Here is a 144,179-nt window from a genome sequence, read left to right as displayed (position 1 = left end):
TGCGCGTTGGTCCTCCACGAGCATCGTCCAGGTCTCGTGTCCGTAGAGGACTACCGGTCTAATTAGCGTTTTGTAGATTGTCAGTTTGGTACGGCGGCGAACTCTATTCGATCGGAGCGTCTTGCGGAGTCCAAAGTACGTACGATTTCCAGCCACTATGCGTCTCCGAATTTCTCTGCTGGTGTCATTTTCGGCAGTCACCAGTGAGCCCAAGTACACAAATTCTTCTACCACCTCGATTTCGTCACCACCGATGCAAACTCGCGGTGGGTGGCTCACATTGTCTTCTCTTGAACCTCTTCCTATCATGTACTTCGTCTTCGACGTGTTGATGACTAGTCCGATCCGCTTAGCTTCCCTCTTCAGTCTGATGTAGGCTTCCTCCATCTTCTCAAAGTTACGTGCCATAATATCTATGTCGTCGGCGAAACCAAATAGCTGGACGGACTTATTGAAAATTGTACCACTCGTGTTAATCCCTGCTCTTCGTATTACACCTTCCAAATCGATGTTGAATAGCAAACACGAAAGACCATCACCTTGCCGTAACCCTCTGCGGGTTTCGAAGGGACTCGAGAATGCCCCTGAAACTCGAACTACGCACATCACCCGATCCATCGTCGCTTTGATCAACCGTGTCAGTTTATCCGGAAAACCGTGTTCGTGCATTAGCTGCCATAGCTGGTCCCGATCGATTGTATCATATGCGGCTTTGAAGTCGATGAATAGATGATGTGTGGGCACGTTGTATTCGCGGCATTTCTGCAGTACTTGGCGAATGGCAAACACCTGGTCCGTGGTGGAGCGTTCGCCCATAAAACCCGCCTGGTACTGCCCCACGAACTCCCTTGCAGTTGGTGCTAGTCGACGGCATAAAATTTGGGAGAGTACCTTGTAGGCGGCGTTCAGCAATGTGATTGCGCGGTAGTTGCTACAATCCAGCTTATCGCCCTTTTGTAGATGGGACACACGACACCTTCCATCCACTCCTGCGGCAAAACTTCCTCCTCCCAAATCTTGGTAATGACCCAGTGCAGCGCTCTAGCCAGTGCCTCACCACCGTGTTTAAATAGCTCTCCTGGTAGTTGGTCAACCCCAGGGGCTTTGTTGTTCTTGAGCCGGCCAATCTCCTCCTGGATTTCCTGGAGATCCGGAGCCGGTAGAATTATGTCCTGCGCGCGTTCTCCCAGGTCCATCACCATACCGCCATCTTCGTCTGCCACATCGCCATTCAGGTGTTCTTCGTAGTGCTGCCGCCACCTTTGGATCACCTCACGCTCGTTCGTAAGAAGGTTCCCGTTTATGTCCTTACACATATCGGGCTGTGGCACGTAGCCCTTACGTGAACGGTTTAACTTCTCATAGAACTTTCGTGTGTTATTAGCGCGGTACAGTTGCTCCGTTTCTTCACGGTCTCGATCTTCCTGCTGGCGCTTTTTCCTCCGGAAAATCGAGTTTTGTCTGTTCCGCGCCTGTTTATATCGTGCCTCGTTCGCCCTCGTGCGGTGTTGCAGCAATTTTGATACTGATACTGAGATTTGATACTCCGTGATTAAGGCTGCTGTAGCATTCACGGTTTTGTCAATCGTCATTGATCAATTGGTCAACCGTACTTACCAAATCCATCTGAGCTCTGCAAATCAAGCGCTGGACTGGAATCCGGTGGGACATAGTAGCAGAGGAAGACCAAGGGGCATGAGGTGACGTAGCCTCAACAAAGACATAAAGGAAGTCGACCGGAATCTTACCTGGGCCTAGATCAAGGCTAAAGCGAGCAGCTTCCCAGGAAGGATAATTTTTACATTGGTTGGCCTTATGTCCCTGAGAGGTGCTCAGAACACATTAGTGAGTGAGATACATTCCGAAGGGTTTTTTTTAAAGAATTTGTAAAGGATTTACGAAAGATTCCCAAAGAATTCCTTAACCGACACCTTCAGACAACCGACACCTTAAGCTATTTTACAACTCCTCAACCTCGGAGACGAGCCAGCCTCGGGCTGAAAGTCTCCTTAATAAAGACACAAAAAAAAACTCCTCAACCTATGAAGCAATTTCCCGGTCTACAAAATTCATACAAGCTAGATTTGGCCCTTTATGTATCAGTCCATGAGGTCTCACGACAATATTTCTCGATAGAATTTGTTTTCTGATGAAAACGCGAACAGTCCTTTTTTAAGCCGAACCAGCTGGGGTGCGGGTAAGATCGACACCCTGTGAGGGTGACAACCGACACACCAAGTCGGAATAGAATCTAACATCAAAACAATTTCAAATGAAATTACAACATAATTGAAACTGTTTATTAACAGTCTTTCAGATATTCATGCAAAAGGTGCAAAACGACTTGGCGAGCGTGGTGCGTATCCGAGGATGGAGAGATGCGGCCTCGAACCGTGTATTGTGGCGTCAAATTGTTGATTCAGTGTTATCTGTTTAGATGTAAACTAAATAAATGAAAATAGATATTTATGCTTGAAATTAATGTTTAGTGGTCACTCATAAACGATGGTTGAACAAAATTGTATATAATTGTATCATATTTTCTTTGGTTTCTTCAATGGTTTGGATAAAACATATGTAAAGTATAACAATGTTAGTAACAAATCTACTATTTAATTTAAATATTGATCCACATTTCAATTTGTATTATTTTGAAAAGTTGTTTATAACAGTGATTCAAAATTGAAAGCGTATGGTGCAGTAATGACAAGCAGGGTTTCAACTTTTCGTTTCAATGAGACCAAAGCAAGCGTTTCTCGGGCCAAGGGAGAATCTTTTTTCGTTGTTTATTTTCAGGATCATCTTTCGCCCATTAATCTTTCTCTACAATTAGCCTTGGATGATAAACAAAAATCTTGCCTATTAGATGAAAATCCTTTTTCGTTTCATCACTTTTACCCACTCACTCACTTTTCGCGAGAATTATCGCAAAACAATTACAAAATTGTATGGCCGCGCCGGGATTCGAACCCAGAATAGTAACAATAATAGCCGTAGGGATGCGCTTACTCTAGCTACATCACCACGTTATCTGTATGAAAGCATCTGTATTATCTACATACATTTCCAAAACCCTAAATCTGGCGTAATAGTTTTCGTACAGTGCCGAAAATCAAATTATGATTGTTCAGCATAACTAAGCAAACGATCTACCATTATTTTAGCCCCATACGCGTTATGGTTCTTTCATCTCGTGCTCTTGAAAAAAATATTGGAAAAGCATGTGGTTTACAATGGCCGATTTCTGGCTTCATTCTATAATCACCTTAAGTTATTTGTTTTACATAAGCTACTACCATTTGCATTGAAGATGCCACGAAAAGACTCGAATATGAACGAAAAAGAGTACCTAAACCAACGTTTGGCGGCAATCGAAGTGAGCGAAAAATGGTTATCACTCTCCGGGCTGTTTTTCTTTCCCGAAAAGCGATTTCTCCCCGAAAATGTTCGTGAGGGAGCATCCTGTGCTCCTGAGATTGAGTGAGCGATACGAACCCTGGATGACAAGAAATTGAAATGGCCGGTTTCATAGGTAACAAGCTCCATGTTAAAACTTTTAAAAGGGGTGAAAATGGATCACGAAAGTACAACACTTTCTTTTTTTGCACTTTTGTTATTCGACCTGCAGATTATCCTTGATGACTTAATGATCCCCTAGACCTGTCAACGATGATTATACATAGCATAATCAATCTCTGACTATCTCCGGGTCTATTCTCCGGGTCTTAGTACCTCGTTTATCAAATACTTGAATTACATTATGCGAATGATTTTGTGATTCGAAGGCAGGTGTTACCCCAATTGCTAACATAATGATGTTGAGCTATATGTGGACGTTAATAATTAGGAAAGTAAACTATTTTTCCAACATAAACGAAATGATGTTCAATTTTAGATCATTGATGAATTACATTCTAAAAATCAACAAATTATTGTCGAAAAAGCTTATTCACCGATACCAAAATTTTAGATAACTCATCTCGTCAATGAAGATCAATGTTATTTTTGGTTTATTTCGACTGCAATTCTTCTCCGCCAGTTACAAAATGGCTAAAAAAAATCCAAGAAATCGAAAGATCATTCAAAATGCGTCAGCATTCTGTCAGATAATCACCTGAAATCAGAGATCTGAAGTGCTGTCGATTTTACCCGCAGTGTCGGTCTTACCCATAATTCCCCTACGAGGGAATTTCTCGTTGTCAGCTCATTCGGCGGAGAAGCTGAAGAGGAAACTTTTCCAGATTGCGAGTGATGAAGAGTGAGAAATGAGATGCGAATAGGCAGAATTTGGTGTTGGGAGGAATAAGGATTTCAAACAATTAAGGAGCATTGCATAAAAAAATAAATAGTTTTTTTTTAAACTTTATTAAAGTGTTTTTAATAAATAGGTAAAGTTGAATGTGACAAATGAGAGATGAGAAGTTAAAAGAAAAGTATGAAAAGTGAGAAATATTAAGTGAGAAGTGAGAAAAAAGTTAGTTTGGAAAAGTGAAAAGTGAGAGGTTAAATGTGAAAAGTGATAAATGAAATTAGACAAGTGAACATTGAGAAGAGAGAAGTGGAAAATAAGAAGTGAGAAATGAGAAGTAGGGGATGAGATATGACAAAAGGAAAATAAGAAGGAGGAAATGAGAGATGAAAAATAAGAACCGAGAAGTGAGGAATTTCAAGTGAGATTTGATAATTCAGAAGTGAGAAGTGATGAAAAGGACGTTTGACGTGAGAAATAATTCAATATTTACTTTTTTTTTATTCTGTCTCTCTCCTTTCTTAATCCCTATTACTTCTTCTTTCTTACTTTTTCCTTTCTTCTTCTTGCTTTCTTCTTTTTCTTTCTTCTTTATTTCTTTACTTCTTCGTTCTTCTTCTTTCTTTCTTCTATCCTTTTTTCTTCTTTCTTCCTTCTACCCTTCTTTTTTCTTTTTTCTCGCATCTTTCTTTCTACTTCTTCTTTATTTTTTTTTATTTCTTCTCTCTTTCTTTTTTTTCTTGTTTCTTATTTCTTAGACGTTACCTTCTGTTTTCCTCTCTACTTTTTCGTTCTTCCTTCTTTCTACCTTGTTCGTTCTTCTATATATTCCCTTCTTCCTTCTGTCTCACTATTCACTTTTAAACTTTTGCTCCTCACTTCTCAAACTGTACTTCTCACTCCTCATTTCTTACTTTCTAGTCATCACATCCCAAATCTCACTGCTCACCACTCAATTCTCATTTCTTATTTCTTACTTCTCATTTTGACGTAGGACTACGTCTGTCTTTTCTTCATTGGCGTACACTTTGCGATTGCGAAAATCGGAGATCGTTACGAACATATGATAAACTTTGAACGTTAATATCTCAGACGCTTTTCGATGGATTGCCAATATTTTTGGACAGGACAATCCGATCAAGGATGAGTCAACACTACATTGTATTGTTTCAAAAATACAAATTTTCAACTATTTATTATTGAAATTAGCAAACAGTTTAGAAATAGTAAAACAACAAGTTCCGTACATGCAAAATCAAGCAACTTGTTGGTTTGGATCTAATCCTCGGTTCGAACAAGTTCTCACGCAGAGCGGACGCAGTGGAGCGGACACAGTAGTACGAAGACGCTGGTAGAATTTTCAGCGGAAAACCATTGCATTGCTGTAGATCATTCAACCTTAACAAACCGGCATTTTAAGTGAAGAAAGGGTGAACACAAAAATGGCGACCAGTGGCGATGCTGAAAATGTCTTACCGAAAAGTCATCCAATGGCCGTTGAACAATAGCTGAACGAAGTGAAATTTCAACGCAAGGTTCCGACGAGCGTTTGGTTGCAGTTAGTTATTGGAAAAGCGCATTTTGGAAAAAAATGGTTCATCCATTGGAACAAATTTATTGTCTCATCTTCCTCCGACGCGCACTTGTGATTGTGCTACCGACGGACAACGTTCTGTCGTCGCAAAACAGTTAAGTTTTGTCCTTTGAAGAAAATTAATCACTGATCAACCTTCTTTTGTATGAAATAGTGGACCTCATTTTATTCCCAATGACTTACATAAACAAAACCAAAGAATCTTGCCAGAAAAGTTCACTTTCTGTTGACGAAACCAAATCGATAAAAACGCAACTTTAGAGGAACATTTTTACTGCAACTACCCATCGGCCCTCCTTAGCCGTGCGGTAAGACGCGCGGCTACAAAGCAAGACCATGCTGAGGGTTGCTGGGTTCGATTCCCGGTGCCGGTCTAGACAATTTTCGGATTGGAAATTGTCTCGACTTCCCTGGGCATAAAAGTATCATCGTGTTAGCCTCATGATATACGAATGCAGAAATGGTAATTTGGCTCAGGAACCTCGCAGCTAATAACTATGGAAGTGCTTAATGAACACTAAGCTGCGAGGCGGCTCTGTCCCAGTGAGGGATGTAATGCCAACGAAGAAGAAGAAGACCCACCGACAATAGACGCCAAGCGATTATGTTTTGCACTATGAACTCTTTTCGACAAAACGTATTTTGAATCATCAACAGCTCAAAATCAAATTAAGAATCTTTCGAGAAAATTTTACAGGATGCTTTGAATTATACGTCGAGACCTGTAGAATCCCGATCAAAATGGAGTAAGTTAGATTTTAGCTTACGTAGGAATATAGAACATGCGACTCACCTTTTGGACTCATCCCAGGGGCAACCTAGCTTTCCAAGCCGAGTGGAAATTTCTACGTTGGGAGAAGGGCTTCTCCTTTCTGCCGCCTGCCGCTGTAACCGTGTCACTCCGTGTAGAATCACTAGTTACTATTACGGGTTTTTCATTCTGCGAAACCCAAACGAGATAAACAAGACATAAACTGAGTTGCTACGTTTAGACTTACATTACCTGAACGTATGTCTTGATTTCATTTTCTTTGTTTATAATTTTGTAAGATGCTTGAATCCCGTAGCCTAAGCATAGTGTAAACAACTAAAAGAGATGCTAAGCGCTATGTTCGCATTATACGACAATAAGTACACGTTCCTCGAAAGTTATTGAAATATGGATTGTAAAATGATGATGGGTAATAATTTATAATGATGATCATCAAAAAAATTATGATTATTTTAATGCAGGACGTGTGGGTACCTGCTCAAGACAATGAAAGTCTGAAAAAAAATGTGACGAATATAATGCAGGACGTGTGGGTACCTGCTCAAAAGAGTAAAATAGAAAATAACTTATATTAATGCAGGACGCGTGGGTACCTGTTCAAGACAATGAATGTCAAAAAAAAAAAAAAAAGAAGAGCTCCAATCTAATGCAGGACGTGTGGGTACCTGCTAAAACAAAATCAAACATGGCGGTAAAGCGGGACAAGTAAGCACCTGAACAGGCACAAAAAAAAGGGGAAATATATACCATAAAAAAATTAAATTAAAAAATAACGTTAAGACACCGTGAAGTAAGCGTTGTGTAATTAATTTATTACAGATAAAACAGCACGAACACGGGATCAAAAGCGGAAGGCAAAAGACTTGGCACGTGAATTGGCAGAGGAAAAAGCCAAAAATGCAACTTTGATGGAAGCTCTTGAACGTAGTCTTCAAAACGTAGATAATCCGGAAATTGAGTTTAATGCGGACAATAAAATGAGCAGCACTCGTCAAGCACCGACATCAAATTTTGAAGAGTCAAAATTTTTCTCGTCAATGAACCAACTCTCAATCGCTTCCATTAACGTACCGGAGTGCAAAGCGGCGGACGGAGAAGATATTCACCGTCAAACATACGAAATGTGGAAGGATTTGCTTGTGGATTCGCTTAAACTAGCAGGAATTGATGACGAGTCCACCAAATTCACCGTATTCAAGGTTAAGGCTGGATCAAGGTTACTCGAGATTTACAGGAACACTAAATCTCAAGATGATACGCCAGATGAAGTCACGGAACCCTTCTCAAACGCAATGCAACGGCTCAAGACATATTTCGGTTCCGGGTCAGACGTAATGTTAATGCGACGTCGGTTGGCATTACTGAGTCAAAAACCTGAAGAAACGGATCTAAACTTCATAACTCGAGTGGGATCGATAGCTCGTCTATGCGAATTTGATGGCAACAAGGAATTTGAGGAGATTGCATCCACGGTTGCGGAACACGCAAGGAGCCGAGAAGTTCGCACAACGGCCTTGAAAATGCTTAGCCGCAAATGTACTTACATTGATCTCGTGGACAAAGTGCGTGAAATTGAAACCATTAGACTTAATGAGGAATATGTGATGCGCCGCAATAGTCATGCTGAACCAGCTTTGGTTGCTCCGGTACAGTCCGTTTCAAGTTGGGATACTTCGCGTCAACAAAGATACCCTGGTAATTTTGCTTCTCGAGGATTGCGCGCCGGTGGATTTCAACGTGGAAATGCATGGCGTCGCGGAGCATGGCGTAATAATAGAGGAAGGCAATCGTATACAGCAGGCAGTTTCCAAACATATCAGCCGAGAAGTGGTGGGCCTGTACGTGGTGAAAGATGCTGGCGTTGCGGCGGGGTGTACCATTCAGCAGACGACTGTAATATCAAGGACAAACGGTGCAACAAATGTGGACGTATTGGGCACATTCAAAGGGTATGTTCATACCCTGAGACACTAAAGCGCCATACAGATGATGTTCCAGATACGGTTCCGAACAAAATCGCTGCTATTGAACAACCAGATGACCTGAAAGACGAGCAACGGGTAAGTGAAAATGATGAGAAGTAATTATCTACAATACAATATTATTACCCTATACACATGAATTGAATTTCAAAAAACGTCATATCTCGTATAGACTAATACATTTAACTACATAAGCTTTATAAGAAAAGATCTGCTAAAATTTAAAAAAAAGCAGGAATTTGGTAACTGAAAAAAAGTTGAATAAGCATTTAAATGTTATATACATAAATATGTAAGAAAAAAAGAAAGGAAATAAATTTAACGTTCAAATAATATATCTATTACGTATAATAGGAAAGAAAATCGTTGTCGTGTACCACCAATCCAGTCGCGGTTCCTTCCAGAGCGACAAATACTCCGAAGAAAGCCGATCTGTACCATTCGAAATCTGAGACATCATATTCTGTTATTGTCCATCAGGCGACGGACATTCAAGCGTCTAACGTATTCCGCAATGAATTTCTGCAAGGTGACGAAAGGCAAAATAATAAAGTAAGTAGTGGTTCGAGGTCAATTATGAATAGTGTTGATAATAATATAAAAAAAAAATTGTAGATCGAAAAACCATGTTCCGGTTCAATGAATGCAATCACTTGTTCATCAAGTAAATCAAGCGAGAACGGTTTCGTCACAGCTTCTGTTGCTGGGTTGCAGTGCTCGTTTTTGATAGACTCGGGGGCCGAAGTGAATACGTTTACTTCAGAACTGTTCAAGAAACTTCTTTCAGAACCTCAATATAAAAACGAAGTATTCAATGTGAATTACGAAACGGATCGACCACTGAAAGCCTACGCTACGACAGGAATGATTGATGTGCTAGCGACTTTCCACGCATATTTGCATATTTCAGACAGTAGACCGACGCTGTTAGAGAAATTCTATGTGGTCAAGGAATGTAAAGCCCTTTTGAGCAGAGCTACGGCTTGTAGATACAGTGTCTTAATGTTGGGATTGAAAGTACCTATTCAACCGTACTGTTCCGGAAAGGACTGGGTGTTACATGCAGGAGAAATCGCGGTAATCTGTTCGAATGAGGCATTTCCGAAGTTCAATGTTCCTCCCGTTAAAATATATTATGACACGACAAGACCTCCATGCCGAAATATTTTTGTTAATGTGCCCTTGGCAGTAAAACCACTAGTAGAGAAACGACTGCAAGAGTTAACTTCAGCTGACATCATCGAACGAGTAATAGATGGTATGGATACCTCATTTTGCTCTTCGATGATAGTGGTTCCAAAAGGAAAGAACGACATACGCTTGGTAATAGATTTGAGAGGACCAAATCGTTATATTCATCGCAACCCGTTCGCTATGCCAACCCTAGAGAAAATTCTAGCGGAACTCGACGGCGCAACATGGTTTTCCACTATAGATCTGGCGAATGCCTTTTTTCATATTGAGCTACATCCCGAATCCAGGCACCTCACAAACTTTTTCACAGAATACGGAATGTTTCGATGCGTGAGACTACCCTTTGGATTGTGCAACGCCCCAGATCTATTTCAAGAAACGTTGCAGCGAAAAGTACTAGGGGATTGCAGAGGATGCCGTAATTTTTTGGACGATGTACTTGTATTTGGAAGCACTAAAGAGCAGCATGATGCGAATCTTGCAGAGGTTCTCGCAAGGCTAGCAAATCATAACGTAAAGTTAAACGACGAAAAATGCGTGTTCGGCAGCCAGTTCGTAAAGTTCATAGGATTTACGCTATCACCGGATGGATGGCAAGTGCATGAAGAGAAGGTTGCAGCAATAAAAGAATTCAGGAAACCCAAAAATTGCTCCGAAGTGAAAAGTTTCTTGGGTCTAATAACTTTCGTGGATAAATTCATTATCCACAGGGCAGACAAAACTGAATATTTGCGAGCGCTAGCAGCTTCTGATGTATTCTACTGGACCACAAATGAAGAAAATGAATTCACATTTCTGAAGGAGAACGCACTAAAGAATATCAAACGACTAGGATACTATAACCAAAGCGACGAAACAGAACTCTTCGTGGATGCTTCGCCAATCGGACTTGGGGCTGTTCTTATTCAATATGACACGACAACTAATACTCCCAGAATTATATCCTGTGCGTCCAAAGTTCTGACCGAATCAGAGAAACGTTATCCCCAAACACAGAAGGAAGCTTTGGCGGTCGTTTGGGGAGTGGAAAGATTCAGCTTCTATCTATTGGGAAGATCTTTTGTAATCCGGACCGACGCTGAAGCAAATCAGTATATTTTCAACCCAAGTCACCGTTTAGGAAGAAGAGCGGTATCTCGTGCGGAAAGCTGGGCCTTAAGACTTCAACCGTATGATTTTTCTATTAAGCGCGTTCCTGGTGATCAAAATATAGCGGACGCTCTTTCTCGGCTTGTGCGTGAAACTCAACAGGCGGATTCATTCGATAATGATGAAGAGAAACATTTCCTTTACGCGTTGGACTCAGGATCAATGGAACTAACCTGGAATGAGATTGAGGTTGCTTCCGAAATCGACAATGAGTTGATTATGGTACGAAATGCACTAAATTCAAATAAATGGTAACTCTGATTATTATTTATATGTTTATAAATTATTACTAATCTTACTTTTGAAACAGGTCGAATGATGTACGACCCTATGAGGCACAGCGAAATAATTTGTACTGCATGGGCTCTCTACTGTTCAAGGACACTTATCGCGGGAAGTTATATTGCGTCCATTTTAAAATCACAAGGATACGACACTCCGCACTATCGATCGAACTCGACCCGTTCACGTGTTACTTCCTTGGACGGGGAGGTATTCCGACAACGAGCGATCACGAAATTTCACAATTTCACGACAGTTTTGCACTACGGGAATCTTCACTCGCGATTGTTATAGTGGGTTTTGGCACTGCCTCGAGGATCTTCAACCAGGCCCTATGGACCAGTCTCTTCCACGATCGCGTGGGGGTTTTTCCGTTAGTCACTACACTCGTCACATGAAACCCCCGGTTTTAAACAATTCGCTAATAAGAGGGCTCTTCACTTTTAGGGAACGCCACGTCGGTCACGAAACGGAACGATCTCACCAGTAATAATTGAGGGCACTCGACCACCGAGATTTTAGGAAGTCACACGTCTTATCACACTGACGACTCGAACAGAAGAGAGTGAACTTCGTTCGCTTGATCCACCAGAACCCCCCCCCCCTTGTAGACCGAGTTTCATTCGTTCGGGCGGAAGACACTTCCCGATCATTTTTGGCATTGCGTTTTTCGGCAATTTCGTACTGTCGGAGTGGGATGTCGGTGGCGGTGATACCAAATAACATTTTTTTAACAATAATAACAGTTTCCTAACTCCTAACGAATAAATTTTATAATAGGTTTTAGATAATTTTCAGTTTGTTATTATGGGACATTTGTTGAAATGTAACAATGGCGTGCACGCGCTGGAAAGCAGCTTCCTTGTATCTAATGGAGTAATCCCATCAGCCGATCCCCTTCGTTAATTGTTATGAGTGCACATCATATTTACACCCATAACAGATCACAAAAGGCACGGCAAATGCTGGGTAAAGCGTACCATTGGTACTTCGCGTACCTGAAGGAATAAAATAGACCCCATCTCGCGGTCCTTAGCCTCTTACCCAGCAACTCCTATCCCTACCTCCCCGCGGTGCTGGCCGGGATACGAGCAACCTTAGGGAAGATCGGGTAACCAACCCCGGTGGGAACTATGGTCGTATGCTGACAGGGAAGGGGGGGTTTGCTTCTCTTCGGAGGTGTAAATCTTATTGAGCGTCTGTTCTCCATGTCAGGATCGGCTCACAACAGCGTCTGTTCTCCATGTTAGGGGCGGCTGATCATCGTCCGAGTGCCAGCGAGGGACTCTAAGTGAAACTGTGCACCATGGTCCACCGGAAATAAGGAGGAATGGTCCTCCGGAAATTTAGAGGGTTTGGTGTCAGGCCCTGCAAGCCAGCCTTTAAAAAATCATAAGCAACGAACAATCAACAAGAGAGTACGGACCGGAACCATCGGCGAAGACCACTGCGATTGGAAACTCGGTTCGTGGAACTGCAAATCTCTCAACTTCATCGGGAGCACACGCATACTCGCTGATGTGCTCAAGGACCGTGGATTCGGCATCGTAGCGCTGCAGGAGGTTTGTTGGAAGGGATCAATGGTGCGAACGTTTAGAGGTAATCATACCATCTACCAGAGCTGCGGCAACACACACGAGCTGGGAACAGCTTTCATAGTGATGTGCGATATGCAAAGGCGCGTGATCGGGTGTTGGCCGATCAATGAAAGAATGTGCAGGTTGAGGATCAAAGGCCGGTTCTTCAACTTCAGCATAACCAACGTCCATAGCCCACACTCCGGAAGCACTGATGATGATAAGGACGCATTCTACGCGCAGCTGGAACGTGAGTACGACAGCTGCCCAAGCCACGACGTCAAAATCATCATAGGAGATTTGAACGCTCAGGTTGGCCAAGAGGAGGAGTTTAGGCCGACTATTGGAAAGTTCAGCGCTCACCGGCTGACGAACGAAAACGGCCTACGACTAATTGATTTCGCCGCCTCCAGGAATATGGCCATTCGTAGCACCTACTTCCAACACAGCCTCCCGTATCGGTACACCTGGAGATCACCACTGCAGACAGAATCACAAATCGACCACGTTCTGATTGATGGACGGCACTTCTCCGATATTATCGACGTCAGGACATATCGTGGCGCTAACATCGACTCTGACCACTATCTGGTGATGGTTAAACTGCGCCCAAAACTATCCGTCATCAACAATGTTCGGTACCGACGACCGCCGCGGTACGACCTAGAGCGACTGAAGCAACCTGATGTCGCCACTGCATACGCGCGGCATCTCGAGGCAGCGTTGCCGGAAGAGGGTGAGCTCGATGGGGCCCCTCTTGAGGACTGCTGGAGTACAGTTAAAGCAGCCATTAACGACGCAGCGGAGAACAACGTCGGGTATATGGGTCGAAGTCGACGGAACGATTGGTTCGACGAAGAGTGCAGACAGATTCTGGAGGAGAAGGACGCAGCGTGGGCGGTCGCGCTGCAGCAAGGTACCCGGCAGAACGTGGAACGTTATAGACGGAAGCGGAGACAGCAGACCCGCCTTTTCAGGAGAAGAAACGCCGCCTGGAAGAAGCGGAGTGCGAGGAGATGGAACAGCTGTGCCGTTCTCAAGATACACGCAAGTTCTATCAGAAGCTCAACGCATCCCGCAAAGGCTTCGTGCCGCGAGCCGAAATGTGCCGGGATAAGGATGGGAGCATCTTGACGGACGAACGTGTGGTGATCGAAAGGTGGAAGCAGCACTACGAGGAACATCTGAATGGCGCTGAGAGTACAGGCAGTGAAAGTCAAGGCAGCGGAGGAGATGACTACGTCAGTTCAGCGGACGATGGAAGCCAACCAGCCCCCACCTTGAGGGAAGTTAAGGATGCCATTCAACAGCTAAAGACCATTAAAGCAGCTGGTAAGGATGGTATCGGAGCTGAGCTCATCCAGATGGGCCCGGAAAAGCTGGCCACTTGCCTGTACATACTGATAGTCAGAATCTGGAAAACCGAACAGCTACCGGAGGAGTGGAAGGAAGGGGTTATATGCCCCATCTACAAGAAAGGCGACAAACTGGAGTGTGAGAACTTTCGAGCGATCACCATCCTTAATGCCGCCTACAAAGTGATATTCCAGATCATCTTCCGTCGTCTGTCACCATTAGTGAACGAGTTCGTGGGAAGTTATGAAGCCGGTTTCGTTGACGGCCGCTCGATAACGGACCAGATCTTTACTTTACGGCAAATCCTTCAAAATGCGGTCAATACCAGGTTCCAACTCATCATCTGTTCATTGATTTCAAGGCAGCATACGACAGTATAGACCGCGTAGTGCTACGGAGATTTATGAACGAGAACAGCGTCCCTCGGAAGCTTACCAGACTGATCAAATCAACGGTGGATGGTGTGCAAAACTGTGTGAACATTTCGGGCGAACACTCCAGTTCGTTCGAATCGCGCCGGGGACTAAGACAAGGTGATGGACTTTCGTGCCTGTTGTTCAACATTGCGCTAGAAGGTGTCATGCGGAGAGCCGGGTGTAACAGCCGGGGTACGATTTTCAACAGATCCAGTCAATTTATTTGCTTCGCGGATGACATGGACATTGTCGGCCGAACATTTGCAAAGGTGGCAGAACTGTACACCCGCCTGAAACGTGAAGCAACAAAAGTTGGACTGGTGGTGAATGCGTCAAAGACAAAGTACATGCTTGTGGGCGGAACCAAGCGCGACAGGGCCCGCCTGGGAAGCAGTGTTACGATAGACGGGGATACCTTCGAGGTGGTCGAGGAATTCGTCTACCTCGGATCCTTGCTAACGGCTGACAACAACGTTAGTCGTGAAATACGAAGGCGTATCATCTGTGAAAGTCGGGCCTACTACGGGCTCCAGAAGAAACTGCGGTCGAAAAAGATTCGCCACCGCACCAAATGTGTCATGTACAAGACGTTAATAAGACCGGTAGTCCTCTACGGACATGAAACATGGACAATGCTCGAGGAGGACTTGCAAGCACTCGGAGTATTCGAGAGACGGGTGCTTAGGACCATCTTTGGCGGTGTGCAAGAAGACGGTGTGTGGCGGCGAAGAATGATCCAGCTCGCCCAACTCTACGGCGAACCCAGTATCCAGAAGGTAGCTAAAGCCGGAAGGGTACGATGGGCAGGACATGTTGCAAGAATGCCGGACAGCAACCCTGCAAAGATGGTGTTCGCTTCCGATCCGGCAGGTACGAGACGGCGTGGAGCGCAGCGAGCGAGATGGGCAGACCAGGTGCAGAACGACTTGGCGAGCGTGGGGCGTATCCGAGGATGGAGAGATGCGGCCTCGAACCGTGCATTGTGGCGTCAAATTGTTGATTCAGTGTTATCTGTTTAGATGTTAACTAAATAAATGAAAATGAAATGAGATCACAAATATGGGGGGGCTTACGGACTTACTTCTTGATTCGGTTGACCTCCGAGCAGTTTGTTCAATGTTAATAAAGTGACACAAATTATGATGGAAAAATACCATCTGCTTCGTATATCTACATGGTCCTACGTCACCTTTGCCTACAACCCGATTGAGTTGTACCTTTGAGTTTTTTGTTACTCATTTCTTTATTTTTTCGGTTCTCATTCCTTACTTCTCACCACTCCTTTCGAACATCTCACTGATCACTTTTTAGTACTCATTTCACATTTTTCACTACTATTTTTTCCCTTCAAACATATAATTTCTCACTTAATTCACCTTATGAGGCAACCATTTTCAACTACTCGGCCAACTGCAGTCGCCCAAATCACACTTTTGGCTGAACGACATTCGGCAAAATGACCAAACACCAAAACCCTTAATTAATTTGCAAATGAATGTCCGAAATAAATTCGGAAAGAACTTTTGAATGTTTTTAAACGAGTTTTGGAGGAATTCATAAAGGAATGTCCGTGTTTTTGATTTTATTTATCATCAGACTAAGGCCGGAGTGGCCTGTGCTGCACATAAAAGACTTCTCCATTCAGCTCGGTTCATGGCTGCACTTCGCCAACCACGCAGTCTGCGGAGAGTCCGCAAGTCGTCCTCCACCTGATCGATCCACCTTGCCCGCTGTGCACCTCGCCTTCTTGTTCCCGTCGGATCGTTGTCGAGAACCATTTTCACCGGATTACTGTCCGACATTCTGGCTACGTGCCCGGCCCACCGCAGTCTTCCGATTTTCGCGGTGTGAACGATGGATGGTTCTCCCAACAGCTGATGCAACTCGTGGTTCATTCGCCTCCTCCACGTACCGTCCGCCATCTGCAACCCACCATAGATGGTACGCAACACTTTCCTTTCGAAAACTCCCAGTGCGCGTTGGTCCTCCACGAGCATCGTCCAGGTCTCGTGTCCGTAGAGAACTACCGGTCTTATAAGCGTTTTGTAGATAGTCAGTTTGGTACGGCGGCGAACTCTATTCGATCGGAGCGTCTTGCGGAGTCCAAAGTACGTACGATTTCCAGCCACTATGCGTCTCCGAATTTCTCTGCTGGTGTCATTTTCGGCAGTCACCAGTGAGCCCAAGTACACAAATTCTTCTACCACCTCGATTTCGTCACCACCGATACAAACTCGTGGTGGGTGGCTCACATTGACCTCTCTTGAGCCTCTTCCTATCATGTACTTCGTCTTCGACGTGTTGATGACTAGTCCAATCCGTTTAGCTTCGCTTTTCAGTCTGATGTAGGCTTCCTCCATCCTCTCAAAGTTACGTGCCATGATATCAATGTCGTCGGCGAAACCAAATAACTGGACGGACTTCGTGGAAATCGTACCACTCGTGTCAATCCCTGCCCTTCGTATTACTCCTTCCAAAGCGATGTTGAATAGCAGACACGAAAGACCATCACCTTGCCGTAACCCTCTACGGGTTTCGAAGGGACTCGAGAATGCCCCTGAAACTCGAACTACGCACATCACCCGATCCATCGTCGCCTTGATCAACCGTATCAGTTTATCCGGAAATCCGTTTTCGTGCATTAGCTGCCATAGCTGGTCCCGATCGATTGTATCATATGCGGCTTTGAAGTCGATAAATAGATGATGTGTGGGCACGTTGTATTCGCGGCATTTCTGCAATACCTGACGTATGGCGAACACCTGGTCTGTGGTAGAGCGTTCACCCATAAATCCCGCTTGGTACTGCCCCACAAACTCCCTTGCAATTAGTGCTAGTCGACAGCATAAAATTAGGGAGAGTACCTTGTAGGCGGCGTTCAGCAATGTGATTGCGCGGTAGTTGCTACAATCCAGCTTATCGCCCTTTTCGTAGATGGGACACACGACACTTTCCATCCACTCCTGCGGCAGAACCTCATCCTCCCAAACCTTGGTAATCACCCAGTGCAGCGCTCTAGCCAGTGCTTCACCACCGTGTTTAAACAGCTCTCCTGGTAGTTGGTCAACTCCAGGGGCTTTGTTGTTTTTCAGCCGACCGATCTCCTCCTGGATTTCCTGGAGATTCGGAGCCGGAAGTCGCATGTCCTGCGCGCGTGCTCCTAGGTTCATTACCATACCGCCACCGTTGTCTGCCATATCGCCATTCAGGTGCTCTTCGTAGTGCTGCCGCCACCTTTGGATCACCTCACGCTCGTTCGTAAGAAGGTTCCCGTTTATGTCCTTACACATATCGGGCTGTGGCACGTGGCCCTTACGTGAACGGTTCAACTTCTCATAGAACTTTCGTGCGTTATTAGCGCGGTACAGTTCCTCCGTCTCTTCACGGTCTCGATCTTCCTGCTGGCGCTTTTTCCTCCGGAAAATCGAGTTTTGTCTGTTCGCCCTCGTGCGGTGTTGCAGCAATCTCGCCCATGCTGCATTCTTCTCCTCAACTAACTGCTCACATTCGCCGTCATACCAGTCGTTTCTCTGATCCGGAGCCACCGTGCCTAGTGCAGCGGTTGCGGTGCTTCCAATGGCGGATCGAATATCTCTCCAGCCATCTTCAAGAGATGCTGCGCCTAGCTGCTCTTCCGTTGGGAGTGCCACTTCCAGCTGCTGCGCGTAGTCTTGGGCTAGTCTACCGTCTTGTAGCCGCCCAATGTTAAGCCGCGGCGGACGACTCCGACGCGTGTTGATCACCGTCGAGAGTTTTGAGCGCAGACATACTGCGACGAGGTAGTGGTCGGATTCAATATTCGCACTGCGGTAAGTGCGTACGTTCGTGATGTCGGAGAAGAATTTACCGTCGATTAGAACGTGGTCGATTTGGTTTTCCGTTACTTGGTTAGGTGATTTCCATGTGGCCTTGTGGATATTCTTACGGGGGAAGAAAGTGCTTCTGACTACCATTCCGCGGGAGGCTGCAAAGTTTATGCATCGTTGGCCGTTGTCGTTCGATACGGTATGCAGACTATCCGGTCCGATGACCGGTCTATACATTTCCTCCCTTCCTACCTGAGCGTTCATGTCACCGATGACGATTTTGACGTCCCGCAGTGGGCATCCATCGTATGTCTGCTCCAGCTGCGCATAGAACGCTTCTTTCTCGTCGTCGGATCTCCCTTCGTGTGGGCAGTGCACGTTGATGATGCTATAGTTGAAGAAACGGCCTTTTATCCTCAGCTTGCACATCCTTGCGTTGATTGGTTGCCACCCAATCACGCGTTGGCACATCTTTCCCAGCACTATGAAGCCGGTTCCCAGCTCGTTGGTGGTGCCACAGCTTTGGTAGAAGGTAGCCGCTCGATGCCCGCTTTTCCACACTTTCTGTCCTGTCCAGCAGATTTCCTGCAGCGCTACGACATCGAAGTTGCGGGGATGTAATTCATCGTAGATTATCCTATCGCAACCTGCAAAGCCTAGCGACTTGCAGTTCCATGTTCCAAGCTTCCAATCGTGATCCTTTATTCGTCGCCTAAGTCGTTGCCGATTGTATCGAGTCGTATTATCTTCTATGTCGTTCGTAATAGTTGTTTTTAAAGGCGGCTTATTGGGCCTGCGCAAACCTCCTGTCTCGTCGGAGGGCCGTCGTGTCAGGGCTGTTTAGCGTCCCACCTAACACCAGGACTTGGGCTTGTGCGCTTTGAGCGGCACACGGTCGCTTTGGCGGAGCCTACTTGCGGATACATGCAGCTTTTTATAGAGGTTTAACAGGGCCCACTGTCAAACCCCACCACATCCTAGGCAGGCGCCACAACTCGCAGATGGCCTGGGGAGGGATCGTCAAGCCCTTGGACATAGTCCCTGCTGCCCCCGTGTTTTTGATGGAATTCCCAAAACATAACAAATGGTTTCCATGAGAATTCTCAAAAGATTCTCAAAGTTTTTTTTCCAGAAGAATTCCTGAAAGAATTTCAGAATATTTTTTCGAAGAAATCAACAGAAAATTTCCTTTAAAGAAACCTGAAATAATCCAACTTTCCAAACAGTTTTTTTTTTTTTCATAAAAGGTTTTGAAGAAATTTTGGAGAATCCCAAAGGACTTTCGAGGAAATTTCAAAAATAATATTGACTGGAACTCCTAAAAAGATTTTTTAATAAAAAATTGATAAAGAATTTTGCGAAGCAATTCTGGAAAGAAATTCCAAAGGAATTGAGACAGTGCCAAAATAAGATATAACGGTTTGGTAGTATGAAAGCAGTGTTGTAAGATGCCAAGAACTATCAAGAACTATCAGCTATCAAGTCATGAAGAGTAAATAATGGTATCCAAGAGCGTTATAAAAGTAAAAATGTTATTTAGGATTGCTGACGATTGCTGACATTTATAATTATCCTTAGCAGGCGATTATAGATGAAGTTGAAAGGAAAAAAGGACGTATGAAGGAGAAGTAAGGTGGGTGAGGTTAAGCAACAGTACGTCAGGCGTGAAAAACGTAAGACATAACGTTGGGCATACTTCAAATTTCCCATTCTTTAGTTAGGTAATTTGTAAAATAACCCGGAAACCAATTATTTTAATTAAAAAAATCACAAAAAAATTAACATTTTTTTCCGGAAAAAACATATTTCCGAAAATAACATTTTCCGCAAGTTTCATATCCTTGAAAACATTTTTTCGGAAATGACATTTCGCCCGAAAATGAAAATTCCTCGAATATGTCAATCCACAAAAAAATTCGGCAAATATTATATTTCCCCGAAAATGTCATTTTCTCTTTTAGAGGTGAGCCAGCCAAGGGCTGAAAACCTCTATAATAAAGACAAAACGACATACCCGTTTACCCAAAAATGACATATTCTTTAGAATGATATTTCTCCGAATGTGACTATTTCCCGAAAATGACAATTTCTCGAAAATGACACTTCTCCGAATATGATAGTTTCGGTAAACATTTTTTTCAAGGTAATATCATTTCCTAAAATATAACAAGAATTTATTTGTCGGAATTAATATTTTGTTAAGTGATATCTACCTTCCTTTTATCATTGGATGTTCTTTTACCAATCTTTTGACCTTCGCATTTCGGATTTATAATTCGCAATGTTATGGCACAGACAAACAGATATATCACATTGAACATTCACTCATCGTCGTTCAAACACTAACGATATCTGTTGATTTCTGTTAGTTGGGAAAATCACGAACCAGATGGCGGTAGTGAGCAACAGTCAAACTAGAGCAAATCCGATGCGCGCGCCACGAGTGATCGATTGACCAACTAATGATTATTTGAATTGACCAGAAAATCAGTGAACGATGGAAATTTGAAAAGTGTTATGTCTGTTTGTCTGTGGTTATGGTAAGTATCACATACCTTACTTATTGTTGACCAAGTTGGGAATAGAATATTTCGTAATCCTGGGTTTTGAATCCAGAACATGGTTTGCTCTATAGCTATGTCATTGAGGGCTGCTAAATGACCAATTGACCTAGTTTCTTTGTCACTTTCAGCACTCAACTGTAGGTAATAAGGGTAACGCAATCCCGATAACATTCAACCTGCCCTACCTATTAGTATGCAGGCACAGAATGCAGGAAATGGTAATAAATTACGTCACGGAGAGTAGGGTTTCGAGATCTTAGACGATCCACACCATATTATGTTCAAGGGCTTTGTTTCCAACCTTCCTTCTCAAAGGGCAGATTTCGAGTGACCCAATCAATGGATCTACCCTACTTAGTAGATAGCTCATACCGATACCGTCGAGGTTAACACAGATGATATGCATTGTCCATCTGGAAAATGATTTGCATAATACTGCCATAAATATCCGAACATAAATTATAATCAGTTGTCGGAAGCAGTTCCGAACGTAATTGGTTCGGGGACCTGATTCGCTTTCGTGATAGGGGTAACGTGATGAATGTAAATATCAGCGCTTGTGCCGAAGATACGCAATCTCAATTTGCTCCGATGCACGTGTCCGACCCATCAATGCCAAACACCTGATAGCTGATGAACAGAATTTGTAAAAAACTATCCGTCCCTATTGGAGCTGGTTACAGCATCGCTGCGCTGGTCAGCGGTTTCTCACCGAAGATGCTTTAACATCTGTCTGGTATTGATCCTCGCGTATGCAAAACACCCTTGATGACACAGCCTCGCATAAACAATCACAACCAGCATCATCCGTTAACGCTTCGCCGTTGTTGATATTAATTCGACTCACTGAGCCACAAAGCTAAATCATGCGGAAAGGTGAAACCACTTGGCCTTTTGTTTGTGGGAAAATTTGACGAGGGTCATCCGAACGCAGTCACCGCAACATACCTACTTCGGGAGATTCATCAGCCATGGGTGGTTTGCCATCTGGAGGGATGTATTTATGCATGTCGGTTTGCACAATTTGAACGCAAATCTGGAGAAGGGATAATAACTTTTGCATATCTAAGCGGTACCAAATTTATGGGCCAATCCCCCACAAGCCAAACGGATTCTGCAAACATTGGTCTGTCTTTTCGTTCGGAATGTGTAGCAGAGATATCCTTACAAGGACCGGAGTATTTATAGCAGAGTGGTCCTGTGCTCATTTATCGTTTGAATTGGATCGGAGGAAAATACTAGTGCCGTTCGGAATCGTTTTCGGATCCCCAGGGGTCAGATTTGGGAAACTTATGGTAATTGGAATCTTGTTTCGGTAAATTTACGTACATAGAAGAGTCAATAAACGCACTTCTCTTTATTTCAAATCGATGGAAGCTGTTGCACACTGTGCCCACTCTTTCCCATGATTTCACACGAATTGACACTTTCGACCCCGAAGTAGAGAGTCCGTTGTTGCTGCAGCACGTGAAAGTACGGAAAAGTATACTCCTCGTTATGTCACAATGCAACGACAACGACGACGACGAATCCCTTCTGATGCATTTTGTGAGACAATGAGGCGGTCATAATTGTGCAACCCACACGTGCGTTTATGTTTTCATTGTGAACAATAGGGTGCATAACAAGTTTCGCTTTTTTCACAAACAGACAACAGGAACTTCTATCCCGCACGTATCATAAGGTATTTGACCAACTTGAAATCAGTCACTAATTGCTAGCAGAAAATAACAGCCCGAACATTTTGTAATGTGGTAGGGATCAAAACCCCAAACATGATCTTGGTTTTCCGACTCTACAGCTGAACCAAAAATACCAAAATGCAGTATTTGTGTTGCAAAGCAGACAGCAACTTTAACAATATCAACATTTTTGAAACACCCTCCTGAATAAGCCAATCAAATAAACATTCACCGCCGCTGAATAAATCGATGGAAAATTGCGATAAAAAAACCAGAAAGATGCTGGATTGTTACCGTACACAACGACTTTCCTCCCGAATCGGCGAAAGGCGGAAGATTTATGAACTGTTCAACATGCAGGGACTCCTCCCGCATGTCTTCTGTCGCGATTTACTTGGAATTGAAATCATTGGAATAAAAATCATTTTACATACACTGCAGTGCACTGCATGGGAAGTGAATGCCATCGTTTCTCATTATATTGCAATGTGAAGATAATAGGAAAAGAACGCACGGTACCTGAACCTAATGCTAAAGCCCTGATTAATCCACCTAGCGGAAATTGTGCCTTCCTCGTGCATTATAAAAGTAGTATTTTGTTCACGCCATTTAGCCCAAGCCCAATGTAGCCAGTTTTCAATTTCTCGATAAAATAAGATTTTTTCTATATAAGTGTGGCCCATCAGTTTTTTCACACACCTCAATTCGGCATGAGCTTTGTCTCTGTTTGTGAAGATAACTTTATAAATAAAACATCAATACAATTAACTTCCACCTGATGACGAAACTATGCTATTACTCTGTAATCTTCATTAAACATTAAATATCACAATGATCATTTTGCAGCTTACAATACAAACACCAGAAAACCACCATCCTCGAAAGGTGAATAATCGTACCACCTCCGACTGCAGCTGATGAGATGGCGCAGATTGCAACTGGCTCTCCGACACCTTTCGATGCACATTTTCCGTTATTGTTCCGGCGGTGAAATCTGGTCAGCCGGATGAAAGTGGAATGAAAATTCAATTTGGCAGCAAATGGCTGCGCTTGATACAAGTAAATATGATCTCCAGAAGGACAATGTAATTGAATATTTGATGTAATTTACGGTATCAGTTGAAGCGAAAATTGTTTCATTATTTTTTAATCAATGTTAAGAATGTGTCAACTTAGGAATGAGATCTCGTCTATATTCCATAAGAAAAAATGTCAATATATGTATTAATGTGAAGAAATTAAAAATGCTTTTTATTCGTCAAGACGCGTAACAGCTGTCGCTAATCGCTAATCGCTAAAATAGTCCGAAATAAGTTTCATTGTTGAAACTTTTTAACATAATCTTCACAACGAAATGTGTCCCCCTTCCCACTCGTAAATTTTGTTCCATCGGTTCCAACTTTTCCAACCTGCCGTTATCGATGCGTCGTCCTGCACGAAAATGGCAGCAGTGGCAAAAACTTAAAGTAAATGGCGAAGGGCAAAATAGTGATTTGCGAGTTTTCGACAGGACTCTGAATTTATGGATGCTGTGATACGATTCGTTCCATGGCGGCGGATTCACCCCCACACGTTGCGATGTAGCGTCAGCAATCAACGACATTGTTGTTGCCGTCTGGAAATTGTGAAGCAAAAGTCTTTGTTTTATTACAGGTAGCTAATCCAACCATTGAAATATTTCGTAGCGACTAATTTATCTTTATATTTTTGGCTTAAAGGTTCGAAAAAAATAGGAAGAACAATCAAAACACAATCCAAATCCAATCCAAATCTAATCCAAATCCAAATCAAATCCAAATCCAATCCAAATCCAATCCAAATCCAATCCAAATCCAATCCAAATCCAATCCAAATCCAATCCAAATCCAATCCAAATCCAATCCAAATCCAATCCAAATCAAATCCAAATCAAATACAAATCAAATCCAAATCAAATCCAAATCCAATCAAACCAATCCAAATCAATCAAATCAATCCAAATCAATCCAAATCCAATCCAAATCAATCAAATCAATCCAAATCAATCGATCAATCAATCAAATCAATCCAAATCAATCCAAATCTAATCCAAATCAGATCAAATCAAATCAAATCAAATCCAATCCATCAATCCAAATCGGTCCAAATCCAATCCAAATCAATCCAAATCAATCCAAATCAATCCAAATCCAGATCCAGATCCAATCCAAATCCAGTCAAGTCCAATCCAAATCAGTCCAAATCAATCCAAATCCAGTCCAAATCAATCCAAGTCAATCCAAATCCATCCAAATCAATCCAAATCAGTCAAATCAATCAAATCCAATCAAATCGGTCAGTCATCCAAATCCAGTCCAGGTCAGTCCAGATCCAATCAGATTCAATCCAGTCCAAATCGGTCAGTCAGTCAGGTCGATCCAATCAGTCCAGAGTCCAGTCCGATCCAAGTCAGATCCAGTCAAGATCCAGGTCAAGATCCAGTCAGAGTCCAGGTCAGTCAGTCAAATCCAGTCCAGATCAGTCAGGTCGAGTCCAGATCAAGTCCAGATCAGGTCAGATCAGTCCAGAGTCGGTCCAGATCCAGTCCAGAGGTCAGTCCAGGTCGGTCAGATCCAGTCAAGAGTCGGTCAGAGTCGGTCCGATCCAGTCAGGTCAGGTCAGTCCAGTCGGTCAGTCAAGATCCAGTCCAGATCAGTCCAGATCAGTCCAGATCCAGTCAGATCAGTCCAGGTCAGTCAGATCCAGTCCAGATCCAGTCCAGGTCAGTCCAGGTCAGTCAGATCCAGTCAAGTCCAGTCAGTCAGGTCAGTCAGTCTCAAGTCCAGGTCAGTCCAGATCCAGTCAGATCCAAGTCCAGGTCAGTCAGTCCAGATCCAGTCCAGATCAGTCAGATCGGTCAGGTCAGTCCAGATCCAGTCAGATCCAGTCAAGTCAGTCCAAGATCCAGTCCAGATCCAGTCCAGGTCCGGTCAGGTCAGTCCAGATCAGTCCAGATCCAGTCAGAGTCAGTCCAGATCCAGTCAGGTCAGTCCAGGTCAGTCCAGATCCAGTCCAGGTCAGTCAGATCAGTCCAGATCCAGTCCAGATCGGTCAGGTCAGTCAGGTCAGTCCAGATCCAGTCAGGTCAGTCCAGTCAGTCAGTCAGATCCAGTCCAGATCCAGTCAGGTCAGTCCAGATCCAGTCAGATCCAGTCAAGTCAGTCCAGGTCAGTCAGATCCAGTCCAGATCCAGTCCAGATCCAGTCCAGGTCAGTCCAGATCCAGTCAGGTCAGTCAGTCCAGTCCAGATCCAGTCCAGTCAGTCAGTCCAAGTCAGTCAGTCAGTCCAGATCCAGTCCAGATCGCAGTCAGATCCAGTCAAGTCAGTCAGATCGGTCAGATCCAGATCGGTCCAGTCAGTCAGAGTCAGTCCAGATCGGTCAGTCCAGGTCAGTCCAGTCAGGTCAGTCAGGTCAGTCAGATCCGGTCAGTCGGTCCAGATCCAGTCCAGGTCAGTCAGGTCGGTCAGTCAGTCAGTCCAGATCCAGTCAGATCCAGTCCAGATCCGGTCCAGATCCAGTCCAGGTCAGTCAGATCCAGTCAGGTCAGTCCAGATCCAGTCCAGGTCAGTCCAGGTCAGTCAGGTCAGATCCAGTCCAGATCCAGGTCAGATCCAGTCAGATCCAGTCCAGATCAGTCCAGATCCAAGTCCAGATCCAGTCAGGTCAGTCCAAGTCGGTCCAGGTCAGTCAAGATCCAGTCAAGGTCAGTCCAAATCGGTCAGATCCAGTCCAGGTCAGTCCAGATCCAGTCAAGATCAGTCAAGGTCAGTCAGATCCGAGTCAGGTCAGTCCAGATCCAGTCAGATCAGTCCAGGTCCAGTCAGATCCAGTCCAGATCCAGTCCAGGTCAGTCCAGGTCAGTCCGATCCAGGTCCAAGTCCAGTCAGGTCAGTCCAGATCCAGTCCAGGTCAGTCCAGGTCAGTCAGATCAGTCAGTCAGTCCAGGTCAGATCAGTCAGAGTCAGTCCAAGATCCGATCCAGATCCAGTCCAGTCCAGTCCAGATCCAGTCAGGTCCAGTCCAGATCCAGTCCAGATCCAGTCCAGATCCAGTCCGATCCAGTCAGGTCAGTCCAGATCCAGTCCAGATCCAGTCCAGATCCAGTCCAGATCCAGTCAGGTCAGTCCAGATCCAGTCCAGATCAGTCAGAGTCAGTCCAGATCCAGTCAGATCAGTCAGATCAGTCCAGATCCAGTCAGGATCAGTCCAGATCCAGTCCAGATCCAGTCAGTCCAGTCAGGTCAGTCCAGATCCAGTCCAGATCCAGTCCAGATCCAGTCAAGATCCAGTCCAGATCCAGTCCAGGTCAGTCCAGATCAGTCCAGATCAGTCAGATCCAGTCAGATCCAGTCCAGATCCAGTCCAGATCCAGTCAGGTCAGTCCAGATCCAGTCCAGATCAGTCAGATCCAGTCCAGGTCGGTCAGATCCAGTCCAGATCCAGTCAGGTCAGATCAGTCAAGTCAGATCCGGTCAGATCCAGTCAGTCAGTCCGAGTCAGTCCAGATCCAGGTCAGATCGATCCAGATCCAGTCAGAGTCAGTCCAGGTCCAGTCCAGTCAGTCGATCCAGTCAGATCCAGTCCAGGTCAGTCAAGTCCAGTCCAGATCCAGTCCAGGTCAGTCCAGTCAGGTCAGTCAGATCAGTCAGTCCAGTCAGGTCCAGTCAAGATCCAGTCCAGATCAGTCCAGATCGAGTCAGAGTCCAGTCCAGTCCAGTCCAGATCCAGTCGATCCAGATCCAGTCCAGGTCAGTCCAGGTCAGTCAGATCCAGTCCAGGTCCAGTCCAGATCCAGTCAGATCGGTCAGTCAAGATCAGTCAGTCCAGTCCAGATCCAGTCAGATCCAGTCAGGTCAGTCCAGATCAGTCAAGATCCAGTCCAGATCCAGTCCAGGTCAGGTCAGTCAGGTCAGTCCAGATCCAGTCAGATCCAGTCCAGATCCAGTCCAGATCCAGTCCAGGTCAGTCCAGATCCAGTCCAGGTCAGTCAGTCCAGTCAGATCCAGTCAGATCCAGTCAGATCCAGTCCAGATCAGTCCAGTCCAAGATCAGTCAGGTCAGTCCAGATCAGTCCAGGTCAGTCAGGTCAGTCCAGGTCAGTCCAGATCCAGTCCAGATCCAGTCCAGATCAGTCCAGTCAGTCCAGATCCAGTCAGGTCAGTCGATCCAGTCCAGATCCAGTCCAGATCGGTCAGTCAGGTCAGTCCAGATCAGTCCAGTCCAGATCCAGTCAGGTCAGTCGGATCAGATCAGTCAGATCCAGTCCAAAGGATCCAGTCCAGGTCCAGTCAGGTCAGTCCAGTCGATCCAGTCAGTCAGGTCCAGTCAGATCCAGTCCAGATCCAGTCCAGTCAGGTCCAGTCAGTCAGGTCAGTCAGTCCAGATCCAGTCCCAGATCGGTCCAGGTCGGTCAGATCAGTCCAAGTCAGTCCAGATCCAGTCAGGTCCAGTCCAGGTCAGTCCAGATCCAGTCCAGATCCAGTCAGGTCAGTCCAGGTCAGTCAGTCCAGTCCAAGTCAAGTCAGTCCAGGTCAGTCAGATCCAGTCCAGATCCAGATCAGATCCAGTCAGATCCAGTCCAGATCCAGTCCAGGTCAGTCAGATCCAGTCCAGATCCAGTCCAGAGTCGATCCAGTCAAGTCAGTCAGATCGATCCAGTCAGGTCGATCGGTCAGGTCAGTCCAGATCCAGTCCAGTCAGTCAAGATCCAGTCCAGATCAGTCCAGATCCAGTCCAGATCGATCCAGTCAGATCAGTCAGTCAGATCCAGTCCAGTCAGATCCAGTCAGTCCAGATCAGTCAGTCAGTCCAGATCGTCAGTCCAGTCAGGTCAGTCAGGTCAGTCGATCAGTCAGTCAGATCCAGTCCAGATCCAGTCCAGATCCAGTCAAGTCAGTCCAGATCCAGTCCAGATCAGTCCAGGTCAGTCCAGATCCAGTCCAGTCCAGTCAGTCCAGATCCAGTCCAGATCAGTCCAGATCCAGTCAGGTCAGTCCAGATCCAGTCCAAGTCAGTCCAGATCCAGTCCAGGTCAGTCCAGATCCAGTCAGATCCAGTCCAGATCCAGTCCAGATCAGTCAGATCAGTCCAGGTCAGTCCAGATCCAGTCAAGGTCGGTCAGATCCAGTCAGATCAGTCAGATCCAGTCCAGATCCAGTCAGGTCAGTCCAGGTCAGTCCAGTCAGGTCAGTCCAGATCCAGTCCAGATCCAGTCCAGATCAGTCAGATCAGTCCAGGTCAGTCCAGATCCAGTCAGATCCAGTCCATCAGTCCAAGATCCAGTCCAGATCAGTCAGGTCAGTCCAGATCCAGTCAGGTCAGTCCAGATCCAGTCAGATCCAGTCAGATCAGTCCAGATCCAGTCAGATCCAGTCCAGATCCAGTCCAAATCCAGTCAGGTCAGTCCAGATCCAGTCCAGATCGGTCAGATCCAGTCCAGATCCAGTCCAGGTCAGTCCAGATCCAGTCCAGATCAGTCCAGATCAGTCCAGGTCAGTCAGGTCAGTCAGATCCAGTCAGATCAGTCCAGATCCAGTCCAGGTCAGTCAGATCCAGTCAAGTCAGTCCAGGTCAGTCCAGATCCAGTCCAGATCAGTCCAGATCAGTCAGATCAGTCCAGGTCGATCCAGATCCAGTCCAGATCCAGTCAGTCGGTCAGATCCGGTCAGGTCAGTCAGATCAGTCCAGATCCAGTCCAGATCAGTCCAGGATCCAGTCAGGTCAAGTCCAGATCGGTCCAGATCAGTCCAGATCGGTCAGGTCCAGTCCAGATCGAATTCAGTCGGTCAGGTCAGTCCAGATCCAGTCAGGTCAGTCCAGATCCGGTCCAGATCCAGGTCCAGGTCAGTCAAGATCCAGTCGATCCAGTCAGATCCAGTCAGTCCAGAGTCAGATCCGGTCAGATCCAGTCAGGTCAGTCCAGATCAGTCAGAGTCCAGTCAGATCCAGTCCGATCAAGTCAAGTCCGGTCAGGTCAGTCAGATCCAGTCAGATCCAGTCCAGATCAGTCCAGATCCAGTCCAGATCCAGTCCAGATCAGTCCAGATCCAGTCAGGTCAGTCCAGATCCAGTCCAGATCCAGTCCAGATCAGTCAGGTCAGTCCAGATCCAGTCCAGATCCAGTCAGGTCAGTCCAGGTCCAGTCCAGATCCAGTCCAGGTCAGTCAGTCCAGGTCAGTCCAGGTCAGTCCAGGTCAGTCAGATCCAGTCAGATCCAGTCCAGGTCAGTCCAGATCGATCCAGATCAGTCCAGATCCAGTCCAGATCCAGTCCAGATCCAGTCAGGTCGATCCAGATCCAGTCAAGTCAGTCCAGATCCAGTCCAGATCAGTCCAGATCCAGTCCAGATCAGTCCAGATCAGTCAGGTCAGTCCAGGTCAGTCCAGATCCAGTCAGATCCAGTCCAGGTCAGTCCAGATCCAGTCAGATCCAGTCGATCCAGTCCAGATCCAGTCCAGATCAGTCAGATCCAGTCCAGATCCAGTCCAGGTCAGTCAGTCGGAGTCAGTCCAGATCAGTCCAGATCCGGTCCAGATCCAGTCCAGGTCAGTCCAGATCCAGTCCAGATCCAGTCCAGGTCAGTCAGTCAGTCCAGTCCAGATCGGTCAGGTCAGTCCAGGTCAGTCCAGATCGGTCAAGTCAGTCCAGGTCGGTCAGGTCCAGTCCAGATCCGGTCAAGGTCAGTCAGGTCAGGTCAGTCCAGTCCAGTCAGATCCAGTCAGGTCAGTCCAGATCCAGTCCAGATCCAGTCCAGATCCAGTCCAGGTCAGTCCAGATCCAGTCAAGTCAGTCCAGTCAGTCCAGTCCAGTCAGATCCAGTCCAGGTCAGTCCAGTCAGATCCAGTCCAGATCAGTCCAGATCAGTCAGATCCAGTCAGGTCGGTCAAGATCCAGTCAGATCCAGTCAGTCCAGTCCAGTCGATCCAGTCAGATCAGTCAGGTCAGTCAGATCCAGTCCAGTCAAATCAGTCCAGATCCAGTCCAGATCCAGTCAGGTCCAGTCAGGTCAGTCCAGATCCAGTCCAGATCAGTCCAGATCCAGTCCAGATCCAGTCAGTCAGATCCAGTCCAGGTCAGTCAGATCGATCCAGATCCAGTCAGATCAGTCCAGATCCAGTCCAGGTCAGTCCAGATCCAGTCAGGTCAGTCCAGTCAGGTCCAGGTCAGTCAAGATCCAGTCCAGTCAGTCAGGTCCAGTCAGATCAGTCCAAGGTCAGTCCAGATCGATCAGATCAGGATCCAGTCAGTCCGGTCAGGTCAGTCCAGAGTCAGTCCAGATCCAGTCCAGGTCAGTCCAGGTCAGTCAGGTCAGTCAGGTCAGTCCAGATCCAGTCAGATCCAGGTCGGTCAGTCAGTCCAGTCAGTCCAGTCAGTCAGTCCAGATCCAGTCCAGGTCAGTCAGATCCAGTCCAGTCCAGATCCAGTCCAGATCAGTCCAGGTCAGTCAGATCGGTCAGATCCAGTCCAGGTCAGTCCAGATCCAGTCAGATCCAGTCAGATCGGTCCAGGTCAGTCCAGGTCAGTCCAGATCGGTCCAGATCCAGTCCAGGTCAGTCAGATCCAGTCAGGTCAGTCCAGATCCAGTCAGATCCAGTCAGGTCAGTCCAGATCCAGTCAGGTCGGTCCAGTCAGTCCAGATCCAGTCAGATCCAGTCCAGTCAGTCCAGTCCAGATCAGTCAGATCCAGTCCAGATCAGTCCAGATCAGTCAAATCAGTCCAGATCAAAGTCCAGGTCAAGTCAGGTCAGTCAGATCAATCAAATCAAGTCCAGATCCAGTCCAGATCAGTCCAGATCGGTCAGGTCCAATCCAGTCAGATCAGTCCATCAGGTCAATCCAGGTCCAGTCCAGTCAGGTCAGTCCAGGTCAAATCAGTCCAAATCAATCCAAATCAATCAAATCCAATCCAAGATCAATCAAATCAATCCAGTCAATCCAAATCAATCCAAATCAGTCAAATCAATCCAGTCCAGGTCAGTCCAAATCAAATCAAATCCAGTCAAATCAATCCAAATCAATCAGGTTCAATACAAAATCAATCCAAAACCAATCCAAAACCAATCCAAATTCAATCCAAATCCAATCCAAATCCAATCCAAATCCAATCCAAATCCAATCCAAATCCAATCCAAATTCAATCCAAATCCAATCCAAATCCAATCCAAATCCAATCCAAATCCAAATCCATTTCAACTCATTACCACGTCTTTAGTTGATGTTGACGTCGATGTGTCCATCGATTCATCTTCCGACTCGATCAGGAGAATAGCGACCTCCATGATTGCCCTCTCGTACTGGCCAGAAGCTGTCCTAACCAGAACAACTTGGACTCGTCCGCCCGAACCGGTGAAAGTTTCGATGATGCGCCCGAGGGACCATTGCAGAGGCGGGTAGTTGTCGAGCTTCAGCAGTACTAGTTGACCCTTATGAATGTCTCCGGATGGGCGTCCATTTGCTGCGCTGTAGTAGTTGGCTAACGTAGTCTCGTGACCAGCGGCGCCACAAGTCCTGCATGTCCTGCAAACGGGTGACACGATTACGGGACAGACTATCGTCCTCAATCAAGAAATACCCAGGAGTCAGAGCGTGAGATCATCAGGGGAGTCGGACATGTAAACGAGGGGACGGGAATTCAGGACAGACTGAATCTGGGCTACGACAGTAAGGAGTTGGTCCATGGCGACGATGCGACGAAAGTGGTACTTAAAGGATTTCACTCCGCTCTCCCAGATGCCTCCGAAGTGTGGAGAGCGGGCAGAGATGAAGTGATGCCATTCCTTGCGCAGTACTTCCCCCATTCTTTGGACTTGAATTGTTGTTGGAACTCATTTCGTAGCTTACGCGGCTCGCGGTCCGCTCCGACGAATCTGATCGCGTTGTCGCAATGCAATTCGAGTAAGTAATCCCACAGTATGTAAAGGCTCGGGCTGGCTTGAGGCGAACTGATGGAAGAGGTGCCAGTGATTGCATCGGAAGCAGGTGACGCACTGGTGAACAACCCTACGAGACAAGTCTTTACCGCGAAGTGGCCAAAACCGTTGACGAGCTGTGGCGAGGTAGCGAAGGTCCACCATGAAGTGTTTGTAGATGTATGGACCTAGCTATCAACCAGGTCAGTTTGTGTTTTGCTGGCAGTAAAATCGGATGACGAGTGTCGAACGGTGCATTTAAGTTCTATAAACGTCCGTCAATCCGAAGAAGTCCGAATTCGTTCATGAAAATTTTAAAATTCTTGAGCGGTGATTTCGGTGCGATTCTGACAGCGTTCTCCAAGTTGTTTCGGCTGTACAGACGAACTTCCGTCGGAAATTCTAGGCGTTGAGCAAGCCGTATCATCGACTTTAATGCAAAGTCAATCTCTACATGCGGCAGATATGACAGGACACGTTGACTTCTAATACAGAAAATTCGTTGAAGATCGTGGTGTTTTCATGCTTTGCATGGAGGGATACTAGTGAGCGCATCTCATCCTCCAGATCCAACGCTAGATATTGACGTGAGTAGATGTGAATGGAGCTGGCCTAGCTCATCCGTTGGTACGATGTAGACGCAACATCCGTATCCCTTTTGCGAGGCGTCACAAAAACAATGAATCGAGTAATTGCTGTTGGTGTTCCATAGAACTCTTCGTGGAACTTCCAACAATTGATGCTCTGTTATGTCTTTACGGTACTTTTTCCACCACACTGCTGCGTCTTTTGCAAGCTCAGCATCCCACGACAAGTCAGCTGGCCAGAGAGATTGAATGTACATCTTGGCATTCACTACCACTGGTCCGAAGAGCCCGAGTGGATCGAAAAGCTAAGACACAATTCGTTTAGTCACGATATCCAGTTCTGGGAGAGCAGGAACTTCGAATTTAAATACGTTTCGCTGGGGGAACCACAACAACCCTAAGGTTTTAAATGCCTGCGCACGATCGATCTCTAATTCTGCGGAAGTCTCCCATAACTCTTCGGGAACGTTGTTTAGAACTGTTGTATAGTTCGAAGCTCACTTTCGAAGTAGAAAACCAGCGGACTTCATAATTTCCGTCAGATGCTTACATGTTTCGACCATTGTATCGTGGCCGTCATGTCCGAAGATGACGTTATCTACGTAGGTACCTGTCAGTATCGCTGGTACCGTCAGTGGAAAGTGCAGTCCTTCGTCGATGGGCAGTTGCTTTAACATGCGTGCAGCATGGTATGGTGAACTTGCAAGACCATACGTGACAGTTTTCAATTGGAAAGTACGGATAGGTTCCGATTGCTTTCCACGCCAGGGAATTTGCTGAAATTGTCGGTCATAGAGATGGATTCATATCTGCCGGAACGTCTGGGCGCTGGATGGCATGGTGGGGTAGGAAAAACTGTGGGCTACGCGGCGCGACGAAAACCAGCTCCATGTGACCCAACCTCTCATACTCCTCCAGGAACTCTGTATAACTGCGACGGAGATCTTCATCTGCGACAAATCTTTTCTCCATCTCCGGAGCGCCGAGGTAATCTCCAAGCATCGACACCTTTTCTTCCTTGACAGGAAGACGTACGACGTATTGACCCGTCTCATCACGAGCGACGATAGTTTGGAAGTAATCTCCGCAAAGCTTTTCATCTGGAGTTAAAGCCTTACCGTCTTAAAAATTTTCAATCTCCCATAACCGCTAAAGCTGCGTATCGAGTCTGTCTTCGACACAAATGTGGCAAGTCTGCGTTTTTGTGGTTTCAATCATTGGCTGTTCTAGTTTTCCACAGACGAGGTATCCCAGAACCGTTTTTTGCAGCGTAGGATAACCACCCAAGTAACATTTTAAGTTTTATCATACTCTATTAGCAGTTTTGGAGAGCAAATTTTCAAGACTAGCAAAAAAACTAAAATCTACATGACAACCTCTTTTTTTTTAACTAATTTTATTTGCTAATTATCTAATACATGCATTCATCTCTTAGACTAGGTGTTCCGTGTTTTCTTAACACTATCATCCTTATTTGTTATGTTATTTTTTTAGTTATTATTAATACATTTCAATTGCCTCTGGCAGTTAGAATTTTTCCTCTGGTTGAATTAAACCATGTAGGAATTACAATGTTTTTAACTTAAACTAATCTTAACCTATTTTATACTAAGGGTACAAGGAGTTAATCGTTGCAATAGAAGATTGCAACGATTTTTGTCTAAAATTGGAAATTATTTTGTTGGACATTTGTTGCAATGTCTCAATATTAGAAATTCTATGAAGTTCATTGGTACTATACCACGGAGGCAACTTCAGAATCATTTTCAAAATTTTATTTTGAATCCTCTGAAGTGCCTTCTTTCTGGTATTGCACCAACTAGTCCATATTGGCACAGCATACAACATGGCAGGTCTAAAAACTTGTTTGTAAATCAAAAGTTTGTTCTTAAGACAAAGTTTTGATTTTCTGTTTATAAGTGGATATAGACACTTAAGGCTTGAAGGCCTCCAATGTGATTTTTAAAAGTTAATTTTTGATCTAGCAGAAGTCCTAAATATTTAGCTTCGCTAGACCAATTAATTGAAACCCCATTCATAGTGACAATATGTCTGCTAGAAGGTTTCAAATAAGAAGCTCTCGGCTTATGTGGGAAAATTATAAGCTGAGTTTTGGAAGCATTCGGGGAAATTTTCCATTTTTGCAAGTAAGTGGAGAAAATATCCAAACTTTTTTGCAATCTACTACAAATGACACGAAGGCTACGCCCTTTGGCTGAGAGACCCGTGTCATCTGCAAACAAAGATTTTTGACACCCTGGTGGTAAATCAGGTAAGTCAGAAGTAAAAATGTTATACAAAATGGGCCCCAGTATGCTGCCTTGGGGAACACCAGCTCTTACAGGTAATCTATCAGATTTAGAATTCTGATAGTTTACCTGCAGTGAGCAATCTGATAAATAATTTTGGATCAGTTTAATGATGTACAGAGGAAAATTAAAATTCATCAATTTTACAATCAAACCTTCATGCCAAACACTGTCAAATGCTTTCTCTATATCAAGAAGAGCAACTCCAGTCGAATATCCTTCAGATTTGTTGAGCCGAACTAAATTCGTTACTCTTAATAACTGATGGGTGGTTGAATGCCCATGGCGAAAACCAAATTGCTCATCAGCAAAAATAGAATTGTCATTAATATGAACCATCATTCTATTTAAAATAATCTTTTCAAACAGTTTGCTTATAGAAGAAAGCAAACTGATAGGGCGATAACTAGAAGCCTCAGCTGGATTTTTGTCCGGCTTCAAAATTGGAACAACTTTGGCGTTTTTCCATTTATCGGGAAAGTATGCCAATTGAAAACATTTGTTAAAAAAATTAACCAAAAAGGACAAAGAGCTCCCAGGAAGTTTTTTAATAAGTATGTAGAAAATACCATCATCACCCGGGGCTTTCATATTTTTAAATTTTCTAGTAATAGATCTCACTTCATCCAAATTAGTTCCCAACGAAGGGTCAAAAACATTATCTTGGTTGAGAATGTCTTCGAAGCTTCGTGTAACCTGATCCTCAATTGGACTAGTGAGACCTAGACTAAAATTATGGGCACTCTCGAACTGCTGAGCAAGTTTTTGAGCCTTTTTGCCATTTGTTAATAAAATTTTATTTCCCCCTTTAAGCGCTGGAATTGGCTTTTGAGGTTTTTTAAGAATTTTCGTTAATTTCCAAAAGGGTTTCGAACTGGGATCCAACTTCAAGACATTATTCTCAAAGTTGGTATTTCTCAGAATAGCGAAACGTTTTTTAATTTCATTTTGCAAATCTCGCCAAATAACTTTCAACGCGGGATCGCGAGTTCTTTGGTATTGCCTTCGCCTCACATTTTTAAGACGGATCAGTAGCTGAAGATCGTCGTCAATAATAATGGAGTTGGATTTAATTTCACATTTAGGAATTGCAATGCCTCTGGCTTCGACAATTAAATTTGTCAAAGATACGAGAGCATTATCAATATCATTTTTGGTATCGAGAGGAATATCAACATCAAAATTCCTATCGATATACGTTTTATATAAATCCCAATCAGCTCTATGATAATTAGAAGTAGAACTGATTGGATTATGAATGGCTGCTTGTGAGATTTCAAATGTCACAGGAAGGTGATCAGAGTCAAAGTCAGCATGAGTTACCAATTGGCCACACAGCTGACTTGAATCCGTTAAAACCAAATCAATTGTCGAAGGATTTCGAGTGGATGAAAAACAAGTTGGGCCATTGGGATATTGAATAGTATAATATCCCGCAGAACAATCTTCAAATAAAATTTTGCCGTTGGAATTGCTTTGAGCATTATTCCATGAACGGTGTTTGGCAAAGTCACCAATTACGAAGAATTTTGATTTGTTGCGAGTCAGAATTTGAAGATCAGCTTTCAACAAATTCTTTTGCTGCCCATTGCATTGAAAAGGCAAATAGGCTGCAATGAAGGAAAATTGACCAAAATTTGTTTCAACAGAAACTCCCAAGGTTTCAAAAACTTTGGTTTCAAACGAAGAAAATAATTTATGTTTGATACGTCTATTAATGACAATAGCGACCCCACCACAGGCGCTGTCAAGACGATCATTTCTGTAGATAAAATAATTTGGATCTCTTTTAATGGAGAGTCCTGGTTTTAAATAGGTTTCAGTTATAATGGCAATATGCACATTATGAACTGTTAGGAAGTTGAATAATTCATCTTCCTTACCCTTTAGAGAGCGGGCATTCCAATTTAGAACTTTCACACAATTATTTGGATCCATTGAAACGGAGTCCGATAACAATTTTTTGTGTGTACTTCTGGTATGGTATTTGCTTTGAACATTGCATCAATCATGTGATGCAATTGTTCAGTTATAAAATCAAAATCGGAAGCAGTCATGCTACCTGAATCGGCAACATGATTATTATTTATCGTTGGGACATGGGTATAAACCTCATTTGGAGAAGAGAAATTTTGTCTACCAGCAGCGATGTTTGCATACGTAGGTACATTCGAAAAATTGGAATTTACTGAAGTGCTTGCTACCCGTTGACGAGCGGCAAAATTTGTTTGTGAATTGTGGTGGGTATTAGGGGTTCCATTTTTCCCGGGAAGCAACTTCCCGGGAAACGGGAAATAAAACGTTAAATTCCCGGGATTTCTCGGGATCCCGGGAAATGAAACAATTATGCGAAACTCAAAATCGTAACGTAAATAATAACTTAGGACAAAAATATACTCTCGACCTCAAGGGATTGATACTTCCTACATTGTACGAAAGTGATTAAAGAGTTGTTGGAAATTTTGAAAAATTGTCTCTGTTTAGTTCGTTAAGTGTTACCTTTGTCTGCAAAACGTTCGTTATATCATGAGCATCAGATGGCGAAGTTTCAGCATCTGCTCTCGTTATAGAGTAAGATCTGCTGTGTCCAGATGATTCCTTGATATGGAAGAGAAGACGGCTTTGACAGGATTTGTTCTGTTACTGCCGGAAGGTTTCTAACATCAACTATTCTGGTACTCGTCCGTATATTTTCTTAATGCAAAAAATATTCTGGTCAAGTTTGATTTATAATACGAACCCTTGAGCACATTTCGCCTTTGAATTTGAAGTGTGTAAGCATAAAATGTTTTTTTTTCAAACGCAACACCAGAAACGCATGAAATCTCATAAGTTTGGCAAGTTTTTATTATTAAACTGTTGTAATGACCTTACATTTAGTAAAGACCTAAAACATGTTAACTTTTGTACTCTGACATATCCAGACAGTAAATTTTCAATAGTTATAATTTATTATAATTTAGAAAAATAAGACATATATCAAAACAAAAACGAGTGTTCGGAACATGAGTCTGTTTGGAACACGTATCGGGGTTTGAATCAAAAAGTATTGAAAGTCTTAAAAACAAACCTCTGACAATAAACCTACCAAACCCATCACTGCCCTTGCCTAAATATCTGCGACTTGGAGGCAACTTGTCTGCACAATTGATTTACTTTGTTCTTGCTATTGAGAAATATCGTCAAATAGGGGAACAGACGACTTTGGCAGGTTTTGTTCTATTATTGGCAGGGGGGTTTTTGTCGGCCGAATTTTATGAAATTTGGCCACAATATTCTTGGATATGCAAAGAATGTTTAGGCCAAATTTGAACAAAATCAGTCATAAAAAAACCCCCTGCCAATAATAGAACAAAACCTGCCAAAGCCGTCATTCCCCCTACTAGATTTTTATTTCGACTTCGCCATGCCCGGTGATTGGGCCTACTAAATAAATAAACGACCGATGGAAACAATTTATGCTCTGCTTCGCCTCCCTTCAACACGCATTAGGGTTGAACCGTCCAATACTGTAACATCTACAGATAAAAACTTATTTATAATAGGCAGTAAACTACTTTGAAAGCGAAATTTGCTATTAAATAGAAATTGCATTATGGTAACAGTGAGAAGATGTTAGTCAAAAATATAATTGATACTCCCTCATAAAGTTTGCAAAATAGGAAAAGGATTTCCAAATACATTAACCGTATATCGCAGTCATCTCCAAAAATTGGTAAATACCTTAAAAAATAATTTCCCGGGAAATTCGGGAAGATAAAGTGTGCATCCCGGGAATCCGGAAATCGTTTCCGGGAATGGAACCCCTAGTGGGTATGAATTGCTCGACCGGTAACCGGTTTCGAAATTTGAGCGTTTGAAAAATTTCTACCCGTCGAATCTGGGATCCGATTGGAATTTCCCGTCATCAATTTTGCACGGGAATTCAAAACTTTTTTGCGTGAAGGGCATTCCCAGAAATTGGATTTATGGTTGCCCCCACAATTTGCACATTTAAATTTATTGGAATCTTCTCTCACAGGACATGCGTCCTTGGCGTGAGAGGTTCCACCACAAATCATGCATTTAGCATCCATGTGACAATGTTTGGTTCCATGACCCCACTTTTGGCACTTACGGAACTGGGTGGGGTTTTGGAAATTTCCCCCAGGCCTGCGGAACTGTTCCCATGTAACACGGACATGGGACATAATACAGGCCTTTTCCAAACTTTCCATATTATTTAGTTCACTTTTGTTAAAATGAACTAAATAAAATTCTTGAGAAATGCCCCTCTGGGAAGTACCAGAGTGGGATTTCTTTTTCATCTCAATTACTTGGACTGGTGAAAATCCAAGTAATTGAGAAATTTCAATTTTAATCTCATCCAGTGATTTATCATCACTGGGGAGACCTTTCAAGACGACTTTGAACAATCGCTCAGTTTTGTCCTCGTATGTGAAGAATTTATGGCGCTTCTCAGTTAAATACTGAAGAAGACGCTTGCGATCGTCAAAGGATCCCGGCAAAACGCAGCAGTCACCCTTCCTAGCAATCTGAAATGAAACCTTGATCCCCTGAAGGTTACTCAAAATCTCATTCCGAAAGCCAGAAAACTCGGCAACAGATACCACAATTGGCGGAATCCTATGCTTTTTCGCATGAATTGAATCACCTAGGCTAGAGGTATATTCGATTTGCTCAATTTCATCATTAATCAAATCGAACTGATTGCTCAGTTCGATTAGAGAAGAATTATTTCCGATATTAGAGTTAGAAGGAATATCTGAATTCTCCAGCTTTCTTCTATTTTTTCCGCGCTTTGGCAGGACGGTCTTGAAACCTTGTTTCTTTGAAGGAAGTGGAGAATTCAGAGACTCCCCCTTCCTCTTGTTTTTATTAATGCTCATGGCTGAGCGTGGAGACGTGACCTTCTAAGAGGTTTTTTCCCAGAACGGTGTCCCTGCAGGATTACCACCGCTTGTCGGAATTTTACTTCCGCAAACGGGTCCAACGTAAAACGAAGGCACGGGTCCTTGCAAAGATCGTAACGGGATCAGTGGGTACAAATAGCGCTAAGAAGCACCGTTGAAATTAAAATAGCTTCGGGTAGGGGAAAATACCTATTCTTGGCAGTCTAAGACATTCGCCAAATTGAATGATAAAAATAATAAATAATTACACTAAAACACAGGTCCATTTTAACTGGTATACATTTGTATGCTCTTTCTTTGATGGTTGGTGTTCACTAAATATAACAGCTTTTACCACAAACTCAGTAAATTTAATATAAAGTAACAGGTTAACGTTTCTTCTGTTGGCATAGCAATTTCTATTATCAGCAATGGATTTGCTCCCTTTAGCAACTAGACATGGAAGTGAAAAACTGCTAATGTATTGGTGCCAAATGCTGGTTGTTTATATCCTCGAGTAGTAAAATTCCATTCATATTAATCGGCCGCACGCTCATCTCGCTTCACTCAATTTTGGAACAAACTTTATTGTTTATCAAAACTGGTTTAAAGCAAAACATGAATTTTTAGCCTTGGCATAAATTTTATGGCATGTAGACAGATAGGCAAAAGCATTTAAACACATTGTAAAACAAATTTAACTCTTATGCGGCCAACAAAAAACAGACGTGAATGGCAGATGGGGTACCCGTGTACCCAGATATTGACCGTTTCATAACTTTTACCATTTTCAAACTATTTGAATAATGTTGGCCATTTTAGAGAAGGGAACTTATATGCTTTTTGTTCGCTGTCAAGATTTACATTTTTTGTCTTTTGTAATGCCTTAGAGTCTTAGAGTTTTGTAATGCCAAAAGTCTATCAACCAGTTTCAAATAAACAACTTGCTCTTTGCGGTCCTTACATGATATGTTTGTTTCATCAAAAAAATCATGGTGGTTGTGTACAAGACACGACCGCTCGACATAACTACGTAAAACCAAATCTATACACATAAGAATGAATTTTTGTCTGTCTGCCCTTATAGACTAGGAAACGGCATGAACATTTGTATGTAGAGGTTTTTGGAAACGATGATGATTCTTATGATGGTATTACACCCCTACTCTTCTGGAAGGGGAACTCCCGTACAAATGAAGTACAAATTTCTGCTTTAATCGAAAATTAATCTAAAAAATGGAATCCAAATTTGCGAATTTCGAATACTTAATCGTCTTTTAAATAATGTAACAAATATTTCATTAATCAGTTTTAGGTGAAACGAAGCTCGTCATAGTATAGTATATTAACAATATATTCCACCTCGTGAGTCTTCATATGTTGAATAATGGACAGCACCTGGGTGCTGCGGATAGAGCCGCTTTTCTGCTCTCAAGCGAGTAGCGGGATATTTTGAAATTAATCCCATAAGCAAAATTATTTTGCAGTTACTCGGCTGTCAAACATTTCCCGCTCTTCGAATTTCTCTTTCCATGCTACATGAAGGCGCACAAATGCGCGAGACTCTACATGACTTTACGATGCTTTTCATACATTCTTGCTCCAATCAGCTGCTGAGTCTGAATCTGAAGCTGTGAAATATCGTAACGAGTGCTTTTTAGTTGTATTCCTATTAATTTTCAACTCGAAATATAATGTGAATATATTTGTTACAATGAATACAAAACTCAAACTAAGTTTATTTTTATTTTTTCCCCAAATAATAACAATACTTCTCAATATAAGATCTAAAACGAACATAACCACAATCTTCAATGTTTGGCTCCGGCACAATAGAAAATTTTGGCTTCAGTTTGACAACCAAATCGTTTCTATCCGCACCACCCAGGTTGAAATGCGCTATGTAGGAAGGGGGATGGTTATGATTTTTTTTTATGAGCTTGGAAAGTATTGAAGTTGCAAAAGGAAAACGGTCCTGTCAGCCACATAAAGGTAAAAATTACTACGGTGTCGCTATCACTTTTGATATAATTCATGGTCTGCGTAAAAATCTGAATAGAAGCATTTGTATTTTAACACTTTTTTTTAAATAAATGCCATTGCCGGATTTTTTGTTCGTTTTTTTCCTAAAATCAAATCACAATGAATTGTGCGTGGTATCTTTTTAGCGTGTGTTTGATATGCTCACAAACACATTCTCCCGCTCTTTTCCGAAGTGTGCTGCTGCCAAAGAAAACGAACAGTCCCGCTTTTATTTAGTGAAACATAGAGCAAATATTGCATAAATTTGCTCTTTGTGGTGATAATCAAGTGGTGATATAGTGTAAAAATTAGTTTACGTACCTAATTTGTCGTGTCATACGCAATAAAGAGGAGAAACAGGCGATCCAAAAAAGTAAGTAACAGTTTGCTTTTCGTGCGCTGCTTTCTTTGGCAATGCAATAATGGCAAGGATTTCGTAGGTGCAAATTTGTTTCGGTGATTAACACATCAAATCTGGCTACTTTTACACAAACAACTTATTTAAATGAAAGCTTAGACTTGAAATTATGAGTTTGAATCAAAATTATGTTCATAAATAGTGTATGTTTGCTGGAAAACGCAAATATTGTTGAGGGTGCCAACAACTGTCGCACCCTGCCAATGCCGTATTCTACCCTAGTATTAAAAACTTCCTTCCGCAAAGAGAGAAAGAACCGCACAGCACGAAAGCACGATGCGGTCTGTTGAGACAACCTCTTGATGACCGCTACAAGATTACGTTATGACAAAGTGGACCACTCTTGAGATCGTCTTCAAAGCAAGTTTTAGGTTATTCCTAAGAGTTCCATAAAACCGCTGTCAAAAAAGGGAATTTCTTTTCCGTGTAACTTTTTGTTATTGTTTTGTAGAAAAAGGAAAATCGTAAAAATGGAAGAATGAAATAAAAAACAACATCACGGGCATTGATGAAAAATAATGTTCAAATACAGTGAACGTTCCCTAATTGGGGTTTTTCTAGTTGGGGCGCTTTTTAGTTGGGGGTTCGCTAATTGGGGCGAAACCCAATTAAAAAGCAGCTAAACGTCAGAATGTGATGTCAAAAACGCGTTGACGTTTTGTTTCCGTGTTTGGCGGGATCGATATTTTCTGGCGCGTAAAATTTTCCTTTGTTCAATGCAAAAAGCGAACGGCATGGACTAAACCACGATGACGTCACGCGTCGATTTTCAGTAAGAAGAAAACCTCATCTGAGGGCAAAGTTTACAAAAAATGAACATCAACGTGAACATCCGGTGAACTAAAAGCTTCGAATTCACTCAAATGTTCATCGGCCCGCAGCGGATGTCATTTTTTCGAGCGAAAAGAAAATGATTCGAGGAAAAAGAAGACCCTCGTGGTTAAGTCCATTCGCTAGTTGGGGTGAGGTCGTGCCCCAATTAGCGAACGATCACTGTATTGGAAATTGGATGTCCAGAATTCGTTCGCGTGCTTGCAAATGTTTCTGCGCGTTCGAATTTCTGGTGAAAACAGGTAAGCAAATCAGTTTGTTTAAGTGCGCCGTCGTAATACTGTGATTTACGGCCAATTAATCAGTGTAAATCACGGGGATGACAAGCTACGCCATTTTTGTCACATCTTTTCTGAGTCACCAATACGAGTGCACTGCGAATGCAACACAAACAACTTCCACGGTGAAAATGATATAAAACGAACAAGGGCATAGACAGTGCCTTACGCAAGCAGCATTCTTAAGAATTGAGCAATTAAGTTGAACATTCTTAAGTTTAAAGCATGGAATCGAGTCTAAAATAGTTTTAATTTATAGTTCGTTCATTTTTTCTCTATTTTCTCATGATTGTATCATGTTGCATTATTGAGTAAAATGAGCGTTTTGCATCATATTCTCCTGTAAAAACGTAAACATTCAAAATTCGCGCACATACTATTGCAAAATAAATCAGTATTAGGGTGATTTGACACTGGGGGATAAATTTATCACCCAAAAAAGCACGAACAGGCGAACCTGTCAAAATCCATAGTGAAAAAAATGGGTGTCGTTCCCCTGGTGTAAATAATAAATCGACATGCTGCCTTTTTCGTGCTCAAAATTTTGTAAAATCATCTTGAAATGCAGCGATTATTACTAGTCACTAGTAGATTTTGCTTTAGATTTTGCAAAAGATTCACGCCGATATAAAATTATTTTTTTCTACCAGCATGGCTGCTACTACACTGTGGGCAATTTTGACGGCCAAAATAACATTTTGCATAACTTTCAATTACAATAAGTATTTTGCTGAAAGTTGCTGTTATCCGTTTCTTACGATCTTTTCTTCTTCATGATGGTCTATATTCTACAAGAACCTGGCTTGCTTTTCAATTTTGTGGTCAATTATCATTTCCACAGTTATGCAAATTTCATATTATGGAAAGCTTTTTTATATCGAATCGTTGTCATTGCACTATTCGTTGTGTATTCGCATTCATACCATTTTTTATTAACGGGAGTAAAAAGATATAGTTTGCTTGATTTTTATTATCTGTTCCATTTTTAGAAGTGGAATTTGACCAATAAACAACAAAATCTTAAATATGCGAATGCCCAGTTGGGAAAATTTATGTGCTTATTGTTTTCTTTGTTTACAATATTTGGGGAACATGGAGCAGAAACATCTGTTTTTAGCCATTCGATTGATTATAGTTCACGAAGTTTAACTTAAACATTGTGTTCTTGTACAATACCATTATAAACTTCATTAAAACTACTAAGTTTTATTTAGGTTATGCGTAAGACAAGTCTAAGACCAATATATTGGGCTTTATGACAGTTTTCAAAATAAGCATTTGACATTTGTGGTTTTATTGAACGTTTTATTACGATTTTGAAGATAGCCTCAAGTCTTCTAATAAGGGTAATCTCGCGGCATTGAGCAAAGCAGCGATAAAGCCGTTAAAAAACTTAAATAAATCTATGAAGCCTTGAAATTGTTACTTGGGCAGAAGCGATCAATATATGCTCGTGTTGGAGAAGATCGAAGAACAGAGCAGCTCCACTTTGATTGATGTTGAATTGTGGATCAGCGAGTGGGAGATGCCTTGGGATCCTCCAGCGAGAGATGTCAATGTGGTGTCCCGGCAACGAGATGGTAAACTTCGGCAGCACAAGGCAGTCCAGTTCGGCGTTGATGGTTTCAAAACAGGAAGTGATCGATAGTTCCACAGCGTAGCGGACGTTGACGACAGCTTGTCCGATGCCACTAACTGGCGAATTCAATTTGGTCCGCTTCAAACGAAGCTTCTGGCATAATGCTTCGGAAATAAAACTTGGCTGTGAGCCGCTGTCTAACATGGCTCTGGCGTGAACGTACTGGTTGCCTGAATGAAAACAACGAAATTTCAAAAGCTGACATAGAAGAGTTTAGTTGATCAGTGATAGGATGCATTTAGCCTTCTTCAACAAGTTAATGTTCGACCAAACGTCTTGTCTCCAAATTGAAGATAATCATAGTATGTATCACATTGTGAATTAGATCAAAACGTCACCCGTGGCGCTACAGATGCCGCCAGGCGAAATCACCAATTAACAATTATTATTTATTAGTCTCGTAACTTGTGGCGTGTCAACACTGCGTCTAATCTCACTGAAAACCGCCCCTAATCTCGTTGCTAATTAATTGAATGTTTTCACCGCACAGCACGTTAATTTCATGCGACTTCAGCTCTGAAGCAAAATACGCCCCGCGACAATCCTCACAAATTGAAACTCAGAAGAAATGATCTCTTATCGCATTCATCACACGATGTCATGATCGTCATCCTCTGCGCGATGACCTGCCGGACCTCATGCACTTGGTCGTGCTGGCACTCGAACTTAACCGGTTAATTGTGGGATTAATTTCAAATTGCACGCCTCGGTGCCGACTTCGTTAGATGTTTCCAGATGACCTCTCAAGCCGCTCATCATTCAAAGACGACGACGACGCGTGGGTCGTCAAGACTCAAGATCCAGTTTGTCCCCGGTCATAAAGCATGCAATATAAAAATGGCAAATTACAACCGCTCGGTGAATTTTCCCTGGAAGCACAGTTTCACTTTTTCTTGGTACCAACCCAGCCCGCACCAGTACTGGCCATTAAACTTTACAAAACCCAAACAATCGACAATGAAAGCGAACAGACCGGTTCCGTTGACCCCCACAGTGGGAGCAGACAATTGATCTCTGGTTTTTGCAACCCGGAGGCAAATAAATCACCTGTTGAACGTTTCCAGATAAAATGCTCACCGTCGCGTCGTCGTTGTCTAGGTGGGGCGGCACCAGACACAATCGGATGAAAGTTGTCAGTTCTCTATTTTGTACATGGACGGAAATCGGTGGCGGAAGTATAATTGAACCGTAGCGACGAGGAGGATGAAACTAGGATGCAAATTGGTTTCTGGGTAGAGTCCTGCAGTACTTATACAAAAATAATAATTTAAAATTTACATAACATTGCAACGACGATGTTTTAATCGACATAATCGATGGGAAAATAATTTAATTTGCCGTTGAACTTACGATGCAAAGGGTTCTATGAAAGATAATATACATGAGATATAGTGGTGATCACGTTCTATCACGACATTTTTTCCTACTGATGTCCTGATGTCATCATCTTATTAGATCCACTCTATTTTAGTAGATATTATTCATTCTTTCACGCAGAAATCGTATGGTCATAATTATATTACAATCAATAATACTTGTACATCTACAGGACTATCTACTAAATATTCAGAGTTGTTTTACAATGTGGATTAGGTTTGGGTCCTTTTTATCCTTCGGAAATCAGATCAATGATCTTCTGAACGCAAACGGTAAACTTCTTGATTTGGTGTTCGTAGGCGATCCATGCATCATAGTTTCTTCGAGTTTTCATCTGCTCATCTAAAATTTGACTCTCATCACAAGCCATTAGTTTTAACCGTCGATGTCTATTTTCGCGATGAAAGATCTGTGCCAATATCTAGCGTCGACTTGGTCTTCAACAGATGAGATTTCCAAATCATTATTGCACGGATTGCTGCTCCGGACTGGAATCAGGTTATGAATCAAGCTTCAATCGACGATTCTGTTACCGTGTTCTATGACACAATCCGAGACTCTTGAAAGGTGTATTCGGAGAATCTTGAATAGCGGCTTTGTCTCCACTCGAAAAAAAAGGCTTCGGGGCCTTTTGAAGAAGACTTCGGAGCCTCTTGAAACTTTCGAGTTGCATGGAAGTAGACTTTCGAGACCTTTTTAAGGAGATTTCAAAGTCACCTGAAAGGGGGCTTTCGAACCTCTAGAAAGAAGCTTCCATAGCCTTTTGAAAGGTGATTTCCGAGCCTTTCAAAAAGTGGATTCGGAGCATCTTGAAAAGGGGCTTTGGATCACCTTGAAATGATGGTTCGGAGCCTATTGAAAGGAGACTTCGGACCCTCTTGGAACGTTCGAGGTGAATGGAAGTTGGCGTTCGAGACACTTAAAGACTTCCAAGACTCTTGCAATAAAGTTACTGTGCTTTTAAAAAAAGGGCCTTCAGATGGGTTGGCAATTGTGACTTTTGAAGCTTTAGGTTCTAGATTTTTGTTCAGAAGCATATTTTCAACATCTTATTGAACATTATAACCCGAACACAATATGACAAGAATCATTTGCCTTGCATGCTCCGATATTTCCGAAAATACGATGCTAATTTTGTAATCATTGTTCGATTCTCGAATATTTCCATAAAAGCAGAAACTATGATAACCGAAATTTGCTATAGAAATAATCCAAAATAACGGGAAGAAAAGTTAGCAACAAGATTTTCTCCATTTTTGTTTGCTGGCTTTTTCGTATCTTTGTCATTATTATCTCAGACAAAAACAAAGGTTTGTCGTTGGTTCTCTTATGGAACGTACACACGGTCAAGCAGTTTGACCAACATTGACTCCACCTCTCGTTTATTCAAACATCCATCAGTTTTATCAACAGCGACACGAACAATTAATTTATTCGACTAACAATATCACACACGAACGACCGAAGCGCCAACTTGAGCACCAACCATCAAAAAATATATGGGGGTTTATGCAACTTCACTACAAATGCTCAAACATGTTCGGCGAACCTTGACTCCACCCCCGACAACTCAAACCAAAATCAAACCGTTTTAATTTTTTCCAACCAAGCCGCCAACTGTCAAATGGTTGTTCGAACAACTTCACACACGTTCAAACAAAGCAGCAACCGAAGCGTTTTTTTAGGGCGGAGTCAATGTTCGTCAAACTGCTTGACTGGTGTGTACGTTGCATTATGTCGCTTGTTTCGCATGCGCATTCCAGAAAAATTGATTCCCTGCAGTCATGCAACCAGGTGACCTGTCGATTTCAAGTTTTTTTTTCAACTCAATCTTTATACAGTAGGGGAAGGTGGGAAGATTTGATTTGGGAGACATGCTTCTCCAACCAAGAACGAAAGCAGTATTGTTATACCGTATTTTTATAATAGCTCCTTCAGACAAATGGTCGTTTGGTGGCTAGTTATTTTTTGATTGACAACCTTATTTGCTCTATTATTTGCTGTGTTTTGTTCCTCCTAAATATGTTTTATTGGCCACGCAAAATTTCTCCCAATAATGACCATATGCTATGATTTCACAGCACAAATCCATAAATATGCTGAATGATCTTCATTGATAAAAATGCCAACATTCCACCACAATTTCAGGAGATTTGATCCCTCATTAGCCATCCATATAAAAAGTTGTCTCAAAAAATCAAGAAAATATAATTTGTTCTCAATTTTTTGTAATTGGACAGATGTAATGAAGGGTTTGCTCTAAAAAAATATTTATTGAGTATGTATCATAGAAAAGAGATCAAGTCTCCCCAATTTTGAAAATTGCATGCGCTGTCGAATTTCATAGCAAAAATCGTTCATGAATACGTACAGCAAGTCGGAAAATCTCCGTTTTTTGTAGGAAAAATAATTAAAAGTTCAGAGAGCATGGCCCTCATTACAAGCTGGAGGTCGAGCGTTCAATTCCAGGCTCGTTGTACATGATTCTTCATAATTTTTATTTCGTTTTCTACCAAAAGCCTCCGTACTGCTATTCCTGTCGAACTAAAAATTCCAAAAACTTCCGTGGCACCAGTGACAAATCGTAGAATTCTCTGCATCTTTCTAAAGTAGGTGTTCAGTTAATCCAATGATGAAACTTTTCAACCGGGCTAAGCGAACACAACAGTGGGAACAATACAAACAATCCCTCACCGATTACAACCGAGAGATTAGGCGATCTAAAAGGATACATTGGAGGCATACATGTGAAAACATAGAAAATACTCCAGCAGCTGCCAGGTTGAAAAAAATCCTAGCCAAAGATCATTCTAATGGACTCGGTACTTTAAAAAAGATAACGGCTTATTCACTACATCTGTGAGTGAAACGTTAGAATTAATAATGAACACTCATTTTTCGCGGCCTATTATCAGTTCAAATGAAGACCTCAATGCGAATGCAATAGGAACTGGAATCATTGAAATCAGCCAACATATTCATGAAACAGTGAACAAAATAACTGAGCTAGAAAAATCCAGGAACGATGCACGTATTCTGACCACACAAATTTTTACTGAAAGAAGGTCGAGGGCCATAGATTCCGTTGAACCTTTCAAATCACCGGGTAGTGATGGAATTTTACCCGTACTGCTGCAAAAAGGTAAGGCAATTTTATACCTATCCTCACAAAGCTGTTTCAAGCAAGTTTATCGCTAAGCTACATTCCGACAGTTTGGCGACAAGTACGGGTGACATTTATCCCTAAGGCAAATAAAAAGGATAAAACCTCACCAAAATCCTTTAGGCCAATAAGCTTGTCCTCCGTTTTACTGAAAACAATGGAAAAAATAATAGATTTACATATCAAGTCATCGTATTTAACCCAACTACCATTAAGCAAACACCAATTCGCTTATCAGGAAGGTAAATCATCAGTAACCGCATTACATGCAGTTGTTACAAAATTAGAAAAATCTTTTGAAGCAAAAGAAATTTCCCTTGCTGCTTTCTTAGATATAGAGGGAGCTTTTGACAACACTTCTCATAATTCCATAAAAAAGGCAATGTCAAATCGTGGCTTCGATAAATGCATTGTAGATTGGATTAAAGAAATGTTAACAAAAAGAGAAATATCAGCTAACCTTGGAAATTCTCACATTAGTGTTAGAGCAATCAAAGGGTGCCCACAAGGAGGCGTATTATCACCTTTACTGTGGTCTTTAATAGTAGATGATCTTCTCAAATACCTTATAGCCCAGGGCTTCGAAGTAATTGGTTTCGCTAATAGTACGAGGCAAATACAATGACATTATCGTCAACAGAATGCAAACTGCTTTAAACTATGTCTCCACGGGCTCCACCCCACTACCCCGAATGCCAGTACCCCGAATGCCATAACCCCGAAGGCCACTACCTCGAATGGGACAGTACCCCGAAAACCATCACCCCGAATGGGACACTACCCCGAAATCCATTACCCCGAAAACATTTAGAATCTATAGTATTCTATTGGCTCCACCCCAGTACCCCGAATGCCATTACCCCGAAGGCCACTACCCCGAATGGGACAGTGCCCCGAAAGTCATTACCCCGAATGGGACACTACCCCGAAATCCATTACCCCGAAAGGCAATTATCCCGAAAACATTTAGAATCTATAGTATTCTATTATTATGTTTAACACCAAGAGATATCGATGAATCGCAACAGTTTTTAACCAACCAGTTTAACCAACGGTTTTGATTTTTCTTCTAATTAGCTTTAACTGTTAACTGTTCTGTTAATTTCGATAAATCTTTGCATGTCACTTTTAGTAATAAATTTTTAGTAATTTCCTTTATTAGTGATAATTAATAATTTCATTTATGAATTAGAATTTTAAGAATCCCTTAAAAGGAGTTTAGACTCCACTGGGATTCGTATTTTCTAGTATATGTATAAGGTATAAGGCATACAGAGGAAATTATTCCTCGTTTAAATGAACGGCAGACAGAGTAGATGATGCCTTCTTTAAATGGACGCGTTTGCCCGGTATAAGGCAGACAGAGGAAATGATGCCTTCTTTAAATGGACGCGTTTTCCCGGTATAAAGCATACAGAGAAGATGATACCCTCTTTAAATGGACGCGTTTACCCGGTATAAGGCAGACAAAGGAGATGATGCCTTCTTTAAATGGACGCGTTTGCCCGGTATAAGGCAGACAGAGAAGATGATGCCTTCTTAAAAATGGACGCGTTTGACCGGTATAAGGCAGACAGAGGAGATGATGCCTTCTTCAAATGGACGCGTTTGCCCGGTATAAGGCAGACAGAGCAGATGATGCCTTCTTTAAATGGACGCGTTTGCCCGGTATAAGGCAGACAGAGAAGATGATGCCTTCTTTAAATGGACGCGTTTGCCCGGTATAAGGCAGACAGAGGAGATGATGCCTTCTTTAAATGGACGCGTTTGCCCGGTATAAGGCAGACAGAGGAGATGATACCACCTTTTAATGAACGTGCTTATACCTCGATAAGGCACACAGAGGAAATACTGCCTTTTTAAAAGGAGCGTCTGCTCGATAGAAGGGGAAACGAGATGATGCCTTCTTTAAGTCAACGCAACTTCCCGAAGACGAACAAGATCCCCCTCTCTCTCACTCTCATACACAAACTCTCACTCACTCACTTCTTCTGTCTCACTAATTATTACTCATTCACCCACTCTCATTCATTCACCCACTTTTACTCACTTAACCACTCTTACTCACTCATCCACTTTTACTCATTCATTTACATTCAATCATTCGCTCTCTCTTTCTCGCTCACTCTTACTCGTTTACTCTTACTCGCTCACTCACATACTCACTCTTACTCACTCACTTTTACTCATCCATTCACCCCCTCGTCGATTTTGATATTTAGACCACGCTTCATCCAGAATCCGTTGCTTTTACTACAGCGACCAAGGAAAAACTTCTACCTTGTTGCCCTAGTAGCCATGCTGACGTGGACCGCAATTGCCTCCAACTCTCTGCGTTGTGCATGAAAACTTGCTGCATAATCTCCCCCTGCCATTCAGGAATCTTCAAAAGTGCCATACGAAGTGGAACGGGATCTTACGGAGTAAGAATACTTAGTTCCGTATTGCATTGAAACAGTTTCAGTTCCAATTATTGTTCATTCATATGATTGAGTAACATTTTTTTCATTGAAATGAAGTATCAACTTGAAATAATGACTAATTCGGGGTACTGGCTCATTCGGAGTAGTGTCCCATTAGGGCTAATGGCATTCGGGGTAGTGATTCATTCGGGGTTGTGGCGTTCGGGGTAGTGGCCTTCGGGGTAATGGCATTATGGGTAATGGAATTATGGGTAGTGTCGTAGAGTCATTCTATTACTATGTTTAACACCAACAGATATCGATGAATTGCAACAATTTATAACCAAACAGTTTAACTAACAGTTTTGATTTTTCTTCTAATTATCTTTAACTGTCATTCCTGTCATTATGACCTGGAAAAGTACTATTCTACAAAAGAGAGTAAGAGACCCTTTTTTTTCAACAGAACGCGTTTTCCCGGTATAAGGCGAACAGAGGAGATGATGCTTTGTTTAAATGAACGAGTTTGCCCGGTATAAGGCATACAGGGTAAATATGACTTTTTTTTAATAAACGCGTTTGCCCGGTATACGGTAGACAGAGGAGATGATGCCTTCTTTAAATAGACGAGTTTGCCCGGTATGAGGCAGACAGAGGAGATGATGCCTTCTTTAAATGGACGGGTTACTCTTTAAAGGTAACGTCTTCTCGTTAGAAGGCGAAACGAGCCTTCTTAAGGTCAACGCAACTTCCTGAAGATAAACAAGATCTCCTCTTCTCTCACTCTCATACACAAACCCTCTTACTCACTCACTTCCTCTGTCTCACTAATTATTACTCATTCATTCACTCTCATTCATTCACCCACTCTTACTCACTTAACCACTCTTACTCACTCATCCACTTTTACTAACTCATTTACTTTCAATTATTCGCTCTCTCTCTTCATCGTTCACTCTTACTCACTCATTCTTACTCGTTTACTCTTACTCGCTCGCTCACTAAGTCTTACTCGCTCACTCACACACTCACTCTTACTCACACACTTAATCACTCACTCACTCTTACTCACCCATTAACCCCCGTCGATCTGAGATTTAGACCACGCTTCATCCAGAATTCGTTGCTTTTACTACACCAAGGAACAACTTCTACCTTGTTGCCCTAGTAGCCATGCTGTCGTGGACCCCAATTGCCTCCAACTCTCTGCATTGTGCATGAAAACGTGCTGCATAATCTCCCCCTGCCATTCAGGAATCTTGAAGAGTGCCATACGAAGTGGAACGATATCTTACGGAGTAAGAATACTTAGTTCCATACTGCATTGGAACAGTTTCAGTTCCAATTATTGTCCATTCATATGAATTATGAATAAACTGTTATTGATTAACATTTTTTTCTTTGAAATGAAGTACAAACTTGAAATAATGACTAATTCGGGGTACTGGCTCATTCGGGGTAGTGTCCCATTACGGGTAATGGCATTCGGGGTAGTGATTTATTCGGGGTTGTGGCGTTCGGGGTAGTGGCCTTCGGGGTAATGGCATTATGGGTAATGGAATTATGGATAGTGTCGTAGAGTCGTCTCCACGTGGTGCGATAGAGAAGGATTTAGTGTAAATCCTTCCAAAACCACTATTGTGCCCTTCGCGCGTAGGAGGAAATTCTCAATAAACAACATGATATTGAAAGGTACACGATTGGAACTTTCGAATACAGTCAAATTTCTTGGCGTAGTTCTTGATAGCAAACTTAACTGGAACATGCATCTAGAACACGCCATTAATAAAGCGACAAATGCTCTATGGATTAGTAAACGAATTTTTGGTAGGCAATGGGGACTTAAGCCGAAAATGATCCATTGGATATATTCAGCTATAGTAAAACCAAGAATTACCTATGGTTCGTTGGTCTGGTGGCCAAAGACGAAAGAGAAGAATGCTCAGATGAAGTTCGAAAAACTTCAACGATTATCGACTATCTCAATTACAGGTGCTATGAGCAGTACACCATCGAGTGCACTAAATGCTTTACTGTACATGCTTCCTCTGCATCAAATTGTACAATTAGAAGCTGAAAAGATTGCCTTGAGGATCAGAAGATCCGAAAACCTCTTAGGAAGTGACATTAAGGGTCATCTTAGCATTCTAAAAAACTTCAGTATAAACTCCCTAGTAATAAGTAATGAGGACTGGATGGAGAAAAAGTACAATTTCAATAGACTGTTCAAAGTAATTGATCCTGGGCGCAATACATGGTTGAATGGAGGACCAACACTTCGTTCAGGATCAATTACGTTTTATACTGACGGTTCAAAATTGAACAACCAAGTGGGAGCAGGAGTTACTGGCCCTGGGATAGACATATCGATTCCTATGGGCAGTTGGCCATCCGTATTCCAAGCGGAAGCTCACGCAATTCTACACACTTAACTCATTTCACCGTATTCGGTAAATTTTACCGAAATCTCAACAGCAGAACTGTTCGGTAATTTATTTTACAGATTTTTTGTAATTTTTTCCATTGCTCAACTGTCAAAATCACCGAAAATCAGTTATATTATTTACCGAACAGTTCTGCTGTTGAGATTTCGGTAAAATTTTACCGAATTCGGCGATTTATTTTAAGTGTGTAGAGTGTTCTGTAATATGTTTGCGTAGGAACTGCAGACACTCAAATATTTGCATAATGTCCGACAGCCAAGCAGCTTTGAATGCTCTAAAGTCGGCAACATGCACTTCAAAACAAGTTTGGGAATGCATTCAGTCCCTCCAAAAATTGTCTTGTCGGAACCAAGTCAATCTATATTGGGTTCCTGGACACTGTGGAATAGATGGTAACGAAAAAGCCGATATGCTGGCGAGATTCGGATCATCAAGTCGGTTTACAGGACCGGAACCTTTTTGCAGCTTACCAACTTCTTCTCTTCGTATGGAGCTGAAGGTATGGGAATCTATGAAAATAGAAACCAATTTTAGGAACGCAACTAATGCCAGGCAATCGAAACGCTTTATCACTCCAAATGTTTCCATGACTCGCAAGATCTTAGAATTATCTAAAAGAGACCTAAGCACTTATACGGGTTCCATTACAGGTCATTGTCCGAGTCGATATCATTTGAAGCTTATAGGGAAACTTCAAAATGATCTATGTCGCTTCTGTGACACAGAAAAAGAAGACTCGGAGCATCTGTTATGCCGTTGTCCGGCAATTTTTCGAACAAGACAAAAGTTCTTCACCAAGGGGCTTATAGAACCACTTGAGCTTGGTAGAACAAATCCCAATTCGGTGGTGCATTTCATTCGAAAAGCTGAGCCGTGTTGGGGAGAAGCTGCTAGTCAAACAATAGCGATCACTTCCAATAGCGGTACGCCATAGTGACATAGCTAGAAAAAAAGGGGAATATATTACAATAGACCAAAAGAATGGTCGCAGTGATAAAAAATACCCGACAAGGAAAAACAAAAAAAAATCCAATGATCGTAATTTTCACTCATTCTCAAGAGAAAAGAATGCTCATTCACGCAGATTTTCGCCGAGAAATCATTCTCGGGAAAGAAAACCAGGTGTTATGAGTGATAATCATATTTCGTTCACTTCCAGTGGCTTTTAAAAATGATTTGCTTTCAAGACTACTGCTTTCAAGACTACTACTAAAATTTCCGTGGGGTTAGTAGAGAGGGCAATACAATTTTACTTAGTATCACTGAGTAGAAAAAAGTTAGCGTGTGATTTTCTTTTTTATTCTGAGTTTGTTGTAAGAGAAAATAATGGTGAGTGAAAGATGTTTTCCGCCACAAATTACGGAAAAATTATTCTCCTTCGACCCAAAAACGCTTGATTTCGTCTCATCGAACTTGCAACTGAAATTGGAAGTCACTATTTGATCACTTTCTCTGCAACTGAAAGTCACTATTTGGTCCGTTTTTTTGTCTGCTTTGGTCGCGAAAGTCACTATTTTGAGTGGCTTCGGTCGCTACCAGCCCTGCGCGAGCCAGGAGGCTCATTCGTCCAGTTTCATTTAGGGCCTCGACATTCCAGGTACCGAGTTTCCAACCATAGTCCTTATTTCGTTGCCAGGTGAGTTACCAAAAATAACGTTCTCTGAAGACGACCTTACTGTTGAGGTCGAATTACATAGATATCTGTGAAGGTACAATCAAGTGGTGGAATTAAATGGGAAGGTACAAACTCGTCTTATGACAAGGCACATTTTGAAGACAAAATGGAACGTTGGATCAAGGTGTAGTAGATGGGCTTTAGATTTGCAGCAATACAACATGCGTGCCTGATGCACTTTCACGAAGTATTGATGCAGTCCATGACTCCCCTGTTTCACTGACAAACGCACCTAGCGACAAACCTTTATCCGAACCCGAACACAATATGACATGAATCATTTGCCTTGCATGCTCTTATATTTCCGAAAATATGATGCTTATTTTGTAATCATTGTTCGGCTCGAATTCGAGAACAGCTCTTCGTGGAATTTGTTGCTTTGCTCACGACATGACGCCTTTCTCTAGCAGACAATTTCTTTTTTCGTCCTGGACTCTTTTTTTGGCCATACGACGCGGTGTTTTTCAGAAAATTCAGAACCACACAGTGAATTCGTCCAATTTCTCTGGCAATTTTTCTGATTCCCCATCCAGTCTTTCTAAAAGCCAAAATTTGTCCCTGTTCTTTCTCATTCAATCTCTTCTGCCTTCCCACTTTGAGCAGAACTATTCGATAGTTTAAAAAATTATGGTTAATTAACACAAAACGCAATCACGGTGTTACCTTACCAAGTGGTTTTATCTTTTTGAAAAGATGTATTTACTGTTTTTCCCTATTTCTACGACGCGAATAAACAAACACATCCCTTTTCAGTGGTTTGTGTGTGTTTGTGTTAATATTCATCGGTTGTCATCAACAGATTAGGGTAGTTCCATTCAAGTCGCAAAAAAAAACATGAAAATCAAGGGTGGTCTTTTCATTCTGAAAAGCACTGTATTTAACGGAAGGGTTAAAATCCTTCATAATAAAGGTAGGAACATCGATTCAAAACTAGTCAGTGCCGATTATAACCTTATCCGAGGAATAGGTTTATTTGAAAATATCGCACAAGAAAATATGTTAATCGGTCAAACGTTTAGCTTGTCGCAATCCGCTCTCTCGGAAATGAAAAATCCTTACCTCATAAACGAAAATCATAATTCACCTTCATCGGCAATTGCCCCCGTGATCCATTCTAATCTCGTGGCAACAATAATTCAAATTTCTCAAGTGAATTGTTATCGATAATGAAAAATGCAAATCCCCAAATTGGAAAAGGGACAACCGATGCTCCAGTTTGCTAGAGCTTCGTTTGAAAAGAGGAAATTGACCAACCGGGTGCACACCGACCGATCGTTCCCATGGAGTGAACCAAATATCTTCAGCCAGAGCAAACAACAATGCAATGTAAGCATTCAAACAGTTTCGAGCAGTTTTGCATCCATTCGTTGTCTGCATTCATTGTGCGCACAACACAAGACGGCAGCACGTAATCTCCGATTCCTTTCGTAAGAGCTACAATGCACCACATTCTGGCCAAGAACGGCAGTGTCAGCAGATCCAGAGTCCTCCAGTTGGATTTGTCACCCCGGCGTTGTTGCCTTCGTCTTGCATCTCGATTGCTCGAGCAGAACCGGGGATATGAACGGAAATGATATCCGCTCAAAATGTGTGTGTGTCTTCTTGACAAATCTTCCAGTGCGGCTTTGTGGCGTTGGTAGTTGAATGCAAATTTGTGGAAAATGGTATCTGTGGAATATGATGATGTCTCCAAGTGGAATGGGGATGTAAAGGATTTGAGATTTGCAGATACAGATTATAGTGAGCCATTATTCTCCCAGTTCTTGACTATTGAATGATTCGTAATAATTGTTGGATATTATCTCCAATTTAGTTAGTAGCACTACTTTATTGCATAAAAGAGCATTCAAATGTAAGCCTATCCAGAAAATTGATCATTTCAAATACATATTTCTAAAATAAAACAATATGACTTCCTTGACACTCTGTGGGAATAAAACAATGAATGTCCACCATACTTAGTGACTTCTAAAAATGTGTAAATCCAAATAGTTTTTATCTCGAAACAGAAAATACAATTTTGCGCCATCGGGTTTAGTTAAAAAGGCATGTCATCAAACGAATAATTGTCTGTCTCATATTTCGAACTCCGTTCAACATATTTATTCCATACAACATTGGCTACAACGAATACGTTTCCTCTACCCTCTACCAGGTGGCCCTAGACGAGCAACGCGTTCGCTATAAAACAAAAACTACCGCAAGTACCGCATGGGTAACTATCGAAACGAACACATTTTGCTTGTTCCATCTAACTGCTTGCTGAATGGCCTCCATCCGTTTTGGCAGTGTTGCTTCTCTTAATGTGGCAGTTATTAATATTTCTTTCCGAAATCAAAATCGTCGTCGAAATTATGATCGTGGTCGTTGAAGCCAGAATCGATATACCTCCTGGTGTGAACCGGGCTGGAGCTCAGCGGCCTGCATCCCGTCGATGAAGGCCCAGCAGGCATGTCGTCGTACCGAGAGCAGTGATGGTCGCTGCCTACCGTTCCCAGCGGGGACGCCGACCCGTAGTGCCTGCCGCCCAGGCACGTACACTGATGATGGGCACTACACATGGTTTGGAGTTTGTGAAGCAGCTCGGAGTCAGGACCATCACGCAGGTGCAGTAGCTTGGCCACCGAGGTTCGGAACGCTTGAAGCTGCGACAGGCGGTGATTGGTGTCGGCTAGTTGCGATTTTATTCGCGACATCTCATCGCGGAGATGCTGCAATGGGTATGAATAGAAATCATACATTGATAGGGTATCTTTATTGTGCATCACTTTTCATGAAAATTCATGGAAATTCGGGAGAATTTTTTCATAAAAAAAAACTGAGTTTTCAAGGGCGATTGATCATAAATTCCATCGAGATTCTCTAGCTGTTACAAAACACGCCAGAAACGTGAATAAAAACTCACCGAGATAGCATGTTCATCCCGCACCCTTCGTTCGTGGGAGCTTTCAACTGCCGACCGGGCTCGAGATTTGTACGCTGCCAACTGGCTCACCAACCGTTCTCTTTCATTTTCCAACTCGCACAAACGTGCCTGCAGTTCGTCGCACTTCCGGGCCCGTTCCAGGGCGGTGATTTTGTAGTCCGACGCTTCATTCAGCTGGGTCTTAACCTCCACCAGTTGGGCCTTCACCTCCGACAGTTGTTGAGCAGTTCGTTCGGCATTCTTCGAATTCTTCCGCGCCCTGTGAACTGCTTCGTCACGTTCCGTCTATGAAGAGTACAGAAATGCCTCGAAAATGAAATGGTTACAAATCGAAATTGGCTTCCGCCGAATGAAAAAAAAAAAAAGAAACGGAACAAATGAAGATGAACGGATGGAACGAAAACTACTTGCAACATGGTTTTCCCCCTGGCATTGTCCTCGAGCAGTGCAATCTTGCGCCGCAGGAGCTCCAAGTGCAGATCCCGCCGCTGGACCTGCTCCCGCAGCACGCGGACCCGTCGTTGCATATTGTACAGTGCCGTACTCTACAAAATGAGAATGCATTTCTGGTTTTGCTTGTTTACACAATGAGATGGCGTGAAAATGGAGTGCGGTGAATCGAACGTGACACAGTGAAATGAAAGAATGATGGTCGGTACTATACCAAAAATCGATAGTTTACTTCTTTCATGGGCAGATCGGTGCAGGACCGTTCCCGTCTCAGCTTTGGCAGGTGGCTGTGGTGATGCGAGTGGGAGTGCGAATGGTGGTTGGCCAGTTCCCAGCAAGCCTATATTCGGGTTACAGTTGACAAACGCATGACTCATGCTTGGTACCAGTATGGAAATTAAAAATAGCATTTTACCTTATCACAGATTCCATGAACGTGATGGTCATGATGAGTCGCTAACCGTTCGGCACGTTCCAGCAGTGTTTCGCCCAGGATGGTCGTGTCGCTCCCCGGGGAAGGAGGCTCGGAGCATTCGCTCCAACATAAGGCACGGGCTAGCCGAACAAGGTATTCGCTAAGCTAAGGGAGCAGTAGAAAAGGGATGTGCGTTCATACTTTCATTAATACTGAAAAACTATCTTACGGTAGTATGTTCCGCTCGAAGATGTTGGAGTTCGTGACACGCCTTTTCCAGCCGTTCCTCAACGCCCATCCGGTGCTGTTCTTCGTTTTTCAGCCGACAGGTCGTATTCTCCTGGTGTTCGCGATGGCGAGAAGCGTCCTGGTGAAGTTGATCCTTGACTTGTGACAATTGCTACAAAGAAAAGATAAACATAATTTAATTTACACTAACTTCTATAACACTGTATCACTGTATCTACCCACATTGGTGAAAATAAATCAGTCTGTGAAATAGTTTTTAACATTCGAGACGAAGAAATAAATAAATATATAGCCAGGGATTGAAGTTCACACAAAATGGTAATGTTTGAGGAAAAATATCGTTTCCTATTTATTTATTATCAGACTAAGACCGGAGTGGCTTGTCCATGGTTCGGTCCTTGGCTGCACGTCGCCAACCACGCAGTCTCCGGAGGGTCCGCAAATCGTCCTCCACCTGATCGATCCACCTTGCTCCTTGTGCACCTCGCCTTCTTGTTCCCGTCGGATCGTTGTCGAGAACCATTTTTACCGGGTCACTGTTCGACATTCTGGCTACGTGCCCGGCCCACCGCAGTCTCCCATTTCACGGTGTAAACGATGGATGGTTCTCCCAATAGCTGATGCAACTCGTGGTTCATTCGGCTCCACCACGTACCGTCCGTCATCTGCACCCCACTATAGATGGTATGCAACACTTTCCTTTCGAAAACTCCAAGTGCGTGTTGGTCCCCCACGAACATCGTCCAGGTCTCGTGTCCGTAGAGAATTATCAGTCTAATAAGCGTTTTGTAGATAGTCAGTATGGTACGGCGGCGAACTCTATTCTATCGGAGCGTTTTGCGGAATCCAAAGTACGTACGATTTCCTGCCATGATGCGTCTCCGAATTTCTCTGCTGGAATCGTTATCGTGAGCCCAAGTACACGAACTCTTCAACCTCCTCGATTTCGTCACCGCCAATACAAACTTGTGGTGGAGGGTTTACATTGTCCTCTCTTGAGCCTCTTTCTATCATGTACTTCGTCTTCGACGTATTGATGACTAGTCCAACTAAACTAGACTAGCTTCGCTTTTCAGTCTGATGTAGGCTTCCTCCATCCTCTCAAAGTTACGTGCCATAATATTAATGTCGTCGGCGAAATCAAATAACTGGACGGACTTTATGGAAATCGTACCACTCGTGTTAATCCCTGCTCTTCGTATTACCCCTTCCAACGCGATGTTGAATATCAGACACGAAAGACCATCACCTTGCCGTAACCCTCTACGCGTTTGAAGGTACTCGAGAATGCCCCTGAAACTCGAACTACGCACATCACCCGATATATCGTCGCTTTGATCAATCGTATCAGTTTATCCGAAAATCCGCGTTCGTGCATTAGCTGCCATAGCTGGTCCCGATCGATTGTATCATATGCGGCTTTGAAGTCGACAAGTATAAAGTTCCTAACGGAACTATCAATTCTATACGTTCGCCTCTAATTCTATTATGAACATGTACGTCTAAGTGTGGAAGATGATATTAGCATTTCAATATCATTGCAATTTTCGTTAATTTCCAAAGGGGTTGCGAATTGGGATCCAATTTCTAGACATTATTCTCAAAGTTGGTATTTCTCAGAATAGCGAAACTTTTTTTAATTTCATTTTGCAAACCTCTCCAAATAACTTTCAACGCAGGATCGCGAGTTTTTTTTTTGTATTGCCTTTGCCTCACATTTTTAAGACGGATCAGAAGCTGAAGATCGTCGCCAATAATAATGGAGTTGAATTTAATTTCACATTTCGGAATTGCAATGCCTCTGGCTTCGACAATTAAATTTGTCAAAGATACGAGAGCATCATCATTATCACTTTTGGTATCGAGAGGAATATCAACATCAAAATTCCTATCGATATAAGTTTTATATAAATCCCAATCAGCTCTATGATAATTAAATGTAGAGCTGATTGGATTATAAATGGCTTCTTGTGAGATTTCAAACGTCACATGAAGGTGATCAGAGTCAATCAGCATGAGTTACCAATTGGCCACACAGCTGATTTGAATCCGTTAAAATCAAATCAATTGTAGAAGGATTTCGACTGGAAGAAAAACAAGTTGGTACATTGGGATATTGAATAGTATAATATCCCGCAGAACAATCTACAAAAAAAATACCATTAAATTGGATCCATTAAAACGAAGACCAATTACAATCTTTCGAGTAAATTTGATACCAACCTGGACAGCTTCAGTTTTGGTATTTGCTTTGAAGAAAAGTCGGAAACAAACATGCTACCTGAATCGACACCATGGCCGTAATTATCCGTTGAAGAATGGGTATGACAATCATTCATCGTCGGCAGCGCCGTAGCGTGTGGTTGGCCAGGTTGACCCCCGCCAAGGGCGCCAGCCCTCAGGGGGCGCCGAAATCAAGAACTGCGGCATGAGAAACAGAACAATTTTATTAGGAACAGGGCCATTTAATGACAAATTGACTACAAAGTCCTAAGTATCATTTGTCATAAGTCGAGTTTGTTACTTCCCATTTAATTCCACCACTTGAATCAATTGGTGGAATTAAATGGGAAGGTACAAACTTGTCTTATGACAAGTGAAGACATTCCACTAAAAAGCTCAAAATAATTTTCTTGTCCAAAGGATGATATTTTGAGTAATCCCGGGTAGGGTAAATGACCCAATAGTGGAGGAACTAAGCACTTCCCCTTACTGTTTTAGCTCTTAAAACTGATACATATTTTGTTTTGCTTACCTTGTGGGTGTATCCAAAAGCTATTGGACTTACTTTTCTTGCAGTCGGGAAACAATCGCAACAATATTCATGATTGTGCTCTAAAATTAAACCACCAATTATTGGTACAGTGTTCCAATAGTTGCGGTATTTTTTAATTTGTGTTCCTATAGTTGCGAATCCCATTGGTTACCGCAACTATTGGTGCAAAGACGGAAATTATTAAAGTGTTTTAATGATAATTACCTATTTTGGATGAATTCCGTGGCTGTTTCTCTTTGAATAGTGTGTTGACGTGTCAAGCAAACGATAGATCATGTAGACTACTGCGATTAATTCGTAGATATGACAAAACATGGACTACCGCAACTATTGGTACACCCACAACCATCGGATCAATTGCCCTAGCACACAGTCACTGTGCTACTAGGGATCTAAATCAATGACAATGGATAATCGCTCTCACTCATGGCCTGCTATTGGCTGACGACCAATGACCATTAAATTGTCCGTTCAACGGAAGATTGTTGCATCTGCCGCCTAGGCACACACACTTCCTATTTTGCAATATACATCTCACACTCACAGATGAAAAAACGTAGTGTGCTGTGCTCGAATCAAGACGTGTTTGGTTTTCTGTGCGTCATTTTTTTTCGCCTCCAGCATTTTTGTTATACAAAGAAAAAAGGACACGGAAGCTACAAATTGGTGAACTTCAATCCAGTGCTGACGAGGATATCAAGATTTCCTGCGAAAGCTACCAGAGAAGCTTTTTGTTTTGTTATACTTTTCTATTCTTTACTTCTTTATTTCTTATTTTAAATTTCAACATTTCCAATCATGCTCCAAATCGTTTGATTTCTTCGAATTATTTTCCTTTTTCATTTTATATTTTTCATTTTTCATCAGGATCATATCATGAATTACCACTTTGAACGCGCTTACAACGGCACACTAGAAGCTAACTCACTGAAATCAGTATAGCGAAAGGCATCTAAGGTCTGATTTCTCGAAATTAAACGCTTTGTAATCATGTCATCGTCTCGGATATTCCTGATGCGTCCTGTTCAAACCGGAGCTATTATGATAATGGATAAACTGGTGAGCACGTTCCAAATCTTTGCTTTCTTTCTATCATTTCCTTATGAATTTAAAAATTGAAAATTGAACACTAAATACGTACAGGGCATCGTTTGTTACTATCTCCGCAGATATTGTGGGAGTCCCAGGTATCCGGTTCGCGCTTTAGTTAGCAATTGTGGCTCTTCTCGACCTTCTATTCCCTAAGTAGTTAGTACGAATAAGGGCGTACTTGTAAAGTTTTGCTGTACCTGTTATGAATAACTAAAGTATTCGATAACAATGGCACACACATATTTACTCACCAAAATCAAACCGATTATCGGATTTTCTTTAAATGAGTTATGATTTACAACATTTGTTTTATTCGTTTTCATTACTTATCCCGAATGCGTGCACATTCCTTTTCACTCCATCCATCAAATTTTGTACAATCGATTTTCCCAGTGTTTTTGTTGTTTTTACCCAAATTTTCTTTAACTGCAGCTTTATTTTACTAATTTTGGGATGTTGGGAAGTTTTGTCGTCACCATCGCCCAGAATGTTTCAACTGGACGAAGTTCCGGTTAATTTATATATTTTGGTACACATTTAAATCCGTTAGGTCGGTACCACTGCCACACGTTTTGAGCCGATTCTTAAGGCACTCTGGTGTAAATCGTACCGCTGATTGATCCGGAAGTAGTGAAGGGAGCGCTTACTTCACCACATCCGCAAATCATCTGCCTTCTTTGCAAATTTTGATAATTTTTTCGTTCGGACATCCTCCGGAATTTCGGACTTAGACTTGGCAACGAAATATTTTTGTGAAATATTCCATCACGATGCAACACTATTTGGTGAACAACTTTGTGTAAAGTTTCCGGGCGTGAGTTTTTGCAGTGGCGTTTCGCTTTTCATTTCGGTTTGAGGTTTTTTTACCTTGTAAACATATAAGCTAGCACGCTTCGTGGTTTTCTTCACAAAACCAACCGACACCTTGGACTTGTTAGCGACATCTCGGATGGACTCGTTCTGAAACTTCTTGTGTTGTTGTACCACTCCTGGTCATTTTACTGTCATTGGACCATTCACTTCCTTCATTTGAACACTCAGACGCTCCTTAAAGGTTCTCATTACACAGGATACAGTTGAATTTGCAATCCCAAGCTTGTTAGCGATCGATCGGTGGTATGCCCCCGGATTTTGATGGTAGATGAACATTTTTTTCCCTGGCACTTTCTTGGTCCGACGACATGATCAGAACCACTTTATGAATAATTATGAATCTCTGCAGATGTAAACAATACACTATGAATAAGGTTTGCTCAAATTTTCAGGTTCAAAAGTTACAAAAGATTTTCGGTGTGCCATTTTTATCGAATACACCCTTTAGTACATCCCGTTCCCTACACTTCCTGAAGCAACTTAACTTGCTTCAGGCGTAAATCCTTTTTGCAGTACTAGTCTTCGTAAAATAAAGGACACCATTACGGAGCATGAGATATGATCAAATTATTCGTAGTACTACTTGTCCAATACTCCCAGCTGGGTGAGGGATGGAGGATGACGCACACACATATATATATATCTCACACTCTCAGATGTCTTGCAGTACCGTCGTCGAGGGTGTGAGTGAGAATGGATCAGCGCGTCCTCACAGACATGACAGTCTGGACGTCGGATAACAAAATCGTTCAAATAGGTCTCTTATAATTTAATTTACTTGTCCTCAGATACATTTAATCTGTTCTACAAGTATTCTAATTAGTTGAACAGCAGTGACCCATTCTCATCTTCGTTTGACCTGTTTTTACGCCCGACGATGGCATCCCAGATCAACATGTCAAATGATGTGGTCTTAGTTTTGACCGCTATATCGGTTTCACTTAGAGTCTCGGACGGACCAAATCTTTACTGTACGGCAAATCCATCAAAAATGCCGTGAATACCAGGTCCCAACGCACCATCTGTTCGTTGATTTCAAGGCGGCATACGACAGTATAGACCACGTAGAGCTATGCAAAATCATGGACGAGAACAGCTTCCCTGGGAAGCTTACCAACCTGATCAAAGCAACGGTGGATAGTGTGCAAAACTGTGTGAATATTTCGGGCGAACACTCCAGTTCGTTCGAATCGCGCCGGGGACTAAGACAAGGTGATGGACTTTCGTGCCTGTTGTACAACATTGCGCTAGAAGGTGTCATGCGGAGAGCAGGGGTACGATTTTCAACAGATCCAGTCAATTTATTTGTTTCGCGGATGGCATGGACAATGTCGGCCGAACATTTGCAAAGGTGGCAGAACTGTACCCCCGCCTGAAACGTGAAGCAACAACACTTGGACTGGTGGTGAATGCGTCAAAGACAAAGTACATGCTTGTGCTTGGAAGCAGTGTCTCGGATCCTTGCTAATGGCTGATAACAATGTTAGTCGTGAAATACGAGGGCGCATCATCTGTGGCGACGTGTAGCCATGGACCGAGCCGAATGAAGAAGACTTTTATATACCGCACAGGCCACTTCGGCCTTACCCTAGCAGCACAATTCACGTTGATTTGGTTGCAATAACTCATATATGACCAAATTTGGTCATATATGAGTATCATCAACTGATTTACAACATGTGTGTTGCTCGGGTAGTCTGAATAAATAATAATAATAATCATCTGTGGAAGTCGGGCCTACTACGGGCTCCAGAAGAAACTGCGGTCAAAAAAGATTCGCCACCGCGCCAATTGTGTCATGTTTATTTATTTATTCAGAATAAGGCCGAAGTGGCATGTGCAGTATATAAGAGTCTTCTCCATTCGGCTCGGTCCATGGCTACAAGTCGCCAACCACGCAGTCTAGAGCTCAAGTTATCTTCCACCCACCATAGATGGTACGCAGCATTTTCCTTTCGAAAATTCCAAGTGCGCGTTGGTCCTTCACGAGCATTGTCCAGGTCTCGTGTCCATAGAGGACTACCGGTTTAATGAGCGTTTTGTAGATTGTCAGTTTGGTACGGCGTCTATTCGATCGGAGCGTCTTGCGTTGTCCAAAGTACGTACGATTTCCAGCCACTATGCGTCTCTGAATTTCTCTGCTGGTATCATTTTCGACAGTCACCAGTGAGCCCAAGTACACAAATTTTGCAACCACCTCGATTTCGTCACCACCGAAGCAAACTTGCGGTGGGTGGCTCACATTGTCTTCTCTTGAACCTCTTCCTATCATGTACTTCGTCTTCGACGTGTTGATGACTAGTCCGATCCGCTTAGCTTCTCTTCAGTCTGATGTAGGCTTCCTCCATCTTCTCAAAGTTACGTGCCATAATATCTATGTCGTCAGCGAAACCAAATAGCTGGACGGACTTATTGAAAATTGTACCACTCGTGTTAATCCCTGCTCTTCGTATTACCCCTTCCAAAGCGATGTTAAATAGCAGACACGAAAGACCATCACCTTGCCGTAACCCTCTGCGGGTTTCGAAGGGACTCGAGAATGCACCTGAAACTCGAACTCGATCCATCGTCACTTTGATCAACCGTGTCAGTTTATCCGGAAACCCGTGTTCGTGCATTAGCTGCCATAGCTGGTCCCGATCGATTGTAAACACCTTCCTACATAACTGGTACCAAATAGATTTTCGTGAAAAGTTCCTGCTGTTTTAGAAAACCTGCGTTAGATGTCTTTCGCCATACAAACTTCAGGTGGTTAACTCATGCTGGCTATTCTTACATATACGATAGTGCCAGGATATGTATGCTATTCATTGTTCAGTTAGAAAATCAAAATCGTAAGCAGACATGCTACCTGAATCGTCAGTACGACCATTATTTTTTATTGAAGAATGGGCATGAAAATCATTCATCGTCGGTATATTTTAGAAACGATATTTTGCCTGCCTGAAACGATGCTTGCATATTGGTAGGTATGTTTGAAAAAAAAATAATTCGGCGAACTTTTCGCTACCCGGTTAAAGGTAGGATCAAAATTTGTTCGTTTATTGTAGTGGGTATGAATTGCTCGTACGGCAAATTGCGGATTTTGAGCATTTGTAATATTTTCACCCGGCGAATCAGGGATCCTATTAGCATTTCCTGTCACCAATTTTGCACGGGAAAACAAAACACTTTTTTGCATGAAGGGTATTCCCAGAAGTTGGATTTTTGATTGCCCCCACAATTGGCACATTTAAATTTATTGGAATATTATCTCACAGGACAAACGTCCTTGGCGTGAACGGTTTAAACACAAATCATGCATTTAGCAACCATGTGGCAATGTTCAGTTCCGTGACCCCACTTTTGGCACTTACGGCACTGAGTGGGGTTTTGAGAATTTCCCCCAGGCCTGTAGAAATGTTCCCATGTAACACGGATAATGCAGGCCTTTTTCCAAACATTTCAAATTCTTAAGAAATACCCCTCTACTACTATTTTGTCACGTTTTCGACCCGATTTTGTCACCCCAAAAAAATGTGTCATTCTATTTATTTTCGTAAATAATACCACAAACAACATTGATTTTCATGAAATAACTTTCACCGCCTGTAGTTTATTACGAACGACTTCTAAGCACCTGGGAAATATTCTGTAAGCAATTTCGACAAGAAAAAACGGTTACCGATCACGCCTTTGGCCTTTCCAAGGCATAAAATGATTCATATTTGTGGACTGATTAAATCGGGATATTACTGTATTGAAGATCTAACCTTAATTATGCCACCAAACGCCTTTCTTACTTTTGGTTATTAAGTATTAAGTATTCAAAAACAACAATAATGGTTAAAAATCTATTAGGTATATAATCCATCAAAAGTTTCGTGCGAAATGGACTTTATGTTCGGCCAATTTTCCTAATCTCGGCTCTGGTGTTGGATGCTTTTTCGGCCCATGAAATGTTATTTCATTATTCACCGTAAATCGTTTGTATAAGCCGTAAGGTAGGCAATTATAATGTGCTGCTTCAAGTGAAAATTGTCAGCCGAATTTTGGCAACTAGTGTCTAATATTGTCAAAAAAAGTTTTGGTTAATTGTTTCACTATACTAATGAAAATAGTGAATTTAACATGAATGCTAAAATAGTAGGATTGTTATCCGTTCATCTTATGTGCGAAAATAGGAAAGTCCATTCCAAAAACTACTTTATTGGGCAAAAGAAAAATCTCTTGAACTGCCTGCCTACTTAAATTGTTGCAAACAAACCGAGTCAAAGCCATTTTTTAAGCAGGTTTATTGCGTTTATCAGTTGAAGAAGTGTATGAATCTTGCGTAGTATAAATAACATCCCGTTACGCGATTTGTAACGTTAAAAGGTCTTTTATCTTTCAATGGATTTCAATGATTCATATATCAATCGATTCGCCAACTCTCCATCAATTTTCCAGTAATATTAAAACTTTTGAGTATCGACGCTAAACTATTGAAAATTTTAGTTTTACTATGCAACGCGTTCCAAGCCTTGGTAATTGCATACTTGTAATGGGACGTTTTTCATTGAAAAGGGAACATGAAGGCCTCTACTTTTGAAGTGTTTTACATTTACACATTAAAAACTACGAAAAACATGAGATAATTATGAATTAAATCAAAATTCCAGTTTTAATCTCATCTAGTGATTTATTATCACTGAAGACAACCTTTTAAGATGACAATCGCTCGGTTTTGTCGTACGTGAGAAGTTTTGATGAGAGATAATTTGAAGCAGGACAGCACATTATAATTGCCTACCTTACGGCTTTAGTGAATAATACACCAACCAGCTGAGATTAGATAATGTTCCAAACATAAAGTCCATTGCGCTCTAGACTTTTGATAACTGAAATAAGAGATTGCGCTAAATTGTTGTTGTTTTTGACTTCTTGGCGTAATAACCAAAATAAGCAAGCCGTCTGAAGGCTTACTTTTGGTGAGAGCTTCAATATATGAAGAATTGAAGATTTACAACGATAAATGTGATCAACCACACCATGTTAATACCATATACCCTATCTCGATAGCTCTCTCTTTAAATCGATACCATCAATCTACATACATTTTCGCCTTCCCTCCAACTCGATGTGTTCTGATCATGTTTTGCTCAGGATTATTACTCCCTATGTCGATATAGTCAAATTTCTAGGCTACTAGACCATCTGGGGACACTAACAAACCCACCAAAAACTACAAATGGCCTTTTCTGAACTGGTTCTCATTTCAATTTACTTACATCTCGATCTCTCCTTATGTCGATGGTCCCGCTCGAGCTGTGGAGAGGCAACTTTAACTAAAAATGTATCGTAGGAACAAGGATACCAAACCAAACCGAACCAAATGCGGAACACCTGCTCTGCATGCATTAATCAGACAATAAAATTATTTTTATATTCACAATTTTTTATTACACATATTTTGAAATACAGATGTATTATGTCAATAATAATATAAATAAAATAAAACCTACAATACCTGTTTCTCTTTATACTTCTTCACAGTTCCATTTGCATGACTCATCTGATGGTTCTTCAAATGATCCGCCCGGTCGAACGCCTTACCGCACATTCCGCAACAATGACGACTCATTCGGTGGTGCAGGTTTACGTGCCGCTGCAGGTCCGACTGACGGATGAACTGTTTCGGACACTCCTCGCACTTGCAAGGCTTGTCCTTCATCAGGTGGCGCTGTCGGTGGGTCCGCATGACGTCCACATCGCGGAATCGCTTCCCACAGATATCGCACGCATGCGGCGTCGGACCGGAATGGATCTGCTGATTGTGCTGCACAAATCCTCCTTTGGATTTGAAAGATTTGGAGCATCTCTCGCAGTTCCACTGGGTGGTGAGTGTTGTCAGCTGCTTAGTTTTCCTGACCACCTTTTGCGGAGACGGTTGCGGTAAAGGTTCGACGGTGCCCTGTTGATTCACGTAGCCCAAAACCTGTACCTTAATGGGGACGATATATTCCATGGATGTGGTTTTCGGTTGCTCCACGTTCGTTGCCACATTATCCGTCGGCATTTGGGGTTTCTCGTGGCTTATCGAAGCGGACTGAACGCCAAAATCTTCAAACGATACACTGTGGGCAACAAACGTGCTTTGCGCAGGCATCTCGCAGTACATCTCATGTGAAGGAACAGGCTTCTGAATTGCTGGAGGCACCGCTTGTAGATCATCGAAAGTCTGCGACGGCGTCGGTACAATGGTCTGCACGACTTTCGAAGGAGACGGCGCAAACCCGCAAATCGACCTCAAGTCAAAGTCAATCACCGAGTTTGCGTGTGTGATGATGCCATCGAAGAAATCTGGTCCCGTTAAAAACGTCGAACTGTTGGTCGGCGAATTAGGGTACAGATCATCCAAACCAGGTGATAGCAGGGGAGACACTTCTGCCTTGTAATGCGCTCCTTGTGCTTCGATTTGACTGATGTAATCGGCAATATCGTCCAGTAAACCCATCGTAGAAAAATATATCGAATTAACTCTTTGTGTAGATCACGTTTAGACCTAAATGCTTGCAAAATAATTGTGTAGCAAGTGATCGTCATGTTATGATTTTATATACGGACTTGGGTAAAAAAGCCTCTAGTGCGTTTTCTTACTACCCCGAAAATCATTCTTACAGGTAGTGGCTAAGGGAAGTACCGCTACCACTTGAAGTTAGAATAATAATACAGGTAATGTTTTTGCTAGGTATATTATTTAGTAGTTTGAACGTTCAGAATAACATCGTTTTCAGGTAAATGTTTCTGTGGAAAAAGTAATGAAATTATTCAAGAATATGAAATGAAGATTGGAAAAGGTAAGGATGATGGTTGCCCGAAAACTGGTTTGGGAAATATATGAAAAACGGGTACTTGTCGAAAGAAATAGTCGAAAACCACGCTGTATTTCGAAGGAATGCTGATCGTAGTGAGGCTGAGGCCTCATTATCAACACAGATAAGTTTGAAGTTCACTCAAAAAATAGTGCAGAGCTTGAAAATTGCCTTTAATAATGATTTTTTTCAAATCGGCTGCTATTGATATTAAACACAAACACTTATTTTTTTTACCGGGATCTCAGGAATTTGTTGAACTTTTACCGAGATTCGCACAGCCGAGAATCAGCAAACATGTTGCTGAAAATCAGCAAATAAATTGCCAAAACCCAGCTAACAAACGCCATTTTTTCCGGAATATCAGTTCTAATTTTACTGGGCACACGGCTGTGCGGATTTCTCCGAGCTGCAGACTTAAAAACTGAGTGTGCACTCCTCAGTTTGAGTCGTACAAAAACATGAAAAGAAGTGAGCTATTCACTTCTGAGACTAAGGAAATACTAAAGCTGCACCCCACGCTAATGAAATACTTTGCTTAGCACATGCGTGAAGCGGATATTCCGTTTCGGATTCTGATATTCGTAAGGCGAAAAAAGAATCAACGGCCAACAAAGCATTTATGTCATGTCGCAACGAGAGTTCAGTGTGATGAAAATAACAAGGACAAAATATCAACAGAGCTTATGGCATTGGTTTAAACCGTCGTTTAGAACATAAACTCAATTGGCTGAAGAAATTAATCGGGATCAACACTTGACTCTTTCGAAATGAAATTGCCTATTTTTCTGGCATTTTTCATTCGACATGGGTATTATTTACGATAAAAACTCGACGAATAAAATATAGTATTCAAATTATTCACATCAGACAAATGAAACAAAATTTAGTAAGTTAGGATTTTGTTAATCATGTGATGAAGAATAAGAACTCCTGTTAGGTTGATGAATGATATTGGATGTTTCGGATTACTTCAGCCAGCAAATCGTTTTGGTCGGCCTTATTTTCTATTTACCCGACTCATTCTGGATTTTTTTGGGTTGGTACAAGACACGACCGCCCGACGTGAACTACGTAAAACAGTTTAGCAAAATGAAGAATCTACACGGAAACAAATGCATACCCACAATCATGAATAAAAAATCATGAAATCATGAATCATGCCAGTTCATGAAATCATGATTATAATTCATGATTTCAGGAACATGGTACTGCGCAATCTTCAACAGTCGACAAAATGCATAACCGGTTATACTTCGAACACTGCCTTCCTAAGAAGTGAGAACGGCAGAAAGGTAGCACGCCGGACTCTCACTCGGTGTACTCGAGTTCAAAACCCCTGTTGAACTTTTTTTTTTTTTCGATCTCAACAACCAAATGAAATCATGATTTATGTTTATGGTGTATTTTCATAACATGAAAACACGTTGGATTCATGAAATCATGAATTATTTTCTCATTTCCGGGAACGGATTTTTACCCGTGTAGCAAGTCCCATCATTCATGAATATTACAAAATTGCTCTTTTGATTACTTATGAGACAACACTGGTTTTGGGCAATATTTAAATCATGAAATTTGTTGGAAACGTCAATTTAAAATTTACGTTTTGAAAGTAACTGATATATTTATGTAATTCAGCCAAATTTGTTAAATTCTCGAAATATGTATAATATGAGAAGTTTAGTTTTGTTTGTTCAATTTGTTAGGGTTTTCACTTTAAAAAATTCAATTTCATTGTTGTTTTTTTTTTTCGAAAAATCATCTAAATGAGTAGACCTGTGCGCCGCCGCCGCCGGTGGTTTTACTCACGCCGCCGCCGCCGGCGATTTTGGGTCGGCGCGCCGCCGATCATAATTTTGCCACGCCGATGGCTAATCGCAATAAAAAAAATCAATTAACTTGAGTCGAGTCGAGTAAAATAAGAGACACTAAGAATGGCCTTACAGAGACGAAATACGTATTTGTAAGACAATACAACGTGGTGGAATTGATTGGAATAGTACTAAACTCGTGTTATGATTGTGTTGTTAGTTAGTTGTTAGAATGTTGTTTAGGTGGAACTCGTCAGAATTCAATTTCAAATCTACCTCAAGTGATGGTGCCTCTAAGACAGTGTGGTGACAAACATTGGATAATGAATTGGTTGGTTGATTAGTTGTGAATTTGAATTAGGCTGTATCTAGTAGATTTTAATCTACTAAGTAGAATAATACAAAAAATGTTGAAATGGTCATTGGAATTCGTCTAAGCCAAAGCCGACTGAATGGGCACCTAAATCAGTTTTGTCCTACACTCTGTGCAAAAAATTCTGAACTTTGATTTTTCTCCATCCAAACGATTTTACAATCTTTACTAAGTAAGTGCAACTAATAGAAGGCTATTTGAATTTACTAAATGTCCATCGTTTAGATAGAGTAAAATCAAAGAGCAGAATTTCTTGCACAGAGTGTAAGACAACACTGCCTGTAGGTGAACCACAAATTATGTTTGTTGTGGCACATAAGCTTTTGTGAAGGCTTGAATACATCCCCAAAGCGCCAAAACCACTTGGTATATTTCCTAGTAAATTCCCCCAGATATTCCTTCAATAAAAAACCTTGGAAAATTACTTTATGTATTCTTCCGGAAATGTCTTACAAATTTTCTCCGAAAATTCTTTCAGAAATTCCATTACGGATTTCTTCAGAAAATCCTTCACGAATTTCTTCAGGAAATTCCTTATGGAATGCATACAAAAAAAAATGTTTCAGTAATTTCTACGAAAATGTTGTTGAGAATTCCTTAGGAAAATCGTTGAGGAATTCTTTCGGAAGTTTCTTTAGCGATTCCTCCGGATATTTCTTAATAAATTTCTCAAGAAATTCCATTTGGAGTTTCTTCAAAAACTGTTTAGCAACTCTTCAATTTTTTAAAAGAATACCTCACCATGAATTTCTTCGGCAATTATTCTATGAATTCTTCAAATAAATTCTTCCAGAGATTGCATAAGGGATTTTCGTCCAAATTTTCCTAGGGAATTTCTTCAGAACTTCTTCCAGCAGTTCCTTTAAAACTTTCTGCAGAAATTCCATCGAAAATGCCTTCATGGGTTCTTTACGAAATTCTTTCAGTAATACCTTCGGATTTTTTCAGTGTTAGTTGTTTAATTTATTTGTTTTATTTTTTCAAAAACTCAATTAGCAACTCCACCGAAATCTATTTCATTATCTAATTAATTTTCAATGGATTTCCTGGAAGAAATCTAAGAAGGAATCCCGGAGGCTTTTCGAAGAAACTTTTAAAGAAATCCCTGGTGAAATATCCAAAGCAATTCTTGGTGGAGTTTTTTTTAGATTATTGAAGGACATTTTTTTGAGGAGCTCTTAAATTAATTTTTGGAGAAGTTTTTGAAGAAATTTCTGGAGGGTTTTGTGCAGGAATTTCTAAATGTATTTCCGAAGGTATTTTTAAAAGAGAGCCTGAATGGATTTTCGAAAATAATTCCCGTTTGAACTACTTTAAGAGATTTTGAAAGTATTTCTACACAACTTCCCACAAACCACGTAGGCCGAATTTTCACATTTTCAAACCCACCCCCCTTCCCCCTTAGAAGACTTTTCCAAAACCCCTCCCCCACCTCCTTGAAGCCTACGTAGACTTTTTCAAATTTAACAAAATGTCATATGTGATTGGAAACAAATTGGAAGTCAACCACGTTTTCAGCAATTCAGATATACAAATCCATTGTAAATACTACAGTAAAATTCAAATTTCAAACCTAACAAAATCAAACTGAACAAAATCCAACTCAATATCAAATTAAATTCAATCCTCTGTCCATAGCTCCTGAAACCAAATCTCGAAGCCAATTAATTTAATTTCTGTTGGATTTGATTCCTCCTAGAGGTGTGCGCCACCGCCACCGGCACTTGCATAGGCGCGCCACTGCTTAAAATCTGTCACGCATCTGAATTATAATTCTTCATGCCGGTTCAAATTTGTAGAAAACCCAAGAATTTTAAGAATTTCGAAAAATTTCGAGTTGAAATTCCGATAACGTCAAGTCTACATTCCAAAAAGTTTGTCGTAGAAATTCCATAGAATTTCCCGATTGATAACCACCAAAGAACTCTCCGTGATAATTCCGATATTTTTCTTTAAAATTCCATTCCGTTGAAATCTCAAGAATTTCTAAATTCCAAAAGTTTTCCCGTTAAAATGTCGAGTAATTTTCCGAGAAAATTTTGAATTATTTCCCGTTAAAACCATGCTGAAGGTTTCCTACGATATTTTGACATTTCTCTTGCAAAGTAGGAGCGATTTCCTGAAGAAATTTAAAAAAAATCCTGTGGACATTCCAAAGAGCTTTCCAGATAATTTTCGGTGGAAATTATGGATCAGTTGAATTTGAAATTATTATCAGTTGAATTTGTGTTGAATTTACCGTAAAAAAATAGAATAAATTTTCATGAAAATTACAAATACTTTCTTACAAGAATTGTAATATTTTTTTTGTGAAAACTCAAAGAGTTTTTGGAGGGAAATTTAAATAATTCCAAAGAATTTTCATTAGAACTGCAGAAGAATTTGCCGTTAAATTTCGAAGAATTTCGCTTATATGTATGTCCAAAGAATTCCTCGCGAAAATTCCAAGAATTTCAGAAATTAGGACTTCCCAGAAAATCTTCAGTGGAAATTCTGAAGAATTTTTCACGGAAATTTCGGAGAATTCTCCTTACAAGTTCCAGAGTGCCTTTTGGAAATTCCAAAGACTCTTCTTGGATATTCCAAAATGCTCCCTTTGTAAATTCTAAATAATTTTTCGTCGAAATGCGACATAATTCCCAGTGGAAATTCTAAAGAATCACTTGTAGTTTCTAAAGAAGTTCCTGCCGAAAATCAAAAGATATTTTAGTAAAATCTACAATGCAATCAATGTAATCCAAGTGGAAATTTTGAATTTTTTTCGTTTTTTTTATAGAATACTTTGGAGAATTTTCCTACTCAACACAGAAGAATTTGCTGTTGAAATCATGATATTTTTAAGCCGTAGTTCAGACTATTACTTCAGTGAAATCCATAAGAGATTCGAGAGATTATTTCGGTAAAGTCTTGGAAAAAAACGGAAAAATCGAAAAAAAAATCAAACAAGTGAACTTTGCACAAAGCTGCTGTATGAAATGTTCCCCGAAAAAAAAAATAAAATAAAGGAAGTCTACGTAGACTTTTCGTAAGCCCCTGCCCCCCTTCGTAGACTGACGTAGAATTTTTTGAACCCCCTCCTCCTCAAGAGTCTACGTGATTTATGGACAACCCCTAAAGGAATTTCTGAAGGAATATTTGAAGGTATTTCCGGAGGAATTCTCAAAGGAATTTATGAAGAAATTTCTAATAGAATTTCAGAGGAAATGCCTACTGGTATTTCTGAAGTAATTCCTAGATTTCTCCAGCAGTTTTTTTGTAATTCTCCAAAAAATCCTATGGAGATTCGACAAGGAATTCCCTCGGATATTACCTCAAGAAGTTCTACAAAAACTCCTCCGGAAACGAATTCCAGAAAGTCTTTCGAAAATTCTCTCAGCTATATTCTGAAATTTCTCTCAGGAATTAGTTCGGAAAAAGTTCCTTCAGAAATTTGTTTAAGAAAACCTCGGGAAAATCATTAAGGTGTTTTCCCGAAAATTCCTCAAGAAATTCTTCTAAGAACTCTTTTGGAATTCCTTGAAAAGTTCTAGGACGAAATTTCCTTAAGAATTCCTGAACAAGTTCCTGAAGGAAAATCCGTAGAAGTCCCTGCAGGTTTTTTTTTTCAAAGTAACTCCTAAAGAAACTTCTGACAGTCTTAGATATCTTCGAAAATTCCTTAGGACATTCCGTCAAGACTTCGTTCAGAAAATCCTTCTGAAAATCCTTCTTTTTGAAATATCTACAGAGAATGTTTTAGGAGTTCCTTAGGAAATTGTTTCAAAATTCCAAAATTCGGAGTTTTGCTTTGGAATTTCTTTGTAAATCAATTTGATATTCCTTCGGAAATTTTTTTTTAGTAATTCCTCTAGGAATTCCATAGCAAGTTCCTTGACAATAATTGTTCCTGAAATTCCCATAGGAATTCTTCCAAAACTACTTTAAGCAATTTAAAAGAGAATTTCTCAGGGTAATCCTTTGAAAATTCCTCCAGAAAATTCTTTTGTAACTTCATGAAGCTACCTACAGACACTGACAAAACTAGCTCTGTACACATCATTGATTCGTCCAGTCGTCCTGTACGGCCATGAATCATGAACGTTAAAAGATGCAGATTATCAAATTCTCAAAGTGTTTGAGTTGAAAATACTGTGCTCAATATTTGGCAGCGTGGTGGAAAATGGTAAATGGAGCAGACAAATGAATGAACCACGAGTTAAACCAAGTATACAAAAATGCAGACATAGGCAGGTTGATAAAATAAGGCAGATTACAGTGGGTTGGACATGTAGTGCGTATGCAGGAAGAGAGACCAGTAAAAGAACTTGCAGAGAACCTGGAACAGGACGTTGGCTCTGGGGTGTGCAATCGAGGAAGATGCGGAAGCAGCCGCTGATGCATTTTGGATATACTGTTAGGAATTCCTTCGAAATGTCTGTGGGGATTTGCTCAAAATTTTGTTAAAAGGTTCCTACTACACTTTCCAACACTACTTCAGGAATTTTTTCGGAAAGTCCTTTAGAAAATTCTCTTAGGAATTTCATCAGAAAATAGCTCATTCTTTAATAAATTTCTGAATAAATTCCTGCAGTATTATTTTATGTTTTACTAAAGGAATTTCCCAAAAAAAAAATCTGAATGGATTATTCTTTCTAAAATAGAAAAATTCTGCAGACATTGTCATAGGATTTTACGAAGGAATTGCTAATGAAATTTACTGAGGAATGCCTGTAGGAATTAAAAAAAATCATAGTTTCCTCCAGAAATTCTTTCTGAAACTCCACCAAGAGTTGACATATTTAAGCAAATTTCAGGAAAACACAGAGAACAGACATGGATGCTCGAACAAAATTTCGTTAAAAAAGTGTGTAAAGATTTAAATCGTACCTCAGCGCCGCCAACGCAGGCTGCCCGACATAAAAACTCAATTTCACTAAGCGATGGCGTTGGCATACACTACATAAACAATGTAGTGCTGCCACCTAGGAGCGAGCCTAGGAGCAATTCGGAATGAACACTAGCGCTAAAAAGTAAAACACGGCAAATCTTAATCATATTCATCAGCACACTAGCACCGCGCAACGGGGGCATAACGACATACTTTAAAATGGCCAGTACAAACTTTACACAACCACGCGAATGAAGATGAACGTCTGTTCTCTGTGAGGAAAATATTAGATTATTTCTGAAACTTAGTTATTTTGAGATCAAAACGACTGAAGTGTGTCTAAATCTTAAATTGGAAATAACTTTTGAAAAAAGTTATTACCTATTTGTTCTATGACTCCGAAATCTAATTCTTAACACTTAGGGGTCACGAAAAAGTGAAGCAGGATTTATTGTCAGTGTTGTAAAATGTCATTTGCATTCGTTTGCATATTTTTCCCAGAACTTTTCTCAGGAGTTAGCTATCAACTCCTGAGGTATGGCGAACTGATAGCGCTTAAATGTGCCTACAACTTCGTCTAACAAGACATTGCTGTAAATATGTAATCTGAGGCGTGGGAGGCAAAATGTCATTCAAATGACATTATGTCAAATGACACGTGACATTTTGGAGAGTTTTGACTTTCCAGCATCAGATGTTATATTTAGAGTAATGTACCCTTGCACAAAAATATAGCCCTACTCAAGCGTTATGAGTACATCTAAAATTATGAAGTAAATTTGGCTTCTGAAGAAAGTTATGAACAAATTAGTCAATTGACATGCAGATGACATTTTACAAGCCTGTTTATTGTTAAAATGTTATTAATCAAAATCAAAGTGTAACATAATAGTGGTAATTCAAATAACATTTTGAAATCAGGTATTGATTGGTATCGGCGGCAATTGACTATTTTGAATGTGCTGTATGATGATCGTCAAACGCAGAAAATTGCTATTTTAATCCACTGAAGTCGGTTTTTATACGGGCGATTCCTATCCTGTGAATCAAACCGCGTTATTCCAAAAATCCACGGTAAAATTGATTTTTTCAGACATTGATTTTTTCATCCACGCCGGTTCACGCCGCCGCCGCCGCCGCCGATAAAAGCCAACGGCGCGCCGCCGTGACGCCGCCGCCGCCGGGGCAAAAGTGACCACCACGCCGCCGCCGCCGATGATATGACCGGCGCACAGGTCTATAAATGAGCTTAACGAAATTTGGGTATTTCTTCTTCTTCTTCTTATTGGCATTACATCCCCACGCTGGGACAGAGCCGCCTCGCAGCTTAGTGTTCATTAAGCACTTCCACAGTTATTAACTGCGAGGTTTCTAAGCCAAGTTACCATTTTTGCATTCGTATATCATGAGGCTAACACGATGATACTTTTATCACAGACAAACAGACGTAACAGTTAGAACAATTTCCTAAAAAAATCATAGCCCAGTTACTTTATCACCATCTCGCGTGCATGTTGCACGAAATGATGTTTAGCACGACATTGTCAACAGACGGCGCTAGTGTAAGAGGTCAAATCGAAAGGCAAACGATGTGCGTGCCTCTAGGTGTGAAACAAGTAAACAGTGTAATTTAAAACGACCGTTTAGAGCATGGACGATTGGAATTTCATCAGTGTTACGTCTGTTTGTCTGTGCTTTTATGCTCAGGGAAGTCGAGACAATTTCCAATCCGAAAATTGCCTAGACCGACACCGGGAATCGAACCCAGCCACCCTCAGCATGGTCTTGCTTTGTAGCCGCACGTCTTACCGCACGGCTAAGGAGGGCCCCTGGGTATTTCTATTGCAAATAATAATTTGTCAGATTAAATTGCAATCTTTACTGTATATAACCATTAAGGTCACTCCTGACGGAATCCAAGTTTTAAAGTGCTCGCGTTTTCGGGGGCACACCACTCGATACGGAGACGGCGCACAACTGTCATTTTTGTTGATTTAGCTTTGCTGCGTCGACAGTTGTGCGTTGCTTCCGTATCGAGTAGTGTGCCCCCGAAAACGCGAGCACTTTGAAACATGGATTCCGTCAGGAGTGACCTTAAAATGTCAGTATCAAGGATAATTACCGTCAAATCGCTAAAGGCGCACCTCGGTGAACAAAGCGCACTCGTGATTTTGCTACTGACGGCATCGTTTTGATTGAACTGCCGCCATCGCCATTTGCATTTTGAATAAAATTAGTTTTAAATAAATAATCTCTTGTATAATATTTTGGTTTTAAAAACAATCGACTAACCTTCGATAATGCGCGATTCTAATCCCCAACAGCAAAAATGAAAATAAATTTTCTAACTAACCGAAGTTCTGCGTAACTAATCGAAGTTTGTCTCGGGTCAATTTTATAATTGTTATTTTTCTCAATGGTGCGCATTGGTCTATCATCTATAGACCATAAATTTGTTCAGTTCAATCAAAGGTAATTGGCTATTTCCGGGGATTAAACCACCCGACTTGGACGTTAATTTGTGAATATGTACGTTATGTGGAAGATATTCATTTGGAAAATGTATTGGAGGTAACCACTTTCCCTTCGATGGGACTCGAACCCATGACCCTACCCTACAGAAGAAAAATTACACTGTTTGCGAACCAGAAATGAAACAGTATGTTTTGTCCCGGATATCCCGGGATTTTCGGGATTTCAAAAATTATATCCCGGGAATCGAAAAATCCCGAATTTTCCTAAATCCCGGATTTTTTTTGTCCCGGGATGGAAACTGATTGGAGCAAGGACAAATCTGTGGATGCCAGAGAAAGACGCGACTTGTCAGTCACTCACCGAACCAACTGATCAGCTGAAACATTGGCTCGACCACTTAGAACATCTTCTTGAAGTTTTGACGACTTATCCTAATTCAGCTATAGGGAAAGGTTGACAATTCTCCGACGGCAGCAGGCAGGATTCCCCCGAACACGATCAAGTCAGAACCATTCTGTCACGCTTTGCATCATTGAATTTCAAGAGTCCCTCTAGTTGGTACTAATTGACCACAGAGTTCTGCACAATGGAATCGCTAGAGTGAGACAAGAATGGATGTATTATATCTCTGTTGCTGTTGCCAATCGAAATCGACGAAATCATGGACCACTCTAGCAGCCCACCACCAAAGAGCAATCGAACGACCTCAACCCAGATGATGATACTGCCTTATCAACGCAACAGTGCTCCACTCATCAACGTCAACAAGACCAAATCGTTGGATGTGAACAACTATAACTGTGCGGTTGCCGGGCAAACAGTGGAGAAGGTCGAAAATCAAAACCAGCCAACAACGGGCGGCGGACCAAGATCAACATTGAACATGGAGATCCAATCGGTTCAGGCAATGCATTAAACCCCGAATACGCAACTCTAACGTGAAATCTGTGATGTTATACGCCAGTAAGACTTGGTAGCAGAGATCACATAGATTTGCGAGTATTCATCAACCGATGTCAACGTCCATCGAAATCCGATATCAACAGCATCTCTACAATATGAATGGACGTAGGCCGGTCACACACCACGTAAGAGCGGAGAAGAAATCTGCAAGCAAGCGCTGGACAGGAATCCGGCAGAACATCGTAGCAGAGGCAAACCTAGGATCTCATGGCGACGAAACCTTAACAGAGAAATAAACGAAGTCGATAGGAATCAGACTTGGGTCGCAGTCAAGGATGGAGATCTTTTACGTTGGCCCTATGTACCCCTAAAGGTACTCAGAACACAAGAGTGAGTGTGTGAGAATTGGATCCCACTTAATGAATGGCACACGTACATGGGTGCTGAGAAGGAAACCGACCCCGGTGTCGTAAAGCCAATGTTATTTTGATTGACTATTTTTATAAATAAATAGAGATTTATTTAGATTATTTTAGAACTTGTTTGGAAGAATGTTTTATTTTTCATAAAACTCCCAATAATCAAGGTTGTTTTTAGTGTTTCGTACCTTTGCTTGAAGTAAGGTAAACGAAAATCTGCAACCAGACACCTGAGAAGACATCTCACATCGTGTGGGGGTTGGGAAGCACCCAGACAGCAACCGCCGTGCTTGAGCCGAAATGATTTCCGTGCGACTATACAAAAATCACCGTAGTCCATCCTCTAACAAGTAGTAGGGCATGCTGATATGATGCTTCACCGATTCTACTCTACACTTCACATGTATTCCGTAATACGGAATAGCCCGGGAAGTCTGCAATTCCGAACCTTTGCAAGAACTTTATAAAATAGTCATGTTCAGACCATTGCCAACATTTATTCAACCTGTTTTAGTTTCATACTTGACCTAAAAAAAAGTTTATAATTATGGCAGTACTAAATATGTTGTTGTTATTGTTTCAACAGTTAAGAGTCCATCAGCAAAACAGCACTTCTCAAAAAAAAAACAAAATACTCTACAGAAATAAGTTCCAGTATTTTTTTTAAATTATAAGTTTATGCTATATTCACTACTGGATAAATGTGTTACAAATATTCATATTCTTTGCTTTATCTAAACATTCTTTGCCATCATTTACCATTAAAATTTTAAATTTTCCATGGAATAATTGCATTTGGACTTTTTTTTGTTTCCTTGTTATTTTTTTTATTCCCCCCCCTCGTACCTTCCGAGAGCTGTCGGACATAAAATAAATTTAATATTTGTATGGGCCTAATCTTGCTAGAGGATTTTACTGAACGCCAAGAAAGTGCTGGTCACTAGTGGTTGCACTTTGGAAAATCCTCTCAGCTTACCAATATTTTTCCAAGATAATGATGGTCATCAAAAGAATCGATTTACAATAAATGACTCCAATCACTATCAGCAATTGCCGCAGCTCCACCATTGACGACGCGGCCAACATTAACGCAGCAGCCGTAGTCGCTTGGACCCCTTGGACCACGCAACCGGACAAAATTTTCACTTCCGTGAGGCTGCTGTCCCGACCATCGCTCTACCATCGTTGACTGCCGCATATCGCTGTAGGATGCCTTTGTCGCTGGGATCGCAACCCAACGCCTTCATCCACTCTCTGCCTGACAATCGCCTCCAATGCTGGTTCAAGGCTACAAATGAAGCATCGTGTCCACTCTTTGCGAATGCCCGAACGAAAATGACGCGTGCGTCCGAGACATGAGTGTTTTATGCATAGAGAAATGGAGCGATGGCCGAAAAGGACCGTAACTTATAACAAACTGATGTCCGTGTTGGGGATGCAGGATTATTGATTAGGACTGAATTTTTACTGGGTTTGGAAAGAATTAAAATTTTCACTAGTTTATCGTTAATAATCAAAAGTTTCAATTAAATTTGCAAATTGGTGGAGAGTTTCCGAGGCGTTTGATATATAAATCTCAAAAATCCATCAAAAAATAAAGATTAACGTTTAAAATTTCACATAATTACGTGACGATCCCCAATTTTGAGATTTTCATTTTACACCCTGTATCAGAGCCTCCTCCTTAGACGTATTTCATGTTAAAAAGCGATCACATTACCAATTTACTATTCATATGAATATATTCGCTCCAGTTACTCCCTCCGACGCACGCTTGTGATTCCACTTCCAACATCAAACTCCTGTCATCGCCATGCGATTATATTTTGTGCTTTTGAGATGCAATTTTTACGATTGAGATCCTTCAGATGCGATTATTGAATTTTTCATGCGTGGAAAAATAAAAATGACAGTTTTGCGCGGCTTCCGTTTTGAATTTTGCATTTAGTTTTAGATTCTAGGAGGCCTTGATTATTCAAGATTAAAGCCGGAGTCTTGAGCACAAAGCATCGTTTGCCAATAAGCCCGTCGTATTCGACATTTAACCCACGGGAAAACTGTCGAATTCGATGGGCGAAATGGCGAATTGATTACATGCGCTTCTTAGTCTTAAGCCTTAACAAGCCTTAACAAGAATGAAAAAAAAGAAAAAGAAGTTTACCTGAAAATAAAGGTGAAGTTAGAAAAACAACACTGCCCACAATCGTTCATACCTGCGAGGATACTGCTCCAGGCACATCGTAACTCAACATTCATACCTGGAACCGTATATATACCTTTGCATAAGGAACATTCAACATCATTTCTCTACGAATAATTCATTAGGTTCATTCTAAGAATCGAAGTCAATTCAACATCATGAGTGCTGTCTGGCATGATATTGCGTGTTTTATTAACGAAAATGAGATTCCGCAAGTATTCATCGAGAGCGATATAAAACCATCATTCTCTCCAACATTTGATGACATCCATACAGACCTGTTGGACGATTATGTCGCAATTCAAGCAGATTCAACCCGTGATACAGTGCAGAATTCAACATTAGCATCATGTCCCAGTGGCAACAATGGAGATCTAACAAGTGTTGATTTATTTTCGAATTGGTCGCCTGCTTCATATCCCGCAGATGAAATACAGAAGGTCGTTCGGGAAATTGTACCATCAACGGAATTCCATGAAAATAAATACAGTCCTTCAAGTCCAGAAATGCAGGACATAATGCAGGAGCTGTTGGCATTACCAGCAGGTCAGCACACAGATTCGGCTCCAAAGGTATATCAGGAAGTGTGTACTCCGAGCGCCCAAGACGAAACACAAGCGCAGACTATTAAAGAGTACCTGGAATCAGTGACATTTAACGATGAGATATCAGATCCAGCAAACCAGATTGTGTCAACAGTGCCGCAGTCCACAGAGGAATTGAACTCCACACAAATGTCCTGCGTGTCACCTGATCAGCAAGGGATGGAAACTCAGATTTTCCAAATCAACGAAATCCAAACGTCCAACTCTTCTGATCCTCAAGCACCACCCACTTACGTCTTTCCCATAACAATCGAATATGTGGGGTTCGCAAATCCGCAGGACACACCCAAAGAAACACCGCACAGGAAGGGGGCTCGAAAAACCAAAAAGCTGACGACCTTTACCAGCCACTTCAACTGCGAGAAGTGCATGCGGTCCTTCAAATCTAAGGGAGGACTGCTGCAGCACAATCAGCAGATCCATTCGGGGCCGACACCACACGCATGCGACCATTGTGGGAAGCGATACCGCGACATCGACACCATGCAGCAGCACCGACAGCGCCACCTGATGAAGGACAAACCGTGCAAGTGCGAGGAGTGTCCGAAGCAATTCATTCGGCTGTCGGATCTGCAGCGCCACGTGCAGCTGCACCATCGAGTGAGCCGCCACAGTTGCGATATTTGTGGCAAGGCGTTCGACCGAGCGGACCACCTGAAAAATCACAAATTAAGTCATCTGAATGGGACGGTTAAGCGGTTCAAAAATCAGCAGGTAATGTAAAGCGATCGAAGTTTGAGGAAAATGTTTTAGTTTTAGAATTATTTTTGCATGCATCATTGTATTTTTTAATTCAATAAAATTTTGTAAATAATAACAAAATATTTTCGTTATAATTTCACTCCATAAACGATCTTTTTATATAAGGCGAACAATCTAAATCAAATCCAATTCAAATTCAATCCAATCCACATTCAATTTAAATCCAATCCAAATCCAATCAAAATCAAATCCAATCCAAATCCACTCCAAATTCAATCAAAATCCAATCCAAATCCAATCCAATAAAAAATTCAATCCAAATCAAACCAAATCCAACCCAAATCCAATTCCAATCCAATCTAAATCCAATCCAAACCCAATTAAAATCCGAACATTTAAGCCAATTTTCAGTTTCGCGTATAGTACGCCATCAATCTGAACTTCAGCAGATTGATGTTGACTGAGCAGCATAGCCATGTGGCTTCATGCAATCTAGAATTGTTTTGACCAAAATCAATGCCTGCGAGCATTTGAGATTGTCTAGACCGTAAACCATTTTCCGTTGGTTTTCCATACGCACCTTGTAGTTTCACAAACTACAATACATTTTTTGGCAACCTTTCAAACACGTTTCATAGTTTTCTAAACCACACTCCATTTTCCACCGGTTTTTCCAGAAGCGTATTGTGATTTTCAAACCAGTCATTTGACGGCTCTTTTTTCATGGATTTCGATCAGGAAGCGAAGTATTAGTCCATTGACGATTCTGACCGCTTCCTGGACCTACGGATTGGCCCCGGAGAACCTGTGGAAGGGATCATTTAAGTTTTAGCACCAAAACCAGTCATTCGACGGCTCTTTTTTCATGGCTTTTGATCAGAAAGCAAAGTATGAATAAAAAAGGATCATTGACAGCTCTGACTGCTCTCAGGAATTACTGATTGCCCCGGGGTTACCTGTAATAATTATCGTTTTTCGATCAGGAAACGAGGTATGAATATAAAATGCCAGGATCATTTTAAAAACAGTACTCGATTTTATATTCATACTTCGCTTCCTGATCGAAAACCATGAAAAAACAGCCGTCAAATGACTGGCTATGATGCTTTAACTAAAATGTCCCCTTTCACAGATTCCCCAGTGGCAATACGTGGGTCCTGGAAGCGGTCAGAGCCGTCAATATTTATTTATTTATTACCAGACTAATGCCGGAGTGGCCTGTGCATAGTATAGCATATGTGATTGTACAAATCGTGGGTGGCTATAGGGCACTGCACGGAAACATCTCTTTCTCTTTCGTTCCTCATACATTTTGACGTTTACTGGCCTTGTTGTTTTCAAATTTCTTTGCAGCGAGAAAAAGACAAAGCCAAGGACAAAGCAGTCCGTGCAGTGCCCTATACAATGCTCAATTGAGCAATCTACTGTATATTATCGCAAATTGGTACTTGGGATTAGTACCTTTTCCTATACAGTAGCAGTTGTATACCTGGCCACGTCCTTACAATCACGGAAGGAAGTGAAGAAATGTTAGTTCAACATTTACTAGTGAAGATGCAGGGAACCCATACTACCTTCATAGATGTCTCGGGAAGGAAAATTGGTGTTAGTGGGTAAGGTGAATAATAGGGAGCTCAATTCGACAATATAAAGTGTTTGTCAATAACAGTATATGCTGGAAAAATATTAAAATATATTCATCAATTTACTTACGAATCGTCCAAAGGAGGACAAAATAACCTGGATTTTACAAATGTTTCGCATTATATACAAAACACGTTCAACCGCACACTTATTCACCGAACATTAAAATCAGAACCAAAAACTCGGATTTTACGATCTTTCTGCTTACTGAGCAGAAACACGACAAAACAGGCACTGACGGCCGCGCAATGCAGAACACAATATTTCGGCAAATCGCGCAATCGTTCTGCTGTCCGAAACAAGAGTCAACACGCACTGAACTGATTAACTTTATTACCAGCCGCGCAATGCAAAACAAAAATTTTCGGCAAATCGCGCGATCGTTCTGCTGTCCAAAACAAGAGCCAACACGCACTCACTAAGGCCGGAGTGGCCTGTGCTGCACATAAAAGTCTTCTCCATTCAGCTCGGTCCATGGCTGCACTTCGCCATCCACGTAGTCTACGGAGGGTCCGCAAATCCTCCTCCACCTGATCGATCCACCTTGCCCGATGTGCACCTCGCCTTCTTGTTCCCGTCGGATCGTTGTCGAGAACCATTTTCAACGGATTACTGTCCAACATTCTGGCTACGTGCCCGGCCCACCGCAGTCTTCCGATTTTCTCGGTGTGAACGATGGATGGTTCTCCCAACAGCTGATGCAACTCGTGGTTCATTCGCCTCCTCCACGTACCATCCGCCATCTGCACCCCACCATAGATGGTACGCAAGACTTTCCTTTCGAAAACTCCCAGTGCGCGTTGGTCCTCCACGAGCATCGTCCAGGTCTCGTGTCCGTAGAGAACTACCGGTCTAATAAGTATTTTGTAGATAGTGAGTTTGATTCGGTGGCGAACTCTATTAGATCGGAGTGTTTTGCGGAATCCAAAGTACGTACGATTTCCTGCCATGATACGTCTCCGAATTACTCTGCTTATATCGTTATCGGAGGTCACCAGTGAGCCCAAGTAAACGAGTTCTTCAACCACCTCGATTTCGTCACCACCGATAGAAACTCTTCCTATCTCTTCCTATCATGTATTTCGTCTTCGACGTGTTGATGACTAGTCCAATCCGTTAAGCTTCGCTTTTCAGGGTGATGTAGGCTTCCTCCATCCTCTCAAAGATACGTGCCATAATATCAATTTCGTCGGCGAAACCAAATAACTGGACGGACTTCGTGAAAATCGTACCACTCGTGTCAATCCCTGCCCTTCGTATTACTCCCTCTGAAGCGATGAATAGCAGACACGAAAGACCATCACCTTGCCGTAACGCTCTGCGGGTTTCAAAGGGACTCGAGAATGCCCCTGAAACTCGAACTACACACATCACCCGATCCTTCGTCGCCTTGATCAACCGTGTCAGTTCATCCGGAAATCCGTGTTCGTGCATCTGCCATAGCTGGTCCCGATCGATTGTATCATATGCGGCTTTAAAGTCGATAAATAGATGATGTTTGGGCACGTTGTATTCGCGGCATTTCTGCAATACCTGACGTATCCCGAGCAACACACATGTTGTAAATCAGTTTCTAATACTCATATATGACCAAATTTGGTCCCATATGAGTTGATGTAACCAAATCAACGTGAATTGTGTTGCTAGGGATGGCGAACACCTGGTCTGTGGTAGAGCGTTCACCCATAAATCCCGCCTGGTACTGCCCCACGAACTTTCTTGCAATTGGTGTTAGTCGGCGGCATAAAACTTGGAAGAGTACCTCGTAGGCTTCAATCCAGCTTATCGCCCTTTTTGTAGATGGGACACACGACACCTTCCATCCACTCCTGCGGCAGAACCTCATCCTCCCAAACCTTGGTAATCACCCAGTGCACCGCTCTAGCCAGTGCCAGCGTGATTAAACAGCTCTCTTGGTAGTTGGTCAACTCCAGGGGCTTTGTTGTTTATCAGCCGGCCGATCTCCTCCTGGATGTTCTGGAGATTCGGAGCCGTAAGTCACATATCCTGCGCGCGTGCTCCTAGGTTCATTACCATAACGCCACCGTTGTCTGCCATATCGCCATTCTGGTGCTCTTCGTAGTGCTGCCGCCACCTTTGGATCACCTCACGCTCGTTTGTAAGAAGGTTCCCGTTTATGTCCTTACACATATCGGGCTGTGGCACGTGGCCCTTACGTGAACGGTCCAACTTCTCATAGAACTTTCGTGCGATATTAACGCGGTACAGTTCCTCCGTCTCTTCACGGTCTCAATCTTCCTGCTGGCGCTTTTTCCTCCGGAAAATCAAGTTTTGTCTTTTCCCCGCTTGTTTGTATCGTGCCTCGTTCGCCCTCGTGCGGTGTTGCAGCAATCTCGCCCATGTTGCATTCTTCTCCTCAACTAACTGCTCATATTCGCCGTCATACCAGTCGTTTCTCTGATCCGGAGCCACCGTGCCTAGTGCAGCGGTTGCGGTGCTTCCAATGGCGGATCGAATATCTCTCCAGCCATCTTCAAGAGATGCTGCGCCTAGCTGCTCTTCCGTTGGGAGTGCCACTTCCAGCTGCTGCGCGTAGTCTTGGGCTAGTCTACCGTCTTGTAGCCGCACAATGTTAAGCCGCGGCGGATGACTCCGACGCGTGTTGTACACCGTCGAGAGCTTTGAGCGCAGACATACTGCAACGAGGTAATGGTCGGATTCAATATTCGCACTGCGGTAAGTGCGTACGTTCGTGATGTCGGAGAAGAATTCGATTAGAACGTGGTCGATTTGGTTTTCCGTTACTTGATTAGGTGATTTCCACGTGGCCTTGTGGATATTCTTGCGGGGGAAGAAAGTGCTTCGGACTACCATTCCGCGGGAGGCTGAAAAGTTTATGCATCGTTGGCCGTTGTCTTTCGATACGGTATGATGACTATCCGGTCCGATGACCGGTCTATACATTTCCTCCCTTCCTACCTGTGCGTTCATGTCACCGATGACGATTTTTTCGTCCCGCAGTGGGCATCCATCGTATGTCTGCTCCAGCTGTGCATAGAACGCTTCTTTCTCGTCGTCGTTTTCGAATTGGAAATTGTCTCGACTTCCCTGGGCATAAAAGTATCATCGTGTTAGCCTCATGATATATACGAATGCAAAAATGATAACCTGACTTAGAAACCTCGCAGTTAATAACTGTGAAAGTGCTGAATGAACACTAAGCGGCGAGGCGGCTCTATCCCAGTGTGTGGATGTAATGCCAATGAGAAGAAAAAGAAGACATAAAGAGATCATTTCCCCCCGATATGGAGATCAAATCTCCCGCACTGCCGTGAATCGCATATTTGTCCCATATGAATAGGAAATCCAGCAAAGATGGGACAGATATGCGATTCACGGCAGCGCAAGTTTTGAAAATGTCAAATTTTCTATCTTTGAGAAAAATCGATTTTTTGCTAACTTTTATGAAAAAATAATTTCTCCCAATGATGTTTTTGAATAACTAAATAAATTGTTCATCAAGTCCATCTTAAATCGTATAGATTTGAGCATTTTACATCGAGGAACATCCGAAATAAAAAGTGGGGATCATGTGTGTCCAGTTTCCCCTATGGGACAGTTGTGGGTAGTACGGATGTTGATTTATTTGCACTGCTCAACATACGAGAATAGAAGTGACAGCGCAGATAACTCCGTGGAATCAATACCAAATATGTACTGCTTTCTCTTTTTCGGTTTTCATTCTACTCAGTTGAAGAATAACAATCTATTCTTGTAAATTTTAAAGCATAGTATAGATTGTTACGATGGACGGTTGATCAACAGCCATCTGGTAGCCAATTAATACTAATTATGTACATATTATTTGTTCTGTTTAAAAAAATGTACTCACATCGTGCAACGATTGGTTGTGATTGGTGATCTCTCGAACTTTATCCCGAATGTTGTTCTCACATGGTTCGTTGATTCCGACAATCGTTGCTATCGTTCTGAGAAACTGCAACCGCTCAGTCTGCATTCGATCGCAACTGTTCTGCAGTCGACAGCACCGGGACTCAAATCCACGCAGTTCCTCTGAAATGCATTTTCTAAATGATTCATATATTATTTTCGAAACCAAATTTCCGATACCTCTCAACTTATCTCCGGTAACTTCACTTTCCGCCAGCCGATCACGTGTCGCCTGTAGGTCCCGCTCGGCTTGCCGACACCGCGTCTCCAACCCCTGGGCCAGCGATTGCAAACCCTCAATCTGCGTCTGCAGTCGAGTTTTGTCGGCCGAAGCTGCCGTTTTGGTTGTTATCAGCTCGGCTTCGGTGGAGTTCAAATGCTCACACGTACCGGCCAGTTTCGATCGTAGTCTCTGCAGTTCGGCCACTGTTTCGCCTGCTTTGTTTAGCACACATTCCGGGGTAAGATGCGTCCCATCGCAAACGTCAATCCCCAACACAAGGCACAGCCTCCGCACCAAATCTTGCAGGTGAGCTCTGGCCTGATCCCGATGGCCTTCCTCCTTGGAGAGCTCGCACTCCAATCTTCTTCCTTTGGCGCACAGCTCTTTGAGTTTATCCTCCAGGTGTTTCTTGTCACGGTTCAGAGTGTTCACCACGCTTTCGCTTCTCGAGTGTAGGGTTTTTTCGCGGCTCTCCGAAGCACCTAACCGTTGCTGTAAGGAACTGATGAGGGACGTTTGTCGGGCACTCTGCGCTCGCAGCGCTTCGCATTCGTTTTCCTTCGCGCAAAGACTACTCTTGGCATCGGACAGCTCAGCCATCAGGCGGTCGCGTTTGTAGGTGGACGCTGCCAGCTCGCTGCGAAGCGTCGTGGCCAGGTCGATCGAATGCGCCAGATGGTCGTTGCATGATGGCTCTGGCTGAAAAATAATAACATAGATTAGACCTAGGTCATTTTTACGAGGTTTAAATTCATAAAATTCGCAGTACGATGCATATTGAAATTCAGAAGAGTGGTATTGAATATTGAATTTCCTCTAAAGTTAAAAAAAAACATTAAAGAGTTTTAAGTTTCAGGGTTTAAATTTTGAGACCTTGAATTTTTCAAATTTTAGTTTAGGAGAGAAATGAAAAACAACATATTCTCATCTCTGAATATGCTCGCGATATGTAATTATTATTTTAAAATTGTTATTAAAGCACTCCGACAAAGATTTGAAGGTGCACAATTCGATGACGCCAACCATGAGCGAGAAAGGTGTGAGAAAATATCCAGAATCAAATACGAAATTACCCATATTATTAATGTGAATACTCACATGGTGATGGTGATGTACAGGGGAATGATGATGTTTTGGCATTATCTGCAAAAAGAAAACAGAAATTTAAGAAACGTAATCAAGCTCTGCTCTAGATCTAATATAGAATATGCACTAAATGATCTTGTCTAGTCGGAAGGCTGACCTCATTTTCGATTTTAGACCAACAACGTGGTGTCAAATTCACTTTTCCTATGTGCTCTTATCGTACTCCAATCGTAGAACCAATTCGAAGCCCGAATAAACCAGCGAAAGCACTGAATCATAAAGTCTAATACTATAACATGGGCCTCGCATTTGCCATAGGGAATCAATGTCATCATAGAGAATGGATGCAAAAGGCAGCACTACATTTGCACAATCACTAGCTCCAGCCCATGAAGCTTTGCTCAGTGTGCAAACTCATCCCCATTTGGATTGTTAACCTATTTTCGGTAAAGGTACCGACGTACAACACTACCTTCGTTCCATGTGCTCCAGCGTAAAACGTTGAAAATGGCACAGGTTGCAACCAGCACCAGCAGCATCGTCGATGTTTCCGCTCAACCCACAAACAAACGGTCGTCGCTACGTTGCTGCTGCTTTGTGCCTTATGAAGAAAACGCTACTCTACAAGGACACGGAAACAATGTTTGCAATGAAAAATAACTTTTCCCTGGTTGGAAGTTGGCTTGGCTTGTAAAAGTTGAAAACTGAACGGTATTTTGAGCGAAGGAAGCTCGATGTTTGTAACCTTTCGTTCGCATCACGATTTGGGAAATTCGCTGAACGTGAGTCACCTGGCGCTGGATTGGAAGGAAGTGCAGTTTCATTTCCCTGACGTTGTGGTTTTTGCGAAATGTGCGTAAGAACTTGTTTTGAAAAAGTTTATTTGCATACCATTGCTGTGGAAAGTTTATCCGTGATGACGGATTACGCCTGCATACCAAATGTAAAAGAAACGAAACTGCAATGTATATGGACATAGTTTTAAATCTTTCATCGAGCTATGTTGGCGTATAACAATTTGTCTGGTAATTCCGTTGGAGCTCTATGAATTGCTTAGCTGATTCATTTCATTTATTTAGTTAACATCTAAACAGATAACACTGAATCAACAATTTGACGCCACAATGCACGGTTCGAGGCCGCATCTCTCCATCCTCGGATACGCCCCACGCTCGCCAAGTCGTTCTGCACCTGGTCTGCCCATCTCGCTCGCTGCGCTCCACGCCGTCTGGTACCTGCCGGATCGGAAGCGAACACCATCTTTGCAGGGTTGCTGTCCGGCATTCTTGCAACATGTCCTGCCCATCGTACCCTTCCGGCTTTAGCTACCTTCTGGATACTGGGCTCGCCGTAGAGTTGGGCGAGCTCATGGTTCATTCTTCGCCGCCACACACCGTCTTCTTGCACACCGCCAAAGATGGTCCTAAGCACCCGTCTCTCGAATACTCCGAGTGCTTGCAAGTCCTCCTCGAGCATTGTCCATGTTTCATGTCCGTAGAGGACAACCGGTCTTATAAGCGTCTTGTACATGACACATTTGGTGCGGTGGCGAATCTTTTTCGACCGCAGTTTCTTCTGGAGCCCGTAATAGGCCCAACTTCCACAGATGATGCGCCTTCGTATTTCACGACTAACGTTGTTGTCAGCCGTTAGCAAGGATCCGAGGTAGACGAATTCCTCGACCACCTCGAAGGTATCCCCGTCTATCGTAACACTGCTTCCCAGGCGGGTCCTGTCGCGCTCGGTTCCTCCCACAAGCATGTACTTTGTCTTTGACGCATTCACCACCAGTCCAATTTTTGTTGCTTCACGTTTCAGGCGGGTGTACAGTTCTGCCACCTTTGCAAATGTTCGGCCGACCTTGTCCATGTCATCCGCGAAGCAAATAAATTGACTGGATCTGTTGAAAATCGTACCCCGGCTGTTACACCCGGCTCTCCGCATGACACCTTCTAGCACAATGTTGAACAACAGGCACGAAAGTCCATCACCTTGTCTTAGTCCCCGGCGCGATTCGAACGAACTGGAGTGTTCGCCTGAAATCTTCACACAGTTTTGCACACCATCCACCGTTGCTTTGATCAGTCTGGTAAGCTTCCTGGGGAAGCTGTTCTCGTCCATAATTTTCCGTAGCTCTACGCGGTCTATACTGTCGTATGCCGCCTTGAAATCAACGAACAGATGGTGCGTTGGGACCTGGTATTCACGGCATTTTTGAAGGATTTGCCGTACAGTAAAGATCTGGTCCGTTGTCGAGCGGCCGTCAACGAAGCCGGCTTGATAACTTCCCACGAACTCGTTCACTAATGGTGACAGACGACGGAAGATGATCTGGGATATCACTTTGTAGGCGGCATTAAGGATGGTGATCGCTCGAAAGTTCTCACACTCCCCAAGCAGCACAAATTGTTTCACTACTGAACATTTCACTGTGTTGCAACTATTCGGAAAGAAACAATCTTTGCGTATGTGCCATCAAATATTACTCTCTTGCAATCTAAAAAGCGCAAGAGGTGGAGCCTACGGAAACATCCTTCGATTGCAGTAAAATTACAATAATGTTGCAAAATACTACAGGGAAAAAAAATAAAATAAAAATATAAAACTGGATTCCATTCATGGATCTTGTTATTGAAAGTCCTACACTCTACCACAACACCATTAAACACTTCGAAGGGACTGCATGTTGACTCACAATAAAAACCATACGATTATGAAGTTTTGTACTCGGGTTTCATGTTACTTGATTGCACCATCACAGGAAAAAAATGTGAGTTGTCAAAACGTTGAACGATGCTAAATTAAACATGAAGACACATTCAACTTATCTGCAATTTAATTTAAACAAACAATTAAATTTTGAAAGACGCATTGAAGTTACATGGTAAAAAATATGCAACTTAATGATTTTGTTTCGTGTTTGCAACATGAAGTGCAGTATTCTTGGTTTGTTTGTTTCCAAATGTCAAACACATACTGCATTGCAATTTTAATGAAACATTGATCACAATTCGAACGTTTTTGACATCTTGATGCAACTTTTTCGTGCTTTGATGTTTTCCAATGCCTTCAATGTAACTTAATAGAAACAAGGTGCATTTGGGAAGATGTTGCTTGTGCTACTTGGGTCCAGTTTGTCGCCTTGCTTGTAGATGGGGCATACAACCCCTTCCTTCCACTCCTCCGGTAGCTGTTCGGTTTCCCAGATTCTGACTATCAGTTTGTGTAGGCAAGTAGCCAGCTTTTCCGGGCCTATCTTGATGAGCTCAGCTCCGATACCATCCTTACCAGCTGCTTTATTGGTCTTTAGCTGTTGGATGGCATCCTTAACTTCCCTCAAGGTGGGGGCTGGTTGGCTTCCATCGTCCGCTGAACTGACGTAGTCATCTCCTCCGCTGCCTTGACTTTCACTGCCTGTACTCTCAGCGCCATTCAGATGTTCCTCGTAGTGCTGCTTCCACCTTTCGATCACCACACGTTCGTCCGTCAAGATGCTCCCATCCTTATCCCGGCACATTTCGGCTCGCGGCACGAAGCCTTTGCGGGATGCGTTGAGCTTCTGATAGAACTTGCGTGTTTCTTGAGAACGGCACAGCTGTTCCATCTCCTCGCACTCCGCTTCTTCCAGGCGGCGTTTCTTCTCCTGAAAAAGGCGGGTCTGCTGTCTTTGCTTCCGTCTATAACGTTCCACGTTCTGCCGGGTACCTTGCTGCAGCGCGACCGCCCGCGCTGCGTCCTTCTCCTCCAGAATCTGTCTGCACTCTTAGCTGAAAATCCAGGTAATGAACGATGATCCAATCGCTAGGAATCTGTAGATCAATCTAATTTTTCAAGAAAAAAATGTAGTTTTTAATTCTAAACATGTTTTAGACATGTTGCAACTTTTTTCTTTCCTGTTCGGGTGTGCCACGGCGACCTTCTTCTTATTGGAATTACCTCCCCACACTGGGACAGAGCCCAGAGTGTTCATTAGGCACTTCCATAGTTATTAACTGCGAGGTTTCTAAGCCAGATTACCATTTTTGCATTCGTATATCATAAAGCTAACACGATGATATTTTCATGCCCAGGCAAGTCGAGACAATTTCCAATCCGAAAATTGCCTAGACCGGCACCGGGAATCGAACCTAGCCACCCTCTGTAGGGTCTTGTTTTGTAGCCGCGGGTTTTACCGCAAGGCTAAGCACTGCGACCAGTTTTGTTTAACTAATTTTATTTGCTAATTATTCATTGGTACTGCCTATACCGGGTTATGGACAAAAAGTCGAAAGACAAAAGGTCGAAAGGACAAAAGGTCGAAAGGACAAAATGTCGAGAGGACAAAAGGTCGAAAGGACAAAAGGCCGAAAGGACAAAAGGTCGAAAGGGCAAAAGGTCGAAGGGACAAAAGCTCGAAGGGACAAAAGCTCGAAGAGACAAAAGGTGGAAAGGACAAAAGGTCGAAAGGACAAACGGTCGAAAGGAAAAAATGTCAAAAACAAAAGTACATTCAAAGTTAATTGCCTATATGCCGGGTATTAAGCCACCCGGAGTGGAAATTAATTACTATGTCTGAAACTTGATTATGCATATGTACAACATGTGATAGATTTAGTTCGGAAAAGGTATTGGAGGGTAACCGCCCCTTCGGTGGGGTTTGATCCCACGACCCCAGTTCGCATGACAGGTGCTTTCCCTACTAAGCTACGAAGGACCTCCGTCGTCCACCGCAGCTTAGCGGGTACTGATGAAACCAAATTCCCAGCACCAGGTACCAGCCGATCACTCATCCTACTTGGTTGACATTGTGTACAAAAATACATTTGAGAGAGTTAGTTCTGAAAATGTATTGCGAGAGATCGGCTGGTACCTGGTGCTGGGAATTTGGTTTCATCAGTACCCGCTAAGCTGCGGTGGACGACGGAGGTCCTTCGTAGCTTAGTAGGGAAAGCACCTGTCATGCGAACTGGGGTCGTGGGATCAAACCCCACCGAAGGGGCGGTTACCCTCCAATACCTTTTCCGAACTAAATCTATCACATGTTGTACATATGCATAATCAAGTTTCAGACATAGTAAAAAACAAAAGGTCGAAAGGATAAAAGGCCGAAGGGATAAAAGGTCGAAATGACAAAAGGTCGAAAGAATAAATAGTCGAAAACAAAAGGTCGAAAAAATAAAATGTCGAAAGGACAAAAAGTCAAAGGTCAAAAGCTCGAAAGTCAAAAAAATTAAAGAGAAGAAAAAGGTCGAATCTCAAAAAATTGAAAGGGCAAAAGGTCGAAATAACAAAAGGTCGAAGGAAAACAGGGTCGAAAAAATAATAATGAAAAACAGGTCAAAAAATCAATTTTGAAATCTGAGCAATTTTAAATTTAAAAAAAAATTTAAAGTTTCCCGTCTGACGGCGGTCTTGGGCATTAGAGGGTTACTAGTTGACTTCAAAATGAAACACACAAACGTTCACAAATCACGTAAGGGAGCGTCTATAAAAGTTGAGCGAAGTATGACGAAGCATACCAAATTTCTAGATGTTTCTTATAAAAAGTGAGACATAGGGGGGAGGGAGGGTTTGAAAATTCCCAATTTTTGTGTTACGTAATTAGTGGATCTTCCCTGACGCAAATTTTGGCAATTCCATATCCCTCCCAACTTTACAGCGTAACGTAACGATTTCTAATAATAAAAATAAATGTATAATGTATATCCGTTTCTAGTTACTTAAAAACAAATTTTGTGAACAAAAACGTATCATTTTTTGAACACATAAAAATAAAAGAGAACATAAAAATGTCAAGAGAAGATGCTATGTTAAGCTAAAATGATATATTTTGTATTATAATTTTGATGAAAATGAGTGAAGAACTATTTTCAGGAACTACAATTAAAATTAATTAAGCCTAGCAATACTTTGGTAAAAATATTGATTTGACAATACACCTCTATGACTTAACAAAAGGAAAATTGTGGAATGAAATGTTTTCAAGTGTTTTTGGTATTTCATTTGCGGTATAAAAATGCTAAACTCGAAAGAAAAGATTATGAATAAAAGAATGAAAATAAGGTTAAACGCAAATAATTATCAATGTGCGAAACTCGAATGACAAGCCTTTGATTGAAAGAAGGGAATCAGGTGAAACACAAATAAATATAAATATGTGAATCTCGAAAGAACGACCTATGACTAAAACAAGGAAACAATTCAACAATGAAATATTATCAGGTAAAACATAAATGAGCAAAATAATGGTTGATTAACACTCGACGTTTTGCCTAATTTTTTCAACCCTCGAGTTTTTGATTTTCGACTTTTTGGCCTTCTATTTTTGTCCAACACCCACAATGTATATCTTTTGTTTTTTAGAACTTTTGTGCTTTGACTTTTTTACTTTCGACCTTTTGTCCTTCGACGTTTTTACTTTCGACCTTTTGTCCTTCGACCTTTTGACTTAGATTTTTTTTACCTTTTGTCCCTTCGACCTTTTGACCTTTCGACCGTTTGTCCTTTCAACCTTTTGACCTTCGACCTTTTGGTTCAGTTTGTTTTTTATTTCGACCTTTTGACCTTTCGACCTTTTGTCCTTTCGACCTTTTGACCTTCGACCTTTTGACCTTCGACGTTTTGTCCTGCGACCTTTTGGCTCAGATTTTTGTTTCGACCTTTTGTCCGTTCGACCTTTTGACTCAGATTTTTTATTTCGACCTTTTGTCCCTTCGACCTTTTGACCCTTCGACCTTTTGACCTTCGACCTTTTGATCTTCGACCTTTTGTCCTACAACCGAGTCAAAGTCAGCATGAGTTACCAATTGGCCACACGGCTGACTTGAATCAGTTAAAACCAAATCAATTGTCGAAAGATTTCGAGTGGATGAAAAACAAGCTGGGCCATTAGGATATTGAAAAGTATAATATTGGCATTGAAGTCACCGATTATGAAAAATTTGGATTTGTTGCGAGCTAGAATTTGAAGATCAGCTTTCAACAAATTCCTTTGCTGCCCATTGCACTGGAAAGGCAAGTAAGCTGCAATAAAAGAGAATTGTCCAAAATTTGTTTCAACAGAAACTCCCAAGGTTTCGAAAACTTTGGTTTCAAACGAAGAATATAATTTATGTTTGATACGTCTATTAATGACAATGGTGACCCCACCACAGGCGCTGTCAAGATGATCATGTCGGTAAATAACATAATTTGGATCTCTTTTGATGAAGAGTGCCACAGCCTAATATGTGTAAGGACATAAACGGATCCAAAGGTGGCGGCAGCACTACGAAGAGCACCTGAATGGCGATGTGGCAGACGAAGATGGCGGTATGGTGATGGACCTGGGAGAACGCGCGCAGGACATTATTTTACCGGCTCCGGATCTCCAGGAAATCCAGGAGGAGATTGGCCGGCTGAAAAACAACAAAGCCCCTGCAGTTGATCAACTACCAGGAGAGCTGTTTAAACACGGTGGTGAGGCACTGGCTAGAGCGCTGCACTGGGTGATTACCAAGGCTTGGGAGGATGAGGTTCGGTCGCAGGAGTGGATGAAAGGTGTCGTGTGTCCCATCTACAAAAAGGGCGATAAGCTGGATTGTAGCAACTACCGCGCAATCACATTGCTGAACGCCGCCTACAAGGTACTCTCCCTAATTTTATGCTGTCGACTAGCACTAATTGCAAGGGAGTTTGTGGGGCAGTAACAGGCGGGTTTTATGGGCGAACGCTCCACCACGGACCAGTTGTTCGTCATTCGCCAAGTACTGCAGAAATGCCGCGAATACAACGTGCCCACGGATTTCCAGATAAACTGACACGGCTGATCAAGGCGACGATGGATCGGGTGATGTGCGTAGTTCGAGTTTCAGGGGCATTCTCGAGTCCCTTCGAAACCCACAGAGAGCTACGGCAAGGATATGGTCTTTCGTGTCTGCTATTCAACATCGCTTTGGAAGGGGTAATACGAAGAGCAGGGATTAACACGAGTGGTACAATTTTCAATAAGTCCGTTCAGCTATTTGGCTTTGCCGACGACATAGATTTTATGGCACGTAACTTTGAGAAGATGGAGGAAGCCTACATCAGACTGAAGAGGGAAGCCAAGCGGATCGAACTAGTCATCAACACGTCGTAGACGAAGTACATGATAGGAAGAGGTTCAAGAGAAGACAATGTGAGTCAGCCACCGCGAGTTTGCATCGGTGGTGACGAAATCGAGGTGGTAGAAGAATTTGTGTACTTCGGCTCACTGGTGACTTCCGAAAATGATACCAGCAGAGAAATTCGGAGACGCATAGTGGCTGGAAATCGTACGTACTTTGGACTCCGCAAGACGCTCCGATCGAATAGAGTTCGCCGCCGTACCAAACTGACAATCTACAAAACGCTCATTAGACCGGTAGTCCTCTACGGACACGAGACCTGGACGATGCTCGTGGAGGACCAACGCGCATTTGGAGTTTTCGAAAGGAAAGTGCTGCGTACCATCTATAGTGGGGTGCAGATGGCGGATGGTACGTGGAGGAGGCGAATGAACCACGAGTTGCATCAGCTGCTGGGAGAACCATCCATCGTTCACACCGCGAAAATCGGACGACTGCGGTGGGCCGGGCACGTAGCCAGAATGTTGGACAGTAACCCGGTAAAAATGGTTCTCGACAACGATTCGACGGGCACAAGAAGGCGAGGTGCGCAGCGGGCAAGGTGGATCGATCAGGTGGAAGATGACTTGCGGACCCTCCATAGACTGCGTGGTTGGCGAAGTGTAGCCATGGACCGAGCCAAATGGAGCAGACTCATAGGTAGGCATGTTTGAAAAATTAAAATTCGACGAACTGTTGGCTACCCAGTGAGAGGTAGGAGCAACATTTTTTCGTTGGTTGTGGTGGGTATGAATTGCTCAGCCGGCAAATGATTGCGGAATTTGAGCGTTTGAAATGTTTATCCGGCAATTATGCACGGGAATTCAAAACTTGTTTGCGTGAAGGGCATTCCCAGAAATTTGATTTATGATTGCCCCACAATTGGCACATTTAAATTTATTGGAATCTTCTCTCACAGGCAGTGGAGGAAATACTCGTTTCACGAGTAAGAAAAAAGGGTGTAATTGGGCCTACCGAAAAATCCACACTCGCGCGATCCTGCTGCCTGCATTTTCCTGACGCTTGCTTTGTTCGCGAGTACGGGCAGAGCAAAGACAAAAAGCAGGGCAGTATTTTGTTCGGGAGTAAAAATCACGGTCGCGAGTATTTGTAGTTACTTACACTGGTTAAATTTGACTTGACATAAACACAATAACAATAAACAATATTGTGTTCTTGCTTGAGAAATTCAAATTTTAATCTCATCCAGTGATTTATCATCACTGGGGAGACCTTTCAAGACGACTTTGATCAATCGTTCAGTTTTGTCATCGTACGTTAAAAATGTATGCCGTTTCTCAATTAAATACTGAAGAAGACGTTTGCGATCGTCAAAGGATCCCGACAAAACACGACAGTCACCCTTCCTGGCAATCTGGAATGAAACCTTGATCCCCTGAAGGTTATTCAAAATCTCATTCCTAAAGACAGAAAACTCGGCAACATATACCACAATTGGCGGAATCCTTTGCAGCTTCACCTGGGCTAGAGGTAGATTCGTTTTGCTGAATTTCGTCATGAATCAAATCGAACTGATTACTCAGTTCGATAGCAGAAGAATTATTTTTTAAGCTAGGAATATCTTCCGCGCTTTGGCAGGACGGTTTTGAAACCTTGTTTCTTCGAAGGAAGTGGAAAATTCAGAGACTCCTCCTTCCTCTTGTTTTTATTAATACTCATTGCTGAGCGTGCAAACGTGACCTTCTAAGAGGTTTTTCCCAGAACGGTGTCCCTGCAGGATAACCACCGCTTGTCGGAATTTTACTTCCGCAAACGGGTCCAAAGTAAAACGAAGGCACGGGTCCAAGCAAAGATCATAAGTGGGGTTCTGCCATTTTCTTACGCTCCATATAAATAAAAAATGATTTGTATGGGAAAATCTTACATGGGTGCACCCCCTCCACCCAGAAGCCAGAAAAATTGCTTACGTAATTAGTGTACGGCAACAAGAGCACAATGCGGTCTGTTAGCAAGCTCGTTGACTTCGGCTTCGCTGCTGTTCTGTCCAAGATCGAAGTTATGACCTATTTTGGCAACCTCTACAGGAGTTATCAAGCGATCCTTAGAGTCATTGTTGTCTAATGGGATCAAAGGTGGAATAAACCGAGGCTTTTTATTTCAAAATTCCAGTTAAAACTTAATTGATTCTTTGGCTTATTCAAGGTCAACTTTCCCAAAGAACCCATATTTTTTGACGACTCCAAGAATTTTTAAGATTTAAAACATAAATCGAAAAAGTGCTGTTTTGTAAGATTGGTCCGATTTTGAACGAACATCGGGTGAATTTTTCAGACCGGTTCTCACGTGCAGCACTTTTTCGGTTCTTGTTTTGATTTTAAAAATAGTTAGAGGCTTTGAAAACTATGAGTTCATTTGGAAAGTTGACCTTGAATAAGCGAAAGAATCGACTGAGATAATAAAACGAGGTTCAATTTTTTGACAAAAAAGGTCAATTTTGATAATTGTCCAGAACGCCTTGCTGTAAGAGCGCGGATCTTATCGGACAAAATCACTATTTCTGAGCCTGATTTATTCTGATTCTGGCCTGGATAATTTTTGTCATGCTATTGCAAAGTATCTTAAACGCAGGCAGCCCATGGCGTTGCTACTACCCGTGAGTGATATTTCACAGACCAATCAAATCTCATGGAGCTCCTCGTCTATTTCCTCAAGTGCAGCCGGATGTCACTGGTAGTCGATGTTGTCGTCCACGTACTTTAAGAACCGACTCGATGATAGTTTCACCGGGACTGTTGATGCCGAATGATCGCCCACTTGCACCACCACTGGATAATGATAATGACCCGAGCCTGGTAGATGCCCGGCTGCGAGATATGGTCAATCATGTTCGTGATGCATGCAAGTCGACTGCCGGACCGACTCAGCCGAGTGGGGAATCCGGGCTCAGGATCGTGTAGTGGCCTTCCTCCATATTGGCGCCGTTGTCGCGTTAGCTTGACGATGTCCCTCCGAAAAACGGCCGATGTTCCATCGGTTTTGCCTTGAGTTGGACAGTACGCCGCAATGAACGTGATAGTGGCAGCATGCGACAGTTTATGTTGTAGCGAAGAGCGATGATCACGAATCTCACGATGCAAAAGTCCAGAACGTTGACGTTCACCATCGGTTTTTGGTGCGTTTTGGTGATGACACGTCTATTTCTTTCCTCGAGGAAATTAGCTGCCAATCGTTGTTGAAGTTGAAGCGGTGGGAGAGCCGTCATAGATCGCCTGGGAGTAGATGCCCTCCTGCGAATCTAGCTCGCTTCGGACATTCCTGGTGGTGCCACGATGTTGTTCCCCACAGTTTGCGCACTTGAGATCTGCTTCACCCATCCTTTCACATGCTTGCGTGGGGTGCTTTTCACCGCATTTGTAGCACCGCGGGACCATGTGCCAGTTCCTCGTACTGAGTCCAAACTAGTAACAATACAAGCAATGCGGCACATGTATCGATGTATCGGTTTGTACTTTTGCTACTCCACCACTCGACCGTTGTTGCAGGTCAACCAGGAATAACTGGCCACGGTAATTCCGGTCTTTATCATGCCTGGCGATCTTGAAGATACTCACGGGTTTGAGTCCGCCTTCCAACAGTTACTACCTTCAGTTCTTCTACGTTGATGACATCGAGGCCGTGGAGAATTGCTTTCAGTGGTATCGTATCTGCAATGTTATAAGTGTTATACTCATTCTTTGGATATCCATGAACTCAATCACACATTTGAAATGCGCTTCCCGTTCTGGCAACATCTCCATACTCATAAGGTCAGACGCCATTTACCAAAATCGACAGGCACTTCTCCTCCCGCTCCGGATGTTCTATGCTCAGCGAATGCTGCTGCTTATGCTTTCTGTTCGCCAGATGATTGTCGCCATCATTGTCCTTCAACATGGCATACATATTGTTGGACAGCAACTTTTTGCGGCGTTGCTTGCATTACCGGTGGCTGCGCTCTTCTGCACTTTTGTTGCAGACGGATTGGCTACAGTGTCTCCCATGCTACCGGGAGGAAAAATCGGATTGTACGACAATTCCCCGAAAACCAATTCCCCGAATGCAATTTCCCCGAATGCAATTTCCCCGAATGTAACAATTCCCCGAATGTAACATTTCCCCGAATGGAACAATTCCCCGAAAATAAAATACCTGCAAACACATCTTCGCAATCGACTGTATGCGGCCGAAAAAGCAGTGTTCAAAGATACATTCAAGAGTGTCTTATTGGAAAGCCTTATAGCTGAATAGCCTTTGGTAGTATTTGTAGTTCTTGATCCTCCAAGATGTGTTGTTGAATTATAAAGATATCAGAGTACAGTGTTCTCTAAGGTAGTTTTTTTCTAAAATAGTAATCAAACTGCAATTCTGACCGAAAGCCTATTGGTAAATATTTTCCTATCTTCGGAATCATACTCCTGTCCTGCATATACCTTCTTCAAATATATAAGGCAATGGTGGATGTGAATCCTTGTAAACAAAAATAATGCGTTTGCCCGGAAAGAGGCAATGGTGAATGTGATTCCTTCTTTAAAAAGAATGCATCTGCTCGGAACAATGCAATGATAAATGTGTCCCTTCTTCAGTGGGTGTTTCACCAGATAATGAATGTTATTATTCGTTCTTTTATAACCTGTATCTGTCCTGAATATGGGGGATAATGGGGGATGTGATGCATTCTTTAAAAGAAGGCAGTTTTACAAAGTAAGAAAACGGTAGATGTGTTCCTTCAAAAATAGGCGTTAGCTAGAAATAATGCAAAGATGAATGAATTGAGAATGAGAATAAGGACTAATCTGATCTCTTATTTTGATGCAGGCGAATTTGGCCATAATAAGGAAAAAATATATAAGATCCCCTATTACGCAATATGTATTAAATGTATTATATTTCACCGAAAAACATTTTGTCGAATTCAATTTCTCAACATTGCGATAGGCGGTCTGTAACTTTCGCGGTGTGACTTTTGGATTCTACCTTTTTCAGAATGACCTTTGGAAGAATGCCGTTTTTTCAGAATGTTATATTAAACAAATAAGCATTTTCTTAGATAAGTGTGGTGTAATATAACAGCAATTTTGAAACATAAAATTGCTTCATATCAATCATGTATTATGCCTGGCAAGCGTGGTACTTGCTTAGTAAACGAATTATCTCCTCTTTTTGCTATATTGCGGACTCATTACACCGGACAGACGCGATCATTTAAAGAAGGCGTTGTTTAATTTTTTCACTTTATTCCAGACAAACGAGTTCATTTAAAGAAGGGACTATCTATCCTCTTTGCCTTATACCGGGCAAATGTGTTCATTTGAGGAAGACATTATCACTTTCTTTCCCCTAATACCGGACGATGCTATCATCTGAAGAAGGAATTATCTCCTACTGTCATCTTATACCGGACAAACGCGGTCATTTCAAGAAGACATTCCCACAGTTATCGCAAGCTTTCCGGTACCTGCCAGTTGCATGAATGTCTTGTGTAGCAAGTACAATGGATACACTGTGCACAAGGAGCCGAAAATGCTTCTCACCCTGAAGCATCTTAGGCCACACCGAGAATCGAACTCGCAACCTCCGGATCGGCAATCATACGACTTTGCTCGCATGGCTTACTTAATACCCATCGCCTTGTGCCTCACTCAAAAAGAAGGGAGATGCATTTGGGGAAATGTTACATTCGGGGAATTGTTACGTTCGGGGAAATGTTACATTCGGGGAAATGTTACATTCGGGGAATTGTTATTCGGGGAAATTGCATTCGGGGAAATTGAATTCGGGGAATTGTTATTCGGGGAATTGTCGTACAATCGAAAAATCGCGACAGTGGGATACACTTTACCGAGAAACTTGAGAATTCGCGACAGACCCATAAAAAGCATCCGAACAGGTTGGATAATCAGACTGATATCAGACGCGCGCGCCCGAATCCCGATTCTTTTTTTGCACAGAGAAAATGATGCGGTGGGCCAAAAAGACCATACTGATGTCCGTGTTGGGAGATTGCTTGGTTCTGAAATTTTTACCGGGTTTGGAAAGAATTGCAATTTCTAATATAGTTAAAAGTTGATAATCATTCATTTCAATGGATTTGACAAATTGCTGAAGAGTTTCCGAATCGATTGATATGAAAATCTCGAAAATTATTCGAAATATACAGTCACTCTCAAAATTGAGCGTACAGCAAGGATTAGATGAATATATTCGAAAATTCCAAATGAAATTTAATTGTTGGCGCGGTTGTTTTTAATGCATTTTAATATTCATCCCTTCCTTCAATGTATGCGCACATGAAATGGTTGAAATTTTTTCTCTAAAGTTCATTTGTTTGAAAATAATCTCAAAATACGCCTATTAGATGTGACAAAATTGAGCGTACAGCGAATGTTTTTTCTATAAAATTTCTTATTATAAAAGCGAATAATGTAATTTAATGTTATTTTTTCATGATTATATTTATAATCTTAATCTATATATATAAAAATCAATCTATGTATGTATGTTCGCTAACTACTTCTGAACCACTTGGCCGAATTCAACCAAATTTGGTACACACGTTCTCTATCCTCAGGGGAAGTTGACAAAGGGGTGGGAGGTCATTTAGAAAAGGGGAGGGTTTTGTTTAGAAAACGAACAATTATGTGTAACTTGCATCTCCTAGGGCCGATTTCAATCAAATTTTGTACACATATTCAATATAAGGAGACAACCATATGAGAGTGTAATCTTTGAAAGGGGAGGGTCTGGAGGGAGGGTATGGTTCAGAAAACGGGTAATTCAGAGTAAATTCTGAACCCCTGCACCGATTTCAACCAAATTTGATACAAACATTCTCTACCCTAAACAAAAGATAACAAAGCAGGTGGGGCGGTCATTGTAAAAAAAGGAGGGTATGGGGGAGGGGTTGTCTTTATAAAACGAGCAATTCAGTGTAACTCCCAACCCCAGTACCCATATCAACCAAATTTTGTACACATATTCACTAAGAGTAGTCGATCATATGGAAGTGTAATTTGGTAAAGAGGGAGGGGCTGGGGAGGGTATTGTTCAGAAAACAAGCAATTCAGTGTATCTTTTGAACCCCTGGACCGATTTCATCCAAATTTGGTACACATTCTCTATCCTAAGGAGAAAATAACAAAGGGTGGTATGATCATTGGGAAAAAGGGATGGTAAGGGGAAGGGTTGTATTTAGAAAAGAGCAATTCAGTGTAACACCTAACTCCCAGGACCGATTTCAACCAAAATTGGTGTACACATTTTCTATCCCAAGGAGAAGATAACAAAGGAGGTGGGAGGGTCATTGGGGAAAAAGGGAAGTTATGGGGAAGGGGTTGTCTTTAAAAAAATGAGCAATTCAGTGTAACTCCCAGGATAAATTACAACCAGATTTGGTACACTTATTCTCTATTTTTGGAAGATGTTTATTGAAAAGGTAGAAGGGCCAAACAAATATATAAAAATAGATTGATACAAAGGAACAATTCTATGAGCGGTAGATCTACCTCTGTGGGTTTTGTGCTACAGCATTGAACATTTTAATTGAATAATTTACTTTTCAGTCCCTAGCAAAGCCGAATACATATAGCTATTAGCTATCTATATATCTCGGATACTTATTCAACGTATGTGACGTATGTGATTTTGTAAACAAAAATTTAAACGTTGATTTCTGCAATCTGATAGCACTCCACGCAAACCATCGCCACATACAGGTAGGGGAGGTTTCGGCTACATGTTCGTTGTGTTGGTTTGCGTAGGAGTGCCATCATATTTGACAAATCGACGTATGCATCTTTGTTTACAAAATCACATACGTCCTTTGAATAAGTACCCGAGATATATAAAACTCAATGTTTGTATGTTTGTGTGTATGCTCCAGCCTAACTTCTGAACCCATTATTGTATTGTTTAGTTATCGATCAATTTAACCATTTATCGAAATTATGGTTGCCCAGTGACAAGCAATGATTAATGTGTTTCCTTCTGGATGGTGAATGTGATCCCTTCTTTAAAAATAGACGTTTGCCCGGAATAAGGCATCGGTGGATGTTTTTCCTTCTTTAGAAATAAACGTTTGCCCGGAATATGGCGATTATGGGTTTGCTCCCTTCTTCAAAACCAGTCAATGTTTTCAAATGAAATCTGCCTTCTTCTGATCAAATGATGAAGTATCGATAAGAAAACGCAATTATCCTGTTGACCAATTGGTTTATTCATTTTCCGATTGTGAAAAAAAAACTGCGAATCAAACTGGCAATTCCGAGCAAGGCCGGGTACATAAAGCTAGTTATATTTATAATAGTAAACATCCGCTACTTAAACATTCAATGTTTTGAAATTAAATCATGTTTTGGTCAAAATGACGAACAAGTGAGAGGTAAGAACATTGCTATTTAACAATTCAATGCTGCTGGGCAAAATAGATGCTTTAATTTGTATGTTTCACTGGCATCGTATCTTATATATGATAGAAAATCGAAATCGAGCAAGACATACGTTTATCTTGGGAAAATTCAGTCGGTAAATGATGAAAACAGATGTAAACATACAGAGAAAACGACAAATGTTGGGAATGACATAATTCAAATTTAGTATGTCTTTAACTTAAATTTGTTTTAAAGCTCGATTATTGTCTCAGGTCTGTCATTAAGAGTAGTATTATTGAATCCACTCATTCACAGTCGAATTCTAAAAGTAAAAGGTGCATGTTAAGGTACCGAACATAAAATCAGCTTTTCAACCCCGTAGAGCACTTCTGATTGAATATTGAAAATATAGCTTAAAATCGTAATTTCATAATTAATTTTGGATTAAACTCCACGATCTGTTACCATACCCAAGTAACAATTGCCAGTTGAATAAACATCAGTATGGTCAGATTTATTCAGCCAGCGTTGATTAAAAATTATACTATCATACATGACAACATTTGTTCCAGCATTGTTCGCCCAAAAATGGAGTATTTATTCAACAACACCTAGCAACCTCTCCTCAACTTTACTTAAATAGAAGATAACAATATTTATTCATCAACTGTGTTCAAAAACCAGGCATAATGTTAATTCAACTAGTCAGCAACTTGCTGATTAGGCTTTTTTAATTATGCGTTTCTAAATACATTTATTTCATTACATTGTTACGCTTATTAGGGCATTGTTCAACATACTGGAAATAAGATGAAAAATAAATTATGAGCAGGATACCGGTATCGATCCAACGACCTTTGAATCCCCAGCCCTCTCGTTTACCATCAGCTATATTTGTCACCTTGGATAGTACCAAGCTGAATTAGAAATATAAACCAAACGTCGTTGAATAATATTGGTAATGGGGTTGTTGGCGATTACTTAACAAAATTGCCAACAGTCGAACAAAAGCTTAATAGGAGTTCAATGACGTTATAGTGTAATGTCATTCCGAAAAGTGAATTATCCGTCTTAATTTTATAGTTTGATTTAGTGAGTTGTGAAGCTGCTGCCTTCTATCTGCCATCATGGAGGTAAATGTTTTCTGCAGATTTCTTCTATCATTCCCGAAGTAAGTATAAAACTAATAATTTATTCTCTAGTGAATGGCAAGGTGCAAAATGTTTTAATAAGAATAAGTCTGCTAAAAATAAATTTATTTGTAGAGTGGAATAAACGTCCGTACAACGTTTAACCAAAGCCATTGTTGTTATTGCAATACCGAATTGTCAAACGTTTATTCAACATTTCAAAATTATATAAATAAATAAAATTGAAATCGGATACAGAAGCAATGATGTTTACTGATAACGTCAATTATTAGACTTCTTAATAAGCTCATGCTCGTGCGTAGATTGTATTAGAGTTTTCAAACGTTTGTTCGATGCTTCAAAAACAAATTATTCAAACATATGCAACATGATGAACAGCATAAACTTTGCAGGTTTAAGTTGTTTGTATTTAGCTAGTTGTTCAATATACATTTCGATTTAAAAAGAAATAAGTCGGTAACGTTTATAAAAGTATAATTCAGATACAAAGCTGAAAGCAGAACAGAAGCTGGTTACAAAAGTCAACAATGTTTGCCCAATTTGTTATTCCATACTACATATTGTTCAGTTACGAATACTTTAATTAAACGTTAGTTCGACAATGATGTCTATTTGTGGTAACTGATTGTTACTTGGGTAAGGGATACAATTGGATGATTTCCTTGTGGCGAGTAAAAATAAACTTTTTTAAGAGTTCGGCGGCATATTTAATGATATCTTGGTGAATTTAAATGATTCAACCAAATTTGTCCCTACGGTTACTGAGTCTTCAAATATAAAATGACATCTTATAATGTATCCGTGTGCTGCTCTATTATTAATATTATTATTAATGAGTGTCCTGAGCTTATAAGCTACCTATACATCGACTTTTAAATAAAGTTATACTTAATTTGAAATATGCCATTCCCAACATTTGTCGTTTTCTCTGTATGTTTACATCTGTTTTCATCATTTACCGACTGAATTTTCCCAAGATAAACGTATGTCTTGCTCGATTTCGATTTTCTATCATATATAAGATACGATGCCAGTGAAACATACAAATTAAAGCATCTATTTTGCCCAGCAGCATTGAATTGTTAAATAGCATTGTTCTTACCTCTCACTTGTTCGCCATTTTGACCAAAACATGATTTAATTTCAAAACATTGAATGTTTAAGTAGCGGATGTTTACTATTATAAATATAACTAGCTTTATGTACCCGGCCTTGCTCGGAATTGCCAGTTTGATTCGCAGTTTTTTTTTCACAATCGGAAAATGAATAAACCAATTGGTCAACAGGATAATTGCGTTTTCTTATCGATACTTCATCATTTGATCAGAAGAAGGCAGATTTCATTTGAAAACATTGACTGGTTTTGAAGAAGGAGCAAACCCATAATCGCCATATTCCGGGCAAACGTTTATTTCTAAAGAAGGAAAAACATCCACCGATGCCTTATTCCGGGCAAACGTCTATTTTAAAGAAGGGATCACATTCACCATCCAGAAGGAAACACATTAATCATTGCTTGTCACTGGGCAACCATAATTTCGATAAATGGTTAAATTGATCGATAACTAAACAATACAATAATGGGTTCAGAAGTTAGGCTGGAGCATACACACAAACATACAAACATTGAGTTTTATATATCTCGGTACTTATTCAAAGGACGTATGTGATTTTGTAAACAAAGATGCATACGTCGATTTGTCAAATATGATGGCACTCCTACGCAAACCAACACAACGAACATGTAGCCGAAACCTCCCCTACCTGTATGTGGCGATGGTTTGCGTGGGAGTGCTATCAGATTGCAGAAATCAACGTTTAAATTTTTGTTTACAAAATCACATACGTCACATACGTTGAATAAGTATCCGAGATATATAGATAGCTAATAGCTATATGTATTCGGCTTTGCTAGGGACTGAAAAGTAAATTATTCAATTAAAATGTCCAATGCTGTAGCACAAAACCCACAGAGGTAGATCTACCGCTCATAGAATTGTTCCTTTGTATCAATCTATTTTTATATATTTGTTTGGCCCTTCTACCTTTTCAATAAACATCTTCACAAAATAGAGAATAAGTGTACCAAATCTGGTTGTAATTTATCCTGGGAGTTACACTGAATTGCTCATTTTTTTTAAAGACAACCCCTTCCCCCATAACTTCCCTTTTTCCCCAATGACCCTCCCACCTCCTTTGTTATCTTCTCCTTGGGATAGAAAATGTGTACACCAATTTTGGTTGAAATCGGTCCTGGGAGTTAGGTGTTACTCTGAATTGCTCTTTTTCTAAATACAACCCTTCCCCCTTACCATCCCTTTTTCCCAATGATCATACCACCCTTTGTTATTTTCTCCTTAGGATAGAGAATGTGTGTACCAAATTTGGATGAAATCGGTCCAGGGGTTCAAAAGATACACTGAATTGCTTGTTTTCTGAACAATACCCCTCCCCCCAGCCCCCTCCCCTCTTTACCAAATTACACTTCCATATGATCGACTACTCTTAGTGAATATGTGTACAAAATTTGGTTGATATGGGTACTGGGGTTGGGAGTTACACTGAATTGCTCGTTTTATAAAGACAACCCTCCCCATACCCTCCCTTTTTTTACAATGACCGCCCCACCTGCTTTGTTATCTTTTGTTTAGGTAGAGAATGTTTGTATCAAATTTGGTTGAAATCGGTGCAGGGGTTCAGAATTTACTCTGAATTACCCGTTTTCTGAACCATACCCTCCCTCCAGACCCCTCCCCCCTTTCAAAGATTACACTCTCATATGGTTGTCTCCTTATATTGAATATGTGTACAAAATTTGATTGAAATCGGCCCTAGGAGATGCAAGTTACACATAATTGTTCGTTTTCTAAACAAAACCCCTCCCCCCTTTCTAAATGACCCTCCCACCCCCTTTGTCAACTTCCCCTGAGGATAGAGAACGTGTGTACCAAATTTGGTTGAATTCGGCCAAGTGGTTCAGAAGTAGTTAGCGAACATACATACATAGATTGATTTTTATATATATAGATCATGAAAAAACAATATTAAAATACATTAATCGTGTTTATAATAAGAAATTTTATAGAAAAAAAATCACTGTACGCTCAATTTTGTCACATCTAATAGGCGTATTTTGAAATTATTTTCAAATAAATGAACTTTAGAGAAAAAATTTCAACCATTTTATGTACGCATACATTAAAGGAAGGGATGAATATTGAAATGCATTAAAAACAACCGAGCCATCAATTAAATTTCCTTTGGAATTTTCCAATATATTCATCTAATCCTTGTGTACGCTCAATTTTGAGAGTGACTGTATAGCCACTTTTAGCCTTTGAAATCTCGCTTAACTTTTCAAAAGGACCTAAGTAACATTTTTTTCATTATTTAATTTAAATACTGCAATCAATAGCTTTCATATTGTTCTGTTGATTGCGCTATTCAAATTAATTCATGAAAAAAATGTAACTTTGGTCCTTTTCAAAAGTTAATATAATAATTAATAATAATTAAAGTTAATATAATAATAATTTCGTAACGGTCTCGAATTTGGAAAATATTGTTTTATACCCTGTTTCCAAGCCATCCTCTTGGACGTAGTTTACGTCAAAACATTAACCAAATTTTCACATAGTAAATCTCAATCTTACAACAATTTGTATTCAACGTGGGATCAAACGTAGTTGAACATAGCAGGGTACAGCCCATGCAAGATCTGCTACTCGATTGACTTTAACATAGCACAAGCTTTTATTGGTACGTAATGCAACGTACACACCAGTCAAGCAGTTTGACGAACATTGACTCCGCCCCCAAGAAAACGCTTCAGTTGCTGCTTTGTTTGAACCATTTGACAGTTGGCGACTCGGGTGGAAAAACCCAAATTAATCCACCTAGCGGTGACGATGCCTTTCTCGATTAAATCAAGATATACTGAAGGTGGTAACTTCGTTTTTTCCAATTCCTATCTACCAAAAATGTTGGCATTTTTGTTTTTCTGTAAAATAAGCATAATACATTATGTTATAATCAAGTTATGACGATCGATCCATCAAGTCGATCGACACCCCCACTTCCCTTCGCCAAGGCCCCGATGCCATTTTTGAACGATTCCTAAATGTAAATAGAAGACAAACAAAACCGCATACATAATACACCCGATTCTTTTTTTTACATGGGGGATGCGTTCCGTGTAAAAAAAGTTTTCAGTTCAAAATTTGAAAATCCGTGTAAAAAAGTGTTATGATTTCTCGACGAATCATGCAAAATGGAGCAACTTTGCAAACATTTTGTATGGGATTTTTTTTACACGGCCGTGTAAAAACAGAATCGGGTGAATAATATGGAAATAATGAGATGTATAAAACGAAAACTACATTCAAATTTGCCCTTGAAATCACCCAAACTTCACTATAACTCCACACCACCCATCATACCACACCACCCAAACCAAACAGCATGTTGAAGCATCAATGAAACCCCTCTTTTTCCCCTTCCAATGTATGGCACAAAACAAACGCAAACACCACCATGGCCACGAGCGTACGAACCAGCAGTTAATCGTGTCGTTATCGAGTGCAATTTCTGTTGCCAACGATGAAACTTACAACTGTGTTGGTGCGAATGCAATATAGAATATAAAAGTATAATGGCAATAAACATCATCGAGTCGGCTCTACACTTAAAAGCGCGTACGTTGTTCGTCGATTAGTTTTCGTGTTCAACACGTTCCACATTGTAAGCTTTGAAAAGCTTTGCTAGTTGCGTTAGCATTACCGATATTGCCGTAGCGAGGTTTCTAACCCATCGAGCAAACGTAATTTATATTATAGCATGGTAGCTGTTCAATGCTCGTAGTCCCAATTGTATGGGAAAAAATGGAAAACTGCCTAAACCATTTTCCTTGTCAGCTGCGAACGCATTAATTAATCTTGATGAAATTAAATAGCATTTAATTAGAAGAGTGGCTCTGCTGAATGCAACTTGTTGCGATCAAATCAGTTGAGTCTATGTGCATGAAAATCGTGTGAGTTTTTGAGGTTGAAAAAGTGACCATACAGACACACAAACATACACACACACATACATACACACACACATACATACACACACACAGACATCACCTCGATTTATCAAACTGAGTCGAATGGTATAAGAAACTTTTTTTTTTGTGTCTTTATCAACTTATCATCAGATGTTCCTGTAAAAAGTTCGTTTTCAGAGTGAAATGATAGCCTTTCGGTACAACTTTGCTGTACGAGAAAGGCAAAAAAATTAAAACGGTTTGATTTTGGTTTGAGTTGTCGGGGGTGGAGTCAAGGTTCCCCGAACATGTTTGAGCATTTGTAGTGAAGTTGTATAAACCCCCATATATTTTTTTATGGTTGGGGCTCAAGTTGGAGCTTCGGTCGTTCGTGTGTGATGTTGTTGGTCGAATCAATTGATTGTTCGTGCCACTGTTGGTGAAACTTGATGGATGTTTGAATAAACGAGAGGTGGAGTCATTGTTAGTCAAACTGCTTGACCGTGTGTACGTTCCATAAGTTGAGACGCAGATTATGTTTTACAACGCTTGGAAGGGATTGCTAGCGGATCATTAATGGGTTGCGTTGAACAAATAATTATTACAGCTTATGCCGACCTTTTTGACTAGATTTTCTTCAGAAACTACACTTCAAGTTCAAACCACGTTTTCTTTTAAATATTTATTTCCATTGCATGGAATAAATTAAAACGCTAAAATTACATTACATTCGTCATTTTTTTTGCATTTTTACTTGTAACCTAACATGAATAATTTTTATGCGAAAGAATCATAAACAGATGACATCCTGATTAAATTAATATTTATACAACTTGGTGAAATGCATTTTTCAGGTGCGTCGCGAGGCATATGGAATATTGCTATGTCGTCGCATTACCTAAAGTTTGGGAAGCTGTGCCTTAAAACCTTAGTTGATCACTATTGAATTTCATCACGGTTGGTCATTTAGGGGCCCCCTTTAGCTGTGCGGTAAGACGCGCGGCTACAAAGCAAGATCATGTTGAGGGTGGTTGGGTTCGATTCCCGGTGCCGGTCTAGGCAATTTTCGGATTGGAAATTGTCTCGACTTCCCTGGGCATAAAAGTATCATCGTGCTAGCCTCATGATATACGAATGCAAAAATGGTAACCTGGCTTAGAAACCTCGCAGTTAATAACTGTGGAAGTGCTTAATGAACACTTAGCTGCGAGGCGGCTCTGTCCCAGTGTGGGGATCAGGGGTGCGAATTCTCAATCACAGTGACTGAAATTTGTTGGATATTGATATCATTCCCTCTTCACACTCACTTCCTAGCAGTGAAAACTGAAAATGGTTAGCAGCAACAATCAAAGATAAAGTAAACAAAAGACCTCTCTTCTCATTGCACACGCAGCCTGCACTGACAATCTATTCAGTTCACTCGCTGCTGTGTGAATGCGACGGCCCTATATAAATGCATGGGTGAATACTATCACTTGAAAGACAATGACAGGAGATTTGTGCCGAATGATCATCAGCTTCAGCCCGCTGTTGGCAAACCGAGTTTGCTTAGCTACTCCTGCTTTGTCGTTCCGACTGAAAGGCACCGTCATAGGCAAAGAGGAGCAGAGAAAAATACAAAACAAAAGAATCACACTCAGCAGGCATTGTTGATAAATTGCACCACTGGTGGGGATGTAATGCCAATAAGAATAAAAAGAAGAAGACGATTGGTCATTACGTTCGAAAGTGATGATGAAAATGGTGAATAAAACCACACAATTATTGGTACATTGAACGTTCATACTTCGCTGGAAGTGAGAAATTACTTTTGATAACATGCGAGTCGAAATCAAACGAGATTGCATCGAGAGAGACATCGTCACCGCTGGGTGGAATAATTAGGGTTTTCCTCATCAACATTACACTAAATTAGGAATTTAAATGAAAAATTGGGACTACTATTTTCTACAAACTCCAGCCTAATATTGATGCCACTGTAATGCGAGGGTTTAAAAAATTAACTCCTAGTTTTAACTGCATTTTAAGCAGACCTTTAAAATTAACCTACTACATGGTGACAATTTCGGTCTATATCATATACTTGTTGTCGTTCAATACTAATCATGTTAGAAGAAAATCGGAATTATTTTTAATAGCATAACATGTTTCGTGAATCAGTACAAACTTACGTAGAAGATAGTAATCTTCAAAGAAAATCAGAAACAGTCGTCGGAATGGAGCAGTTTTCAATGAACTGCAAGGAGCCCGTTGTAACAAATTGAGCACACCTTTAGTTTACCTTCAACTGTAATTGAAACTGCTTATAACCTCTTTTCAAAAATCACTGGTAATCCAAAAAATCCTTTCACTATGTCGTCACTAATCTCTTCCATTGTGCACTAAATCTCGAACAGTTTTCATCCGCCATAATCCTTAATCCTTATTTGTTACATCCGCACCCATTGCGATCCGCTTGGAACTGAACTCACAAGCAAGTTGGTAAGTGAAACATCAAAACCCCCCAAAAGCCCTGGAAAGTTGCACCCCGCAAAACTAACTGTTTACATTGGGCGGAACGGAAGACTGGACGGGGAGGGTGCGGAAGGACTCCGTATCCGTGCGAAACTGCGGTAAAGTTTGATTCACGATATCGGAATTTTTCCCACACAGGCACACAGCCGAGCAGCAGAGCGTTGTTGGTTTCACCGTGAAATGGGGAAAACAAATTTTCACATGCAACATCGAAAGGTGGCTTCAGACTTCAGCGAAAACTGGGTCCCGGATGTAGTAATGCATAACAGTTTTTGATTGACCGAAAGGCATCGATTTCGGGAAAATGGGATCAATCAGTTTAATACCGTTTAGGGGAAAATAATATTCATCGATGCAGGGGATGGCGGGATATGGAACAGCTATTAATCACCGATGGAATACGATATAATTATCGAAAAATAAACACAATTAGAAAGATATTTCAGCTGTATTCGAACTACCAGTAGTGGTAGTGTTGCGGTGTTGTCGAAATAATCTGAGCGTGTCTGGTAAAAGAAAACCTGTTTAAACGCGATCCTCCTTTAGTTGTTCCTGAGTCGGTCAAACTGAAACGGGAATTTTCTATTCTCTGCAACAACTTTTAGGAAGAGCAGAACAGCATTTTGTAAAATAAATAAATAAATATGTAAATAAAGTTATAATCTCCCTGGTGGCGGCTATAAAACTACTAAACGTACTGAAAGCGGCAGGATTCAAGTCTCGGTCCTTTCTTATGGGTCATATGCACCCTACAGGACCGACTTAAATGATCTCCAACCCGAGCGATGTCCAATTATCGCTTAAACTTGTTGCCAGGTTAGATTTCGGTCGATTTTATTCCTTTATTGAGGGTTCGCCGCCATGAGCCTCTGGGCCTGCCTCTGCTGCGATGTCTCGCTGGGTTCCATTCTAATGCTTGTTTACAGATTTCGTTTCCGCCATTACGTAGCTGTGTTCTCCACTTATACACACCATGTTTCGCTAGCGTATAACAGTACAGATTTCACCTGTTTTTCAGCTATTTCTTAAACAATTCTCAGTCTGGTTTCAAAGAAAACCTTTTATGTCTTTGTCTTGTCTTTGTCTTGTCTTTGTCTTGTCTTTGTCTTGTCTTTGTCTTGTCTTTGTCTTGTCTTTGTCTTGTCTTTGTCTTGTCTTTGTCTTGTCTTTGTCTTGTCTTTGTCTTGTCTTTGTCTTGTCTTTGTCTTGTCTTTGTCTTGTCTTTGTCTTGTCTTTGTCTTGTCTTTGTCTTGTCTTTGTCTTGTCTTTGTCTTGTCTTTGTCTTGTCTTTGTCTTGTCTTTGTCTTGTCTTTGTCTTGTCTTTGTCTTGTCTTTGTCTTGTCTTTGTCTTGTCTTTGTCTTGTCTTTGTCTTGTCTTTGTCTTGTCTTTGTCTTGTCTTTGTCTTGTCTTTGTCTTGTCTTTGTCTTGTCTTTGTCTTGTCTTTGTCTTGTCTTTGTCTTGTCTTTGTCTTGTCCTTGTCTTGTCTTTGTCTTGTCTTTGTCTTGTCTTTGTCTTGTCTTTGTCTTGTCTTTGTCTTGTCTTTGTCTTGTCTTTGTCTTGTCTTTGTCTTGTCTTTGTCTTGTCTTTGTCTTGTCTTTGTCTTGTCTTTGTCTTGTCTTTGTCTTGTCTTTGTCTTGTCTTTGTCTTGTCTTTGTCTTGTCTTTGTCTTGTCTTTGTCTTGTCTTTGTCTTGTCTTTGTCTTGTCTTTGTCTTGTCTTTGTCTTGTCTTTGTCTTGTCTTTGTCTTGTCTTTGTCTTGTCTTTGTCTTGTCTTTGTCTTGTCTTTGTCTTGTCTTTGTCTTGTCTTTGTCTTGTCTTTGTCTTGTCTTTGTCTTGTCTTTGTCTTGTCTTTGTCTTGTCTTTGTCTTGTCTTTGTCTTGTCTTTGTCTTGTCTTTGTCTTGTCTTTGTCTTGTCTTTGTCTTGTCTTTGTCTTGTCTTTGTCTTGTCTTTGTCTTGTCTTTGTCTTGTCTTTGTCTTGTCTTTGTCTTGTCTTTGTCTTGTCTTTGTCTTGTCTTTGTCTTGTCTTTGTCTTGTCTTTGTCTTGTCTTTGTCTTGTCTTTGTCTTGTCTTTGTCTTGTCTTTGTCTTGTCTTTGTCTTGTCTTTGTCTTGTCTTTGTCTTGTCTTTGTCTTGTCTTTGTCTTGTCTTTGTCTTGTCTTTGTCTTGTCTTTGTCTTGTCTTTGTCTTGTCTTTGTCTTGTCTTTGTCTTGTCTTTTTCTTGTCTTTGTCTTGTCTTTGTCTTGTCTTTGTCTTGTCTTTGTCTTGTCTTTGTCTTGTCTTTGTCTTGTCTTTGTCTTGTCTTTGTCTTGTCTTTGTCTTGTCTTTGTCTTGTCTTTGTCTTGTCTTTGTCTTCCCAAGTAACATTTCAAGTTTTATTCCGCTCTAGAAATGGTTTTCAAGATCGAATTACAAGAACTGACAATAAAACCCATTGCTACAGGATTACCTTCTGATGACCACTATAAGAGTAAGATATGTCCATGTGGCCCTCTCTAGATTACCACTATAAACCTCTTATAAGAGTATATAAAAATCCGTTTCAAGCCGTCCGCAAAAAAGGGAATTTGGCTGCGGCAGCTGTCAAAAATTTGCTTTGAAAAAAGAGAAACAAAATCTTGCAAACAAATAATAACAAACTAAAGTGTTGATGAAAATCATGATGAGGATGACTACAAAATAATACTTTTTTAAGTTTTTTCTCCAATGTACTTTCATGGAAACGAGGTGCGCGCTCGATTTCATGGTGAAAGCTAGTGCAAAAATGAGATTAAGCACTACGCGCCCGCAAAATAATATAGTTTTGGGCAATGAATTTAAAATTATTATAATATCAATAACGTAAATCTTCGCTAAAGTACTTGATATTACACCCAGATATGTTTGTTTTTTATATCCTTTACCTAAAATGTGTCTTTTTGCGGCGAAAACACCGTCTAATCATAAATTCCAGTGATAAATTTCACTGACTTGAGGATGGTTCTCCATTTCCAATATGGCCATCATAGATTTCGATCAGAAAAATATTGCTCTTATTAAACACCGTTATAAACCCTTTGCAATGTAAATATTCTTATTGGGGTCATTCATTTGACCACATTACGACCCAAAATTATGGCTTTGATCAAGCTTTGAAAATTAGACTTATTATGCTCTTCGTTACAACCGTAGAGCTGCTAACAAGACCAGTCGGCATTTGACGTTTGAAGCTTTTCGAATAGATTTATTAGAGGTTTATTGATAGCAATAAGATCGCTAATAAATCTGAGCAACTAGCCATGGTGACTGCTGTCATAAATCCGCTATAAGAATTAAATAAATCTAACAAGCATGAAAATTGTTACTTGGGTTGTCTTTGTCTTGTCTTTGTCTTGTCTTTGTCTTGTCTTTGTCTTGTCTTTGTCTTGTCTTTGTCTTGTCTTTGTCTTGTCTTTGTCTTGTCTTTGTCTTGTCTTTGTCTTGTCTTTGTCTTGTCTTTGTCTTGTCTTTGTCTTGTCTTTGTCTTGTCTTTGTCTTGTCTTTGTCTTGTCTTTGTCTTGTCTTTGTCTTGTCTTTGTCTTGTCTTTGTCTTGTCTTTGTCTTGTCTTTGTCTTGTCTTTGTCTTGTCTTTGTCTTGTCTTTGTCTTGTCTTTGTCTTGTCCTTGTCTTGTCTTTGTCTTGTCTTTGTCTTGTCTTTGTCTTGTCTTTGTCTTGTCTTTGTCTTGTCTTTGTCTTGTCTTTGTCTTGTCCTTGTCTTGTCTTTGTCTTGTCTTTGTCTTGTCTTTGTCTTGTCTTTGTCTTGTCCTTGTCTTGTCTTTGTCTTGTCTTTGTCTTTGTCTTGTCTTTGTCTTGTCTTTGTCTTGTCTTTGTCTTGTCTTTGTCTTGTCTTTGTCTTGTCTTTGTCTTGTCTTTGTCTTGTCTTTGTCTTGTCTTTGTCTTGTCCTTGTCTTGTCTTTGTCTTGTCTTTGTCTTTGTCTTTGTCTTGTCTTTGTCTTGTCTTTGTCTTGTCTTTGTCTTGTCTTTGTCTTGTCCTTGTCTTGTCTTTGTCTTGTCTTTGTCTTTGTCTTTGTCTTGTATTGGTCAATGCAAAGGCAGATTCATTTATCTAATAACTGATTCAGAAAAAGGGTGTCCAGTTTTGTTCGCAGCTAGGTGGCAGTTGTAACGTCAAATGCAGAATCTGGCCAAATGACAAACTTACTTACTTTTTACTTATGGATCCTGTACACCTCCGGTGGTGCAAAGGGCCGACTTGAAAGATCTCCATCCTGAGCGTTTCCCGGCTATCGCTTAAACCTGTTGCCAGGTTAGATTTCGGTCGACTTCTTTTATTTCTTTATTGAGGCTTCGCCGCCATGAGCCTCTGGGTCTGCCTCTGGTGCGATGTCCCGCTGGGTTCCAGTCTAATGCTTGTTTACAAATTTCGTTTCCGCCCCTACGTAGAGTGTGGCCGACCCAGCCCCACTTCCGATCCCGAATTTCTGTTGCTATCGACTTCTGGTGACAACGACGATGGAGCTCGTTGTTTGAGATCTAGTTGTGAGGCCACCAGGCCCGAATTATATACCGCAGGCATCTGTTAATGAACACCTGCAGCCGTTGAGTATTCTCCACTGATACACACCATGTTTTGCTAGCGTATAACAGCACAGATTTCACGTTAGAGTTGAAAATTCGTATTTTGGTGCGATCAATTATCTGCCTGTTTTTCCAGATATTTCTTTAACTCGCAAAGGCAGCCCTTGCTTTCTTTATCCGTGCGCTTATCTTTATCCGTGCGTTATCAATCGCATCTACCAGAATCTCGTCGATAACGATGAGGAACAGTAACGGTGATAGAATACATCCTTGCCTCAAACCAGCTACGACTCGGATAGGGTCGGACAAGACCCCATTGTGCCGATGATTTTCTCAGGAACTCCCTTGCGTCTCAGGGCACCCCACATATTCTCGTGATTGAGACGGTCGAAAGCTTTTTCGTAGTCAATGAATACCAAGTAAAGGGACTCTTGGAATTCGTTGACCTGCTCCAGAATGATGCGGAGCGTGACAATATATGGTCCACACAGGATCTTCCGGCACGGAATCCGGCCTGCTGCCGCCGGAGAATCGCATCGAACTTCTCCTGAATCCGGGCTAGGATAATTTTGCACAGAACTTTGAGAACGGTACACAGCAACATAATGCCTCGCCAGTTATCGCATACAGTCAGGTCACCCTTTTTGGGCACCTTCATTAAGATACCTTGCATCCAGTCGACCGGGAAAGTTGCGGTGTCCCAGATATTACGAAATAAACGATGCAGTAGTTGAGCGGATGTCATGGGGTCAGCTTTGAGCCTTTCGGCTGATATGCGGTCGACCCCTGGGGCTTTATTCGATTTCATGCTTTGGATGGCTGTTTGAATCTCTAGCGGTGATGGAGCTTCGGTATTGACGCGTGTTACACGTCGGATCCTAGGCAGATCATGCCGAGGTGGTGATGGCCTGGCTGGCACTTGAAAAAGTTGTTCGAAGTGCTCGAACCAGCGTTTCAGCAGGTCAGTTGGGTCGGTCAATAACTGATCATTCACGTCTTTCACAGGCATCGTTGCATTCATCTTCGCCCCGCTTAAGCGTCGTGAGATATCGCAGAGGAGGCGAATGTCCCCGGTTGCGGCGGCTCTCTCTCCTTCGTCGGCCAGAGAGTCTGCCCACGCTCGCTTGACCCGTCGACATGAGCGTTTTACTTCCTTCTCAAGAGCCGAGTATCGTTGACGGGCTAAGACTTTGGCTCCTCTGGTTTTCGATCGCTCTATCGCGGCTTTGGCTTCTCTTCGCTCCTCTATCTTTCTCCAGGTCTCATCGGTGATCCATTGTTCTCTGGGTGCGTAGTTCCCCCAAATTATTCTCGTTGGTGGTGATGAAGGCATTCTTGATGGCGGTTCTTTGGTCTTCCACGCTGCCACCTTCCGGAATATCTGCAGCACGCGTCTCCAGTTCTTCAACGAAGGACCGTTTCACCGTGGCATCTTCCAGTCGGCGTGTGTTGAATCGTCGTCCAATTTTTTCCTCATGCCGACGAATCCGCGCAATGCGCAGGCGTATTTCGCCGATGAGGAGGTGATGATCAGACGCGATATCGGCACTACGTTTATTCCGTACATCAAGAAGGCTCCGTTTCCATTTTCGGCTGATGCAGATGTGGTCGATCTGATTTTCTGTGAAGCCGTCACGGGAGACCCACGTGACCCTGTGAACCGGTCGATGAGGGAAGAGCGATCCCCCGATCACCATGTTGTTATTACCACAAAATTCTGCGAACAGCTCTCCGTTTTCGCTCATTTCTCCGAGACCATGGCGTCCCATAATGCGCTCATGGTTCGAGTTGTCGGATCCGATCTTCGCATTGAAGTCGCCCAAACAGATCTTGATATCACCCTTCGGAATTCTATCTACGACGGCATTGAGTTGACTGTAGAAGTTCTCTTTGTCTTGCAGATCGGCAGCATCGGTTGGCGCATAACATTGGATTATAGTAAGGTTTCGGACCCGTGTTCTAAATCTGGCAACGATTATCCTTTCACTTATAGGTTCCCACTTCGTAAGCGCAGAGTGTGCCTGAGCGCTTAGTAGGAAGCCAACTCCGCGATGCCGGGGAGCGTGTTCACCTCGTAAACCACAGTATAGCAGAACTTGTCCCGACGGCGTTCTGTGTTCTCCAAAGTTTGGCCAACGGACTTCACTCAGTCCCAGGATCTCAAGCTTCATGCGGCGTGCCTCATTGGCAAGTTGTGCCAATTTACCCTGCTGAGCTAGGGTTAAAACGTTCCATGTTCCTATTCGTGTCCGTTGTTTCGCGCTGAGAGTCGTCGCCGTAAAATCAGTCCGTATTCTTTCATTATCGGATTCTCGAACAAATTTATGTTTCGGGAACAGTAAGTTGTTGGCCCAAGGTTCCCTATCCACCGGGATGGGGCTGCCATCTTAGGTATAGCTTCCGGGGAATAGCATTTCATACTCAGCCGCTGGATGCCAGAACAGACGCTGTTGGAGCTGCACCTCCTTGGTGAACAGATGCTCGGTCAGTCTGCCTAGGATGTGGTGGGGTTCGACAGTGGGCTCTGTTGAACTCCTATAAAAAGCTGCATGTGTCCCCAAGCAGGCCCTATCAAAGCGACCGTGTGCCGCTCAAAGCGCACTAGCCTAGTCCTGGTGTTGGGTGGGACTTTAAACAAATTTGACCCGACTGACCGAGCGTCTGTTCACCAAGGAGGTGGGCAGACCCCACAGGACGCACCCTCTCACTCTAGCTGATGTCAGAAGGACAACAGTGCCCAGGCTGCACTACCAGCTAAGTATGCAACCCTTAGCTGGTGGTCAATTGTCATCGGAAGACCCGTGGAAGCGTGAGTATTGGAACTTGTGAGGACCAGAGCTATGTTAGGCGCCCCTTCCCGGATGTCAACTCACCATTTCGCAGCCCTGGCCCTGATTCTTTCACTTTTTCACACCCTTCATTTATGTGAATTTTTAAATCTCAGTTTCTTCACTTGTCAAGAGTACAAAGGTTAGAGGCACTTAGCAGCATGCCTCCCTCAGGTCCAACTTAATACCCTAAGTAACAATTTCCATGCCTCTTGGATTTATCTAATTCTTATTGCAGACTTATGACAGCAATCACCAAGCTAATTGCTCAGTTTTATTGGCGCTCTTATTGCTATCAATAAACCTCTCATAAATCTGCTGAAAAAGGCTTCAAACGTCAAATGCCTATAGACCATATGAACAGATCTATGGTTGTGATAAAGAGCGTAATAAATCTAATACTCAACGCTCGGATAAAGCTTCAATTTTTGGTCATAATGTGGTCAAATGAATTACCCCCATAAGAATGTTTACATTGCGAAGAGTTTATGACGGTGTTTAGAAAAAGCGAAAATTTTCTGATCAAATTCGATGATGGCCATATTGAAAATGAAGTAGCATTTCGCAGTCAGTGAAATATATCACTGAAATTCATGATTTAACGACATTTTCACCGCGTATCATACTTTTTCTGATAAATAATCTTATTTATTAATAATTTGTGCAAAAGTACTAATCGATTTAGTGGACGATTTGGATGTTGTGGTAATGAATATTTTCGTTTTATTTCCCTGAACTACGTTAAACTGCCGGCGCGTTGTGTTCAACCTTATTTTTTCACCAGCTTTGACCATAAAATTAGAAGCGCACTTCCTTTCAATGGTACTGAATCAAAAAAAAAACAACCTGAAAAAAAATAATATTTAGTTGTCATCATCATAACTTCCATCAACAATCCATTTTGTTATTATTTTTCTGCAAAGTTTTGTTTCTCTTTTTTCAAAGCAACATTTTGACACCTGCCGCAGCCAAATTCCATTTTTTCGGGTGGTTTAAAAAAGGTTTCTAAATGCTCTTATAATAGGTTTATAGTGGTTATCTGGAGAGGGCTTGGCAATATCTTACTCTTATAGAGGTCATCAGAAGGTTGCCGTGCATTATTTGGTTTTATTGTTAGATCTTATAAATTGATCTTGAAAACCATTCCTAGAGCGGAATAAAACTTGAAATGTTACTTGGGACTAGCACTTTTTTAAAACTTGAGTAGAAACTGGTTGATGAATAAAAATGGTCGACGAAATCGAAACTATGACGCAAAATAACAAACAAAAAAGTTAAAATAACTCCAACTTCAGAAAAATAGTACGAAAAATCCAGCTAAACTTCAGTAATTCAGTTCCAGGTGTCGTTGAGTGCACTGCTCTCCGGAGATAATTGAAATGGCTTGAGGCATACAACTTACCCCAATGGCCACGATCAAGCCTCTTGTTCCATCTGGTCATGAGAGTGTTCAGAACGGATATGAAATTCCGAAAATGTTTAAATTTATCAGACCGTAGATCCAGATATACAAAACACCGAAACATAAATTAAACGAAATCAGAAAGCTGAATATCACCTTTAGATCTCTAAAGTTGTTGAAAGCAGCATTTACGTTCTTGCATTGCTGCAGAAAAAGACAAGTGATTTTGTGGCTGTGCAGGTGATGCGACAAAAATGGGATTGTGAGGCCTTCCCAGCTGACCTTGATGAAATCGATGGTTTATGTTGCGCCATGTTGCCTTAAAATGTTACTTGGGATGTTCGCTAAGATTATTTAGATCCAGGGGTGCTTAGGCTCATCGATTTGGAGTGTGGAAATGACGCTAGCAGTGTCAGTCAGGACGAGGATGGGTTTCCTGGACGGGTAGGTGGCGGCGATGAATGCGACGTCTGCTTCTGCCAAGAAGAGCTGCACATATACGGGAGGTTGTCAGCAGTGTTGGTAAAATCACTCATAAATCTCAATCAACGAGCGCTCCCGTGCGATCGAAATCGTCTGCGATTTTAAAGGAATGCATCACGCTTGAATTTTTCATGCTAAAACGCATCATTTTACTCATTTGCCAAAAAATCATTTTGGTTTAAAAACGCATTTGAAATCAATTTGCGGGCAATTTTTTGCTTATACATAAAAGAGTGTTTAATATTTTATACGACAAACGTCAATTCACTGTTTTTAACGAACGAGAACAAAAGAAAACCTACGATGATTCAAATGGATGATTCAACTCATCCATGAGTTTTTAGATGCTGAGTTGGGTGCGTTTCAACTCACGCTTGATTTGAATCATCCATGAGTTTTGAGATTTTGAGTTTTTACCAACACTGGTTGTCAGAGACAGTGAAACCCGTCCCGGTGACCCCAATGCCCACTCCACGGACCGAAACCAACCCATCCGTAACCCTGTGTTCGTGGTTATGAAAATTCCTGCCATCGACCTTCTAAGAGCCATGGAACTATTACCGCTGCGGAAGTTTCAAGCTATGGAACTATTTATAATGGCTGATTAGTAGTGCCAGTACATCGCTCCCTGCCAGTGTACTCGCTTCACTGTTGGGAGACCGATGCCGGCCATCGTGAGCAGATTCCAACCCCCTTTAGTGAGGAGAGGGATTTTGCATTCTCCAGAGGTGGCTGCAGCGAACGTGGCGAATTTGCGGCAGATGGCAGATAGTTCTCGGTGGCGAAAAGGCAAGATGCTTGGCTCAGCACAGACAGACTCGGCTAGTGTTGAGGGTAACAATCCTGAGGGGGCTCTAACGTAGGAATTCAAAATCTGAGACAGAGTTTCGACAAGGTTATTGTGGGCGATACAGGTCAGTTCGAGGCCGTAGAGTAGGTAATGCTCACCCGCCCGATCTTTAACCGGAGCTAGGCTCTGGAGAGGCTCCGGTTAATGAAGAATTCGAAAATTCGAAATCTTTTTTTTTGGGGATGGGCTTTTCATCCAACTTGAGACTCGGTCTGGACAGCTGATGCTTCCACCTGCGGTCGTGTCCTCGTACGCATTTGCTGGCTGTCATAGTGAAGCCTTCTGAGTTGGCCCGCAGAGGACGGCACTGGCAGTGGATTTGACAGCTATAACGGAGCCCCCCAAGTAACAATGATAGCTGAACAGTGAGAGCAATAGCTGAACAATGGTTGGTTAATGGTGTTAATAGCTGAATAAGATGATAGCTGATTATCAAGTTGAACAGTAGCTTGTTGAGTATATAGCGTGTCTCTTGTTCAGCTTATCATCGTATGCTGAATATGATACTCAATAGAAGATTATCCATCTACTCTACCACTTTCTATCCAGCTTATCTGTAATATTCAATGGTGAATGTCTTGAGCGATTTTCGTTTCAGTGCACATGGAATTCTATGCCAATTTGAAGACGGGGCTGATGAACGGTCTTTGTTAAGTGCAGCGGCGTTTTTGTTCGGCCACTTCAAAACACTTCCGCTGACCCAACGCTGAGGAACAACAGTTATAAGTTTTTTCCCATTTTCTACCGTTTCTACTACGGCAAAACTGTCAAACGTATCTACAAATAAATAAAGAATACTTTTATCCACGCCTTGAAGGTATTTTATTTATATTTACCTGGATTTTTCTTCATTTTATTGGATTTTGCCGGAGATCCACTATAGTTGAAAATCTGGGCGAGCACTAAACTGTAAACAACAGCTCTAATATTTTTGACAACTAATCCATGTGTTCTTACAAGCAATCACATCGCTTATTCAGCTTCAATACAACCTTTGTTCAATACCTTCCAACCTTTATTCAGACATGACGGTATGTATATAGTTATAAGTTATTAAACCCGTACCATTCCAGGTGGAGCAGATGCTAAGGTAAGTGACTATCAATCAATGTACTCAAGTTCGATTCCCAATTATAATTATTAATTCGTATCTTTCAATTTCAGGCAATATGAACAGTGTATATACAGATATCCTTCCTAAATCTAGATCTAGAGTCACATGATAATCGGGCCAATTTTTTTTCGTGATGCTACATAAGTGATGATTAATTGAGGATTTGAACATGATTAAGCGACTCTAAAGCTTCATCTGGTCATATTTTTTGTTCTATAAATAGAATCATAAACGATGCACATTTGCTGCATTATTGCTGTTTAATTGCTACATAAAGGTATAAAAAGCGCTCTCACATTCCTGCAACCTAAAAATAAGCGCTTCTACAGCCTTAATTCAGCGCCCCGAAGAACTTTGAATCGACTTATGGCTGAATAAAATCACCAAAATTAGATGTTTAAGACCTGAACAAACGATTATAGTTCTTTTACGCAGCTTTTGTTCAAATGAAGGCTGATTTGTAAAAGCTAGAGAAGCGCTTAATCAGCATCAAATTGTTACCTGGGCCTCTGGAACTCCTGTTTCCTCTGGAAAAATCCTCGAACATTGGTTACCTATCATAGCTTGAAAAGAGCGCCCGTTGAGCAATTTCCGGACAAAAACAAGGAGGTTACCGGAAAATCCCACTCTTTTAACTGTTGGAGGATGAGGGGGGTCCAAGTCCTGTTGAAGGCATTGCAGATACTCAAGGAAACTAACCTCTCAACAACCTTGGAGACACAAGTGGTTAGTATTTTGGCCGGTACTCTGTGACATCTCGGGAGGAAATGTTGTTCTTGGGGCTGGGTACAACGAAGCTTTTCTGCCACTCGTTCGGAGAGATTTGATCATTTGATCATGCTTGGTTGATCAACTCCAGAAACCGAATTTTAGCGGAGGGATGAAGGTTTTTGATCATATGATAACCAACCCCATCGGGACCTGATGATATTACTCTTTGAGAGCGCAAAAGATAGCTCAGGGGCAGTAAACGGAGAATTAAAATTGGCGTTTTGTAGATCCGGAGGGACTCGAAAGTTGGTGGGAGACTAGGATTTCGTTTACGGAAACTAAACCGGAAAAATATTCACCGGAGCATTGGCCATCTCAGAGAGATCGGAGATGGTACGATCCAGTGTGTCGAGACGAATGGGAGAAGAACTTCGCTCATCACTAAGTGCGTTTACTTTTCCCCAGAGTTCGGCCAAAGATTGGCTGGGATTGACCGAGTCTAGAAAACCTTCCCACTGTTTTCTCTTTGCTTCTAAAATCACTGACCTGACCTGAAGGGCACTTGCTTTGTTGGGGTGACCGGCGAGAAGTCTCCGCAGTACTCCGAAGTCCTTCTTCTCGCCTTAACGGCGGCATCAAGGACGGTTTTGGAGAAATCGAGAAGAGTTGAGGATGTGTTTTATTCAAATTCGCGTCGAAGGTGATGGTCAAATGCCTCCGGCGTCGTAGCGCCATCTTGGCCTCCGGGTGAAGTCCGGGGGCGAAGCGTGGACACTGGACAGTGACCGATATCGGATAATGATTGCTCCCGCATAGGTCGGTGGACACTTCCCACTTAAGAGATGGAAGTATGGACCGACTGGTTGCAGTCACGTCGACGGCGGGAGCCGAGTGGCCGTTGAAGAAGGAGGGCGAACCACGTTCTCGAAATATTCGAGGAAAGCGATACTACGGGCATCAGACTTGGGGTCGCCCCAAGCTGATTGATGCGCGTTCATATTCCCCATGAGGAGAATAGGGACGGGGAGTTGTTCGTAATATCAGCAACCTTTCTCTTGATGCCCGGTAGAGAGCCACAGGGTAAAAACATTTACCACGCTGACTTGGTAATTACCTCGGAGACAGACTCCGACAACTGGAAGGTCTTCGCCGAGCTGAAGTACATCGAACGGGATATCCCGAAGGATCCCAATCGTCACCTTGATGGCCCATTTGTACTTCTCTCCAAGCGAGCGGTCCATGGAGGCGATACAACTCGATTGACCTCTTGAAGGCCAATGATCCACGGCTGACTGTTGTGCATGAGCAGTTCTAGGTTGGGAGGTTTGTTCCAGAAGCTGTTGATTTTCCACTGGAGACAAAAATTGACTTGCACCAGAGAGGTAAAAACAAGGTAATGCGTTGGGTTGCTGTCCCCCGGAAGAAACCGTAGGGGTGCCAAAATGTGTATGGACTCGTATGAGACTCATCAGATTTGTATAGTATCTGGACCCAGAGAAAGGGTTGTAAAAAGAAGCTTGTCATTATCTTTATCACTACTTTATCTTCAAACAGCTCTATTATCCATTAATTTCCTAAACATACATTTAATCGATTATCAATGACGATTATCAATCCATGACTAATGTTCAATCACTCAATCACTAACAGTCCTACAGAAGATTCAATGGGAAAAGAAGCACCAAAGTGAAAACCCAACTTAATTCACCGAGATACTGCCTTTCTCGCAACGGTCGATCATTATCAAATTCAATAGTGATCAACTAGGCTGCCCATGATCTCATAGTTGACGTATCAACTATTCGAAATTTCAGCGAATTTCATTTATTACTCGTTCACTACAATAATTCAACCGCTGCAACATCGATACGTTCCTTTTTCCAGTCCTCATTTAAGTACTTACGGGCTGAAATGTTTGAAATTTGCAATGTTTCTCCCTTGATTATTCGAAATACATGCGAAAGTGCAATGGTTGTTACGTCAACTATGGAATCATGGGCAGTAGGCTTTGCCCACTGTCGAACGCAACTTTTTGGAAGAAATTCGATTCACGATTACTATATGAAAAGTTGTCTAAGTTTTTCTTAGCTTTTGTGCGCACACATACACACGGACATCATACATTTGCTCACCTCGTCAAGCTGAGTAAATTATTATATATAACACAATGGGACTCCGAGGCTTCCATAAAAAGTTCGTTTTCGGAGTTAAATGATAGCCTTTCGGTACAACTTTGTTGTACGAGAAAGGCAAAAGCTTCGGTCATGTTTCACAGTCTTCTAGATAGCAACAAGTTATGATCATTTAAGTAACGTGAGGTAATGGCTTCCACTTAGTGGATTTGCACTTGCCCAAATACCAAAAACAAAAGCTGTTTGAGGCATTGCTCTCAGGATTAAACTTTTGTATAAACTGCATACCTAGTTATTCAGAAATTCACATGAGCATAGAATCATTGCTACAGTCTTACCTCATCTGTGCCAACAAGAATGTCGAAGATTTCCCAATCCTTATCACTATTTCCGGATTCTTCATCCCCTGTCTTCTTCTTTGACATTCTGTTGCTCGATGTGTAACAGAATTTTACTAACTAATCGTCTAACAGTGTATTGCACCACTACTAATAATTAACTCTAAACGCTACACACTAACGAATCAGACATTTAGCACAAGGATCCCATTCACGCCTCGAATAATACTGACGAATCGATTGTTTTCCTTCGGATTTTTCGCAAATCCTGCTTGTTTAGCACCGTGTTTAAAGCGTTGTTGCACTTCAAGGACGACAAACCGCTACTAACTTCCAACGGAACGGCTTCCGACTCAACCCTTCCCAATATTCCACAGCGAGTGAACAACCTCGGGGTGCCGTCCACCGCGAAACATAATCAACAATCGAGTTAATTCATTAAAGTATGCCGTCCCACGTTTAAAACTTCTTCCGATGAATATATGAACCTACCTGATGCGGGAAAGCGGGATATGTTGTTGGGACTGGGTGGAACAAAAAACTTCCTCCAATATGGTCGAACATAATTTCCGTCGTCGTCGTCGTTGGAGCTCCCAGCGCAACCGAGCGGAGCCACCTTGGAATTGTTTATTTTTGGCGGGGGTGTTTCCAAGGGGAATGTTTTGCAGTGGGCTCCATAATTCACTGTTTTGCCATCAGTCTCGTAGTTGATAGAGAAAAAAACTCTTATGGAATATCGATTGACTGGTAGGAATTACATTTTTTTAACCAGGTAATGCTCTGTTAAAATATCGAGTTCAAAAGAACTAACCCTTTTATTAGCATAACTAGCTAAATTGACTAAAGATTGACATAGCCTCATCTATCTATTTCTTTGTGGTATGATATTTACCAGAAAATCAAATGCCGTTTATGGCACGCATTATAATGCGTACCATTCTTCAGAAAACAAAAAAAAATCAAAATGTGCCATTCCCCCAGAATATAATTCCGAATAAAAATTACGCATGATTTCTTCTTCAATTGAAACATGATCTTCAGCTATGTTATATGCATCTGTGGATGTTACAATCCTTTATCAAACGCACAATGACCTAATTTTACACCGATGATATTATTTTACAGTTTACACTGTATGTAGCTAGCTTGTCCAGAACTGAAAGTTTCAATTTGCAGTTACTGACCTAAATACGTAAATTAAAATCTAAATCCAGATAAAATCGTAATATTATCCGTATTGCTAATGATGCGGTATTGACAGATTTTGAAAAGCGTCGCATTAATCCAAAAGCTGTCGGCAGCGACAACTCTTTGATCAATTTCAAGGTCCAAACTGCCCTCAAGCAAGGTATCGACGAATGACCAATACCGCTAAATTCACCCACATTTTAACAGCACCGCATGCAACTGAGCTGAACAGCATCAACTTGTTTTTCCCTCCGTTGGATACGTATAAAGAAGAAACAAACATATAGGAGCATAATAAAAGCACAAAAACGAAAAGCCCTTTGAGGCGCACTTGCACCGAGGAGATAACGAAGGGCTTCACAGCCCTTCCATTGTATTGTTCCCAAAATAGGGCGTGTTTCGAAAGTGTATCATTCGAACAGGGATGCAGAATGCACTGGATGCACGCTAAGGGCCAAGCTGCATCCGCTGCATGCAGGAGTCTCGAGCCAAGGTCCGAGTCCGGCGGGCTACACAAAACGATAAATCAATATTCTTGGGCTCCTCTCGAAAGGGAACCACCACAACAACTCGGATAATGGTCAAATTGTATACCTCTTCGAAAGAACTGGCGCGGCAGCAGCAGTCTGCCGGCGGAACGAGTTGTTTCTGTGTTCGTCCCTTTATGTGGATGCTGTCCCTTGCTTATTTTTTTCTTTCTGCCTTTGTGTTTTGAGGATTTTTCTTTCAGCTCCTTTTATGCTGCGAACGCTCAAAGATTGGTAGCAATTATGCGGGGTTCCTTTGTTCTCTGTTTCTTATGGACGTCTGGTAGTTTGTTTTCGAGAAAAAAACATAATTGCTCAAACCTCAAACTCAAAAGTCTGACTGATAAAGGAGGTTTTCGAAATTGGCAAAAAAATGTAGTGTAATGTGAATACAATAGCATTAGTGAAATAGAAGTAATATTCATATACCCTGGACAATCGAGGAATCTTTCTACCCGTAAAGTTTCTAGACCAGACCCGAATCGAAACCAGCCACATTCCCATCGCTAGGTTGAAGAAGGCTCAATACCAGAGTGATCAAATTTACCCTGTTATACGTTTTTTGTTGCTTGCATCATTACGGTAAACATTCGAGAATTATGGTAATGCACACACGTGGTATGCTGGTGGACGATAAATTAAAGAATGAGCAAGTTAAGGGTCTAGTACAGGGGCTTAACACTTCAGCATAATCATTGTGCATAGGCAACATTAGTATGCTGATATGATAGTTAGGATACGAAAAGTTGACGTATTCTACGGGGCACCAAGAATGTGCCTTTGAGTGAGAAAATCAATCTCCGAAATTTTCATCTCAATCGTTTGGTGCATGACCTGGCGCATTTGATTTGAAGTATGCATGAGGTTTACAGTCCAAATACATAGGAGCTAATCGTCTTGTCTTAAATTGGAAATTATTTTATTGGACATTTTTTGCAATGTCTCAATATTAGAAATTCTATGAAGTTCATTGGTACTATACCACGGAGGCAACTTCAGAATCATTTTCAAAATTTTATTTTGAATCCTCTGGAGTGCCTTCTTTCTGGTATTGCAGCAACTAGTCCATATTGGCACAGCATACAACATGGCTGGTCTAAAAATTCGTATGTAAATCAACAGTTTATTCTTAAGACAAAGTTTTGATTTTCTGTTTATAAGTGGATAAAGACACTTAATATATTTGTTACATTTGGCTTGAAGGCCTTCAATGTGATTTTTAAAAGTAAATTTTTGGTCCAGCAAAAGTCCTAAATATTTGGCTTCGCTAAACCAATTAATTGGAGCCTCATTCATAGTAACAATATGTCTGCTAGAATGTTTCAAATAAGAAGCTCTCGGCTTATGTGGGAAAATTATAAGCTGAGTTTTGGAAGCATTCGGGGAAATTTTCCATTTTTGCAAGTAAGTGGAGAAAATATCCAAACTTTTTTGCAATCTACTACAAATGACACGAAGGCTTCGTCCTTTAGCTGAAAGGCCCGTGTCATCTGCAAACAAAGATTTTTGACACCCTGGTGGTAAATCAGGTAAGTCAGAAGTAAAAATGTTATACAATATGGGCTCCAGTATGCTGCCTTGGGGAACACCAGCTCTTACAGCTCTTATCAGATTTAGAATTCTGATAGTTTACCTGCAGTGAGCGATCTGATAAATAATTTTGGATCAGTTTAATGATGTACAGAGGAAAATTAAAATTCATCAATTTTACAATCAAACCCTCATGCCAAACACTTTCAAATGCTTTCTCTATATCAGCGGTTTTCAACCTGGGGTTGTGGGGTTCTCAATGTACCCCTGGAGTTACCTTCGCCGAGCCCAAGGGGTACCTCGAACGAAGTGCTTAATGGTGGAAGAATTACAATTTTAATCTAAACTTATTTTTTAAGTTCTGACAATTTTGTATTTTTTTATTTCTAAACTTTGTCTTGTACATAATATGCATGGCGATCAGTAAATCAATCTAATGAATCCTGACCACCACAACCAGTACAATGGATGAAGAGCTTTGAGACAAAACATCAAAAGGGCAAAACCTCGAATGAACTGAAAACAGAATGAAATCTAGAGTCTACAGATTTGAAAGCCTCCATTTGAGAGACATGAAGACTTTTTTCCGAAAAGCTAAGTTGCTTCGTTGCAAGAGAATTGGAAGCCTCCTTTCAAGTGACCCGGAAGCCTCATTTTAAGCGGTACGAAAACTTTCTTTTAAGAAGCCCGGAAGCCAAGCTTTTTTCTGTAAACTTTTTTTCTGCTTTTTCTTTCAAAAGGCTCGATGCCTTCTTTCATAAGGCTCGAAACCTTCCTTTAAAAGGCTCATAATTCTTTTCTCAAGAGGGTTGGAAGCGCCCATTCAAGATACTTCCGCCTTTTATTAAAGACCCGGTTGCCACAGCACTTATGAGTTCGATTTGGTCATATATGAGTTACAGAAACTCGTGTATGACAAGTGTGCTACTCGGGATCTTTTAAAAAGCTCGAAAGTGTCCTATCAAGAGGCTTAAAAGCCTCCTTTCAACAGGCTTGTAAGCTTTCTTTTAAAAGGCTCGGACGACTCTTTTAAAAAGGCTCGGAAGGCTCCTTTCAAAAGGCTCGGAAGCCTCCTTTTGAGTCGTTCACAAGCTTCCCTCTAGGAGGCTCGGATTTTTTCCTTCAAGAAACTTGGAAGCGTCCACTCAAGATACTTCAATGCCTCATTTTAAGTGGCTAAAAAGCCGCCATTCAAGAGTTCTTTCAAGAGGCTCGGAAGTCTCCTTTCAAGTGGCTTGGAAGCCTTTTTCAAGAGGCTCGGAAGCCTTCTTTCAAGAGGCTCGGAAGCCTCCTTTCAAGAGGCTCGGAAGCCTACTTTTAAGACGCTCGGAAGCCTCATTTGAAGAGGCTCGGAAGCCCCCCTTGATAGGGTTCAGAAGCCTTCTTTCGAGAGGCTCGGAACCCTCTCTTCAAGAGGCTCGGAATTATTTTCTCAATAGGCTCGGAAGCATACCTTAAATCAGCTCAGAGGCTTCCTTTCAAGATGCTCGGAAGCCTATCTTCAAGAGGCTTGGAAGGTTCTCTCGGAAGAGACGCAGAAACCTACTTCCAAAAGATTCGGAAGCCTCCTTTCAATATGCTCGGAAGCCTTCAATAGCCAAAACGGTCCCTACAGTCAGTCCATCGATGTAAGAACTTAATTTTAATTGGGAAGTTAAAAAAATGAAAATTTCAGAAAAGTTTATGGAGAGCCATATATTCCGTTAGTTTTCAGGTCCATTTTTCATATACTTGAAAAGTTACGATTTACATTTACAGCGAAAAATCATAGGGGGTACCTCAATTAATGCAAAAGTTCGAAGGGGTACCTCTCAAGAAAAAAATTGAGAACTGCTGCTCTATATCAAGAAGAGCAACTCCAGACGAATATCCTTCAGATTTGTTGAGCTGAATTAAATTCGTAACTCTTAAAAACTGATGAGTGGTTGAATGCCCATGGCGAAAACCAAATTGCTCATCAGCAAAAATAGAATTGCCATTAATATGAACCATCATTCTATTTAAAATAATCTTTTCAAACAGTTTGCTTATTGAAGAAAGCAAACTGATTGGGCGATAACTAGAAGCCTCAGCTGGATTTTTGTCCGGCTTCAAAATTGGAACAACTTTGGCGTTTTTCCATTTATCCGGGAAGTATGCCAATTGAAAACATTTGTTAAATAAATTAACCAAAAAGGATAAAGAGCTCTCAGGCAGTATTTTGATAAGTATGTAGAAAATATCATCATCACACGGGGCTTTCATATTTTTAAATTTTCTAGTAATAGATCTCACTTCATCCTAATTAGTTCCCAACGAAGGGTCAAAAACATTCTCTTGATTGAGATTGTGAGGACTAATGAGACCCAAACTAAAATTATGGGCACTCTCAAACTGCTGAGCACGTTTTTTTGTCTTTTTGCCATCTAATAATAAAATATTATCACCCTCTTTAAGCGCTGGAATTGGCTTTTGAGGTTTTTTAAGAATTTTCGTTAATTTCCAAAAGGGTTTCGAACTGGTATCCAACTTTGAGACATTATTCTCAAAGTTGGTATTTTATTTTGCAAATCTCGCCAAATAACTTTCAACGCGGGATCGCGAGTTCTTTGGTATTGCCTTTGCCTCACATTTTAAGACGGATCAGTAGCTGAAGATCGTCGTCAATAATAATGGAGTTGAATTTAATTTCACATTTAGGAATTGCAATGCTTCTGGCTTCGACAATTAAATTTGTCATAGATACGAGAGCATTATCAATATCAGTTTTGGTATCGAGAGGAATATCAACATCAAAATTCCTATCGATATACGTTTTATATAAATCCCAATCAGCTCTATCATAATTAAAAGTAGAGCTGATTGGATTGTTAATGGCTTCTTGTGAGATTTTAAACGTCACAGGAGGGTGATCAGAGTCAAAGTCAGCATGAGTTACCAATTGGCCACACAGCTGACTTGAATCCGTTAAAACTAAATCAATTGTAGAAGGATTTCGACTGGAAGAAAAACAAGTTGGTCCATTGGGATATTAAATAGTATAATATCCCGCAGAACAATCTTCAAATAAAATTTTACCGTTGGAATTGCTTTGAGCATTATTCCATGAACGGTGTTTAGCATTGAAGTCACCAATTATGAAAAATTTGGATTTGTTGCGAGTTAGAATTTGAAGATCATCTCTCAACAAATTCCTTTGCTGCCCATTGCATTGGAAAGGCTAGTAGGCAGCAATAACAGAGAATTGTCCAAAATTGGTTTCAACAGAAACTCCCAAGGTTTCGAAAACTTTGGTTTCAAACGAAGAATATAATTTATGTTTGATACGTATATTTATGACAATGTATCTCTTTTGATGAAAAGACCAGGTTCTAAATATGTTTCAGTTATAATGGCAATGTGCACATTATGATCTGATAGGAAGTTGAATAATTTATCTTCCTTACCCTTTAAAGAACGGGCATTCCAATTTAAAATTTTCAAAGAGTAATTTGGATCCATTAAAACGAAGTTCAATTACTTTTTTTTGAGTAAATTTGATACCAACCTGAACAGTAGCGGGCTTGGTAGTCATATGGCTACTGCTTCTGCCTCATACGCAGGAGGTCGTGGGTTCATTCCCAGGTCCGTTCCATTCTCCTACTTTATATCTTTCTCTTTATTTCTCATGTTCTAGCAATCGCTAGAACTGGAAATGGACTTCCATACCGTTTCCATTACTATTCCTATACCTTCAACTTGAGTATTCTAACAGTAATCTGCTAGAATTTGGAAATGAACTATAGAGCTCGTTTCCTACATCCAATTAGAAATTCCATCAGTTACCTTCTCCTATCTATCACATTGGCAGCTCGTTAACCAAGACGGACCTCTGCCTATCCAACCTTACCCAGAAAATCCAACAAATTCCGCATGAACTCGTGGCAAGTGCAGAGGTATATTCGGCTTGCAGTGGGCGAGTGATTGCATCATCATTTCCTCCCCATTCCCTACATTGACTTGCATTCTGACGTGGCAGGCGCCAGTATGACCTAACAAATGAGAACACCAGTGCTTGTACATTGAAGATGTGTGCTAGTCCCAAGCAAACATCTGTTGGTTCCCTGTGCAAGAACAGCTGATCTGGTCATAATGGAGTAGCAACTACGAGCAGTCAATCAAGCTCAAGCTCAAGCTCAGTTTGATACCAACCTGAACAGTTTCAGTTTTGGTATTTGCTTTGAACATTGCATCAATCATGTGATGCAATTGTTCATTTAGAAAATCAAAGTCGGAAGTAGACATGTTACCTGAGTCATCAGAACGAACGTTAATTTCCGTTGAAGAATGGGTATGAACATCATACCCAATCGTCGGTAAATTTTCAGAAATGCAATTTTGCCTGCCTGCGGCGATGCAGGCGTGTTCGAAAAATTAGAATTCGACGAACTGCTCGTTACCCGGTGAGAGGTAGGAGCAAAATTTGTTCGTTGATTGTGGTGGGTATGAATTGCTCAATCGGCAAATGATTGCGGATTTTGAGCGTTTGATATATGTTTACCCGTCGAATGTGGGATCCTATTGGAATTTCCCGCCTTCAATTTTGCACGGGAATTCAAAACTTTATTGCGTGAAGGACATTCCCAGAAATTTGATTTATGATTGCTCCCGCAATTGGTACATTTAAATTTATTGGAATCTTCTCTCACAGGACAGGCGTCCTGTGGCGTGAGAGGTTCCACCACAAATCATGCATTTAGCATCCATGTGGCAATGTTTGGTTCCTTGACCCCAATTTTGGCACTTACGGCACTGAGTGGGGTTTTGGAAATTTCCCCCATGTAACGTTCCGCGGTAACTGCGGTAACGTTTCCATGTAACACGGACATGGGACATAATACAGGCCTTTTTCAAACTTTTCATATTATTTAGTTCACTTTTGTTAAAATACTCCTCTAGGAAGTACCAGAGCGAGATTTATTTTTCATCTTAATTATTGCTGTTCCAGAGATAACTTTCCTTTTTACGACTCAACTTATAAATTACCGCAGCTGTCACTTCATACTTTCACTGAGCTATTTTGCATGGCATTCTACGATCACAACACCAAATATCATGATTTTGTTTCAGTGTTTTTCAAATTCTCAAGCTGGCGGTAGAGCTTTGACAGCTTTGGAAGAACTTTGCGGAATCCGCAAAATGGAAAATTTTGAAAAAAATCCGCAATACTTGGACTGGTGAAAATCTAAGTTATTGAGAAATATCAATTTTAATTTCATCCAGTGATTTATTATCACTGGGGAGATCTTTTAAGACGACTTTGAACAATCGCTCAGTTTTGTCATCGTACGTGAAGAATTCATGCCGCTTCTCTGTTAAATACGATTGCGATCGTCAAAGGATCCCGGCAAAACGCGACGGTCACCCTTCATGGCAATCTGAAATGAAACCTTGATCCTCTGAAGGTTACTCAAAATCTCATTCCTAAAGCCAGAAAACTCGGCAACAGATACCACAATTGGCAGAATCCTTTGCTTTTTCGCATGGATCAAATCTGGGCTAGAGGGGAGGTCGTAGTAGCCAGTGCAAGGAGGTGGACGTCATAATTTTTCGTCCCCTCGAATTTCCATTTTTTTTCTCAGCGGTTTTGCTTTTTTCGGCTAGCTAGTTTTTTTTATAAGCTTGGTACATCCACAGTGATGCAGTGATAACCTTGAATAAGTGTTGTATATTTTAAAAATGTAGTGCTGGAAGAATTATAGGAAGCAAACTTTGAAGGATCACAAAAGCAAGCCAAATTTATCCAAGGAAGTATCTTTTATTATTATATAGGTCCTGTCTGATGAGCGGCTTGAAGTGGTTCGGGGTTGTTTCCGTCCCGCTCGGCTTTATTTGCTGAGGTAGGAAGACGAGCGGGGTAGGAGGGACTTCGGGCTGCTAGTTGTAGTAATCGATATACAGAAATGTATATCGATTACGGAATTTGTTTCGATTCTATTTTGACTTGCTTCAAATCTTTTTTGTTAATGTCTATATAAAAAAATCTATCCTTCTATCTTTCCATTATCTTAGTAGAAAATTTATTTAGTCTCGTAACTGTATCGCGGAAGATTAGCAGAAACACTAATTTTAATATCTGTTGAACATTCAACGTTTTCTGCGGAGAATCATTTGATTTCGGGCAAATGGATATAAAACTGTGAGAATTTGATAATATTCCTAGGATAAATACGTCAATACCACGGTGATGCGCACGTTTTTCTTCAACATGCAGATTGCTCGTAAGAATCGGCAGATTTTGATATGCTTTAAACTGCCGAATTTGAGTTCTTTCCAAAAAAGTTAGTGATTTTTTTTTTCTTGAAATAGGTTTTTGAGTTTAAAAGCAGAATATCCTTTCAGAGAACAATATACATCCCCCACTGGGACATTACCTCCTCACAGCAGTACCATTTTTGCCCTCTTATATCATTAGGCTAACACGATGATGCTTTTGTGTCCAGGGGGTCGAGACTATTTCCTGTCCCACCGGGTATCGAACCCAGCCACCTTCAACAAGATAAGAACTAGAGAGAACTAGCAACTAAGAACTAGTAATCAAATTTTGTTTCTCGCCAAAAGATTTTTATCACATACAAGAAAATCTTCAGTTGCGTTTGCTCGTCTTTAGTATGGATAGAACAAACGCGCTGTAATAGAAGTGTTTGGTTCTGGTTTTTGATACCATGCCTTCCCAAGCATTAATTAACTGCCATTAATCACACGTGCAATTAAGAATTGACTCAAAACCAGTGGCGTTTCCCTAACCTCAATCTACCTGTGCACTGGACTTAAATTTCAGGAATTGATCTGCGGAAATGCATAGAATAACTAGATGTTGATTAGTTTAAACGACTCTGATAATTTTATTTTCCATTTGGGCTGCCAAAATATCAAAACTTTCATTTTTTGGGTCAGTGCACAGGTAAAAAGTGAGGTTACGCGACGCCACTGCTCAAAACAATACAGCAGTTTAAGGCTAAAATATCAGGCAAACAATAGTAATCCGGTATCCAAACATCGTATCTACATCACACGCAGATTTATTTTTATTTTTTATTTTTCGTTTTCTTCTCTTCAATTTTTCACCAATCCTATTTCTACTTTCTATCTTTCTAACTATATGTTTGTTCACCATTAGTAATTATATACCCTCGCGTTTAAGAAGCAAAAACGCAATGCATATGTGCATCGTAGGCGATTTAGCTGAAATGTAAGTGAACAATTGCTCACCTTGAGCAATTGATTGCTTATTCTCGTGAAGGATGAACAATTAATAAATTGAAGTGATTTCGTACAACATTATTCGAGCTCATGAAAAATTTATTAGCTAGTAACGCATTTTCGTGAGTACAAAACAGTGTTCGGTAAACCATTCAACACAAAATATTAAAAAAAAATCAAAAATCTTCCTAGGGATTGAGTGCAGAATGGATCGTGTGACACGCCAAGTTGTTTGATAAAAACGTGAAGTAAAAGTAAACATCGATTTCTACTGCCCGGTTAGCAATAAACTTATAAGATCAATCACAAGATCCGGAAGATTTTGTCCGGTTTTGTGCGGTTGGTAAGCAAATTCATTACTGTATTATGCATTGCGTTTTTGTTTATTTCCAATCGAACTACACGTAACATCCGACATATCGTTTACCAAAATGAACCCCACCACACTGCCCATCCCATTTATCCAAAATCCCAGTGATTAGTCGTGGAAGTGCAGATGATTCGTCGGCTTCCATCAAAGCGAGTATCACGTCAACATTTTCTTACCACTTCCTTAATTGACCTACACTCGGACACGGCCGGCGCTGGTATTGCTCAATCATGCTCATGCATGCATGCATGCTCACATATAAAAAGTTGAAAATGCAAGTTTGTTCGTGTTTTTTTTTTGTGTTGGGTGCAGAAATATCTCGCGGTAATCGAAATGCCGGGTTC

General features: G+C 41.5%; 3 protein-coding genes across 8 annotated transcripts; 2 read left to right on the top strand and 1 right to left on the bottom strand.

Annotated features, from left to right (window-relative positions):
- The first annotated feature begins 7,100 nt into the window (after positions 1 to 7,100).
- LOC134216566 (uncharacterized) lies at positions 7,101 to 8,725 on the top strand. The gene is made up of 2 exons (XM_062695430.1): positions 7,101 to 7,320; positions 7,435 to 8,725. The coding sequence occupies exon 2, from the start codon at positions 7,524 to 7,526 to the stop codon at positions 8,697 to 8,699; it is 1,176 nt and encodes a 391-aa protein (XP_062551414.1). The 5' UTR covers positions 7,101 to 7,320; positions 7,435 to 7,523; the 3' UTR covers positions 8,700 to 8,725.
- A 49,956-nt stretch (positions 8,726 to 58,681) lies between these two features.
- Positions 58,682 to 133,605, bottom strand: LOC134216565 (coiled-coil domain-containing protein 170). 6 transcript variants are annotated; one of them, XM_062695425.1, is made up of 10 exons: positions 133,492 to 133,605; positions 93,438 to 93,482; positions 92,297 to 93,038; positions 92,058 to 92,239; positions 60,609 to 60,779; positions 60,380 to 60,544; positions 60,179 to 60,304; positions 59,922 to 60,059; positions 59,494 to 59,799; positions 58,682 to 59,299 (listed from the first exon to the last, which is right to left on the bottom strand). In XM_062695425.1, exons 1-10 carry the CDS (start codon positions 133,561 to 133,563, stop codon positions 58,904 to 58,906), a joined length of 2,343 nt encoding a protein of 780 aa, XP_062551409.1. In that variant the 5' UTR covers positions 133,564 to 133,605; the 3' UTR covers positions 58,682 to 58,903. The 6 variants fall into 6 exon arrangements, with proteins under 6 accessions (XP_062551409.1, XP_062551408.1, XP_062551410.1 ...); XM_062695424.1 differs by lacking the exon at positions 133,492 to 133,605 and adding an exon at positions 133,000 to 133,358; XM_062695426.1 differs by lacking the exon at positions 133,492 to 133,605 and adding an exon at positions 133,000 to 133,358 and having other exon boundaries at positions 60,197 to 60,304.
- On the top strand, positions 85,371 to 86,631 carry LOC134216564 (zinc finger and BTB domain-containing protein 14-like). The gene has a single exon (XM_062695422.1). The coding sequence runs from the start codon at positions 85,412 to 85,414 to the stop codon at positions 86,579 to 86,581; it is 1,170 nt and encodes a 389-aa protein (XP_062551406.1). The 5' UTR covers positions 85,371 to 85,411; the 3' UTR covers positions 86,582 to 86,631.
- Positions 133,606 to 144,179: the final 10,574 nt, after the last annotated feature.

Source organism: Armigeres subalbatus, chromosome 2, assembly GCF_024139115.2.
Source record: "Armigeres subalbatus isolate Guangzhou_Male chromosome 2, GZ_Asu_2, whole genome shotgun sequence".
Taxonomy (NCBI): domain Eukaryota; kingdom Metazoa; phylum Arthropoda; class Insecta; order Diptera; family Culicidae; genus Armigeres; species Armigeres subalbatus.
Note: the sequence above shows the minus strand (reverse complement) of the source record. Positions and strands in the feature narration are given on the sequence as shown.

Coding starts and splice junctions, on each gene's coding strand:
- LOC134216566 (XM_062695430.1), top strand. CDS start 7,524: ATGGAAGCTCTTGAACGTAGTCTTCAAAACGTAGATAATCCGGAAATT.
- LOC134216564 (XM_062695422.1), top strand. CDS start 85,412: ATGAGTGCTGTCTGGCATGATATTGCGTGTTTTATTAACGAAAATGAG.
- LOC134216565 (XM_062695424.1), bottom strand. CDS start 133,086: ATGTCAAAGAAGAAGACAGGGGATGAAGAATCCGGAAATAGTGATAAG. Junction 93,483..132,999: donor TTCTTGTTGGCACAGATGAG/GTAAGACTGTAG, acceptor TTCTTTTTGCAG/ATAATGCCAAAACATCATCA. Junction 92,240..92,296: donor TACCGGAGATAAGTTGAGAG/GTATCGGAAATT, acceptor AATGCATTTCAG/AGGAACTGCGTGGATTTGAG.